The 131,615-nt window shown below is 40.3% G+C and overlaps 3 protein-coding genes across 5 annotated transcripts; 2 read left to right on the forward strand and 1 right to left on the reverse strand.

Annotated features, from left to right (window-relative positions):
• Positions 1–4,689: 4,689 nt before the first annotated feature.
• Positions 4,690–11,069, forward strand: tent5c (terminal nucleotidyltransferase 5C). The gene is made up of 2 exons (XM_080902718.1): positions 4,690–4,827; positions 5,774–11,069. The coding sequence occupies exon 2, from the start codon at positions 5,796–5,798 to the stop codon at positions 6,945–6,947; it is 1,152 nt and encodes a 383-aa protein (XP_080758844.1). The 5' UTR covers positions 4,690–4,827; positions 5,774–5,795; the 3' UTR covers positions 6,948–11,069.
• A 28,695-nt stretch (positions 11,070–39,764) lies between these two features.
• On the reverse strand, positions 39,765–67,516 carry gdap2 (ganglioside induced differentiation associated protein 2). The gene is made up of 14 exons (XM_080903739.1): positions 67,292–67,516; positions 65,347–65,571; positions 62,360–62,499; positions 61,471–61,624; positions 59,770–59,858; positions 59,107–59,183; positions 58,804–58,963; positions 57,183–57,333; positions 56,638–56,714; positions 55,706–55,782; positions 55,219–55,358; positions 49,756–49,810; positions 48,670–48,813; positions 39,765–42,157 (listed from the first exon to the last, which is right to left on the reverse strand). Exons 2-14 carry the CDS (start codon positions 65,529–65,531, stop codon positions 42,116–42,118), a joined length of 1,491 nt encoding a protein of 496 aa, XP_080759865.1. The 5' UTR covers positions 65,532–65,571; positions 67,292–67,516; the 3' UTR covers positions 39,765–42,115.
• Positions 67,517–68,575: 1,059 nt separating this feature from the next.
• On the forward strand, positions 68,576–85,088 carry wdr3 (WD repeat domain 3). 3 transcript variants are annotated; one of them, XM_080904122.1, is made up of 27 exons: positions 68,576–68,728; positions 70,034–70,234; positions 70,342–70,551; positions 70,782–70,900; positions 70,999–71,077; positions 72,261–72,356; positions 72,713–72,814; positions 73,090–73,191; positions 73,734–73,834; positions 74,185–74,289; positions 77,656–77,886; positions 78,013–78,106; positions 78,337–78,438; positions 78,580–78,662; positions 79,805–79,943; positions 80,048–80,104; positions 80,197–80,297; positions 80,696–80,807; positions 82,069–82,203; positions 82,288–82,338; positions 82,419–82,484; positions 82,859–82,951; positions 83,508–83,558; positions 83,667–83,710; positions 83,820–83,948; positions 84,552–84,645; positions 84,744–85,088. In XM_080904122.1, the coding sequence occupies exons 2-27, from the start codon at positions 70,061–70,063 to the stop codon at positions 84,897–84,899; spliced, it is 2,826 nt and encodes a 941-aa protein (XP_080760248.1). In that variant the 5' UTR covers positions 68,576–68,728; positions 70,034–70,060; the 3' UTR covers positions 84,900–85,088. The 3 variants fall into 3 exon arrangements, with proteins under 3 accessions (XP_080760248.1, XP_080760249.1, XP_080760250.1); XM_080904123.1 differs by having other exon boundaries at positions 68,589–68,728; positions 69,991–70,234; XM_080904124.1 differs by lacking the exon at positions 68,576–68,728 and adding an exon at positions 69,041–69,063.
• The last annotated feature ends 46,527 nt before the right edge of the window (positions 85,089–131,615 follow it).

Here is a 131,615-nt window from a genome sequence, read left to right on the forward strand (position 1 = left end):
AATTTCAGTGAATTTTATTTGAAATTATAACTTAATTATATTTATTTAAACATCCTTCGAGGTAGGTACACTAGAGTAAGGGTAATACATCAGGTTTTACAGGAAAAAATAAATAGTTATACTGGAAGTAAGTTTAAATGCTTAGTAATAAATCGTGATTTGTTAGGCAAGAAAATAATCCACTCCAAAATTGGACCTGTGCCCCAAAAAGTACAAGGTATGGAAATATTGTTTGTTTTTCTGGAAAATTATCAGGAAATTAGCCATTAATTAAAATTACCTATGTAGTATTTAACATTGCATAGAGTCTAATTTTTGTCTCCTTTCCAGCACTATACACAGAAATCAGGCACTATTTGCGATTACTTTTCCACTACTACTTACAATCTAATTATTTCTTCTTTCCTGTGACATACAACTTCTTGTGACCTACTTAATATGACTTTTACAGTACTTGAAATTGCTTATGTAATAAATTGTATCTTCCAGTTAAATACCCAAAGTTGTTAAATATTTAGAATTACTCACTTTCACACTACTTAAAATTACACACAGGTTTTTTTTTCATGTAAAAACCCAAATTGTTACCTCCCTATTCTACTACAACTACCTGTAAGTATGTGTAGGTAAATACATTGTAACTTTAAATAAAATAGAGAGAAATTCCATTTAATTACAGAGAAATACATCCTTAGTTGCAAGTGGTATTATAAAGTGTTACCAACAAAATATTTAGTTATTTATTCTTTCATTTATTATTGTATTGAACATATTCTTATTACACTTTTATTCAAGTAGTGTGACTGTTTGTTTGTCTCTATACACCAGGTTCAGCAGTGCTTCCAATTTTTTTGTATGCTTGTGCTTACATAACAATAAGGGTTGTCTTATCTTATCCTATCTTATCTTATATAGTTAAATTCAAAGCCAAGTGATTCTGAGACATCATCTTGTGTTCTGGAAAATTCATAGGGTTGTTTTTCAAACATTTTCATTTTTACAAACGCTGATAACCAACATTATAGCTGCAGCCTGTCAGTTTTACTGCCCAATTGCCCCAAAACAAGTTCCTCTTTCATCTGATCTTTGTGATTACTTCATCACATAAAAGGGGAAAGTAAACCTCCTCATCCTTATCAGCTTACAATCTTCCCTTTGTTCGCTTAAATGAAATATCATTTAAAACTGTATTAAAGTGAAATCTGAAAATGACATCAAAGTTTCTGTCATCACAAGTTAGAATTTTTAAAAAAAAATCTTAAATGAGAAGCTAAGGCAGACAGGAGGAGGGAATCCCCCTGCTGATCGGCTAGTTTCCTATCAGTGTTCCTGATGCTGACTCACTGACGCTGGTGTGCAGCCTGGCTCCCTTAGGGGCTCCACGCTACCCACAATCCACAACCACGCAGCTGACACAGCTTAAACGTCACACTGCTGATCGGTGGTTTCATCTCACCTCCCGGTCTTATCGTCGTGGACAACACAGAGGAAAGGAAATGGTTCTTACTCGTGAAACCGAATCTTAAGTCACCTATTCCCTGACTCATTCACTGATGTGTTTATGTGTAAGGGTGAGCAATGTGGAAGGGGATTCGTTTTTGACATGAGGAAAATAAATCTCACATCAGTTTTTTATATATAATGATGTTGAATGGGGATGTAATTAGTTTTGTATACTGTACTTTTCACTTTGTTCAGTTTGCAATTTTCTCCCTTTTTTGTTATGGATTTTGCTGCAATTCCTTAATAAATTGCTTTATTTTTTGTCTTTAAGTCTGTTCATTTTTATATGTTCTCATTCAGTCCTCTCACAGTGTCAGGGGATTCTGCAGTTTATTTCTAAAGAATCATTAACAATAATTCATGTTTGAGAGTGAGCGAAAAGCTTTCTTGTGGATACTTAGCATGAAATTCTTGTGAGGATTCTTCCACAGAAATCCATGAGGTAGGTTCAGCAGCTGGGGAAAATATCTACCAGACACTACATAGTCCGAGGAAATGTGTCGTGCCACGGCGGTGTATGTGTTTCAGTGGATAGTACTTTGTCTATATAAAACAGGCTTGTCTTAACCCTTGTGTGGTGTTCGTATTTTTGTTACTCAGCCAGTGTTCATGGGTCTGGTGGACCCGCTAGAGTTTTGGCTTTCCAAATTAACACTATCAAACAATTTTATGTTAAATTACTCAACAGATGTTTACTTCATCCCAATTACAAGACATATGAACAGCAAACATGGTTAATTTCTTCCCTTTACCTTTGTTAGATCACATTTATGAATTAATGTGCTTCTCGTTTTTCTTTTATATAAAATGTTATAAATAAATCAGTTATAATCAAGTGGAGTGAGTGGAAAGACACAACACATTTACACGTGAAAAAATAATTAATTGTTTAATTTTTCTTTTGACAAAAACTGAACACGGGTCTCACAGACCCGAACACCATACAAGGGTTAAGGGGGGTTAGTGGTTCGAATGCTGTCTTTTAAATGGTGGCTGTGTGTGTCTCCCAAGCAGTGGGTTATGTGGAGGCGTGTGCGTGACAGCCAACTTCATATCTCATATTTTGGACTTTGAATGCTTACAGAACAGCTCTTTGGAAGTGTGTGTAACTGTGTGGGAGGGTATTCATTTTTGAAATCCCACATCAGTTTAGAACAGTTTTATGATGTTGAATGGGGATGTCTGTACTGTACTTTTGTATACTGTACTTTTCACTTTGTTCGGTTTGCAATAATTTCACTTTTTTTTGTTATTGATTTTGCTGCAAATCCTTAATAAATTCAGACTCAATCAAAATCAGAGTACTTTAATAGTCCCTAAGGAAATTATGTAATTGTTTCATTTTGTTCTTTAAGTCTGTTCATTTTTATGTGTTCTCATTCAGGATACAGTTGTCTTTTCAGTCCTCTCACAGTGTCAGGGGATTCTGCAGTTTATTTCTAAAGAATCATTAACAATAATTCATTGTTAAGGGAAAACCTTTCTTGGGGATACTTAGCATGCAGATGTGGTGATTATCAATGTGGGTGTGATCTAAAGAGGATTTTTAAGTTTGTGTTCTAGTGAAATTCTAGTGAGGTTTCTTACATTGAAATCTATGAGGTAGGTTCAGCAGCTGGGGAAAGTATCGGCCATCATTGCTTCCTGTATAACTTCCTGTATTGCTGTTAACAGTTAGTAGAAGGCCAAGTATTTTGCCCACTTATCTATTAAACAACACACTTTTCTTCAAGACATACAGAAGATTAACTGTACTCACTGCAAATGACCACTGGTTACTGTTTGACAGATTTAGACAGACATTTGTCCTGGTGTAAGATGATCACACTAAGCCCATGGAATTTGTGAATTGATTGGTCACTAGTAATTGCAAAAAAATAAAAAAAGAAGAAAAAAATCAAATACCCTCTAATTCAGAACAAGATTAAGAGTTTTCATTTAAGCATTTTTAAAGAGATTTAAGAGACTGCTTTTGTTTGACCTCTGATTTGCATTCTATTACTCAGATACAGGGGTATTTCCAGGATTATTAATTTATGAATTTATTGATTTAAGTGCAGAAGAAGAATAAGGCCGTGGGGTGTCCACAGGAACTCGGAATATCTAATGAGGAATAAATGGATTGTGAAAAACACAGGGCACAATTTTCTGGTTTCAGTGGAGCCCTATGTCATCATAGAGGTGGTGTTACATGACTGTTTAGTGAAATTGATGAAATGAGTATTTAGGTCTTTTATTTAAGTAATAGAACAAGTGTTTTAAGCTCAAACAATACTTACAGCTGAAAGACATTTTAATTAGTTACACACTGATAGGTAGTTTTATAATATTAACAATAAAAAAATAATAAGTCACTGGAGGCTTAAAGAGTATTGACTACAAAGTGCAATGATTGCACATAAAATACAGTGGAGTGGAAGTAGAAAGTTGTAAAAGTAAAGTATAAGTACATTTACTCTGTACTTCAGCGACTACTTATCCATATTCTAGCTCATTCAATGGCTTTGAGAATAGCTGCATTCTTAGTACTTTAATCAAATGTCAGTGGTAATAATTACTATTTTTTTAAACAAACAGTTACGTACTAGCAATGCAATATTATGCACAGGATAAATATTTTGGGTCAGAATTACTGTGAACACACACACAAACACATAAATGCTAATAATTAACAGTAGCTATCGCTGAAACATAGATGGTACTTTTAGCTTCCCTGTTTTAAATAAATATGTATCCGGAGTATATATGAATCTTTTTTGTTTTGAAGTAACACGAATTAGTAGATTTTATTATAACAGTCAAAATATCAGCAAATATCAGCAAAGTTAAATTAAATTATGAAATCTTTGCTTACCAACAGTTAAATTCTACTCTTAAACTAGACGCTCCTGGTTACTTGGCAACGCATAAACCTCATTGGCCAATCAGATACTTAGCAAAGGGCATTGATACAGTCTGACGCGACCATTATTATGTGATCTGCAGATGATGAAAACTGAGGTTTGGAGTTAATATTTAAAGTTAGCATTTTATTTTAACTATCCTCGCTGTATTTCTCACATTGTACTTTCTAAGTGTAAACGGCACATTACATAGTCCGAGGAACTGTGTCGTGCCACGGCGGTGCATGTGTTTCGGAAAGGTCGTACTTCGGCTATATAAAACAGGCGTGTCTTCAGTGGGTTTGTGGTTCTAACGCTGTCTTTTAAACGGTGGCTGTGTCTCTCTGTCGGGCAGTGGATTATGTGGAGGCGTGTGCGTGACAGCAAACTTCACATCTCACGTTTCGGGCTTTGAATGCTTACAGAACAGCCTTTTGGAAATGTATGTATCTTTTAAAACCCTCCTCAGTTTCTTACGCAAATCTGTGTTTTATTTTCGTAGTTGGGGAAAGTGGTGCGTTCGCTAAGTTTGAATTGCTAAATTTAAAGTTTGCCGTGCTGTAGCCACGATTCAAAAACGTGTCGCCGGTTGCGCTATTTTAACGTGAGACGTAGATACCTAAAGTGTGTTGCTTGAGGATATTCTAACTTTGCATAACCGCTGAATTCACAAAGGGTTTTATGGCCATATGGCTAAGCTAACCATAATACTATCTTGCTAGTGTAGTGATAAAGCATTCTTATCGTCAGTTTCAGAGCAGAGTTTGGTACGCGTTTTAAATGCTGTTAGCACTGAGCCTTATTTGCTGTACATAGAGTAAAACTTGATTTTGACCTCCGCACGGCTAAATTGACAAGTCAGCTGGAACAAATAACTGCTGTTTAAAATTTTGCCCAACGTGTGTCGCGGCGACTTTTGTCGCTCCATGTAGTGGGGAATAACTATTAGTAGTACCGGTTGTTTATTCGGGAGACCCCCGGCTTTACTGGACTTGAAGCTAGCTCGGTGTTTGTCTCTCAGCGGTTCTGGAATAAAAGGCAGGCTTGCGCAGTGAGCTGTTCTAGAAACCTCACGGGCTCTGTCCTTTTACTGTGTGTAGCGTGCAGGTTGTCTCGTGCTCGCGTTCTCCTGTGCTCGTGCTGAACGCTCCTGTTGCTGCTCCTGTTTCACGGCAAGAAAATGGTTCTTGATTACATTTAACTGCGCCCCCCACCTCCTTTAGACACTCATTACTACAGCTAGACCAAATTTGGTAAAATTAAGAGAAAATGATTTTGTTTCCTTTAAAGAATATTGGCTAATATTTTCACATGGTAGACTTTATTTGGTATGTGTCACACTTGAGGGCTGTCACTAACATTTTGTTTTTTCTGTCCTGCCTCCTTAGTCAATCTAAACTTTTTGAGAAGATGGATAACAAGGAGGAATCAAACAGTTGTCCCTTCAGCGTCTTGACTTGGGAGCAGGTGAGCCGGCTCAATGAAGTTCTGACTGAGGTCGTGCCCGTTCATGGACGGGGGAACTTTCCTACTTTGGAGGTGCAGCTGAATGATATTGTGGCTCGGGTGCGCTCCCGCCTTGAGCTCAGCGGCATTAAGGTGAAGGACGTACGGCTTAATGGCTCCACAGCCAGCCACGTGCTGGTGCAAGATATTGGCTGGAGCTACAAGGACCTGGACGTCATCTTCAGGGTGGACTTGCCACGTGAGGCTGAGTTCAAGCTCATCAAGGATGTTGTGCTCAGTACCCTGCTGGACTTTCTGCCTGAGGGTGTGAACAAAGAGAAAATTACACCGATGACCCTCAAAGAGGCCTACGTGCAGAAGCTAGTCAAAGTGAACACAGAGCAGGACCGCTGGAGCCTCATCTCCCTCTCCAACAATAATGGCCGTAACGTGGAGCTGAAGTTTGTGGACTCAATACGTCGGCAGTTTGAGTTCAGTGTGGACTCTTTTCAGATTGTGCTGGACTCCATGCTCTCCTTCTATGAGGTGGAGCAGGCACCCATGTCAGAGGCCTTTCACCCCACTGTTGGCGGGGAAAGCATGTATGGAGACTTCAACACTGCGCTGAGCCACCTGCGAAACAAGCTCATTGCCACCAAGCGGCCTGAGGAGATCCGAGGCGGTGGCCTGCTGAAGTACTGCAACCTGCTGGTGAGGGACTTCCAGCCTGCCAGCGAGGAGGAATTCAAGGGCCTGGAGCGATATATGTGCTCACGCTTCTTCATTGACTTTCCTGACATAGGAGAGCAGCAGCGTAAGGTGGAATCCTACCTCCAGAGCCACTTTGTTGGCGAGGAGAAGAGCAAATACGACTACCTCATGATTCTCCGGCGAGTGGTTAACGAGAGCACGGTGTGCCTCATGGGTCACGAGCGGCGGCAGACCCTTCACCTCATCTCGCTGATGGCCTTCCGAGTCCTGGCGGAGCAGAACGCGATCCCCGACGCGTCCTGCGTCACCTGCTATTACCAGCCAGCGCCTTATGTCCGGGACCACAACTTCAGCAACTACTATGTGGCCAACCAGAACATTCCAACATGGCTGCCGTGTAACTGACGAGACAAACGACTTGGGATGAGCAAGATGGCGTCGCTGCTGCTTTTGAGAAGAGAAGGAATGAAATTAAGAAAAAAAAAAAAAAAAACCATAAAAAAATGTTTGGCAATAAATAATTTGTTCCTCTCAAGGCACAATTATATTTAATTGGACGAGCGTTTTGCTTTTGTTTTCTCATTCCTTTACCGACAGAAGTGTCTAGGTCATTGAATAGAAAGTGATATTTTTAAGTGTTTTGATTTTGTTTTTTCTTTTTCTCTCATGTTTGGTTGTTTCACTGTTTATCAATCCCATTCTTAATGGAGTTGCATTTTGTGCCTTAAACCTCCAGGTTTACCCCATCAGTAATTTAAGTATGGGCTGTGATTTGGAGAAAGGAAAGAGGAGCTAATGCCGTAGCCTTACATTTGGTTTTCATCTTGATTTAAAAAGAAAAAGGTTGGAAAAAAAGTTGATAAAAAATGCATAAAATATTGAAAAATTGTATTATTGGGGAAAAGTAACAATGGGTGACTGCCAAAAAAAAAAAAAGGGGGGGAGAGAGAAAGCTCATCACCGGTGTTAAAGTTTACTGTGGAGGGAGAAAAGGTGGTACACTAATATCCTGTCAGAAATCAGCGGGAAGCGAGGAGTCGATTTGTTTTAATTCATTTTGACATGTAAATATTTCTGAGACATCTGTGCCAGCGGTGCCTGTGATTTGTAAATGATGCAAAAGAGAAAAAAAAATAGAAGTATTTTTTTATTTTTCCACTGTGAATTTCAACATAAGATTGGCTCCCCTCCCTCCCCCTTGTTTCCTCAGCCTTGTACCTTTCAGTCGAGACTGGCTTCGAGTGGAACTCTCAGACAGCGTAGGCCTCAAATACATGACCTCACTACTTTCCCTGTCTTTTAAGTCCGAAAGCCTTGCCATTGACCTCAGCATGCCACGGCCCCTGGGTTATTGTGGGAGGCAAATGGACAGGACTGAGCCTGGTGGGGGGGGGGTTTAGAGAATGTGCTTGGCTGGGAGTCCCGGATTGACAGGCTAGTTGTCTCTTCCCTTAAAAGGAGCAGCACATGGAGGGGCCCGAAGGGTTGTCCCTCACAGCTACTGCATGCTCGACAGCAGCCCTGAAATGGGAGCCACCTCTGACGCAGCTCGGTGCCTCTCCAATTACTCTTAGTCTATAATTATCATCCTTCTCTTTTTTTTGTCCTGGGGTTAGCTACCTTTGAAGCAGGGAGCTGGAGCCTGGTTGTGTGATCTGCAGCAGCCCTACCACCTTACATATGTGGCAGCTGAATCACTTCCTGTCCTCATCTGTTGCCTGATGGGACACGGAGCGTTTTGAACCCCTTTTGTGGTCATGGGGAGGGCAGACAACATGCCTGCTAGTGGGATACCATTCCCCCTTTCAGACCTGGAATTTCATCAGTGTGGAAGCTACGACCAAAACGGCAGCAGAGATGAAGTCGCCGCTCCAAACCTATGAATTTCTATTTGTAGCCAAGCCTAATATTAGCTGTTAATTTCTGAACACCTGAACACACTGATGACCTAAGCTGGAAGTATTTCTGGCCACCACTGCTCCTGTTGGTTTTCCTGACATCACAGCAGCCAAGTTTGAGAGGATTTCCTCATGAATTTGTTCCCCCAAATGCACTGAGTTTCTCAGAAGTTCGGCTCCCTGTATTGCTGCTGCTGATCTCACTGTGGCTTGTGTTGGTACGAGATAACCACAGACTTATCTGGTTGGCTCATAATGTCGGGGTTGATAGAACAATTGAGGGAGATCAGTTTGGTCTGGCTGCAGGTCACATTTGAGGGGCAGGTTGTGCCGTGTCAGCTTAGCTGCAGCGTGTTTTTGTTTTTTGTTTTTTTTAAACTTCTTTTAAGAACATGCTCTTGGACCAAAAGTCTGCTTTACAACCAGCAACTGAAGCACTCAAGTGCCTGTCACTTTGTGGAGAGTTGATCTTTTTAAAAGGTTTTTTAATGGTGGTCATAAAGGGGGAAAGGTTAGCAAAAGTTTTCTTTCAGCCTGTGAAGCTTTGATATAAAACTGTCTGTATTAGATAAAAGTTTATAAGGTGAATGCGCATATTTTTGGTTGAGGAGCAAAGTAATTTTGTTTTGACTTTAAAATTTGAGGGATTTTTTTTTTTCCTATTAAGATTATTTTTCTTTAACATTAGTTTGTCCCAAACCTTATTTTGTCTTTAAAATCTGCAGTCATTCCCATGACAGCCATCTGAGCCTCTTCATCTTAGTTTTTTTTTTTTTTTTTTTTTTTTTTTTTTTTTTTTTTTTTTTTTTTTTTTTTTTGGTTATAAGTTTGGGCCGTCATGTCGCTGTAGTCATGTTGACCTCTGTCTTGCCCAAATGCATTCTGTAATCTGACATTTTGAGTTTTTTTTATTTTATTTTTTTTCTAACAGGTGCTGTATATTTACACCTTTCAACTGAATAATCTTTCCAGCATTTGCCTAGGACTGTATTCTCTAAAACAGCTGGGCTAATTCAGTTTGTCTGACTGTTCTGTTCCCCATTCGAAGCACGAAATACTTAAAGTGCACTGACGATCTGTACGGTGGCACAGTAGCTGGAGGTCACAGAGTAAAGACCCCCTCCCACACTGGTGGAACACTTTAAAGAGGCCTTGGTCAGTTGCTGTGTGAGCCGTGCTGGTCCTCAGGGACTGCATGTTTTTGAAGACAGTTTTGTCCCCTTCATATTTTGTTTTTCTTTTAAATTTATGAGAGCAAATTGGTTTAATCTGCCCTTGATCCTGAGATGCCCCCTCCCACCTCTCTTCATTTTTCGTCTTTCCTTTGTTGTAATCCTGACTCTCCCTCTGCTCACCCTTACTACAGGCTCTTCCTAGATAAGGTGGAGGTAGGCTGCAGACTTCAGCTCGTTACACCCCGACAGCAGCCCTGCTTTTTATCTTTACACCCATTCGCTCCAAAATGTTATCGTTACTCAGAGGCTCTCCTAGGTTTGTGCCAAAAGCTGTATTTTTAGTGGTGTTCTCCTAACCCTGAGACGTCGTCTCTGAAAGCTCGGGGACAGAACATTGACTCTCAGGCTAAAATCCTTTTTTTCCTAGTGGATTATGGTCTTTGAAGTAATGATGAGGCTTGGAGCAACATGCAGAGCCAGCTGCTGCTCACAGTTGGAGTTTGAAGCCTGCTGTGGTGAAAACCAGCCTCTTAGGCTTTTTGTTGATGTCGCTCACCAACAGCTGTTAAGAGCGAGGTCAAAGAGACTGCGAGCAAATTTGCATTTTCCTAGAAAGTTGATAGCAGTCTGGAATACTAGTCCAGTGCCTTTTTTTTTTTTTTTTTTTTTTTTTTTTTTTTTTTCCCCCCCAATCCTCCTTTGCCCCACCCTGCTTTCACATGTTTACGGTTATTGTGGCTTTCTCTGATGACTATGCCCGAGCTTTTGCGGGGCTTGTGTCTAACCCTTTCCTTTACTGGGCTGACGTATGTCTGAACTCTGTGAATGGAAAGGGAATATTGTAGTTTGCATTTATTTTCTGGCCACTTTTTTCTGCTGTAAACTTGCCAGTGTTTCTCTCACACCACCTTGAGTTGGCTCACATGTTTGGGCTGCTGTTAATTGGTACAGCGTTTTTCTTTCCCCCCCCCTTATGACACCTGTAGCTGTATCCTTTGCTAGAGGGGAGATGCAGATGAGATATTTAGTGGTTATGCTTGTATAAAGTGCAAGTCTTATGCCATAGGAATGTGATAGAAGCTGTCCTACAGTTTCTGTATGACGATGATTTATTTTGTTTGCAGCAGAAACAGATGTGTTTACGTTAACATGTGGTGGAGCGTGTTTGTTTGCGCCTGTGTGAAGGGATGCCTGTGGTAACACAAGTTGAATGGGGGGGGGAAAAAAAGTGGGGAAAATATGAACTTTGTCGCACTATATATATATTTTTGGAAATAGTTAATGCAGAAGAGCTTTTGTCAGCTTCGTGATTGTGACTTTGATGGTTACAACCATTAAACTATTTCATTTTTCAGCACTTTTACCTCACTAGAGTTTTTTTTTTCTCCTTTGAATGGAAATGTACATGTACATCAGGAAAATGTGTTTGAAGAAGAAATAATGAATAAAGAGTATTCAATGCAATATGTGCCTCATTTGTTTGTTGCTTGAAAGCTTGCATGTAAAACTGACAATGTTTTAGCATGACAGTCAAGTGATTTAGACTTAAGAAAATGGGAGTTTAGCAGAATTTTACTTAATGTGACTAAAAAAATTTGGAAGCAAGACTAGAAGTGTGGAGAAATACGAGCTTTGACTAAAGAACCGAGGCGGTCCTTTATTGTGAACCTGCTGTTGTGCTCTGCAAACTTTAAATTTCCTTTCTTTATACGATAGCAATAAAGCATCACATCATGGGAGGATTATGGTCGAGTAAAATGACTCGGCAATACACACAGCTAGAACAAATGCAGGCGTGAAGCAAAGTTCATGATGTTACGTTAAGAGTTCACAGCAGGAATACACTAGAAAATATGACGGGGTTTCAAAAGTTGGCCTGAAACTGACATTTAAACTGAAGTTTTAAGTACAAGCACAGTAAATGATCCTGAGTTTTTGTGTCATGTTACAGTAGAGATCATTACATAACCTAAATTTAAAAAAAAAAAAAAAAAAAAAATGCAGAAAGTTGTTAAAAATTACAATTTCAAGCGATTCTGACATGGATAAAAGGATAAGCAGTACATAGGCTGTTCTCTTCAAATGACTTAAGCTCATGTATACCTGTGGTGTGTTGCCAGCTTGTTCTGGTTGATTTTGTTCCTCTTAAGCCACCTGCTTTGTGGAGCCATAACTTTATCCTTCTATCAATTATTTATTTTGATTAAATCAGAGATGGGTTATTTCAGTATTCCAGTGTTAGCAACTTGAAGCCTTTTTTCCCTTACTCTTTTTTTTTCCCTTTTCACCACCATTTAGCAGAGACTGGTGGTGAAAGCACTTCTGATCATTTTGAGGCTCAACACCTGCTGCAGATCCACACTTTAGGTCTTCGTGATATTTGGGCCAGTTCTCCTCAGCAGATTATTAGATTAGACTTTGGGCTTGTGGTGACGGCAATGCCAGCTCAGTCCAGATTCTCTCAGAAGACGACATCCTGTAAAACAAGAAGGAACCATGTGCTGCGCAGTGGTGAACGGGCCACTGTCGAACATCTGATGACATTGTGTTTAACCAATCCTCTGGTAACATCCATCTTCTCTTAAAATTCCTAGAAGGTTCTTCCCTTGAACCTTTACCTGAACCGCTGCCATCAATAACTACCATCTAGTGAAATGATTGCTGCCAACTTTACTTCGCTTTGTCAGGTAATTACAGAGATTAGAACCAGGTGCTAGATTAGCACCATCAACTGTTAAAGTATCTAAAGTATTCTTAATTTGGATGAGTGTTATTTATTTATATATATTTATATATATTTATATATAAATATATATATATATATATATATATATATATATATATATATATATATATATATATAATGTGGGTTTTTTTTTAAATAAAAGTATGTCCTCACATGGGGACGTTGGATTTATTTTACAGGATGACACAAAGTTACAATTGTTTAACAAAGTTTAAAACATGTTATTGAGCAGAATGAAGCATAATCAGCAGAAATGTCTTAGTGTAGTGTCCCACCGTGAGGACGCAGGGTCTCAGGAGGATGTAAAGGAGATTTAGGAAAACATAAGGTAGATCCTTTGTGAGTATTTGTTTGGGCACGGCAGTCCAACGTGCATTTGCAAAGTGGGATCTGCTGTACTTTCAAACAGCGAGTGCTCGGGTCTGATTGCGTGCTGCTGGTAGGTGTTATTTATCATTAACTTTATTTAAAGTAAACATGAATCAGCATTTAACATATAATAATACTTGGTGTGGGGTTTTCTGATGTGTGCGTGGGGGGTACTTGGCAAACTGGTTATTCCAGTCAACTTTCCAGAGTTCCTCTGTGGGTTTAGGCTGTCTCAGCTGTTCTCTGATATTGAGATCAGGGCTCTGTGGGGACCGTGCCATCTGTCACAAGACTTTTTGTTCCCCTGCACAGTGAAGGTGCCTCTCTGACATTATGTTTAGTCATGCTGCACAGATAATTATGAGAGACATCTGACACCTCCTTGATGAAAAAAATAATTAAAAAACAAAATACTCAAGCAGCGAAACAGTGTCCTAATTGCTGCCTCTTACTTAAAAAGGGATGAATGCACTTAAAGAAAGTGGTACTGATGTATTTCTGATCTTGTACCGTTTGGATTTTTATAGACTCCTTCATTTCAGCCCTGCGGGCGTCCTACTCACTTTAACCAGAGATGTTTTTCCGTCTCCATCACTGAGGGAAGCGGTTTAGTGGGAAGATCCGTCAGCTCAGCATTCAGACCTTTAAATCCCTCCGTCGCTGATCTGAGTGCAGTGGAAAGCACTCCTCCCCCTGCCAGGGGTTTTATTGGGTAATAACAGCCTGGACATTGCTTTTGTGACAGTGTGCTTTAGTGGAGGACTGAGCAGAATCGGTGCTTGAAGGGAACATGAAAAGGAAGCAGGTTTGCCATGTGTGTTTTGTCTGTTTCTCCTCTTTAGTCCTCTCCGCTATGCTCACACATCCTCTGGTGTAGCTTCACTATCTGCTGTTATTTTCCGCTCAGGCCAGACGCCCCCATCTGCCTGCCACCCCCAGCCCACACTCACCAACTGCCATTCATAAAAGCAGTGACTTATCTGCAGGCAGTGACTCACTGTGTGGACTTAGGTGACGCAGTTATCTGCCCTAACTAACCTCTTTTTCCATTCCCCCTCTGTCCTTTCGCTGATGCTGCTTTATAGGCCCTGTTAACCTTTAATTTTGATAATTCAGCTCGGACTTCTTTTCCTCCTCCACTGTGGTTTGTGGTTTCACGTGAATGAAGATCACGCTGGTAAACCCACACAGTCTTTCAGAGCGTCCTGTTGTAAAGTCCAGTGTACTCATTTGAATTTAATCCTAAAGTACAGTTCACTAAGCCTGCATCAAGGCCTTGTTAACAGCTTGCAGCTGTGGCAGACAGCTGAAATCACACTTTTTTTTCCCAACTACAAGTTATTAATATCGCTTTGCAAAGCAGCACCTGCCCTGCACTCTGGCATGGATGAGATTTTTTATGTGCCGCACAAACCAAAGTTTGTTTTTTATGAAACTGGTTTTCAGAGTCGGTGCGGCGATGTTTTCTCTTGTATGGTCAGACCCCTGACAGCAACAGTCCTTTTCCTGGCTGCTCTGGTGAACTCTGGCATAATCTATATGTTTGCTCCTGAAATGGAAAGCAGCTAATACTGAACTCATGCAAACTCATGCTGGTTCTGTTTGTTCTAGCCATGTCTTCACTTGACTTTTGCTCTGTTGCATGGATTTCCCCTCGCAGGAGCATCTCTCCATCAGATTCCATTCATTCGAGAGAGTTTGGTCTGTGTGAAGTTGCTGCCTCTGCCAAGGAAGTTATGCGTTTGGAAGGGTTTGCGTGCATGCGTGTCATTCTGTCTGTAAACACGACAGCACGAAAAGTTTCGAATGAATTCTGATAAAACTTTGTAGGGGTTTGTAGGTCAGGTTAACAATCCATTCAAATCTGGCTTATATCCACCAAGGTCTTCAAGATCAACTTAATGATTTGTTGATCAATAATTGGCAAAACACATTATAACTTAGACACTGTGACTCCTACAAGTGTGGTGTGCAATGTCAGCAACTAGAAAGTACCATATGAGTTTAAAAAACATGTCACATGTCACATTTGACCTCTGACCTCTTCTTTAAGGTCAGTAAATTAATCTAAAGGTCAAAGTCATGATAATGCCACATAGAGCTCTGTTTCTTACATTGTTTGTATTGACATCATATAGGTATATGAGGAATGATATATGGGGATTTTAAATATCTCATTACTTTGACCTCTTCTTCAAGGTCAGATGTGACTTTTTTCTTTAAAACTTTGATTAAAATTCTGCTGCTATTGTCTGTATTTCATTTAGGAAATGATTCTGGTATATGGGCATTTAAAATATCACATTATTGTCTGCATTCACTTTTACATTTCACATCTGCTTTTCTTTTAAGTTGACCCAATTATGTTTTATATCTTTAAAGTAAGAGAAAGAGAATTAGCTGCCAAGTTAGTTCAAATACATTCTGCAGTATAATATTATATAATCAAATAAAATTATTCATGTCCAGGTATTTACTGATCAGCATCTATTATCCATTACCTAGTCCTACATAACGTTTCTGTAATCAAAGCAGAACTGTATGCTGCCCTTATCTGATTTTTACTGCACTACAAACTTCTTAAAGTACCTTTAAAAAAGCAAAGAAGATGAATATTCAAAACACAGTACTGTTCCTTTAAAAGTAAATACTGCTCAGAGAGTGAGCTGCCTCTGTAGAGGTGTGTGCTCTCTGAGCGCTTCTTGTTTTTCAATGTAAAGGGTGCTGTTGATGGTACTGACTTACTCACTGCTATTCTCTCTACTGCCCTTTCAGAAGAGAAATGCACTGTTCTGGTTACTCTGGATCTTATGGAAATAAAGAAACACAAGTACTCTATCTTAAGAGTAAAGTAATTCAGTGACTTGACTATTTGTTTGACTATTTGAGGGTTTGACTGTTGTACTCTTATATATCGAAGTCATGATCCACCACAAACATGCTGAATGTTTCAGCCATGACTTGTTGAACGCCCTGCCTGCTGAAAATGCCCGGTATGTGGCAATAACCTGCCGCTTTCCCACATGTTTGAATATTATCATAATGTACTTGTTTTTATATAGCATCTTTCAAATCGTACTTACCACTTAAGGTGCTTTAGACTACATTAAAGGTCCCTTCTAAAAACACTGCCGTAATTGAAGTGGAGTTGTTTATTTATGAGCTAGTTTTAGTTTGTGTGCCAAACACATGCACTCCAACGTGGTCGACGTGCACGCCATGTGCACATGGTTGACATAATAAGCAGTCCAGCTGGCAGGGCTGCGTGGTGCAGAGTGCAAGCTAATGAATTTAGATCCAAACAATACAAACATTGTTTTGTGTTTTTATTCCTGTTTTATTATTTCTTTAGAAAGTCACCAATTAGTTTGGTGGTTATCTACAATAAAACTACAGAGCCATGGCTGTTTCCATGACGTTTAAAGAATACTTGACTAATACACTGTGGAAGATACAGATGGTATCACGTGAATAGTGGCACTATGAGTTAAAGCATTGAATAACTTTGTTTCTTCGGTCATATTTTTGGGGTGCCTGGTGCCACCTGATGCCCCCCTTGTGAACACACCTCTGCATAAAACGAATGTTTAGGGTTTCTGAGATATATTAATAGTAATGATTCTATATTCATTCTGATTATCATTGTTGTTATTATTATAATACAATCGATACAAAACTATTGCTCTAATTCGCATAAACAAACAGTAATGCAGATCAACTCTGGAAAAACACGACCCTTTTCTTTTTAACTTTTTAATTTTCTTTCTTCTTTTTGCGGAGCTGTCACCTTTTTCCTACTCGCAGCAGAGTGTCTGTTGCAGAAGCGGAAATGCACGGTGAGTTACAACTTCTCTCCACGAGGGAGTTCCAGGCCTACAAAAAAACCCCACACAACCTCAGCCTTTGCCTCCACCCCTCCCCCGTACGTGCAGCTACATCTCCACGTGCCCCCGCTACACACACTGACACAAAAAACCCCTCTGACTGTGTTTGGCCGGGCCAAACAATGCACAATTTCTGGAAAAATACTGATACAAGTAAGCAGGGAGAGGGAGAAAGAGACACAATGGAGAGTTACCACAGAGCAGGGCAGAGAGGATGAGATCATGGTGGGTCACCCAGCTGCTACTGTTCTTCTTTCCAGTTTTTATTGTTTTACTACAGTCTGTTTTAGTCCAAGTTCTTACCACACCTATTGCATGCTTCATGTCAGCTTACCAAAGCATTAAAAAACCAGACTGGAGTATCCTTGTTATTTTAAGTAGCTAAACTCAAAGGCTGAAAAATGAATTGCCAACAATTGAAGTTTCTTGAATGTCCACTTGAGGCTAGCTCCAAAAGTAAGCCAGTCTCCACAGACTCCATAGATGTTAAATTTCCAAATCCTAACAATAATCGCCCCAAGGCAATATCAGGGAGGAAACCACAACAATCAGACAACACGACTCTCTTTGAGCAAACACTTGGCCAACAGTGGGAGGGAAAAATTCCCTTTTAACAGGAAGAGACCTCCAGCAGAACCAGGCTTAGGGAGGGACAGCCATCTGCTGTGACTGGTTGGGGGTGACAAGAAGAGAGCAAAGGAAGACAGGACACAACAAGACCCACAATAGATATGAACATGGTTACAGGCTGGTAGAAAAACATTCGGTATCTGTAGTTTATCTCCGTCTTCATAGCAAGTGAACAGGAGGATGAATCGTCCTTCATTAAAAAAACGTAACTCAACATAGTGTTTACGTTATATTAAGGCTTAAAGTTTGCATATTTATGGGTGGGGCCAAGTGTGCTAGGCTTCAGTATTTTTTGCACAGTTGAAAATCATTAATAAACATTTGGTTGAATGCACAACTTTTCTCAGATTTTTATGAAGCATCTTCTTAGGGAGCAAGGTGCAGACTGCTAGGAGGGGCCATGAATTTCACCAGCATAGCATGGGGATACAATAACTATATGCAGTTTGTAATATAGACATTTAGCAATCTTTAATTTATGGATAAAGTTCATCCTATACAGAACCCATATTGATAAGGCAGGAAGTAGTTTTAGTATTCCTATCTGCAAGTTTTCTTCTTTCCAAAACCAAATAGTTCATCCAAGTAAATAAATTCTGTAGGGTATTGTGTGTCCTGCTGTACCACCTTTCTAATTCAGTTTTCCCAAGTTTGCATCCAGGCATTATGGTGCACATGTGTTTCTCTCTTCTCTTATTTTCTGTCTTCTATTATGACAGCATTGGAGAAGCCTGCAGGGCAAGATAATAAACTTACATTTCCTAAAATGTGCTTTGTTTCTCTTTCTGTCAACTGACATTTTTTATTTCCTCGGCCTTTAGGAATGCAAGAATCCAGGGACGGGAGGGAATAGGTGCGAAGCCTGCTGCAGATACTTGGCCTTAGTTTGCCCTTATTGATTTGGTGTTAGGACAGAGGCCTGCAACTAGGCCTGTTTCTTTTAATTACCTCCATCCCTGAGGACACTTCAGGGCCAAGTGCAGCAGTGGGTGATCAAGAGGAGGAGAACAAGGAAGAGAAAAGGTAAAAGAGGGACAGAGAGAATAAACTTTTGGAGCTAATCAGAGAAGACATGAGGCTACAGAGAAAGGCAGAGAGAGCACAAGAGAGCAGGAAGAGAATGGAGACAATATGTCATAGTCTTGCTTCATGCTAATAAGCTAACTAGCGTTAGCTGGTCACTTAGCACTGCAGCTACTTGTGTAATGGTCACTAAATTCAATGTAGTTTTATTTATATGGCATCAAATAAAAATCTCAAGACACTTTATATTGTAAGATACAGACACTACAATATTACAGAGAAAACCACAACAACCAGACGATCCCTATGAGCAAACACTTGGAGACTGTGGGAAGGAAAAACTCCCTTTTGATTGGATGAAACCTCTGGCAGAACCAGGCTCAGGGAGGGGCAGCCATCTGTTATGACCAGCTGTGGGTGAGGAAAGGGAGACAGGGCAAAAACCCCCACCACACTATATTGAGCTAATTTGACAACTTCTGTTTCAAGAAACCAAAGTGCTGAAACCGAGAACAGGACCTTACAAAATTATGGTTAGCTTCTCGGCGTGTTCTCTTTTTTTGGAAGCGTTCTACTAATTAATGTTTTTTTTCTGTCTTTTAACCCTCAGCCTTGAAAAATAGAAACATGTTTCTTGCTCAGTGCTGCTTTGCATGTTATTCATCCCTGTTTGAGATCTTTGCCTTCAGTTCACTCCCGATCTTTCCATGAGTGTGCCTCCGTACTGTGTAGCCACATAAACTTCCTGAATTTGTAACTTAAACGCTGTCCGAACTTTCATTCATGATTCACAAAGCAGTCCTCCAGAACAGAAAGAGGTAAGAAAGTGACTGACATCACAGAGATGTGATAGAAGAAGAGAGTCTCACATGGTTAATATTATCACAGAAACTCTGTGTTTGGCAGAGTGCGGTAGGTGATGTACTGTGGCATCTTATTCCAAATTCCAGACGTGGTAGATTTGGATGATTATGATGGCAGATGACCTTCATGATTGTTACAAATTACTAGAGGTTCTCAGGTTAATACAAGTCCTGAGCAAATAGGGCTTTTAACTCTGCTTAACTGCTTAAGTAAAGTACATTTTATTAGGTGGCTTTTCAATTTGTGTTTAGTAATCTTGCAATTATTGTTATTTTAGTTTTCTTGGTTTCGTTTATTTATTGTGGAACAAAGCGGCATTCTTACTGTTTCTGTGAAGTCTTTAACTAAAACTGTTTTGTGTTAACTGGTTACTAGAGAAACTTAGCTCTTCGATGGATCAAGTGCATGTACAGACGAAGCTTATCTATTATATTTTTTTAACGGAGATTTATTAAAAGAATAAGATCAACTTTTTTTTATCTCCCAAAGGTCAAAAGTGACATTTAGCTACTCTATGGCAAACAGCATTATTTACAGAAGAGGGTTTTTTTTGTTCTTTCACAACGCCCACCACTGTTTGACTGTGGGCAGAATAAAGTTAGCATGATTAGTCATTACCAGAATCAACAATGTTGCAGGAATCATCAGACTGTGAGACAATTGTAAGATGACAGAAAGGGCGGGGAGTAGTTCAGCAGGGTGCTTTGTTTAGAGTCACTTGAACCGTCTAAATGTTTTACAGCTGCTTCCCGCACATGTGGCACGTTTGTGGCACATCAGAGCTCGTTTGGTGGTAATTAATCCTAAAAATGTTTTCGCATCCCCTCTGTGCCTTCCTGTTTTCAGTGCTTGGTCCTTGGGGTCAGCGTGGATTAATTAATGCCTGGCTGACACGCTGTAGATCTCTCATCAGAAACCTCATCAGCATCCATGCAAAAGAGGTGCAAGTAATGAGCTGTGGAAGTGATAGCATCTGTTTTCTGGGATGATGGTTTTGCTGATTACTGTGTGTGTTTTGCTTGTTCGTGATGGATTTGAGTGCAGGAGAGACTTAATGTTGTCAAACCTGACTCCTCATGTCTGCTTCTGCTGGCGTAGGATGAGCTGCTGTAATGTCAGGCGTGCTTTTGGCTTAGCAGGAACGGGCTCGTGCACTCAGATCGGTAAGCACAGCTGTTTCTGCCCACAACATCCATGGTATCCATTTGTGCTTTTGGCAGCTTTGATCTATTCAACGACTAATGACTTCATGATATTTAAATATACATGAAACAACACAAAGCGTCTGGAAGGCTTAGCTTTTCTGGGGGTATGAACAGCTTTTTAACAAAATATATCCCTTTACTGGATGTTTTTCACTTCATATTTTTAATTGGATTGGGTCATAGGATCATATTTCTTCTCAATGAACCATTCAAAAAATCCAATGTTCAGGGTAACTGCATTTGTTCTGCATATTCGCTTGTGTATTTATATATTTGTTGTGTTGTAAGCAATCAAGTCCTTACAGAATCTTTCAAACCCTATAAAGTTTTTTATTGAGTGGATTTATCGAGAGTGTGGTGTTGACCTTGTACAACCACATTTATTTCTACCATTTTCTAGAGGCGACTCTTTTAATCACTTTTTATCAAGATCTTTTTCTTTCAGGTAGACACAGGCCTGGTTATGCAGTCCTATAGAATGTGTGAAGCAAATGAGTAGTAGTAGTGGCAGCTGTGTGTGATATTGTGACTACTTATGACCACATTTATAGTGGTGTTTACATATTGCTCAATATGGGGAGGTGGAGCAGCTTCTCTGCTGATCAGAAAGTTAGTGGTTCAAACCACTTTGGCGTTTGGACTGGCCGCTCTAGTCCAAGATATGTAGGAAAAGGAACCATATGCACCAGAGATCACACCATCTGTTGGTTTGGGAAGTACCACATTAAGGTCTAAATGACCTCACTAACACTGATCTAGAGACCAGACAGTGACCATTTGGCAGCCGCTGGTTGAAAGGGAAAAATGTAAATTCCATAACTGGTTGCAAGTGGTTGCTGACAGTTACTGTGAAATTCACTGATGCAGGTCTAAAGACAAATCACTGACCCCCTGGCAACCAGTGGTTGCTAGGTAAATGTATATATTCCAACAGTTGGCAACTGGTTGTTGGGGATCGCTTGTTGTTGGAAGCAACAAAGAGGTTTAAAGTGCTGCAACGAAAACAACTTTGCAATTGTTTTGGTAGCTACTAGGTTGCCATGGTCACCAGCTGTTTGTGTGGAATATGCTGATTTCTCCCCAAACACTCGTCAGCTGCTCACCAACCAGTAGGGAAACTCGGATAAGTGGGATGCAAACCAGAAATGAAGACCATGTGCTTCCAAAGTAAAAGCTTTGCCTTCGGCATGTGTTGGCTGAACTGGTGAGACTGAACTTTTAGTTTGAAGGAGAGCCGTTTCCTGTGTGTCTCACTTTTTTAGGTTGTACTGCAGCTCAGAGAGGCTGGTGTGCTCAGGTGTCCAATGGGGGAAATGCAGTTTTTGGCACTTTGTTTTTGTTTTTTGCAGTTTTTAGTTCATTCTTGAGCCCCTGAGGCTGCAGCTCAGTGCGCTCTATGATGATGATGATGATGATCAGATGGTTGTAGATGAAATGTAGATGTTTATTCTTGTTTTAGTTTATTTTATTATCAGGTGGAAGTATTTATGGTGTGAACCTGAACTCTTGACATCCTGTTTTAGCACAGAAAATATCATCATGCTTCAGTTTACCCAGCTGTTGCTGAAAAAGTGACGTTATTGCTAAGGTGCCAGACCATTTTAATCCTTTTTTTAATCTGAAAAACAAAAACTATCTTTGGCTCCACTCCAGTTTTTGGTTTCCCCAGATCACAAACCCCTACAAGATGCGGAAATTGCCCAAGCTCACCTTATAACAATTATCTCATGGTTTGTTGTTTCACTCCCAGTAGAGCAGACACATTAAGTACAGAGTGCACTTGCTCACGCTGATTCTCTCTCAGCCAGATACTCACTGTAATTTTTTTTTTATTTAACCTCAACATTTATGGCAATTTAATGATGATCCAGGGTATAATCTGCTAAGATGAATGCAATGACTCTTAATGGAGCAAAGCCTGCAGGCTAGCTCAAGCAGTTAACTCAAATTGCACATTTGCATTCATACATGACATGCCCTCCAGCTCTGGCTCTCCTCTGTCGGTGCTGTCATCACTCTGATCAACCTTAAACTCTTACTCTTACTGCAGGCTGTAAGAAGAAGTTATTCACCATCGGTGCTGCTCGTTTGGCTGGAATGGTGCTGAAAAGAAGCCCATCATGAACATTTAAATCTAATAATACTAGTAATATTATTAGATTTAATTTATGGCAGAATTTTTCACATTTTGTTTGGAACAAACATGCTGATTTAACCTTGTTGCAATTAAATGAAATGATATATGATAAATCTATGATAAATCTGGTGTTACAAGGTTAAGGAAGAAAAGTTTCTGTGGCACATCAAAATACAGCATCACAGAGTTGCATAAACACTGTAACAAAACAGCCCCTCTAAGCACTGCACATCCCAGTGTAACCAAGCATCCATGGCTGTCGTGTTTAATGTTGAAAAGGCTCTATAACATCCTACAGTTTCCTATAGTCTTTGAACAGTGGTGTCCTGCACTCAAAGCTGCAAACCTTGCTCTCTCTCTCTCTCTCTCTCTCTCTCTCTCTCTCTCTATCTATCTATATATGTATGTATGTATGTATATAAATATATATACATACATACATACATACATACATACATACATACATACATACATACATATATATATTGCAAGGTTTGCAGTTTTTGATCTGTGTTGTAAGATCCAGTTCACCTGTGTAATCTCTTGCAGTGGTGTCCAACTAGAAATATTCTTCTTTGATTTCTTCTTTGCAAACTTCAAGGATTTAAAATCCTCCCCCGGCTAATAATTATTTGTCAGCCTGCAGGTCTATTAACGCTGTTAAACTTCCTCTCCATGTATGGTGGCTGTCTGGACTCTGGACCTGTGAAATAAACACATAAACATAAAAAAAACAAGTGTGTGAAGTTTGGCAGCTTGTGTAAACTGTCCATGATTCTTCAGGAATCATGCAAGCTGCACAAACACCATGAACCACTGCCCCATCACGCAGAGCCCCTGAGGAGCGCCATATATAGGAGGACGTCAAGGTCCTGAGAAACAGGTGATAGAGGGGGGGAGCAACCTGTGGCTGAAACAGAAAAAGAGACAGAGGCTACAGAGCGTTCTCATGTACCTTTCCACGCATTGATGGTTTCTTTCCCAGAAATACAATCAACCCCTTCAGCACACACACCCCACCAGCATGCTATGTAAAATATAGCCCCGCAGATCTCGCATCATGAGGCAGCTCACATATCATATGTGAGCACTGCTTAACCCCCAACTTCCTCCACACCGCCCCCAAATGAATTCAAAAAGATGAGTTTGCAGTGCCAGTTAATCTGTGTTGGAAGATAAATCCAACTAATAAAATCACCAGATGCGCACTTGAATTCTACATATTTTCAGCGTAGCGAGGAGAGTGCAGCATGAGGCCGGCTGTAAATCCTGAAGAACCTCAGGCTGAATGTGCGTCCACGTGTGTGAGGTGATTTGGATCCTTCCTAGGAACCCTAATGCACGCTGACACACTGTTCTTATTAAAGCTTTGTGTTTTCAAGGCGTCTGTTCTTCTTCCAGCTTCAGTCTGTTTAACAGTATATTTCTAACTTTGAGCACAGACTTAAGACAGAAGAGCAGATGTGAACCAAGCCGATGACTGCCTTTAATGAGTGGTCAGAGCTTGTGTTTGAAACAAACGTCTAAAATTTCGTGTCAGTCAACTCCGAGAAGTGGATTTGAAAACCTACTAAATAAGCAGGGGTTAGTAGTGAAGTAGACCGCTGTACCTTCATGGGATGATAACTATTTACTTACCATACAATGTCAACTTTATTTATAAAACACCTAAAAAAAAACAGCCACAGCAGATATAAAGTGCGGTACATTTTTTTTTTTTTATTAATCCTTTATTTATCCAGGTAAAAAAAATCTCATTGAGATTAAAAATCTCATTTCCAAGAGAGACCTGGCATCATGGCAACAATATGATTGTTCAATCAGTGCCTGATGTTGAAGCAAAGGCCAAGGAGTATAAATGTAATTATACTTTTCATTGTAATTATTCTAAGTAAAATAATATCTGAGTTCTGATTTATGCTAATGAGTATTAAATTGTTCAAAAAGAGAGAAAGAAAGATTCAAAAGTAAAGCGGCGCCTTGTAACAGTAAAATCTTGACATTATTAGATGGTTAATGCACTGATGCACCAACTGAGTGTAACTGTTGTAGCTGGTCATGATTCGTTTTAACTACTGAGTAAACTTTCAAACAGCTGCTGATAACAGAGAAGTTCAGAAGAGACTTTGTAACAGCTAATGTCAAACACAGTGAGGAGAGAACTTTTATAAAAATGTGAAATGTAAAACTATGAAGTAACTGTTTGCAATTGTTGTCTGCTGTAAAAGAAAAAAAAATCTTTTTGTAATATAAGTATATATCATAAAAAATAAAAGCTAATACCTTTGTGCAAGTAACTCCAAGCTGCACTTAAGCACAGTACTTGAGTGACTGTATCCTTTCTACACTGGTGATGATAAGCGTCTGGGCAACTGAGCAAAACATTTTCCCAAACTCTTATTTGGTTAAAGATCCAGATGCTTTGTGTCCTCTTGATTTCACAGCTGCATCTGCCGAGCGCAGGTTCAGTACCAGGCACACAGGAAACCTCGCGCGCCAGCTGCTGTTCACAGTTTCTGTCCGTCACTGATTAGTTGTTTGTTGCTAAACTTAAAACTGAACTGCAATGACAGGCATGTTTCTCTGTTTGGGAGTTTCTTTTCATCTTTCCTCTGCTCGTTTGTGGTTGTCGACAGTTACATGTGAAAAACCACTGAAGTAAAACGACTGTCTTAACAAAGCTCAGATGTTTGTTTTTTCTTTCTTTCTTTCTTCTTCTGTTTTTTTAAAAAGAAAAGCTAGGGTTGAAATAGAGCCACTGTGTTTTTTGTGGACTGTAAACACACTTTATTCCACCCTCCACAGCACAACATGGTTTATAATTCCTGTCATATGTTAGCAGGAGGAAGCTGAAACCGTTTTTCTCCCTGTGACCTATGTCTCAGTTAAGTCACAGTGACCATTCATGCAAGCATAGGGATGATGCAATGATCGGGGACCATTCTTAATTTCGTTGTTCTCATGACAATGACAATAAAGTTTCTGATTCTGATTCATAGGATATGAAGCAATGAAACTTAAGCCAGGGGTGTCAAACATAAGGCCCGGGGACCAGAATCGGCCCGACAAAGACTCCAATCTGGCTCATTGGACAACTTGGAGGGCAAAAACTTTGGACTTAAAAGTAAGAGTTTAAAGCAGCCTGGGATATCATGACTTAAGTGAGCAAAAACCACATGGACCAAAACTTAAGTACAGTTAAAGCATTTGGGAGGAGGGCTGTGAGAAATGTGTGACCAAAGTAGAAGCAAAAACAGAGCAGTCAAGCTCCCGAAACACAAAGTTTCCCACATTCCCCAGGTTAGCCGCTGTTTTCCATCAAACTGCCTGACAAAAACACACCATTACCTTAAACTCCCCACCTCTGGAGACTGTAAATAATAGATTTCGCAATAACTTTTCAACCTAAATTACCCAAAATAAGTACAGCTTTTTGTTTTCAAGGGCTGAAATGAGCAAACTGAGCTCAGTATGTGCAAATATATGGATTATTAGAATGCAATTTTTCTCAGTTTCAAGCCTGAAAGTGAGATGCACAAAGAGCACAGTCTGTAACTGTGTGACATGCCATTTGGCACTTTTTCTGTATTGTAAGAACAGGCTGCATTCATTTAGCAGAGAAATTATCACACCATAAACTGCGATCTTTTTGAACTGCTCGGTCGTTCAGCACGCAGCAGGACTCACTGTCCAACAGCTGGTGCTGTTAATATCTGCTAGATCAGTCACTTATGGGAAGAAGCAGCGCATCACCATTGTCCCTGCTACCAGTCTCAACTGTTTAAGCCCTATAAAACAACAGTTGGGAACAGAGCTTGCTCCAATCAATGTTTTTGCAAACATAAAAATGTAATGTTTTCCATTTCAAACACGAGATACTCTTTCCTGATGTTACTGCAATAAAGACATATGACACAAATAATGAAATGTGGCACCAATGGCAAATTTTCATCATGCTTTAAGTTGTTTTGTGATGGCACTGGAGTTCTGAAAACCTTCTCTTGCTAAAGCCACACTGTTTTAATCCTAGATTTGAGTTCCTGCTTTTTGGTCTTCTGAGGAAGGACGGATTGAAATGAAAACAGGACTTTAGAAGGGCACTTCTATGGCGCTGTCGTCTGCCAAGGTCAATGCTCAAACAACTTGAGCAAGTGATGAGGATCGGCACCAAAATGTCTTTCCCCAGCCGCCCCTGTTTCTCCTGCTCAGCGTCCGCTCGTCAGGGGAACAGCGTCTGTGCGCCTGTGCTCCTATAATTGCAGTTGTCATCTTTCAGATATGCAGATTATAATTTTAGAGGAATGTGTCCTTTAAATCATGTTTATGTTTTGTTTTGTTGGCCATGACTTAAACAACTATTGAGGCTATTTAGAGCATGTCTGTCTGTGACCTTTTTTAAGATTCTCATGTTACAATCAACAAATGCTGGGTGTCCTGATCTGACATCCACACACAAATGTAGCGATTCATTGCCTTTTATATGAGAACATCTGTAACCCGAGAAACTTTAAAGTCGCTGCTGGAGGCTCACCTCTTTTTATTGGCATTCATTTCGAGTGGTGTTTTAAATGTGTCTTTAAATTTTGAGAGTGCGTTAAAGCTAAAGAACCATCTGTTTCAGGAATGGAACAAGGAACGGACCCACCAAAGACTAGACCCGATCATAGCGTTGAATATAGACACATTTTTAGCCCAAGCTGTTTAATTCTATGCGACAGATTTTATAAATCACACAAATAACTGCAAACATGTAACACGCAAACCGAAGGTCTATAGACTGTATTGAAGTTAACATAACTTTATTTGATCTCACATTAGGTCCCAGAAATTTACCTGTTACATGAGCACAGGGGTCAAAATGAAAACGTGAATCTGTGTATAATTGTACTATATACACTCAAATACATATAAGACACATTACTTTATGTTTTAAAGTTCACTGGGAATGGTAATATCCAGCACAAAAAAGCAGGATGCAAGATGCTAGCAGGCAGGGCATACATGGAGTGTCATAACCAAATGGCTGGCTTGGTATGGCCCCGAAGTCCCAAGGTCAAAGTGGGCTACAACGCCAAGAGTGGTTGAGAACAACCAAGCTGAGATCCTGTTGGATCTTCCAGATACAGACGGATAAACTGGTGATGGCTAACAGTGTTGGGGAGTAATGGAATACATGTACCGCCGTTACGTATTTAAAATACAAAAAAAGAGTAACTGTATTCCATTACAGTTACTGTTTAAAAGGGTGGTATTTAGAATACAGTTACTTTGTTGAAATAAACGGATTACACGGCGGTCTTTTCCTGTTTCACATGTTAGGCTATGCCCTCTCTATTTTTGGTAATTCCACGCCGGTGGAAACCAAAACAAAACACGCACTAAGAGGCTCTAATGTCTGTCTCAATCTCGCGTCTCATAATGACGTGAAGAAATATTTTTAAAAATGATTTAATATGAAGTGTGGAGATACAGAAATTCTTTTATTGCTGCCATATAATCTGCATCATTATAACTGCATTAATAACATTCTTTACAGCATTATTCCATCTAACAATATTTCTCACAGTATTGATATTGCATTAAAGTTGTCTATTGAAGATGTTCATTTGAGGATCCTTCCATTATGTTAACTTTTATTACAGGTACAGCCAGAAGTATTTCATACACATTGCATATTTGTGCTTATTTCAAGTTGATGTTCGGTTCATTAAGGGTCTTAAGCTTCACTGGCGTGACTGTCCAGGTGATACATGCTGAGGGAAACTAGAACATAGAAGGATAACCGCAATGCATGCTTACAATACATATAACACATATAATCTAGGAATGTGTCAGGCCTGAGGCCTTACCTCATTTGGTGTCTTACTATGTTTTACTCTACTTGGCAACAGATGACCAGAGTCACTAATTAGCCCCAGAGACTCTGAGGGCTTGAAGTTTATTACCTTGTATGGAAGGTGTTATAGAAAAGAGAAGTTCTATGTCTGCTTATAGCCATTAAAAATGTACAAGATGTACCATTAACTGTGACTAATGTCTGGAACGTATTTTAATCTGTAATTGACGCCATGGGGGGGCGTGTACCCCACTGCTTTATAAGTGTCCACAACATGTATTTTGGTCAGAGGACATATGCTGATGTTTTCTCCTGTGTGTTAATAAACTCATCGTTTGATTGCACTTTTCTGGGGCCTCCGTGGTTTGTCTCACTGCTCTACATTGATCGATTTCGCAACAGAAGGCAATAGCATATTGTTAGAGGCATAGCCCTAAAGAATGTAGCCTCATGGGCAGTGTAGTCCGTGCTGCAGGGAGAATGGACTGCCATACCCGTTATGTGTCTGTGAGCGCGAGGAGGGAGAAAAAGGCGAGTGGAAAAGTACGAGCTGTCATCGAGCAGAAACGGGAGCTGGGAGCATGTAAATATAATAATAACCACTGCAGCCAAGAAGAGTGCCTGACGAGCCCAGTTGTAAGTAAGCTATTAAGACTCGACTGTACGCTGTGTTCGTGTTTTCCTCCGAAACAATAAGTTCCGTTGGAGCAGCCTTTCAACGCCTCTCTCTGTCTCTCGCAAGAAAAGTTGACCCAGACAACAAAGTAAAGCTATTTTTCAGCTACGAGCCCGACACGAATCCGACGTATTAGCCAGAGGTCCCTTTACTACGGTTCGGAGCCGCGGACATGTTTTATATACGCGCAGAATAGTTTTCTATACGAGATCACTGCAAAAAGTGCAGCCTTGCCTAATGTCCACCTACTGTTACTCATTTTATATTAAGATTTAAAAATGTAGTTGCTATTGATATGGTGAGTAACCTTCAGTAATAGTAATGAATCACACAGCAATAGTACATTCACGTAGTTGTAAACAGCTTGATAATATATTAAGTAATCCAAAGTATTCAGAATACGTTACTGTCATTGAGTAACGTAACGGAATATGTTACAGAATACATTTTGGGGCATGTAATCTGTAATCTGTAGTGGAATACATTTCAAAAATAACCTTCCCAACACTGATAGCTAACCAACCGGACGTAGTTGTGTTGGACAAGCAGAGCAAGATGGCCGTAGTGATCAGTGTGGCGATACCAAGTGACGGCAACATCAGGAAGAAGCGACACAAGTAGCTTGAGAAATACCAAATGACTGAGAGAGGCGTTCGAAAACACGTGGAAGCTGAAAGTAGCATGAAGCACTAAAAGTGGGCGAGTGGCTCCAGCAGATACAAGGACAACAGACAAGAGCTCTGTTCAGAAGAGCGCAGTCCTAGGAACAGCAAAGGACCCCAAAAAGACTGGACCTAAGCTTGGTGCGCCTGGGCACACATGGACATTTAAATTTTTTAAGCAGGTATTTAACCTGTGCACAGTCAAGAGTTTGACTGCTCTTGGGATGAAGGACCTGCCATTGCACTTCTCCTGCTGAAGGAGCTCAGGGTCTCCACAGTCTAATGCACGTCGCCAGGCTAACACAGAGAGGCAGACAGCAATTCACACTCACATTCTCACCTATGGGCAAATAAGAATTACCAATTAACCTAACCCTGCAACTGTGTATTTCTGGGAGGAAGCTGGAGTACCCAGGGATAACCCACGTAAACACGGGAAGAACATGCAAACTCCACACAGACTGTACTTCTGGTGAAAAGTACAGAGTATTTCACACAAACATACTAAATCGTAAAGTGAAAAAAAGTATGATTGTTATGTAGTAAAACGTACTATACTTCCCATTTAAATGTTGTAAAGCTGAGGTATGAAGAAGCATCAAATGGAAATGACCAAAATCAGTTTGGATAAAAATGCAAAGGAGAGACAGAATAAAATAAAAAATAAAAAATAAATAAATAAATGTAAAAAAGAAAATACATTCAGAAATTAAAAAAAATGTGCATCTTGTTGTATTTGTAATTCTTGTATTTGAAATTGGTTTTAAATGTGTTTTATTTTTTAAATTTTGACATTCTTTGTCTTCCATAATGCATGGGCTGCAATACGACAACATTAAGAAGACCCGTGACTTTGGGCCACAGACAGACTGTTTACAGTCTGAACCTCTGTTTGTGAAGGTTGTGCCTGTTAGATGGAACAAGCTGTGTTTCCTCCCTGAGAAACATGCAAGCGCTAAACAAATGCATCATTTAAATGTTCCAAATATAACTGCGAGGAGTTACTTTCTTAACACCAGGGTGCATTAACTGGGATAATGTGTTTACATAACTCAGTGTCCCAGCTAGTATCAATACACCCCAGATGTTGGACCGAGTTTCATATAACCAACACAAGAGCTTATCTGCACCACTGATACTGTTACTGTATGTGTGCTGCATCCTGATAGAGCATGCCTGGGTATCCTGACACAACAAATGCTACATAAAAGCAAAGCAAACACAATAAATAGGCTAATAATGACACTTTAAAGTGGTAGGCATAATGCTTAGAAATGACACTAACTTAGTGGAATATACAAAGTTAGACAAGGCAAAATGAAGCAGGGGTTAGTAAACATCCTTTTCCCTGATCTGAAGCTCAAACCAGCCCTTCTCACAGTACCTCAGCCTGACTTGTCCCCCCTAGTGGCCTAATCCCTTCACTGCACTCTGTCCTCCTCTTGCCCCCTCGTCCCAGAGAATTGAGAAAGGCAGACCCAAGTTTTAATCAAGTGAGCACATGCTCATTTTGAAACATCGCCACAAGTCTGGGTCGTGATATAAGACAGACCGGACAACTCTATGGACTGAAGCGCGCTGACACAAAGGGATGCCTAAATGAAGTTATTTTCTTTGATAAATGCAGCTGAAAAACAGCCATCTGGTTTACTTTATTTTGCCATGATTGATATATGAGATGATATGAGTTGTGCAGTATATTGTGCCTTTGGAGGCTGAACTGAGATGTAAAGGCACGTTGGACGTGCTGTTTCTGCTATGTCACTGTTTTCCTGCCATGGAAGTGCAGCCAGCTTATCAGCTCCTCTGTTTTAGTCTAGACTGAAACGTCTCAACGAGTTGTGGATGAATTATCGCAAAAGCTGGCAAACACATTTATGGTCTGTCTGTGGTTTTGTGGTTTAGGATGAAGTACTGTATCTCACCAGCTTTTTGATGCATCCACATTAAAAATTCTATGCAGATATTCATGTGCTCGAAAGAATCCTTCTGTTTCTGGTTATCCCCGGACTTTTCTACTCCTCGATGTGCACGATGGGGACGTGTTTGTTTCTGTTGAAAACTCTTCAAAGGTCAATTATCTTTCGCAGCATCAATAACAGGTCTTTCATCCAGTTCTTATTTTGGGGATCAAACATATAAAAATCAAACAAGATCCTTATCTGCCACGTTGTGTTTAGCACTAATTAACAAAGGCTTGCGTGAAAAAAAAGTGTTATCATGTTGTTATTGAAACAACATGATGCTAATTTTCTGGACTTTAATACTCATTAGAATCAAAAAAGGGATGATATACAGGTTCAGTGCATGCTCTATCAGCTCAGTGGATCACAAAGAAACTCATTAGCCAGCCGGTGATAACACGGTGGCTACATCCATCTTTATATACAGTCTGTGAGACCTTAAGGACATTAAGGAAAAAGCAAAATTAGATGTGCAGCTATCATCCTCGTTTACTGTCCAATGAAAAAGATGGATCCACGTACCACAACTGAGTTTGATCTCCTGTCCTGATTAGACATACACGCATCATCCCCCAATCGGTCGGGGCAGATGGCCGCCCCTCCCTAGGCTGGACAAAATTTTACTTTACTGGGTTTTTTTATTTTACTTTTTTTTTACCATGCTATGAATGTTTTCAAAGATTTTCGAAGCCCTTGAATGGGATGAGTGAAAATTTTGAAATGTGTAATTTCAGCTGAACGACATGTGTGGTAACTAATCCAGGAACCCTTTTTCACATTTGACTCATTCAGCATCTGTTCTGTTTAGCGCTGCCTCACAGAGCCACTAACATGGCTGCAGACCCGACGGCTTGTTGTTTTGTTTTCGTGCACTCCGGTATCATGTCAGCGTTCCGTGCATCAGATTTTCCTTTGGTTTTCATGCCTCTGTGAACATGTTGTGCTTTTTCTGTTTTTTCTTCTAACTTTGCATTCTTCTTCCCTTTTATTATACTGAGGACCAGACATGTTCCAGCAAGCAGACTCAACTTGGGGTCAGAAATGTTTGCAGTGTGGTTGTAAGTAGTTAAAAGGGACAAACCACACTGGCCTGGGGATAGAAAATAAAATCCACAATCTAAGAAAATGCTCCTTGATCAAATCTTATCATAAAGCAGGGAAATCTATCAGCATGACCGGAGGTAATAACACTGGAAACGAGTTAAAATATTCAGTTTTCTCTATTTAGCATTCCACTGCCTTCACACTCTCTGGTAGTCTGGCTGTGATTCTGATCAAACACATATTTGATAAACACGTTGCACAGCTTCCACATGCACTTAAAGCCTCCATTTGTTCTGTGAAATGTTAACAATTACTAGTATGGACAAGACGGGAAATCGGTCCTGTGTTTTATTGATTGAGGATTCACACAGCACTGCTTCAAAGGAAATGCTGAGGCTTACAGTCTAAACCTCATTTAATTCTGCAGGTTTAGCTCGTCTGTCAATAGTTTGTCTTTTTTGGGTACCTGCATGTATCTTCCAAACCTGAAGACAAGTCCTTCTGATTCACAGCTTTTTATTTTCTGTCATATTCCCCTGGTGTGAGAAGTAACAGTGGATTTTAATAATGGGTTTCACTTGTTGTCATGTAAAACAGATTCACACCAATCTGTGCTACAGTTGGCCTCAAAGCTGAGATGAGTCATCAGGTTGTGTGGTGGCATCTGCATTAAGCGTGCTTGGTGAGATTTTAATAAAATGGGTAGAAAAGTTCAGCATAGCCCCAATCAGAAATAATGGCTGTCACAACTTAACTTGTCATCTTGCTTTGTTAACACAGGCGTTCTGCTTTAAGTGCACTCATACAATGGACTGAGTGCAGAGACATTATCATAAAAACATAAGATCCATCCTCTTCTGCTTGTCAGGGTCGCAGGGTGCTGGAACCTATTTCAGCTACCATGGGGCGAGAGGTAGGGCACACCCTGGACAGGTCGCCAGCCTAACACAGGGCTGACAAAGGAAGACAGACAACCACTCGCACCTATGGGCAATTACATTCTCCAATTAACCCAACCCCACTAACTGCATGTCTTTGGACTGTGGGAGGAAGCCACCGTGCAGTGAAAAACAAATTCCATCACAAATTTTTGTTACAGTTTTTTTGAAATTGTGATTTCATCTATTAAATCTAAAAACTTATCCAAACTACCTGGACCTGTGTGAAAAAGTAATTGTCCCCTAAACTTAGCAAGAACTGCAAATGTGAGTGAAGGTTCTCAGCCATTCAGGTCATCGTAGTCTATGGAGCTTGGAAAGAAAAGCATCTGGACTTCTTTGAGTTACCTCGAGGACGTTTCACCTCCTAACCCTAAGAGAAATTGGTGGAGTCCCAGATTTTAAGCCCTATAGGAGTGCCCCCAAGAGGGTCATGGACCCCTTGTTGATCCTCTACCTAATCACATGAGCCAAGGTGTGAAAACGGGTGTGGGTCACAATCAGCCAGGGTTTTGGGTGAGCTCATTGTGAAGCCTAGCCCCACCCTATCACGAGGTCGAGAGGTGAAACATCAGGTCCAGCTAGGCTTGTATAACTTTTCCCCCTAATAAACGAAATCATTTAAAACATTTTGTATGTACGCTGCTTATACTTGTGCAATATTAAAATTTGTTTGATGACTTGAAATGTGACAAATATGCAAAAGCGATGTTTTTTCATTCTTTGCAATTTCAAACAGACTTGGCAGCAAAATCATGACCAAGCATAAAAATGTGTTCAATTATATATTTTCTGAATTGCCTACTGAATGCAAAAGTCCCCCCACACACACAGCTTGGCTGTGACTTTATAAAAGAGCTTAATTTGTGGGGTTAGCAAGGCTCAACAGGTTGTGAGAATAAAATATTTTCTGTAGAGCAAGTTGTTGTTATTCTATTGTTAGAATTAATAAAAATATGGCAGTTAAAGTCACCTTTAAACCCAAACTGTGTATATACGTTGGAGCAGAAATTACACATAGTTATCTAGCCTGTGAGCAAGAGAACCACCTTCATGACAATCAACACTCTGACTTTAGGCTAAACATATATCACATATTGGACACCCCTCAGGAAGTCTCTTTGTCTTCCCTGGAATGAAACTCAAGTTAAAACCACAGAGGTGCTGGTACACATATGATTACTTGCTGCTGTTAAAGTCTATGTGACAAACTGCTTTCTCATCTCAGTAAAAACTTAGATGAGAAAGCAGTAAGCAAATATTTTCAAATGAAAACGACTATTTTTTTATAATGAGTAATAACAGCGCTCAAACCTGTTGAGCTTCACTTTTTTCACACACTTTATAAACACTAGACTTTGACAGTGACAGGATGACATGAAACTCAACTAGTGAAATCAAAAGCAGCCTAATGTCTCACAGCAGTTGAGGTGAAATAGCACCTTTAAATAGTGCTTTATTCACTCTGTGTGTCAATGACAGGCTAAATTGCCAGGTAAACTGTGATATCTCTTTGAATTGCAGTTAAAGTAACACGTTTTAGTCGTTGGTGTGCTGTGAGAAGCAACTGATGCTTTCCTGTGTTTTCCTGCTCTTCTCTTTGTCTGTGTTTTGGCCGGCTAATGCCCAGCCTGTCACAGAGAGAGGCCTACAAAAGATAGATTTGGTCCTGTGCTCTCCGCAGCTCTTCATTTACAGAATAGACAGCAACATCCTTCCACCCCCCCCCCCCCCTCCCCCAGCACTTTAATCCAGAACGAATAGAGAGACTTTAAAAAAAACTGAAAAAGAGATGAAAGAGGGTCAACGTGGTCAGCAGGATGTTGGCAGGTGAGGGGATGGGAGGTGCTGAGGGCAACGTGCAGGTTGGATGTGCGGTGGGGGTTGTGTATGTGTGTGTGTGTGTGTGTGTGTGTGTGGGGGGGGGGGGTAATCAGGAAAGGGGCCACTTCTTCTTCACTTCCTGGAAAATGATGCTGTTTTCTGCAAAGGGAAGATGAGACGGTGGAAAAAGCCACACTGACTGCAACACCTGCTGTTTATCCATCTTATTCAGCCACTTATGCGTCTCCATCTTTCCTGTTTTCTTAAAGAGAAACACACCAGAGAGCTTTGACATCTCCTGCGGGTCAGTCACTCGCAGCAGTATGTACACATGAGCTACGAAATAATAATAAAATATATTTGACTATACAAACACATGGCTGACATGTTGGTCCAGTTTCCTTCTCCATTCCTCAAAAAAACAGAACTGTGTGCAAGACAGTATCCTGGTTATTACACGACACGGAAAAAAGGAAGGGGGAAAATATCCTCATGATAAGCATCGCCTCGTCCCGTCTGCCTTATGCTGACAGCTCTCTATAAAACGACTTTTGTTTGATGTAATGTTTATTTGTTTATTTGTTTATTTATAAGGAACCCCATTAGCTTCCACAACAGTGCTTGCTCCTCCTGGGGCCCAAACCATCAAATACAATCAAATAGAATATTACACAATAAAGTGGATGCAAAATATCCGCATAATTTGGCTCTTCCATCCACAGTAAGGTTTTACAATATTTTGTGAAAATATAAGCATATAAATATCAATAACACTAAGACAAAATACACAAATTTCCATTACAAATGAAATGACATTGCCCTCTTACAATATTTACAATAAATTAAAAGCTGCCTAAATAGGCTTTTAAGTGATTTTTAAAATTATGAATAGAAGCCAGTTCTGTAATTGCACAAGGCAACTTATTCCGCTGAAAAGATGCTCTAAATATAACAGAGTTTTTCAAAAAGTTACTTTTAACTCGAGGAGTTACTAAATTACGGTTTGCTGAAAACAGTGTAGCATGATTATGTTTTTCATCTGGATGCTGCGACTGAGCAGAAAAAAATATGGTGTGTTTAACAGTATTGCTTTCTTTAAAAATACAAGTAAGCCATAGTATAATCCAGCTTGTACAGAAAGCCAAGAAAGTTTATTGTGCATTTTATCGATATTTGTATAATATGAACACCTTAACACTAATCTGGCCGCTTTGTTCTGGACTAACTGAAGTCTGTCCAGATCTGTCTTATTAGCTGCTGACCAAATGATTGAGCAGTACTCTAGACGAGATAATACTAGTGCATTAATGACACCTTTCATAATTGAAGAAGTAATATAATAGGAGCCTTTCCTAGCCATAGCTATGTCCTGTCCCATTTCCTTAATAACATAGTCGATATGCTGAGACCATGAAAGGTGGTGGTTTATGCTAACACCAAGTAATTTAATCTGGCAGACCTGTTCTAATCCAGCTATCAAATCAAATGCAGCACTAAAGTCCAAGAATACCACCCCGACCAAATTCCCATCATCTAGATGTTTATACCAGTTATCGGTCATATGAATGGCTCTCATTCATATGACCGATAACTGGTAGCTGGTGGAGTGACCCGGTTTGTAAGCATGTTGAAACTGAGTGAGTAGATGATTTTCTGTTAAGCAATGTTGAATTTGTTCATAGACAATCCTCTCCATAATTTTACTCAGAACAGGGAGTAGACTAATAGGTCTGCTATTGACACCATTAAAAATGTCATTCTTGTTTTTAGGAATAGGAATTATTTTCGATTCTTTCCACTGCAATGGAAATAAGCTGGATGCCAGAGATCTATTAAATATGTGACATATAGGAAGGGACACAAACTTGGCTGCAACTTTGAGCAGTTTACTGTCTATGTTATCAGAGCCGGAGCATGTATCATCAGGAAGTGATATTAATAAACGCTCCACCATCTCAACATTTACTGTCTCAAACTTAAACTGGCATTGCTTATTATTCATGATAACATCCTGTATAAGGTGGCGTGACAGGGTGGTGATAGGGTATATCCTTAGCTTAATATCCTTTCTTCTTGCATCTATTCAATTTAGTTACTTGATTTCTTAACTCACGATATGTTGCCCACTCTTGTGGACTGACAGACTTATGTGCTTTTACTTTTGCTATATCCTTTTCTGAGATTGCAGCCTTAAGTTCATTATCTAGCCAAGGTGCGTAGTTCTTTTTAACAGTACATCTTCTTTGATGATGTGACTTCTCTAACTACAAATGCCAGTTAGGCTCCACAGCACTGTGCAGTGAGTACAGGACCCACAAGCCCATGTGGGGCCCTCAGGCCACCATCATGAAATCTGTTTCTGATTGTTTGGTCAGAGACATTCACACCAGTGGCCTGCTGGAGGTCAATTTGTAACTCTGGCAGTGCTTACACTGTTCTTCCTCAGACATAGGAGTAGATACCGGTTCTGCTGATTGCTTAAGGACCTTCTGTGGTCCTCGTCAGCTCTCCTAGAGCAACTGCTGTCTCCTGGAATCTCCTCAATGCTTTTGAGACCGAGCTGAGAGACACAGCAAACCTTTTAATGTGTCGCCCTGGAGGATCTAAGCCATGGACTGGGATTTAATCATGAATCCCTTTATTTTAAGATAATTATTTTACACTATACGATCTTTACACTGTGTTAAAATATAAATGAGCCAAATTACAGTGCCATCTGTGTGGCTGTTACTCCCTTTGTGTCCTGACATTTCTTATGCAGATAGACTCACAAGCCTCTAAAACGCCCCGTTGAACACAGCAGTCTTTTGTTCTTCTGCTACACCAGAACTTAAGCACAGTATTCCTCTCTGTCATCAAGGCTGTAGTGCTGTCCCAAAAACACAGTCACAGAGTGGGCCTTGTGGACATGTTCCTCCATTATCACAAACATGCCCACAAGAGTTTATTTTCCGGCTGCCACTAGAGTACTAAATCTGTATTAGCGCACATATCTGGAAACAGCCTCTGAAAATGAGACTTCTTTCTTGTTTGTGCAAACAGCCGTTTCAGCTGATTACCTAAAACTCAAAATTCAAGAGTTGTTTACTGGACAATTTGAAATAAATAAACACAAGACAGACATCTCATTTATCTCTTTATTACAAAGAGTACAAGAATATAAGAGCCAAAATCAAATCAAATCTCTGCAACCAGGAAAAGTTGTTGGTTTACTGGTGATAGTTTTTTTTTTTCTGCTGCTGGAGACTGATTGTAAGCGTTTACAGCAACTAGCTTGCCAGCAAGAGGTTGAAGGTGTTGCACATCCATGCAAACGCCCACAGATTGGCTAAGGTTAGCAAACAATTGCCATCTAATTTATACACAGAGACAGACGCCTAACAGTCTGTGCTGATGAGTACAAATCACCTGCGGTGCGTCTCTCTGTAATAGGGGACACGACTCAACTGGTTCTATTCCTATATGAAAGCAGGGTTGCTGAGCGCTTACGTCATTTTGTGAAAGAATTTCTATTTTTAAGCAACGCAGCTCTGGCTGGACTCTGAATGTAAGTATAATGGATGGGAATTTCCATTTGTGGAGATGTCAACAGACTTGCAATTTTCTCCGATTTCTCACAGTTCAATTCAACTTAATTTAAATAGCGTCAAATTAAAACAGCTGCATCAAAGTGCTTTATATTGTAAGGTTAAGACCCGACAATAATACAGAGAAACCTGAGAAAACCCCAACAATCACACGACCCCGTTTAAACAACAGTGGAAGGAAAAACTGTGGCAGAGCCACAAAAAGAATGAATTATCTTACTTTTATTTAGTGTCACGTTCTGCTTTATGTTAAACACAAGCACGAAGAATTTTCAATTTTGTAAAATGTATAAAAATAAATGTATCACAGTGTTGTAACATTAATACTTACTGTATGGACTTTTTCAGTCTGAAAGGTAAGAAGTTAAAAAGCCGTCCTTCGTTCAGCCGTACCTCACTGTTTAGTCAAGCCAAACCATATGTGTTGGAATGTGGGTTTAAACTGCTTTAACTCAAAGCAACATGGAGTTCTCCGAAATGCTAAGAGTTGCATAAATACCCTTCATGTAAACCGTGTGAGGAATTTTCATTTCACAGAACTAAGTTGCTGCAGAGCACACATCACAAGCTTAGCACCAAATCTCTCCTCATCCATTAGCTGCGAGGTAAATGGAATATTATGATGCACCTGAATAATAATAATGATGATTGTAAGAATTCAGAGTTGCGTTAGAAATTAAACTTTACACTTTTTTCCAAATTGGAGCAAAACCTTGAGGCGCTATTAAGAAAACTGAGACTAAGCAGAAAAGTCACTTTGAAAACATAACAAACGTTTCTACAGCACCAAAATCAATCTTTATTCTTCATCAGGTATTAAATACTTTCCACAATACAACCAGCTCTTTTCTAAAAGGATAGTCTAAGCCCGTTATTATCAAGAAAAAAAACTTCTTGTGATCAAAGTGTTTAAAAAAAAAAAAAGAACAGGAAATTTAAACATGAATGACATCATTTCCTGTAAAGCTCAGAGGATGTCAAACAGCAGGCCCTCCACATATCACTTTAAAATGATAAAAAACTCCCCCAAACAGGACACATCTACACACAGATATTTTGGCTCATTGATGCACATTCTGATATAATCACAGTTCTAACAGCAAGTCTGTGCTGACCGATTCAGCTGAAGGTAAAACAGTGACAGCACATTTCATTTTGTCAAAGGAGGGAACACTAACCTCATTTCACTGGATGGAACTCAAAGCACTGAGGAAAACAACAAAAGACATTAAATAGCTCAATCTGACTGCGCATGCTTTCCTCACGAGGGCATTTATTATTGATTTTAGAAGGAACCCTACAAACACAGTAAACAGAAGCTCCTGGAGTAAGTGACACGAGATATATACCCCCCACCAGTGTGCACATCACATTATCTGAAACCTCAAAAGTTAGAAGCTGAACTCTGTGTGCTAGTGTTAAATAACATCCCCGCTTTCATTTCAAGGTTAAAGAGTTTCCATGCAGCCAACACAGTTCAAATGCAATCATGCAGAGTTCCTGATGTTTGGCCTGGATGAACGTAGAACTACACACAGGTGAACCCCCCCCCCCCCGATTTATGGTGATAGTGTCAGTGTTGGGCTACCACACATGCGGGGGTCCTGCTACATCATGACTGATCGAAGGTTCAGACAATCAGAAATGCTTTCAGAGTTTACTTCACTCCATTTGACCTGGACACCCACACATGTGGCAGTCCAAGATAAATCAAACTACAGACGACAACGTAAAGTGAAGCGAGCTGTGCAAACAAAGGAGTTAGTGACTGAGTAACAGAGCGATTTGACACAAAAGCACAAAAAATAGTTAATCACTTTCCTTCACGGCGCTTGTGAGAGTGAGGACTCCTCATGACTTGACTTGTGTAATTTAGGTTCACTTGTACATCATGTTTCCACTGTTGTGGGTTACAGAGGCACTGCCTTATTAGAACTGTATCACTGTTTAGTGGCCAATTTCTTTTAATGATTCCAGTTACTGCTTCAAGAAACAGTTACAAATGTTCCATCTCCAGAAACAGGAAAATTAACGTGTTTTATAGTATTTAAGTTAGAACTGTCAAAGATCGGAAGCAGTTAATGTTAGGCATATGTTGTTAAATGTGTGAGGTTAAATATGCGTTTCAGTGACACGGTGCTAACAAGTTTGGTAGAGGCACACATGCCCTGCTTCCTTTCAGGCCCACCATAAAGCTACTGGAAAACAAACAGGGCTTTTTACATTGTTAATGCTAAGCAGAAGTACTTCAGCACTGCCTCTAGTAACAGATCTACATATCTGGGAAATGGTGACGATAAGAGGCATCTCCCTCTAATATTTGTGAATTTAACTTAATGTATGATGCTACAGCTGAAGTGACTCTGACACCTTAAGCTGAGCCTTTCTGCTTCCTCTTTCAGTCTCTGTGCCAAGCTAAGCTAACTTCACATGTTCACACAATATGAAGATGACCTTGTGATGTAAATTGAATGTTAGCCAGCTGACGTGTGCTTTTAATCAAAGAAAATCTCCCCGGCATTAATGTTTGTCTGGAATTTTCCGGTTTGGACTGCTGGCGCTCACGGTCTCATATTACGCTGAAACAGGTGGAGAAAAACTTCCGGCTGAGCAAAACCCAATGTTTGTCTTTACTGCAGACTTTCCGCTGCTCCGTGTGGTGTAGAAATCCAAACAGGCACTCCCCGTATCACTCCAGCATTTGAAAAGCCATCTTCTGAGACATGGGCGAGGATGTCTGATACGACCACATCACAGGGAAGCCTTTGAGTTAAGTGCCAGCTATGATGTGATACTTCATATTTTGGGCAGTATGACAAAACTGCTGAGTAAGTCTCTCAGTATAAGGCATAATCCAGGAGCCATGCCAGATCCAAAAATAGTCTGTGGTGAGTAACAATGATTGCTCACCAGACCGCGCCGTGCTATATGTGCACTGCGACTCTTAATTTGGTCTTTTTTGGCAGGAACAGAACAAAAGAAGAGTTTCCTCAACTGAGGTTCAAAGCCTTAAAGAGGAGGTTGGAGGTCAGACCACACAGAAAACTTCATGTCCAGAAAAGACATCCACCACTTCGCCACTTGGGACAGAAAGATTCGATTGGACTTGTGTCACAGACCGGAAGCCTCTGAATGATGGTAGGGTCCGTTCACCTGTTATAGATGAGAATAAAACAAACACCTGGGTTAGCACAGATCGCTTGAGCCAAAGCTGGTAACACTAAAGTGATTATTGCCAACACAAAGAGAATTTGACTTATACTACGGTGGCCCTGAGACGTCAAATGCACTGCAACAAAGAAATAAACAAAGCCTTACAAAACACAACAGAAGTGTTTTGGGGAGACAATAATGTGATGGAGCAGCTGCAGAAAGGACATGCTAACAGGAAGTAAATTATTCATGAATCACAACCCACCCTCGCTTTCATTCAGGTCTATTGTGCTGTTTTCTTGATATAGCAAAGTGTCAGGAAGCTGTATTCCTCGTACCAGGAGGGGCAGGCTGTCCTGTTAGCTGCTGTACGTGTTTTAATAATGCAGAAAAAAATTTGTGGGCAGTAATCTGACTACACCTGTCAGAGCCTTTCACAACTTCAAAGTGTTCTACTGTCAGAAGAGACGGCAGCAGTGTTGGGTGTGGCATGACTGCTTTGTTCTGCTGGTAGAATAATTACACTGATAAGCTAAAGATTATGTCAACACGCTAACATTAAGAAAGATTCAAGTTTTAGTTAAGCAAAAGATCTTCTTACTGAATATACAAGCACAAAAACATGAGTGTGAATCAAGGTGTGAGTGTGCAGCCGAGTTAAGTAAAGGATGCTGGTTTTTCAGAATGTGTCTGCTTTGAAATTTTATATTCGGGCTCCATGTATGACAGTGAAATAGCTGATTGGCTACTGTTTTTAAGTTTTCTATTTTTTTACATTTATGTGTTATTATTAAATGCTGAGCTTGTAAACTTTTCACAAAAACTTTAATTAGAAACATCCCATAAAAAGGACAGCACGGTTATTGAACGTTAATGATGATTTAAAAAAATAATACATTTATTCAGAGTCTAGAATGTCAGACCAAGATGTTGTGTCTACGTGGGGTGTTGTAACAGGGAGAAACATCTGTTTCATCAATTGACCAGAATATTACGCCATGTAGACGTGTTGGTTCATCCCTCGGCTACATGTCGACAGCATATTGAGAAAGAAAATTAAAAGTGGTTTTGAGGCACATTTTGATCCACTTAAAAAAAAAAAACAAACAAAAAAACAAAAAAAAAAACAAAAAAACATGCAGCTTTAGATTTAGGTAGCTCAAGTCCAAGCTCAGAGTAGAGGTCAGCAGATATTCATGTGCAAAAGAAGGTTTTCACAGGACCATGTAGTTCTGTGAAAAACCTTTACTGCTTCCATATGAATTTAGAGGGTAAGCAGCAGCCAGATGGTGCTAATCAGACGCTTGTGATGAGTTGATTTGCAGTAACTGTGAGCACTTTATAAATGAAGACATTCTGGCAGTTTGCTGTTCCGGTGCGTTCAGTTGTGCATCTCAGGAATGAACATCGCAGCATTCGGTCTAAAGTCAAACTGTGCAATGCTCAGAGAAATAACAAAGAGAGCTGCATCTCAGACTCTATAATGTAAAAGTTGGTGATGACGGTACAGTTAGAAAAAGACTAAAAACTACTATAGCTTGTTTGGGGAGATGCTGGGCGACAGCCTCTTCTCTGTAAAAAGACCACGGCAGCACAGCTTAGATTTGCAAAGCTGCATGTAAACAGAGCAAAACACCTGTAGAACAGATGAGACTCAAGTGGAGATGTTTGGCCATAATGGACAGCGAAACATTTGACGAAAACCAAAACCTCTCATACCAACTGTCAAGGATGGTTGTAGACAGGTATCGATTTGGATGATGATTCGGCCCTCAGGACCTGAGCACCTTACAGTCACTGAGTGGATGATGGACTCCTCTGTATATAGAAATATGATAGAGGCCATCTGTCTGACAGCTACAGCGTGGCTGAAAATGGATCATACAACAGGACAATGATCCCAAGCATATAAAACGAGCACATATCCACATTTGAGCCATTTTTACCAAAGTAGCTGTCTAAGAACTAACAGCACCTCATGACAACAAGAGCCAGAAAACAAATAAAGGCATAAAAAGGCCAAAAATTAATGAAGTTAGATTATGTTTACTCAGAAGGATTTTAGCTGTAGACCAGTGGGGGAAAGACCCCCACCCCACAAATTTCCACACAGATTGTCAAAAAAAGTAATAAAAAATTTTTGAGAGAAAAAAAAACAACTCCTTTTGGATGTGAAAATACGCCATTTAAACTTGTAATCAAACAAGTTCTGTGCAAGAAGAATATTTACATAATTACATTTACACAACAGCTCATCTATTGTAGGCAGTGTGCCTTGAAAAGGCTTATTAGAGCATTAAAAAGAAATAATAGATTCCACTTTAGTCAAACTCTGACAAGCAAAGCTAAAATAAATGTGGCCAAATGTGAGAAATGTGAAAACAGCCAACAGTACTAAAGACAAGTCGATCCGAGGCCATTTTGAGAGCCAATGGTGAAATGCCAGCAGGTGTTGTGAAATGAAATAAGTCTACCAACAAAGAATGAGGCAAGTTTCACTTTTTTGTTTTCTAATAAAGGAAAATGGACGGCTGGTGAGTGGTTACATGAGCGATACCATCTCAATTTCCCTTTTGAGAAAATCTACAATTATCTAAGCTCAGTGGTAACTGTAGCCAACTTTCTTTCACACGTCATATCATCCTTACCATTCTGGTGTAGGCTCTGGAACACGGCGCACTTTAACCCCCATTAGAAGCTTCAAACCTGCAATACGGGGTTTATTTGACTGCTACGAAAAAAAACTGTGGCATCATCTTATGAGTTTAAGGACACAACCTCTGTAGTTAGTAACAGCGCAAATAGAGTTTTAGTGAAAGCCCTGGTTCCTACTTTTAGGTATAAACGAATGCCAATTCTGTTCTGAGTCTGCTGTGAGAGTTAACGACTGATCAAACTGGCCGAGGATTCCAAAGAGATTCCGTTTAAGAATTTACCTCCTGGTTAGGTTCAATTTCAGCAAACAAACAGAGCAATTACTTCCTGGACTCCATCAGCACTGTAATTAAGCTCAGCAGGACAAGTGTTTCTGGGTAGGTGTCAATATAAACAATGTTGCCCAGGTTGTTGGCTGTGCTGAAAGTGGAAAATACATTGTTGTTCCAAAAAATTGATTCTGTGTCTTGATGCATCAGGACACTGTTGGAGTTACATTCCCTGCAAAATGCTGAATCTGAAACGATGATACTTTATTGTACAGGTAACCTCATGTACAAGTGCATTTTCTCATCTACCAGTAATTATTACAGCTCCGTGACCTCGTGTCTTTATTCATAACTACCCCGAGTAACAAAATATGAAAACAAGCTTGTTACTGCTGCAATCCAACATCAATAAGTGGATATCCACAGTGGTTTACAAACATATCAGCTATTCAAAAAAAACAAAGAAAAAGTGAATTATTCCAAAGAAACGGAGGATGCAAGAACGTTTTTTTAAGTTCGAACTGCATCAAACTAACAAACTAGACGTTGTTTTTGATTCTAACTATGCTTCCTCAGGGTTTGACATTTCCTCAGTACTCAAAATAGGGGCAACGCTGACGTTCTACTCTGACAGTCTGTTTTAGCTGATGCCACTAAAGAACATCCAAATGTTTACGTCGTTTCATGGCAACTCAGTGAATGCCAAAAGGAAACACGCTTAAACATGTGCCATCAATCTGTCATGTTTCCCCATATTTTAGCTCCGAGTATAAACAGACACCCACAGTTAATAATAAAAATATTATTAATAACACTTTTTATTTATTACAAGGTAAACAAATAAAAAAACAACTATAAAAGCTAATCAAGGTAAACATCGACAAGACCAAGTCAAAATGAAGGGTATGCAGTTCTGAATAGATGGGTTTTAAAACGCGATTTGAAAGTAGAGAGAGAGATTGTAGTCCCGAAGCAGGATCTGAAATTGACACGTAGGTGAACTGGAAGCCAGTGGAGTTAATAACAGGTGATATACGTTCATTAGATCCAATTCTGAATACAATACAAGCAGCTGGATTTTGAGCTAACTGCAGTTTATGAAGAGATTTATGAGGTAGACCACAGAGAACTGCAGTAATCTAAACGAGATGTGACAAGAGCACTGTATGGCAGTGCTGTTTGGAGTAAGTGAAGGACGAAGGCGGGTAACGTTACCAAGATGAAAACAAGAAGAGCGACTGATATTATTTACTGATATTACACTCTTAACCTGAGGGGAAGGTGTGATAGCAGAGTTATCAGTGGATAATCAAAAACTCCTCACCTGCTTTTCTTCAAACATGCCAGTAAAAAAAAAAATACATCAGCTAACTTTTCTTAAAACGATAAAAATCTTGATTAATCAAAGTTATTGATAATTATTTTGTCCATTTAGTAATCACAAAGCATCCTGGGCATTTTAATTGAGGTTATAGTCAACGGTTTAACAGGTGAAATTAAACCTGGAGATGAAAATAAAAGACAAAGTGTTAGATTTGTATTGTTGATTGTCATTTATGCTTAGAAATATTTACTTATATATGCTTAGAGTTTTGTAATTAGTTGTAGATTGGTAGAGGTTTTGATCCTTGATAGTCTGCAAACTTTGTGTGTATTAGACAGCACTTTGGGAGCATGAGAGGTCATACCATGTCTTATTGTTTTATGGTAGGATTAACGTAGTTGCGTCTGTTCTAGTCTAAGTGCTCTTTGTTTAGATGAACTGCAGGACTTCCTCACCGTGTTATCTAGGATGAACCATCTAGGGTGAGGGGGAGGCTACCCTCTTCCTGACCAAGGATGTTTGACCCTTTGATCAGCAGTCCACACACACACACACACACACACACACACACACACACACACAGGCAAGGTACTCTTTGTGTGTATGTAGACGTCATATGTTAATGAACTTATGCATATTCATGTAACCTCAATAAAAGGACAGTGGTACGGGAGAACGGACGAGAGCAACTGGGGTCAAGCGAAGGAACGGTGCCTGTCCGGTTCTCTCCCGTGCACGAGTAACATGAAGAAGCTTGCCTACTTGTGTCTTGCTTTGCAGTGTAATTATATTGCCTTTAACGTTCCAGCGGATGGGTTCAAGCTACAAACCTATCACAAAGAACAACAGAAATCATTTCCACCATCTCTGGTTTACATCAGGAAGAGGAGAATAGAAAAGGGAAAGTCTAGAGATTTGTCTCGTCTGTTGATCCCTCAAATACAACTGATGAAAAAAGAACGTGAATAGAAACACACAAAGGTTTGTGTGATTTCAGGTTTATTCGAGACATCAACAGGAACATAGCCTACCTAAATATTTCTACTAAAACACCATCAGCCAGAGAGCTGACGTGAGGCTAAACAGGGTTACGGTCCGTCCTTCAGCATCTGAAAATGCAAAACCGATGCTTACAGGGAGGTGGAGACACACAAACTCTAATTTATCAAAAGAAGTCAGTTACTGGCTCCAAACATCAGCGCTCCAAATGTAGTGACATATTTTCCAAGTTAAGATATATTAACTGGGATAATCTGCTGCAACTTCCAGATGTTTCTGACACATCAAATTATTTTGGCAGGTCGCTTGTAACTTTAAACCACATGCTTCAGCACCTGACCTATATTTTAGTCATCTAGAGAAAGTGGGACCAACTTTCTGGTGTCTACATTAGAATTTCTAGCCACTACTTCAAATGAACCCTAACTCTTACAGAGGAAGGCAGAGGGGTTACCACAGCTGCACCCAACTGACATACTTTGCCTGTCACAGTAAAGTCAGAAAGCTAAAAAAAAAGAAAAACTGGCCCAAATTAGATGTTTTACAAAGTACTTTAGTAATGGTCAGACTATAACCACATATGGCTAAACTATAAAATGTTAAAAAGTTTTTAAAGTGGCAAAAGCTGAACCACTTTCCAGTATTAAAACACTCTGTTCTAATATCACATTAGGTAGGCAGGTAGTAAAAATAAGAATAATTAGGGAAAATAATAACTGAATGTCACTTCTGAACCTCTGCAAATCGTTGAGCTCCTACCGCTGAGTGAATCAGCCTACAACATTATCTGATGTGCTTTCATTTCCTGTCTATTTAATGGTTGACCTTCCGTGCAGTTAGCCACAACAAGGTAGCAGGATGAAAAAACAAAACAAAAAACCTTCAGCATTACTCAGTGGCTGATTTACACCATTCATTTCTACTAGGTTAATGTAGCTCTATCCATCTGCAATAACATACTGTGTGGCAAAGGCAGAACACCTGCTGCTTTATACTTCAGATGCATTGCTGCTGGTGAAGGAGAGCTAATTAGATGAGCAATAATTGGATGGACGTCAGCTTGATTATGTTAAAATAAATAGTTCCAACCTGTGTGGGGTTTTTGGAACAAACGTTTGGGCTAGTTTTGAGAGCTTTATCAAATCCTTTATGTATTTTAGCAGTTACCTTTCCAAAATGATTCAAATCACTTTGAAAGATATCTGTGGATCATGTGCAAACAACATAGGACTGAGTTATGGATCTCTCTGTTATTGTGTTCTTACTCGTGCATCGTACTCCAAGACAAATGGAGGGATATCGAGCTGCTCAGGCTTGATGCAGGTGAAGAGCTGTTGCAGATTGTCGAGGTAGCGGACCTTTTCCTTCATGCCAGATACACTGAAAGTGGTGAAGAACCATGTTGAAACCTTGATTGAGACAAGTGAAGAAAGAGAATGGATGTGTGTAAAGAACTGTTCATCAGTTTTTAAAAACATTCAAGCTTGATTTTACATTGCCAGGACACCAGTCATGCAATAATCAAAGAATAACTGAACACAACAAAAACAGAAAACTGAGCAAGACTGAACTTTAATGAATAAAGAAAAAGTTATCAAGAAACCAGATAAACCAGAAGTTACCTAAAGAGGAAAATATTTTCTGGATCAGTGTGGTAGGAATGTAAGGACTTAGATTAATAAGAAAAGCAAAACGCTCCTGGTTGTCTGCCTTTTACAGATGTGTGGTTCTGAGGCAGTGACCTCGAGCTTGCACTTTAGTGGTTTGCAGCTGGGATGAAAACTAGCACAAATCTCCAAATCTGAGGCCATGTTTTTTTTGACGGCAAAACGGTGGAGTCCCAACTTTGTGTCAGGATGAGTTGCTGATCCAAGTGGAGGAGTTTAAGCATCTCATGGTGTTGTTTGTGAATGAGGGGTGAGGGGAGCAGGAGACTGACAGGCAGACTGGTGCGTATGTGTCGGTGTGCTGTAGTGAAGAAAGAGCTGAGCATGAAAGCAACGCTATCAATCTACAGGTCAGTCTAGATTCTTACTATCACCTGTGGTCACGAGCTCCGGCTAGTGAACAAAAGAATGAGGCAAGCAGTGGAAATAAGTTTCCACTGAAGGGTGTAAGGCACAGCATTTTAATCTTAAATGTATAAATATGGCTTTTTAATGTCTTGTGCTCACTCTTTTTCTTACAAAAAAAGGATAAAAACTTGATCAAAATCATCTGAAATACAATAAACAACACAGACAAGGTTTGTTTTCATACATTTATACATTATCAACTGAAATATAAATGTTTTACACAGGCCTGTATATTAAATAAGCTTTGCAGAAACTGTAAATAAAACCATCCCTTACCTTCGAGCGGAATGTTGGATGTACAAAGTAGAAAGCCATCAAATTTTTTTTATACCTGCAAGAAATAAAGCAGAACATTAGTGGAATAATACTTCTCAGCAACCCTATGACTCATTATTCTGGAAATCAAACATAAAATTAAAAAAACCTGTATTATGAAATGAAAATGATTGATGTTCTGAAAGAGGAGACACAATGTTTCTGTGGCCGTTTCCAAAGCCACACATTTACTGTCCCACAAAAACACCACTTTACAATCAGCTCCATCCTGCACATTAGCATGGACACATTTACCACATGGAAGTGCCAAATGTTTTTCCAATGCTTGGTTATTTATTTGATTGAACAGACAGGTAATTAGACAATTAATCGACAGTGTCAGCTACAGCAGCTGTCATACTACAATGCTGCTTTACGCTGCTTTGATCAGACAACTTTAGCCATAAAACTGTGCCAAACTGTCTACAGAAGGAAGCTAATTTTATACACTTGTCTCCATCTACTCGTATCTGAAGCTCAGTCAAAGCAGCCAAAACCACAGATGGCTCACCAGTCTGTCAGTCTCACGCAACCAACTCTCCCTGATGGAAGAGGGGCCCGAGAGGCATCTACATTTGGGAGGAACTCAATTTCAATCACCATTATTTAACTACAGACCATGCTCCAATGAAGCAACAGAGCCACATCACTGGCAAAAACATGACATGTAAACTTGAGGTTACCAAACCGGTATAAGCCTGTTATGTCTGCCATTCCTAAGTTGCTGGAGTCAACTCCCGCATCTCTGTTTTCAAGACAGAAGCAAACAAACAGACTGTGAGACTAACAAACAAATCAGGGGTATATCCCAGAGTAAGAGAGCGCCAACTAAAACTGTGGGTCAGTTACTAGTTACATGTGTTTAGAGCCAAATTCCTCGTATTTCTGATATTCACTAATTCAGATGATATTTTTAATTAATGTGCTGCATCTGGAAGTTCTTCTTGATATTGTAGGAATCAACCATCACACACAGATGTTGAGTCTTCAGGGTGAGGTTCAGATTCAGGTTCAGATTTATCCAGAGAGAACACGTTTGTCCACACAGTCCATGCACTTTAACTTTACACTCAACATTTCCACTTTACTCTTAAAATAAAACACATAAATTAAATAATAATAGTAAGCTCTTTCCCTTTAACCCCGGCCCCTTTGGATGCTGCCAAAAAGTTCTTGCATTCTGGAAAACTCTGGAAATAGTGCCGACCTGAACTTCCATCCATACTAAATTTGCTTGTGTTAAGAAAAACCAAAACATTTGTCCATCAGAGGAACACACAGGAACTTTTAGTTATCCAAATAATTCAAACGTACAAAACCGTGACTTGTGGCCTTCTGCACTGGTCCAGAGCCGGACCCGAGGATATTTAAAAATAATCACTCTCGAGTCCATCGGTCTCCTGCTAAATGCAGACAACATATACGCTTCCAAAACTGTGGATATGTTCAATCTGGCGAGAGTCTGTTGGTTAGGTAATTTGAAGCTAACATGCATCTGCAGTCAATCAATAGCCAAATAGCCAGACCAGGGTTCAATATCACGATGCCAAACCAAAAAACCCCAAAACAAAGCAACTGCTTGAGAAATGTTGCAGAGAAAGAAAAATACTCCTAAATGAAAACAGCTAGAACAGAAACTGTAACTGTTTAGAAGTAAAGTGATCCCTGAACGTGATGTGCGTGTGTTCCTCGCCCTGCAGAAGAATGAGGACACAAAGTTCCCTGAAAAAAGGCTTTGATTGTCTCTGTGACTGACAGGCAGCACAGTTCTTGTGCTTTAAACTAGAGATGGCACGATACCACTTTTTTATGTCCGATACCGATACCGATATCATAAATTTGGATATCTGCCGATACCGATATGAATCCGATATAGTGTTTTTTAATCAACAAAACTGTTTTTTTTTTTAAATATCTTGCTGAATTTTGTATAAGTTCATACTCAAGTTTAAAACAACAACTACACTAAAGCTATTCTGTTATACCTGTATGCAAAAAAAAATGTTTCATAGTTCAGCAATACTGATCAATCTAATAAACTTAAACCTACACCATCCTCCCTATTCTGGTATTTTAAAGAGTACTTAGCGTAAATATTAAGCAACCTAACTAATAGGGTTCCAACTCCCAGCAACAACAAAAATAAATAAATAAAAAATAGGGAACCACCCCTCACGCTCCACCTCATGATGCTTAATCAACGTAATCAACCTTAATTTGATGCAGTGTGAAAAAAAATGCACAGAAATCAATTATTTTTCAAGAAATATTAAATAGATTCAACATCTTTCTTCAGCAAAATTGCAGACTGCACAGATGGTACCTTCCCAAAGTAAAAAGTACTATAGCTTACTAGGGTATATATATTACCGTAGACTTAATAGTTACTATATACAGTAATGGACTTCTATTCCTTTTACATCAAATTAAAACTTTGGGTGTAAGATTCGGATAATTATTTATTAAAAGCTAGACATTTTAAATGAGAATAAAGAAAAGTATGTCTTTGTGCCCCTTTTCCCTGTTCATGCCCTATCGGCCCCCCTGGCTAAACTTTGCTAGATCCGCCCCTGCACAGTTACAGCCATCAGCTACGTAGAAAAAGATCCTTGAGTAGAAAGTAATATTAAATAAATTCTAACAACAGCTGATCAAGCTTAAACGTGCTGCTGTTGTTCAGCCGCTGGTTTCCTCTTTCTGGTGCAAAGTGGGCCAAAAGCAAACAAGAGAGACGGACTCGCGACAGAAAAGCCGATCAGCTGATCGTTAAGCAGTTTCATGATTGAAGTAGCAGCAGGAGAGCGAGAGGCAGTCGCTCCATATATTGCTTGTTAAGCTTAACGCAGGAATGCTTTACAAACATTCAGAGATGGACTTACACACTTGCTTTACTTCTCTCGGGGATAACTTTGTCGGAGATGAAATGCCGGGTTGCTAGCAAAGCTCCACATGCTATCCAGACCACCGACAGGTCCCGCATGCCACAGCCGCTCTATCACGTGATGCATACTGCTCCGAGTGCTAACGTTCTGAGGTGAGTTATGGCGTGTTGCAAGTTTTGTGAGGTGCTTTCGTGATATTTAATGGATCGGATTACATTTTTTATTTTTCTCCGATATCCGATCCAGTAATTTAGGTCAGTATCGGACCGATACCGATACGTAATATCGGATCGGTCCATCTCTACTTTAAACACAGAGCTCTGCCAGACCCATGCCCCTGCTAAATGACAAACTTGTTAGCAGTCATCATTTTCTACTGCAGCCAAAGTACAATATCCAAGTCAGAAAGTGTACAAGCAAACAGATAACCTCAGCGTTTTTTGTTTCACATTAAATGAGCCTTTAGTAGAGGGCAGACTGTTGTCTGGGTTTCGTTAGGTCCAGCTAAAAGTTTGCAGAGGTGGTGGAGCCTAAACATCCCTAACATTTTAAGGCTGCACTGATGAATCAGCAGAACACAAACGTTCGCCCTCGTCACTTATGACTGAATGGGGGTTTCCTGTTCCGATGAAAGGGGAAGCTGAATGAAGGCGTCTTCATTCGCATTTAAAGACTCTGTGAAAGCAAGGTTTGCTTTTTTTTAAATTCCCTTTTCCTGCCTCACTGAAATATATCGCGTAACCTGCATCTGACACCCTTAGGGTAAATTTATCACACAACATAAAGGATAAACATCAGGAATGTGCTACAGTTTCAGTTTTCTTTATGAAGGTTAAGAAAGGTGTTGTGAAACCGACAGAATAGACAGTAAGAAAGCAATGAAACCTGAGAAAGACAAGCGTGGAAAGGTACGTCTTGACTGCATGGAGTTTCCCACTGACACAGGAAGCAAGTTTGGTTTCTAGTAACCAAAACTAAAAAGAGATGACAACTATAAACGCTTCTCCTACCCACCGAGTACCTGAGTTTCTCTAGGTTTTTCCTTTGGTGGCTTCCAGTTAACAAAATTTCAACCCCTTCTTTTTTTCCAGTTACGTTTAGATATTGTGTGGGTTTCATGTGTGTGTTGATGTTTATGGACACTAGAAATTTGTTTAATCTAGTTTCAAGTGCTAGTTTTAAATCAGTAGTAGTAGGATGATTAAGACGTACACTTAAACCTAACTCTAATAATATCTACTGTATGACCACTCATGTCTGTCTTTATTAATTTTGGACACATAACATTCACAAACAGGGGAGTCTGCGTGGATAGAGGAGTCACTTCAGAACAGTGAAGCTGTAGGTCTACTCTGATCTCTGAATAGAAGTCTAGATCTTTCTGGTTTCCATTTGGAAGATGTGGCTACGATTAAGCACGACGAAAATATTCATAAATGGTGAACTTTTCAGGAGATCTCAAAGAGATCAAACAGCATCTGCCTCCATGTGTATCGAGTTCCAATGTGATGGTACACAATGGACACGTCATTGCTCAACAGAATGACCGATTCAGGTCCAAATCCATTCTGCAACCTCAGTTATCACAAAGTCATGTCTGACAACAACTTTTCAGAGCGCTGTCTTTGAAAGGTTTATCCGGTCTCAGTTTAGAACTCGTTTGAACTCTTTGAGGCCAAGTCAGAGCCAAGTTGCTTGGCCTCAAGTCACCGCGAGACTTCGCGCCAACGCCAACAATGAAACAAATGTGTTTCACAGCTTGTTTGGCTTTTCCAATCATCTAAACACTGTAACCTTGGTGGTATCGTACTGTGGCACGACCAATGTTTCTCAACTTTAATGCAGCTGCAGAGGCTAAGAGCAAGAGCCAACGAACACCAAATAGGTCAAATGAAAGTCAACTCTAAATGTTTGTATGACCTAATATACAAAATGTTAAACACCTTGATTTAGTTCGAAAAGTGGACCCTTTGTCATGTTGATACAAAATGACCGTTAGATTGATTTAAAATCCAGTAAGCACTATGCTGCATGGAAGAAAATATGAAAGCGGCTACTATAATGACTCAATCATAGTATCGTCATGGCCTTTGAGAGAGAAAAGGAGTGAATGAGAGGGGAATTCCCAAAGACCGTCTTTTTTACACAACCTCTCTCTGTCTGATTCTTTTTTAAGTTTTGGTTAGTTAAGACTGGAGAAGTAGTTGGCCAACAATGTCAGCCAAATCTAATTCTACTTTAAACATATATTGTAAACCCAGATGACAACAGTTCTGGATGGAAAGCTGAAGCAGACTGTTCTTACTCAGTGACTCAATGCCAGAGGAATAAGACAAAAACTGGAACTAAGTTAATGCCTTATCTATTCAATGTTCTCTTCCACTTCATATCTGATTTAATGTTGGTTTTCCAATATACTTGACATGTTTTAATTTAAAAGATGGAAGGCAAATACTTAAAAAAATTGCAGTCATGCCTTCAGCTCAAGGTTTAGATTAGCCACAGGCTCAGTGTAATCAGGTGAGTAAAATGTCAGACTGACTTGACGTCAACGATGTCGTAGAGTTTCTTCAGGAAGTCGGTGTCCAGATGGTTATGCTCTCCGGTCAGCGTGTGAAAGTAAACCATAACATACTCCTTCACTGTGATGTGGTCCATTACATGGATGAAGTACAACAGTGCCTACAGCACACGGGCAGAGGAAACAAAGACACAGGATTACTGTGAGTATTTATTTACTTACAGTTCTGTTAAAAACCAGATCACCCACATCTGATACATTTTCTTTTATAGTTGCAGCTTTTCCTATTTAAAAACAGATATATTGCATTTTGCAACAGGTACTGAGGAGTAAAATCAAACGTGCAGTGAACAAGGTTAAAAGCAGATCAATGTGACCTGTGCTTGCTCACACGTATTGCATTATTACGAGTACACAAAAAAATAAATCTGCACCATCTGTTACGGTGAGGTCCGACATGACTAAGATCACTAAAAGTGCTTCACTTTGACATACTGGCACACGTTACCTTTTCAAGGTCAATGAGGGTCACGGGGATGTTTCGTCCAACCACGACCATCACCGTCCTGCCACATATATCCACGCCTGGACAAATACACAGTAAAGTGTAAAGACACTCAGACCCTGCAATTTTGTATTAATTTAAATATAGTATCACAGTATTGAAACAGAGCTGCAGATGTAGTAAGTGAGAAGTGTGGAGTCTGTGTTTGGCCCTCTGCCTACAGAGGTCATCTGGCCAACACTGAGTAATAGTTTTCCAGCAGTTCAGCCTCTGTGTCTGTGACTATGATCTGGACTTTTCGCTTGTAATCTGCAGTGATTTGGAAAGCTGACTTTTGGATAAAACACTCCAACTGTAATGTGCATTAGTGGCTGTATGACAGCCTTTGTTTCTTACTTGAATGCATACAGACCTTCTACTTGTGTAGCATCACTACAAAATGTAAAATGTTTCTTTTGCATATTTCCCTAAGACAGTCAACAACATAAAGAACATTTTTTTTGGAAAGACTTTTCTTGTGATACAAGTAAAATACATTAAATATATAGTTTTAAATTAAATATTCTTTAATTTAAAACTATATATTTAATGTTAAAGCTTAAATGTACCCACCTCAAAACACGGCCTGAAAGTTCAAATAGGTTCAACCTTTGCCTCACTTGACATCGGCTGAGCTAATTGGTGCTCAACCTCGTCCTGGACTGTGTGCAACAACACTGCCTCCTACTGGTGATGACAGTCAATTGTGCCTTAGAGAGGATGAATTGCCTTCGCTCTTCATGCAGAGGCGAAACAGAAACTCTCAGGCGAGCACCCTTACAATACACATGTCTGAAAACTGTCTTTTGGTTCCTGGTTTTGTTTCAGATCTACATTCAGACGTTGAAAGACTCCTTCAAAGATCTAATATGCACGTCCCATGCTCAAACACCTACCAGTCTGGTACAACGCTTTCAGCGCGGCGATGTCTGACAGGTCCTCTGCTCTCGCTCGACACAGCCAGCGACCGTAGCTGCAGGATTAAAACAGAAAGAGTATCTTAAATATATGGAACAATTAGCGGTTACACACATGCTATAACTACTGCCTCTGTAAATTACTGCCAAAACATCTACTAAAAACCTATAAAAAAAACCCCAAAAAAAACTAAAAAGAACTTTAAGTGTGATCATGAAAGCAGCCAAAACGTAGCCGTTCAGAAATGTTTCAGTAAAATTTTAAGTGACAAACACTTACAGTGCAAACTGAAACAGCATTAGATAGAAATACTTCATAAATAGAGTAATTCAAATTGTACTTATTTACAGTTTAGTAACTGAAGAAAATACTGCACTTGATTTTGCACGTGAAAACTTTAATACAGGCAACGTCAATGTTAATACAAGTGGAAAACACTTGAAGTATTATGTTATTACATTTATTTAAAGAAAAACATTTGAAAGCATCATCGAGTTATCTCACAGTTTGCTTGGACTCTTACTTTCTCTGGTGTTGCTTCTGCATGGCTGCCTCAGACATCTGTCCCTGTAAAATCAGTTTCCGCTGTTTGTCTACGTCGCCCTCCATCCGGGCGAAGGCGTGAGTCCCAACCTGACCCAGATCCAACTCCAGGCTGTCCTCTTCACATTCATCTAGACAAGCCAACAGATAAGACATCGTAATGAAATGCTGAACTTGTATCCGATACTACTTACAAAAAATAATTAATCCAGTTAACTCTGGCTTTTTTAAACGATCGTTTTCCCTCAAAACACTATCTGTGTACAAGTTTTAGCAAATTATAAATGCAGCAACATTCTCATGGGTTTGCTTGGTTGTCCGTATTTATTTTATTACACAGATTCCAATTCATCTGCAAGGATGCTGTTACACGTGTGTGAAAGCGCTGCTATGAAGTCATAAACTCAGCTGACAGATTCCAGGCTCGGGTTCAAGTCTGTTTCATTCCTTGTTTCTCCAAGACCACATGCACTGCTGCATGCATGTCTGTGCATTTTATCAACATCCAAACGGACATGTGCATCTGTCAGTGTGTATACATCAGCCTGTTGTTATTGGGTTTCACTCGCAGGCAGCCTGCTTGCTTTGGATCAACACCCCAAAGCCACATGTCGATGCTTTGAAGCATCAGGCCAGCAGGCACCACACTTGAGGTCAATGGAGGCAAGAGGCTCAAAATGGAAACCACAAACACTCACTAACACATGGGCTGGTGTTACTTTCACAGGCCTCTTCACCAAAACCTAACATTTAGGGTGCAAGCAAAGGCTTAGCTGAGGTAAACTAAAGAGGTCATACAAAATCCAGTTTATGTGGAGGGTTTAAAAACTCAAAATTTCTGTTTGTCCTTTGTGTTTTTATTATTTTGCTATTTCTACAGAACTGTTGGGCCTCGATTACTTTCAATAAAGACTACTTGGTCTGCATTTAGCTAGAGGACAAATACAAATGTTGGGAGACTAGAAAAGCTTTGATGTGCTTCAAAACAGTTTCCCTATTTAGAATTCTGAAAGTTTCTCGAATCTTCCTTTGTTTGATAGTCGTGTGCTGATCACATCAAACTCTTTCTTTTAGGAGAACACTTTTGTTCAAGGGCTTTGAGACAATCATTGTGACGAGGCATTATGTTGGTTAAAATCTGTCTGCGATACTTCTCATGTCCTGTCAGTGCTTTACTACAAATAAAACAATCATGTCCTGACACTTCAGGAGCCTGAAGGCAGATGCAGTCTGACTGACTCACAAAAACAACCTGAGCTCTAAGTTAATCATTATCCAGTGTCATCTTCACACTGTATTTAATGATTGAGCTCAGATGTTTTATGGTTCCGTTGGTGAGTGAGTGACAAACAACATGAATGGCTGACAGCCTAAAAAGCCAAACGGCTGACTGCTCGGTCAGACTATTTCAACTTGACAATTAAGTCCTTCAAGTGAAAAGAAAAGCTTTTATTCTACAAATTCAAACTACAGGGAAGAAATGTTTTGTTTCTTTTCGACTGAAATGAAAGTGAAGCATGTTGTGTGTCCCTTTCCGATTTCAGGAAATTGTTCATCACATTATTGAGAAAAAAAAAAGAAAAAAAAGAAGAAGGCTGCACCTTCAATGCTTCCTGGTTTCTCTGTGATGCGGATCCGTCTTTCTGGAACCACTGGTTCACCCTCAGAATTGCCAATGTCAGCTGGGATGAGAGGTAGGCAAGCCTTTTCTTCTCCCTCAGAGCGTGGGTAGTACAGAGGGAGTAACTTCTTGAACACAGACTGAAAGAGCACAAATATGAATATATATCTATTAGTGATTAATATGCACATGGCTAACTTAATACAGCTGGTTTTAAATAAGAGGAACATGCAGGTTCAGTGTTTCCTGTTGGTCTAAACTAAAGACAAGAAGTCACACAAACCTCCTCTGTGTCTGAAACCGCAAACACCACCGTTTCTATGCTGTTTCCATGATTCTCCAAGAACCGCCGCACTGTCCCTACAAACACATTTGTTTTGGTTTATTACAAGATAACACAGACAAATAACAGCAAATCTGTAGTTTACAGAGAACTGCAATTTTTCTAAGACTAAGAAGAGGATGAAACCAACTGAGATGCGTCCTTTTCTGTGGTGTGGACCTGTAGTCGTGTATTTAAGTGAACAAACCTGAGCAAACATTTTGCAAACAAGCAGAATATTTGCCACATATGGTTCTCTTTGGGTGTTCACTGAACTAATACACTCAACTATGCCCCGTGTATATCCAGTCTTACATTCAGTTTAGGTTTTGTGGTTATTTTACAGCCAGTAGTAGCTTTAACTCCAGAGGTGAGTAAGACTTCTGTTTGAGTGGATCTGAGTGATTTCAGGGTGGCAATCTAACCTCTTAGATTAAATTCCACTGTTTTGAATTTGGGCCGATTACAAGCTTGGGGAGTTCAATTTTCCAAAGGGGTCACATGAGAAATCGGGATTTTGGTGGAGGGCTGCACCAATAAACTTACAAAGAGAGATAAAAAAAATAAGAAAATATGACTAAAGTGTCACTCCAATAAAAACCTGTGTGTGTCTGTGTGTCTTACTCAAAGCAATGTGTGTTGCATCCTCCGGAGGATAACCTCTTTTGATTGTGGTCACCACACAGAAGCCAACTGATGCCATTGACTGCTCTCTGTGGTGAAAAATGAAGAAATACAGTCTCACATACTGCACATCACATCTACAGTACACACTGACTATACAATGTCAAATGTGACATACATCATTCCCAATATGTCTACATGTTGTCAATACAAACAATGGTTCAATATAGCACCTTCAGATCCCTCTATTGACCTTGAAGAAAGGTCAGAGGTCAAATGTGACATGATATTTTAAACCTTCATATGGCACTTTCTATATGCTGACAATACACACCAACTTGTAACAATCGTAGTTTTGAAGTTCTCAGGCTTTTCATCAGTTTTTGACTAATAAGTCATTGAGTTGACCTTGAAGATCTTGGTGGAGACAAATTTAAGACAAATTTGAAGGGATTATTATGGACCACACTCTACACACCTACAAAGTTTTCAGAGTTCATCCAGAACTTACTGAGCTGTTGTGTTTATAAACAGAATGACACTACCAAAAACATAACATCCTTGATGGAGGTAAAAATGTAATTCCATGTAAAGAAAATGCTGGCAGCCGTCAGTGCTTCCCCTCAGTTTTCTAGTAGACAAACCTATTATATCAATTCGAAAGTCCTAGGTGACCTACGCGAGTTATCGCATTTGCAAGATTTTCAGAAAACTTGTCCTCTGACCTTGAGTTTGAGATTCAAATTTCCCCAAGATTCTTAGTACATACATGTATGGTATTCATTTAAAACTCCTGCCATGTTCTGGATTTATCGCATTCACAAACTCAGGTGTCCATGCTGCCTGCCCACCTGAGGGAGGCGTGACAACAATCTCTGACCAGCCTTTTTACAGCTGAGGGGTAAAAACAAAACACTAAATACCTCCAGTACTACGTCTGTGAAGGTTCTCAGTCATCCAGGTCATTGTAGTCAAAGGAGCTTGCAAAGAAAAGCGTCTGGACTTCTTTAAGTTGCTTGAAGACGTTTCACCTCTCATCCGAGAAGCTTCTTCAGTTCTAAGGTCAAATGGTGGAGAGTCCCAGATATAAACCCAGTGGGAGTTTCCCCCCACAGAGGGACAAAAGGACCCCCTGATGATCCTCTAATCGCCTGAGCCAAGGTGTGAAACTGGGTGTGGGTCCCAATCAGCCAGTTTCACACTTTGCAAGCTCCTTTGACCTCGAGTACTACTATTTAAATTTTGCCAGTCTGACTTTTTCCTTTCTTTTTTATGTCTTAGTGGGTTCAGCCTTCTCCCTTAAATCATCATCACTGCTCTCTCCACTTCATCATATACTGCAAACATCTATATCACCAAGTAGATCAGGACAGAAACGGCACAATCTGGTCTGTGAAATATTGATTAGGAAATTGTGGATTTTAATCTGAAACACTGTTTTTTGGGGGGGTTGATTTTAATTTATCCAATGAGTTCATATTTTACAGATGGATTTAATGTTTTTCCATCAACTTTTAAAACAGATCCAACTTTTCTAAAATCAGTGTTTCTGTAATCTGAAAAGCTGGAAAGCTCAGTCACTTTCATTCAGTGACTGTTTGCTGGTGCTTTCTGACAGAGAATGAAACAGATGAAATTTGTGAAAGTCCGATTACTGCCAAGTTTAGCACGTGGGCTGAATTATAAGTTGCTGATTCTTACGCAGCCAGCTGCATGATGTTTCTGTAGCAGCTGTATAGTGAACTCTCTGCTGCCGTCCTGTATTTGGCTTTGTACTTTGGCCCCACGGTGTGGATGATGAACCGCGCTGCTAGGTTGAAGCCCTTGGTCAGCTTTGCCTCCCCGGTGCGACATCCTGGACACAAACACACAAAAAGATTATTATATTTATTATTACATGTTAAAAATAAACTCTCATGACTGTTGATCCAGCAAATACACATGTGAATCAGAGTTCATGAAAGGGAAAACTGTTTTCTTTTGACAATTAAATTTGCGGATTAAATTTTCTGGTATGCTAACCACACAGAGGTTTTTATTTTGAGCACCAGCTTCTTCAAATACTGCATCTTAAAGCATCAATATATATATAATAATGTAGATATTTTTAGGTGACGTTTTTTGATGAAAAGACACTTCCAGTGTGTCGGGGTAAAAACCAGTAACTAGACCTTTTTTTGTACTTGGGACGTCTGAAAAGCCAATCTCAAAAACACTGTCACACATCCACAGTGATGCAGATGATTGAATAACAAACCCAGACATCTTTGCAGGGTTCAAGAACATCTGTATTTGTTCCTTGAAATTGGAGCTCAAAGTTCAAAGCATATTACTGGAAGCAATTCTGCAGAAAGTAGTTCCAGTGAAAACTGGGCTCCTGCCAGAACAGAAGCCAGAACATACTTATTTGTGTGTTATCAGTACTTTCAGCAGCTGTAGAGACTTGATAAAAGTTACTCTGTATTAAAGTGCCAGCGGTAGTGCCAGCGTGATATCAGGTGACTGGTTATATTTAACACTCCCAGTGATATCTCTGAGAAGACCAAAGTGAAATCAAGCTCATTTCAGCAGTTTAACCTTCCATGTCTACCTTTGAGTTTAAGCAGCTCGTCTCGGAGCTCGGGTCCTGCCAGCTGATGGATGCTGTCAGACGTGGGGTTCTTGTCGTTTAGCGACTCGTTGCTGGTGTTCACGACGGCGGTGCAATTCAGCAGAGCAATGTCACCAACACTGTGGGGAAAGAAAAACAATCTATTAAAACTATACAGAGTAAATACGAATGATATGGCGTATAAAAAAACCGTTGTGATGTCATTTTGCCAAAGATGTTGTAAAGGTTTTTTTTGCCATAAAACAATGTTTTGTATGAGTTTGTTATTCTGTATTTTCTAGGTGTGGAAATGTTTTGGACAAGGACGCAATTTTTGAATAGTTTGATGCTGTATGCAGCTACAGCAGATTTACAATGAAACAATAAAGATGCAATCTAAATGCAAACTTTGAGCTTCAATTCATGCGGCTGAAGAAAACTTTTATAACGTAACGCATTTTCAGTCAAAGTGTTTAATGTGCCCACATTCACTGAAGGGTTTCTTTTATGAATATCGGATAAAAGCACCGTACAGTATGTATGTCCTACACATACACATTAACTGGAGCAGGTATACTGGACTATAGCATGCATTATATTTTTAATCTCATCTCTCTCTAACAATATTTTGTATGGACAATCATGTTTGAGTCATCATACGTTTCCAACATCACCCCTTTTGGGAACACCGTTGTAGCTACATGGTTAAACAGAAGGCTAGTCTATCGTTGTTTTTGGTCTGAATTAGTATAAGTGAAACAAAGATATCCTGGGTATGTTGAAAGTGTTTCACGCTACAGGCTCCAGAGGTGCCAACATCAAAGGATCAGAAAGAGGAAATCTGCTATTTGGTAATGTCTGTGGGTTTGAAACTTTTTACAAAGAACAAAAAGAAAAAACTAATTCACTGGGTTTTTTTAAAAAGTATTATTTGGGTAACTCATCCATTTGAGTACTGTGAGAATGATGTTTTTGCACAGTCACTTGGAAATAGAAGCTAAAAATCTGCACTTTATTGTTGCATTTTAAAAACTATTGTGTTGACACAGAGAGTTAAAATTATGAAAACTGTGCCACTGTCCGAACATTTCAACACCCAATTGAACTTCTACTGATGTTCATTATCCAAGTTGCTTTTTGTGACTTTTATTGACAGTCATCACCAGGCCCCAGTCACAGCACAGTGGTAACCAAAGACTTTTTCTTTACCTCTAACAGTAACAGTGACCGACGGATCAAACATACTGCAAACATTTAGACCTTGAAGACATTTGGCGAAACTTTAATGCTTATTTTAATACCTGAAGTCAACTCTTTGTTCAGAAGCCCTTCAGGTTGTGTTAGGAAAAAACAATGAGGAAATGCATGTGTTGACAGTGTTTGATCACAAGACATATTCAGCAACCAGGACCACAGAGGAAGAGTTGTGTATTTTTTTTTGTTCAGCTCATTCCTCCTAGCTCAATTACAGATGAGTCACCAAATCAAGTCAAGCAGGATGCCTGCAAACAACAGTGAAACAGATCTCGTGCAAATCCCCTGTTCCGTTTTGTCAAATGCTAGCTTCTGTATTAAGTCGTAGAGCAGATATATCCCAAACTAATGAAACGTCCTCTCCCCATTTATGAACAAAGTCATTTAACAACATATAGTACCAGGTGTGCGCTATCAGAGTATCCACGAAAAGCACAAGTTCATTTTAAAACAATAAAAATAGCAACACATTGACAGAGTTATATCATGACTATCACATAAATCAACAAACATTACTTACAGGAAGAGTAACATTGCTACAAGATTCTGTGAAGAACTTCAGTGTGATGATGCTTTGAGGTCCAATGACATTGACTCTGACATTTAAAACAACCATAAAGTAAATAAAATAGAATAATTTTTTCTTAATTACTCTATAAATGACTTTCTGTCAAAAGAAATGAGCCAACAGCTCTTTATCTATTTAATGAGACACTATTAAGACTTTCAATACCTTCAGATACCTTGCTTGGACTTTACTTTTTAACCACCATGGGTTTAAAAGTAAGTTTGAAAAAGTAGTGAAAGAATGAAAATCTAAGCTGTAGTCATATGGAACCTCTGATATTAGCTCAAAAATAGACCCCTTTGTAATTCTAGCTGCTGGAAGGTTTAAAAGCACCACTGCTCGAGGGTCAATTGCGCTCAAATCCTGGTCATGCTATTGTGGCAGGAATGTGCGTGCTCTTGATGACTGCTCAGGGGAAGGCTGGCACCACAACAAGGCTCCTAAAGAAAAACTGCTGCCAAGTCGGGCTCCACATAGTCATGCGTTTCTCTACAAAGAAGATTTACGAGGTTATGGACTCTGAACAGGTTTGTATGAGCACATGGACACACAAGCAGCATTTACTACTACTACTATATGATACTGCTAATATCAATACATTAATATTACTGCCCTTTTTTAGGATGTATCTAGGATCACACACTTTGCTTAAATGACAGATGATTGATAGCGATTACCAGAATACACAGATATGCATCCAAAAGTGTGTTTAGATTAAGCAGCCAAGTGCTCAAAGTCAACCACTGTGAGTTGGGTTCTCTTTGGTTAAGGTGGGCGGGAATACACACTCTGACAGGTAAAAAGTGAAACTTTTGTGGGCATTGATCTGATTTACTGATAGTTTCGGTATGATTGGTCACTTTCACAAAAGCAATGACACACACAGCAGCTGTATCTTACTGCAAAGAGCAGATGTTAAAAAAAGAAGAAATTTAGTATGACATAGTTACAAAAAATACATCATATAGACCACCAAAACCAGTTAAAGCTACAAGTTAAATATACTTTCAAACTTTAGTTATTTCATTGTGACATTTTTGCTTGAATGACTATATGATTCTGTGTCTAAATGTGTAGGAAGAAACCGTGGCTGACGTTGTGACCTCTTATGAAAAAGACAGATTTCTACAGAGCAGCAACAATGTGAAGAAACAGCGTGACTCACAAGAGGATGATCTTGCGGTTGATATCTGGTCTGTAGGGGAAGGGTGAGGGGAAACTCTGGCTGAGCATGCTGTGGCTCCGGACCAGCCGTTTCTCCTCGCCATCATTGTCCAGCTGCTGCTGCCATGTGGGAAGAGTCTGGATATCCACAAACTGGGAGCGAGCACCCAGAGGATCCATCCCCATCTGGCACTACAAGCCTCGAGAGGATCACCAACTAGCTGGGCTGCAAGTACAAGATAAAGTCATTTGCCTATTTCCAGTGTCTCCCTGTGGCTTTGACAGACAAAAAAATAAAATAAAAATCTAGATGATTGTGGAAATGAACAGTGCTCGTTTGCTGTGCTTTTGAGAAGATCTGCATTTTGGTTTATTTTCACAGGTAATCAGTCTATCCTAGCTGTGATCGGGCCACAGGTCACCAGTATGTTGCAAGGCTAACACAGAAAACCTGACAACCCATTTATGTTCACATTTATGGCCACGTTAGGATCACTGATTGGCCTTAACCCCATAAATGACTCGGGGAGTAAGCTGGAGCACCCACACAAACACAAGGAGAACACAGAAAGGTGCAGGCAGGGAGAACTGGCAAAAATGACATTATCTTTGAAAGCTTGAAGGGTAAAAACAAAACCTATGATTTTGTTAAACATTTTTCAAGTATTGGATCTTTGTGCAAAACCCAGTTCAAGGGTGTTCCAGTCTCCTGGAGGTGGCTCTGGCCTCCAGAGACCTGTTTGGTGGCTATGAGGAGGACATTAGATCATCAAGAAGACCTAATAAGATCACTTAACAGAGCAGTTACCTAGCACATGAAAAATACATTCAGGTCTGAAATAAACTGTTTAGAATAAAGAAGTGTTTAAAAATTCAAACCTATAAGACTGAGATGTTATTTTTTTCTATGCAAATACATATGTAACATGCATCCTGTTAATCTATCTAATAAACTGATCTGTAGGAGTCTGTAATGGAGCCACATTTTTACTATGTCAGTGACCTACATAGGTTTTACTTATCTCCGGGTCTTCAGACAGTACAAAATATGCACGTGACTCTGAGTTCAACCTCACCGTTTGCAATACACAACTGTCAGACAGACAGCACTGCTGAGCTCGGCCAGCTGTTTTAACAGCACACATTTCAACCTGGCTTACTGAAACACTTACTGAACTCAGGAATCATTATTACAAATAAGCTTTCCCTGCAATGAAAAGTCAAGATGTTTGTCATGAAGCAGGTCTACGGATTAGAGAGTAGAAAACCAGCTGTCGATTCCCATTCCTAATAACGACCTGGAGTAAAGACGGACCTTACAAACTACCTGCACGGCTGCCACCAGTCTGATTCCAGACACACATATCAGACTGTCTCTGATTTACGGCGGCAAACTCAACAAGAAACCCTCATGTAATAACATTATCACCAGATAAAAGCTGGGCGCTTCATTGAATACACGTATGACAGTAGTCCCTTTGTTCACACATGTAACACCATATAAACCCCAGCTCGAGATAAAACCATGTCATGAGCACGACAAAACTCGTAAGCCTTAAATAAGTTCGGTGTAACGCAGAAAGTTATTTTTAGTAAGCTGGTCGAGCTGTTTTTGTTTGTAATTGGCTGCTTTTCTTGCTGTTAATTTGTGGCAAATTGGATACTTTTACTTACTTTTTGTAAATTAAATAAGCAGTTTGAAGACATGGCATTTGGCATGTTACTACTCCATTAGCTCTGTAACAGCTGCATTTCATTAAAATAATCAAACACATGTGTGATAAGCATCCGTCACAAGAAATTAATCGTCTGTCTCTTACTAGGTAAACTTCTTTCTCTTCCGAAGCATTTCTATGTCAGGCCAGAAAAGCAATAGTCTCTTTATAAATCGATAAATAGTGCACTTTGGTCAGAGTGTTTCAGAAACCAAACAGACAGTTACCCACCTAGCAATGTATTTCCTTTACAGGGGTGATGTCACGCCAAAATTATAAAAGGAACAATTAATAAATCTTGACACGACACCATATAAAATCAAGACGTGATGTTCATCCTCAGGGTCCTCATACTAACAAGCACAAATACTGCAAATGCAGTCAAAAAGTAAGTTTCAAAGTGCCAATTACAAGGATTTGCACATTTAGCAACCATGCTAAGAGCTGATTGTTGCGGCGTAAAGTCTGGAGTATTAAAAGAAATCAACATCCCGTTAGGCATTTCAAAATAAACTTCTAGAAATGTTTTCATTTAACTACATTTCAAAAACTACATTTCATATAAGCATGACAACTACATTTTCCCATTTTCTTTGACCTAATTCGTTAATTTCTGAACATAAACGTGTCTGCTTGCATGTTTTTGATCTCACTTATTACATTTATTTCTCAAGTTTCATTAATAAAGTGCTGTGGATTATTAAAAAACGTTTCTGCTAGGTGCTTGGATTAAACAAATCGAGTGACCTCCTGCATTTAAAAAAAACCACCCAAAACATATACATATACCTTTCCTTTAATAGTGTACAAATGCACCTTGTTAAAGAATTTCTTCTGTTTTAGTCCCTCCTTTAGAAAAAGCCAGTTAGGACTCCATTAATTATGTGTTTCATTAATTTTATCATTATCAAGTAGTTAGTGAAAGTCTGTTCTCCCTCTCTCTATAGTGGCGGTCCCATGTATGTGTTACATGTTGGAATTACAAACGAAATACAATGCCATGTGACTATGATTATTCTGACCTTTCAACTATTTTTTAGAGTATGTTTAATGTACTTTTACTCTGTTCTTTATAGTTTTCTGTCATGTCTATACTCTCCTATTAAAATAGCACACGCTTTTGTTTTGTATAGGTTAGACAAACACTTTTCCGGTGCTATTCACGAGATCATTTTATTTTTCCGGTGCTAGTCAGCTGACTTAAAAAAACACTTCCGGTATGGTTGCTTAGGGATCACTGTGGAGTCACTTTATTGATGTAAACCGCAAAAATCATTGGCTCTAAGCCAGACGTCTCTGTCCAAAAATTAAACAAACAAAAACGAGTATCTGTAAAGACCTAATATATTATTTTATTTTGGACTGTACATTCAAAAATGTATAAAATGTCTTTTTTTGGTATTGCAGTCAAAAGCAATAGAAAGAGCGCAATCGAGAAAACAGAGAAACAGAAAGGTTTCTTTGACTCGCAGTTCACTGCTAAAATCCTATCTAAATATTTTTAAAAAATATATATTTCCAATAGACTGTATCTGTGTGCATAGTTTTATAGGCAAACTAGCACTGCATGGTATTGTTTTAATAACGATTTGTGATAGATTGGTTGGGTCTGAAACAGCAGCCGAAGTCAGGCACTTCAAGGTAGTTGCTAGTTGTCACACTTCAAAGGTAAGAGGACCAACATAGACGCTTTACATTGACGAAACAAACGCAAATGTTGTATATAACGTTTAGAGATATACATTTATGTCATGGTTACTTTTATTAAGTACAATTATCCAAGAATTGTTTTACCACGTGGGTCTAGTAACTGAGTATCATGCTTAGGCACACTCGATTTGGGTCAAATTTGTCTCCGGGCGGGCGGAGGTTGACGTTGTCGTGTTGAGTCAAATGCCAGAAGCGTAAACCGGCAACTCTGCCTGCAGTTTTGTGTACTAAAACGAACGTACCCGTATCTGCGAGGACTGATGTGCTATACCTTGCTACACGTTTACTAAGTAGTACGTATTTTTGGTGTATTATTTTAAAGCAGGATTTGCAAATTATGAGGAAAGGACATAAAACGAAGGAATAGACCAACAACACTGAATCGACACTGCAGAAATAAAGGCCGTAGTTCGACACATTATAAACAATACGAAAATACTTTACACCTCATTAATACGGAATAGCATACTAAGATCAGACATGTATTAAGTATGTAGTGTCTTATGCTGGTATAAAACAGAAAACCTTATTTTTGAAAACTGTGATATATTTAATACGCATACGTGGTAGAGTATATATTCTAGATAGCAGGGACAAATTACAGCACAAATTAAACTATGCTATATAGATAAAGATTCGTCATTTTATTGCTGTAAATATCTATTAATATGTGGACTCTTGGGTACATTTGATATACAATGTATTTCGTCTTTGTTGTCATGATGGAAAGCATGCATTGTCAACGATGTTTCCATTTTTGTGGCAACATTTGCCAACAGTTGCACAAACAGAAAGCCAGGTCCTTAAAAAAGAGAGGGGTGCCCTGATTGTGCAAATGTGGTTTAGTACCAAAGTTTAAAATGGTTCATGTTTACAGCAGTGTTTATGTGTTTATGCCTCCTGTTGTATCTGGAAACTGGTTTTTCATATAAAAACTATTCACGATCTTCCCCACACTATATTGGAACATTTAGCACAGGAGGCGTCAAAGCCACTTTAGGATGACATGATAACTAATAACATGTGGGTGTAATGTTCAACTTTTCAAACAGTGTTATAAAGATAATAAAACAGTTTTCTGTATTATCTTCATGAAAATGTAGACTTCAATATCTAGCAGAACATGCTGAACTCTGAACTTGTCTTAAATTTATTCAGACATTATGTAGAATCAGGTGGAGCCAATCAAGCACTGAGTCTCTGTTTTTCTTCCATAAAAGGTGTGCACAGTAAATTTTTCTCCTGTGCTCTGGTGTGAAACAGGATTCAGCATCACCTTAGCTGCTGGTCATGGGTTTGACCAAGCAGTACCTGCGCTATGTTGCCAGCGCCGTTTTTGGGGTCATTGGCAGCCAAAAAGCCAACATCACGTATGTGACCCTTCGAGGAGGGGAGAAGGGGCGCTATGTGGCTGTGGCTGCATGTGAACATGTTTTCATCTGGGATGTTCGAAAAGGAGAGAAGGTGAGGTTCAAGTGTGATTATAGCAATGCGACAACTCATATCCAGGTACACTTCCCTTCAGATTTTATCTGTTCTTATCTTTATTCTTGTCATCTCTGTGTGTGTAGGTCCTGATCCTGCAGGGTCAGAAACATGAGGTGACCTTTCTCTGCCCTTCACCTGATGGAGTTCATATTGCCGTGGGTTACGAAGATGGTGCAGTAAGAATCTTCAGCCTGCTGAACGGTGAGAGCAACGTCTCCTTCAACGGCCACAAGTCTGCAGTCAGCGTCATACACTATGATGCACTCGGGGCGAGACTTGTTACTGGCTCAAAGGTGAGTGTGGCAGGTTGTTCCTTGGTTTTGTTAAGTGTTGACGTGTTTCTAAACTCAACATCAAAGTGACAACAGTTACACGAAAATAAAGGTGTTAATATAAATGGAAGATAAATTGGAGGTTTGTTTGTTGAGTGGTTTACTTTGCCTTTAAAAATGCTTTTTTATTTTACAAGACGGACTGTGAGTTGCAAGGAATCACCTCAGTTAACTGTTTACTCCTCTCTTAGGACACAGATGTGATCGTGTGGGACATCATCAATGAGTGTGGGCTGTACAGGCTGAGAGGCCATAAAGATGTCATCACGCAGGCCCTGTTCCTGAGAGACAAGAACCTCCTCGTCACATGGTAGGACACCGTGATGTTTACATTGTGTCTCGTCTACTGGATTGTATATTTGAAATGGAGGTTTGAAAAGCTAATTGTGTGCTCTGCCCACCGTATAGCTCCAAAGACAGTTTTGTCAAGTGGTGGGACTTGGACACACAGCACTGCTTTAAGACTATGGTGGGCCATCGCAGTGAGGTGAGATGCTTCTTTCTCTGCATTTAGTCCAAGTCCGTTTGTGGAATTTCTTCCCTTCTACATATTCCACACATGTATGACTAGGGCTGGGCCAGATATTGTTCACAATAAAACCCCAACAATCAGACAACCTCCTCTGAACTTGCCAAGAATGGAAAGAAAAAAACTCCCTTTTAATAGGAAGAAGGTTGCAGCAGAATCATATTCTAGCCTTCTGCCACGATTAAGATTTTGTAAAAGGGAGCTACTTCAGCAACCTCTAACAAAGTGTGATGCTTTACAAAATGTGCAAGAAAACGCTTCCTGGTGACGATGGAAACAACAAACTTGAGGCAAAAACACACCATCAAGTACAACCAGGCTATGAAGGAGGAGATGCTAACAGCTGATGATGTGCAACCCAACATTAAACAAATGACTCACCTGAGCAACACTGGAGCACTTGCTACTTACACTCCATATAACAAGAAGCACAAACAGTGGATGGAAATTACTGATGCAATCTCCTGGTGCTAAAGGAGGAATTTAAGTAACTGGTTAAAAAGGTCGACCACATAGTACCAGAGAAAACACTAGCTGGCCTGCTTTTGTGCTTACATTGGACTTATGCTGCGTCACTGCATGTAATGCTGTGTCACTGCTATTGGGCTATAATGTGGCTGCTGCTGGCAGTAGATTCACATTTTGAATTGGGTAGTCTATCTCTAATGACAGTAACTCATCACAAGAACAGCATGTTTAATACCTTTTCTTTTGTTTGCACTAATAAACACTGCTGGCTGTAAGCTGCACTCATTGATACAGCATTTATTGAGTATTTTTTGTTCTTTAGTGTCAGAAATATCATTATTGCACATTTCCTTGACATCTTGTGATAGCATTTTGAGGTAATATCACCCACACTGAAGCTGCAGCGCACAGTGTGGTTCCAAACCTGCTCTGGCATTAACCTCAGGACAAAAACTGTGAACTGGGAGCTTCATGGCAGGATTTTCCATGGCCAAGCAGTTCCTGTAGGTGTACTGTGCAGTACTTTGGTCCATATAGTGGAGCTCTTGTGACTAGCTGCTTTCACTGGAAGGAAATGGGGATTATAAGAGACTTTCCACTGGAATTTTAATGTTTTTCCTAGATTATTAAGATGACTCGATGTTTTTGTTTTAAATGTGTGTGTGTATGTTAGGTTTGGGGTATGGTGTTGCTGAGCCAGGAGAGTAGGCTGTTGACGGGCTCTGCAGACAGTGAGCTTCGAGCCTGGGACATCAACTACCTGGAGGAGGTGAGAAAGGACTCAGCTGAGCACTTTTTTCTCTTCCTCCCCCAACTGCCCTTTACTGAAAAAAGACAATCAGAGAGAAAGCAAACAGTTTTTCTTGAGATCCTGGAGTCTCTCCCCTAATGTGCGATGCTTTACTTTCTATGAAGATGTCATGTTTTGCTTTTAGTAGTCTTTCATTTCCCTTTTGTATTATTTTGCCTGTAATTTTACACAACACGGGCACTTTTTTTTCAATTACATTAAATTTGTTATTGAAGTTAATCAGATCCTTATTAACTGTAGGTTTTGGCTCTAAAAACGATATTAATGGAGTTGTTGTAAGGTCGTAAAACTCTGTCTGGTCGCGTCCTGCGCAGGCAAAAGCTGAGGGTGAGCCTACGGTGAAGAAGGGAAAAACTCTGTTGGTTGATGATGATGAAGAAGACAATAAAGAAGACGTGGATGAAAGCCTTGAAGAGGTAAAGTAGCATTCATTACAGTGAGGGTAAAATGATTCAAATGCTCTGCATGCATCAACTTTGTAGTGGAACGTCATTCTTTATTAAGCAGTGTAGGTCTCAGAAGGATAAAGTCAGTGCACTGCCACATTTTTGTGCTGTTGATTCTTTTTTTTCTAACGTTTCACAGTTGTTAATAGTTCCAATTATTCAACACCATCTTCAACTAGAGTATTTTTGTAAATTAAACCAAATTCTCTCTTTAACATTTATTCTTTCTTTTTCTTTTTGGGCAGCGCATCCTATCTTGTGAAAAGGCCGGCTCCATCCTGAGAGAAGCTAGAGATCGCGTCGTCTCACTGACAGCAGACCGCCACGCCAGAGTCATCGCCTGCCACGTTAGTACTGAAGCATCTTACAGCTCCTTGTGACTCTGCATGATGTCTGGAATACACAGTATTTATATGTGGGTTGAATGTAATGCTTGCTCGGTGCAGTTTGAGCCCACTGAGACCTGCTGTAGTCATGCTGTAGTATGTGTTTCTTCTTTCACTGGTAGCTTTTAGGCACTCATCAGTAGTAAGGTCGTCTTGTGGCTTTTAGTCAGTGTCGCTAATGTAATGTGAAAGAGATCATTCTGACATCACTAATGTATGTCAGTTCACAACCTGCTGTAATTGTCTGTATATTCATTTGTTTTCTGATCACATGACCTGATGGTTAAATGCGATTAAGAATAGTTTCAATGGTTTTGTTTTGTTGGTCAGACTGATTGCTGAGTTATTTCCTCCTATACAGTCACACTGCCCGTCAGCATTTGCCTGACAATCAGCTGTAATTTAAACATTGCACATACTAGTTTAAATGCCTTTGTGTTTGTAAACTAATTTTCTAGCTAAAAGCGATTGATGACACACATTATGCCGTCTATGTCTTTCAGGGCAACGACTCAGTCCTGGAGCTCTTCACTGTGCTGTCAGAGGAAGAAGTGCAGAAAAAAATGACAAAGAAGCTGAAGAAAGCCAAAAAGAAGGCCACCAAGTAAGCGCACATGTATTCTGTTCTTTGGAATATTTGCACATTGACTGTTACTGTTACCACCGCACAACCAGCGCTAGTTTTATTAGCCAGACATTCAGATACTGAGGTGGACAAATTTACCAAAGACAATTAAACGCGTGTATTTCTGCTCTCTTCTGAGAAAGCTTCATATGAATGTCGCTAATATAACTCCAGTACTGACACCACCTATCTTGACTACTTCTAACACACTGATGTCAGTGGAGGTGGAAGGACAAGTGCTAGTGCTGCTGCCTAAATGATTAGTTTCAGCTTTTTTGTTATTGTTGATCTCCCTTTGAACTGATGATTATTATCCCTGCTCTCTGCAGAGCTCAGGAAGCTTCAGGTGAGGAGACAGAGGAGCCCGTGGTGAAGAGGATGCTGAAGGACGAGATCATCAGACTAACAAACATCAAGGCATCTTCCAAGATCAGGTCAGTGCAGCGAATTATGCTCTCTCTAAGATTTTGAAACTTAGGTCCAGATAGTAGGGCTGAACGATATATCGCATTTGCGATAATATCGCGACATGATCAAGTGCAATTTTCTAACCGCAAAGGCTGCGACATGTCCAAATTCATGGGCTGCATCCTCCTGAGGCCGCATTTGTAGACCGATTACGTCACAGCGACGCGCCGAAGGCTGTCCAAATTACTACCATATCCCAGAATTCATAGCGCGGCCCAGCCAAACTCCAGTTTCCAGCAATGGTGGCCGCTACTAAGTTTTAAAATTACTCATACTAATCTTTCTGGGTCACAAAATAAACTTTTAACATATTTTCAGGCGAGAAAGTAGTTGTGTAAACATCAAATATCTGCTCGGTTTATCAAGATATCCCATATTTGCAAAAGTGCTTCGACGTTTTCAGAGGCGTCTGCTACCCACCAGCTCGACAGCTAGCCGGGAGCTCGAGGGTTACTGATGCGGCCGAGAACGGCACAACTCCCGGCACATCATTTTCAGATCACCGCGGAGTTTCGCTGCTCGGGTTAAACATAATATATAAGTCACTTAGACAACCTAAAAATGTTATTGTTGGGCTTTTTTCAGTGTTTTGTTTGTTCGTGAGTAAATCGGTTTGGCTGAGATTAAAGTTATTAGATTAGATAAAATAAAACTTTATTAATCCCCCGGGTGGGTTCCTCCTTGGTTTTCACACAGCTGACTAAACGTCAAACAGAAAACTTATTAAACAGAAGTATGAGACAGTCGAGAATTTACACCAGTGTCTGGTTATATTTTAGATAGCAAGAAGCAGACGGCCGAGTTTATTAAACTCCACCGAGACAGCGGTGACGCTAATCAGAACTAGACCGTCCAATTTCACGCCTTTAAACTTTAAAGGCGTGTTTGTGTGTGTGTTTATACAATTGCTATTATGTTTGCACTTTATGTGTAATGTTACTGACTGCAGAGATCAGTAAGATGTGTGTATTTTTTATTTATTAGTTTTATTTATTTAATATTATTTTTTAATTGAATGACTGTCTAGTAGTTCACAGATGTCGAAAAACTGAGTGTGGTAAAGCCACTGATTTTTTTTATGTATATTTCTGCAATCTGCACATTGCACTGACTTTCATTTTAATGTTTACACCAGGGTTCCTTGTCAGCACTTTATGCTCAGATGTTTGTAAGCTAAAAATAAACTATTGTGTATGTTCAAATATACTGTTGTGATTGAAGAAGTTAAATAAAAATGTCAGTCATCAATTCATGCATCACCTCATGTCATCATAACAGAGGTCTGTCTTCCAGGAAAGAACAGTTTAAAATTAATGTAATATAGTATTGGCCATACTATATGATGTATTGCTTGTCTTTGTTTAATAATACAGAAGACAAAGACCTTAAAAAATAATCGCATATCGCATCGCAATCGCAATATTGGGGCAAAAAATCGCAATTAGATTATTTTCCATAATCGTTCAGCCCTACCAGATAGCATCCGAATAAATGTTAAAATGAATTTTCTTGTTTCAAATCTAACTTTTCAAACATTTTGAATTCACTTTGCTGCCGCTGTTTGTCTCTTTATCTGTGTTGATCCAGTGACCCTATTTCTAAACATTAAGCCACAGTTACCTGTAGGAGATCATGAATTTCCTCTGATCATGGTTGTTGTGTGCATTGCCACCACCTGCTGGACATTGAAGTAAAAGCGGAGCATGCAGGAATGAAGTATTATAAACTGCTCTAATCGGCCTTACATTGCAGTACAATTCCAGACAACTAACAGTCTTTAGTTCCTTGAATAATTTCATATTCCAGCGAAGGTGGATGAAGGCTGGAGCGGTCCCACGGACCCTCCAGCAGACGACGAAGGCTGAGGCGGCCCCTCGGACCCCCCAGCGAAGGCAAATGAAAACTGAAGCGGTCCCACGGACCCTCCAGCGGAGGCAGATGAAACTGATGGAGGCTGGAGCGGTCCCACTGACCCTCCAGCAGACGACGAAGGCTGGAGCGGTCCCTCGGACCCTCCAGCGGAGACGGACGGCTAAAACGAAGGCAGATGAAACTGATGAAGGCTGGAGCGGTCCCACTGACCCTCCAGCAGACGACGAAGGCTGGAGCGGTCCCTCGGACCCTCCAGCGAAGGCGGATGAAGGCTGGAGTGGTCCCACGGACCCTCCAGCGAAGACAGACGGCTGAAGCGGTCCCTCCCTCGGACCCTCCAGCGAAGACAGACGGCTGAAGCGGTCCCTCCCCGGACCCTCCAGCGACGGCGGACGGCTGAAGCGGTCCTCGGACCCCACAGTGATTGGACGAGCCCCCATATGTTACACCCCGGCCTAGGCAACCGGGGTGCAACGTAGAAAAACAAAGATAAGGAAAACAAAACTACGAAGAAAAACACTAAGGCTCTCCACCAAAATCCCAAAAAGTGTCTCAAAACGAATTTATTTACATCAAAACACAAAACGTCAAACTATTTACAACGGGGGGGAAGATCGCGACCATGATCAACTGACACACAGGGCTTAAATACATGGAGGGAAACAATCAGGGAATGGACAACAGGAGGGAAACACAGCTGGGGCAAATCAGAACTGACGAGACAGGGAAACGTAAACTGAACACATTAAGATACACAGACTTTCAAAGTAAAGTAGGAAACACATAACAGTCACGCAAAAACAACACATTACCAACGCCAAATCGTCAATCCCGGAGGAGCACCTAGACACTCAAATCCACACACAATTACGGTCACAGTCGTAACAGGATGAAATAAGGCTAATTCATGTAGAAAAATAACAAAATGAAGATTCATGTCATTTAAAAGCACAAGTTCTTACCACCTGACAATAGTGGTGCTGCACAAGATTTACAAATAGAAATAAATATAAAATATAAATTTTGCAAAGTGGAAAAAAAAAACATTTAGACTTCTTATTCAAGTAAGTACAGATCAGGACACAATTATTAACCCCCCTATGAAAACAGCAAGTTTTTAAGTTAAACAGGGCAAAGAGTATTTAACATAGCTTTTTCAAACATCAACATAATTTTGTCCTTATATGTAAATAGCTCAAATTGTGTACAAGTTGTTGATCTAAATATATCTGAAGTACCTGAATTATGTAGGATGGCACTTTCCAGAATTAGAAAGGTTGTGTCTGGCTCCTCTCTTATTTACACAAGGGGGCGCCACAATAAATGGAACCCCATATTTGACCTGATGCATCCCTCCCAGGTACTTGTGTCACAAGTCAGGGATCTTCGCTAGCCACGCTCTTCGGAATCAGGGGTCTGTTCACATGTACACACCATCCATGTCCTCTGTCCCCTCTCAGGTGGGTGGACTGCCTGTCATGTGCAGGTGGTGAGCTGAAGGTGGCTCTGCTGCTCCAGAATAACACAGTTGAGACCTACAGCCTGAAGACCTCACACAAGACCCCCGTAGCCGATAAAACGGCTCGCCTCACACTCGGGGGACACCGCACAGATGTGCGCACACTGGCCTTCAGCTCAGACAACCTGGCTGTCCTCTCCGCCTCCGGAGACACCGTCAAAGTTTGGAACAGGTAACACCAGTTTAGATGCAGCACGTCCTGAAAGGGTCTTATAATTAGATTCATTTTGCTGCATTCAGTGAAAAAGCTCTTGCTTCATTGGTCATTGTCTTCTAACTGTCCTGCCCACTGTGACAGATCCACTCTGCAGGTGATTCGCACCATGGCCTGCGAATACGCCCTCTGCTCCCTCTTTGTGCCTGGAGACCGACAGATAATCCTGGGAACGAAGGTATGTGGACACACTGAGTCATTCAGACACTCTGTCCAAGGCTTACAGTCAGTTTCAACCACTGTTCTCTATAAGTTATTGATGTGTCGGTGATTTAGTGGATTTGAGCGTGTAGAGTGTATTTCTTTCTGAATCCTGTAATCTAATGGCAACCATTTGGAAGAGAGAATATTGCTCCTTACAAAGTTGTAGACTTTCTTGTAGTCAAGATTGTGTTTTGTTCTTATTAGAGTGGGAAGCTGCAGATCTTTGAGCTGGGTTCAGGAAGCCTTCTGGAAACTGTAGATGCCCATGATGGAGCTGTGTGGTCAATTTGCCTGGCCCCAGATCAGGTAAACCTCACTGTACTCAGCTTGTGTGTCTCAGTGTTTTTCACACCCAACTTATCCTTTCCATAAACTGATTTTTTTTTTTAAAAATCGAAGTCCGAAGACTGATTTGATTTGTTTTTTATTTGTGTGTGTTTCCTTTAGAGGGGGATTATCTCAGGAAGTGCAGATAAGACTGTGAAGTTCTGGGAGTTTGAGCTGGTAAAGGACAAGGAGACGAGCCAGAAGTGAGTTTATTTTGTTCAATGTTCAGGATCGATGTGGTAGATTTTCAATGATCTCATAGGACCCTTAACACCTGGAATAAAGTGGTCAGGTTCAGCATAAGCTTGAAACTACTGAGGAGCTACATGTGTATATATAGGATCAATTAACATAATAAATAAAATGCTTATTTTTAATATTTTTTAAGCGTTTGCAGACAGTGACTGCCTGATGGCCAAAACTCACCAAACAAATCCTCTCTAAATACTTTGTCAGCGCTATTAACACAACTGCCTGTGGTTGTGGTTCCAGTCATCTTTGTAGAAATAGACCAAGTCTGAGCAGACCTGATCGGGACATTCCCATACATTACATGGCCTCTGTTTCAATCAACTCTCCATATTGTCAATCTGGTTGATCTTAATATTTAAATAGACTTTGCAGTGAATCTGCTGTGTGTGCGTTTTTTTTTTGTTGTTGGTTTTTTCCATGAAGTCTTCTCTTTAACATAATCTCACAGCAGTTTGTAGCCACAGCCTTCATGCTACTGCTTAATGTTACTGGACACAAGTTTTACATTTTTTTCTTGTCTCTGAACACGACTTCTCGTCATGTCCACTCTTATCAGTTCTGATTTGTGTTCATGTACATTAAATTAATATTTTCAGCCTTTAAAAGGGGGGGAAAGGTCCACATTTGGATGCTGAAGAGGAGATGGATGAGTGAATGTGTAGTTTTGCAGACTCAGGAGGTCCCTGAGACTGTGTCAGAAAAGGCGTCCTGTCTAAATCAGTCCCAATTAGAGTACGCAGATCCATCTGCTGCGTTGAGCCCTTGGAAAGTAAGGGAAGAGCCCAAAGTATTGTGTGTCATTATTGTGTGTCAACATAGCTGACACACAGTTAATGCAATAGTTTTCTTTAACTCAAGACTCCTGCTATAACCTGGAGATGCTGGAGATGCTCTTTTGGACGGTGTGCATGTAAAACAATAAGAATGTGTCCAGTAATATCTGGCCCTAACTGCCTAATTTACTATTCCTGTTATTTGCAGTAGGTGCAATATGAAACATTGCTATATATGGTGAAAGCAGTGATGTTGAAAACTGTGTTATTGCATCACGACTTACCTGCAGAGTTGTTGTGTGTGTGTGTTTGTGACTCAGACGGCTGACAGTGAAGCACAAACGCACTCTGCAGTTGGAGGAAGACGTTCTCTGTGTGAAGTTTTCTCCTGACCACAGACTGCTGGCTGTCTCTTTGTTAGACTGCACAGTCAAGATCTTCTACACAGACACACTTAAGGTAGGCTCAACATACAAGATTCGACTTAAATTTATATTTACCGCACACTGGCTTCATGTCACTGTTTACATCATATCTACACATTCTTCCTTTTGCTGCTCCAGTTCTTCTTGTCTCTGTATGGACATAAGCTGCCTGTACTTTGTCTGGACATCTCACACGTGAGTACTGTTGAGATATTAAAATTATTAGCTGCAAGACTCACTTCAGCCCAGAGTCTTCCTGACTCTGACCTTGTGTGTCTCTTAACCAGGATAGCACAATTATTGCCACTGGCTCCGCCGACAGAAACGTGAAGATCTGGGGTTTGGATTTTGGCGACTGTCACCGCTCCATGTTTGCTCATGACGACAGGTACTGGCCAGCACAGACCCAAACCAAACAGTCAGAGGTTCAACTGGAAATAAAAGAGATTTTTACTCAGTGATGAAGTCATCTACGGGGCAGTTTAGCTTCCAACCGTGACTTCATCTCTGTGGTTAGAGACTCTGATCTGTGTCCTGTTAACTTCACACCAGCTGCTCTTTCATCTGCACGCTCCTCTGGTTTCTCATGGACCATCTCAGTTTCTGTGCTTGATGATTTCTTTTCGTTTGTTAATTAATTTTTGACTAAATGTGATTTTTCTTTCACTTTTTTTCTAATTTCCTTTGAAATGTGTTGTTGTGTAATATTCTTTCCTGTCTCCTTGTTTGAAATTGATCTAAGTCTGCTTTGTCTCATAATTTCTTTCCTCTGTTTTCTCTTTGCAGTGTCATGTTCCTTCAGTTTGTTCCCAAGACTCATTTGTTCTTCACAGCAGGGAAGGACAAGAAGATCAAACAGTGGGACGCAGACAAGTTTGAGAACATCCAGACACTTGAGGTAACAGCTTTCCCCACGCCCACCGCTCGAAAAATGAAAAGAACATTTTTTTATTCAGAGTGAAGTCAGTTAAACTTCTACGATATTAATCTGGTCGGTTAATTTAATTGTTAATTAGTTTCAGCTCCTTTGGTGTTAATGAAATTGACAGAAGATGCACTAGAGGGGTAACAATGAGACAATCCCCAAAACAGGAATGGTTTGGCAGGTGGAGGCCGCTCACATCTTTCCCTTTTCATCTTTTCTGACTGTTTCTTTTCACTAGTTTTGCATTTGGCTGGTTGTCAGTGTCACTGCCGGTAGCATGAGGTGATACCTGGACCCTATCAGATCCTCCAGGATGCCACATCAATACGTTTGTGATGCGCAAATGAAGCAGTGTTTAACCATGTCATCAGCTGTTTTAAAAATAGGTTAATTCATTCAAAGCTTTGTTTCAGTGACATCTGGTGGTGAAATAGGAGACAGCAAAACAATGTCTCAGTCGTGCAGCTGAGTAACGAGGGTTTGTATGAATGATAGAAATACAATTTGGGGAAGATGGATTGATTGGGAAGATGATTCTGTAAACTGATGTAGGAGTTGGAAGTAGGTGTGCCTGTGTAACTAGGGTAACTAATCCAAACTACACCTCATTCATGAGCTACGCAGAGAATGGCATTGGATTTATTCCTCACAGAAACACACAGATCAATTCTGGGTGATCAATTTTCTACTTAGATTAAGTTCACACTTCTTATTTATTTATTTTTTACTTTTCAAATACCAGACTGTCATAGAACACATAGGTACACAGAAATGATAATCTTTTCTTTTTTCTGTTTTATAGCATACAAAAACATAGATGGCATGAATACATGAATACCCCCCACTCCCTCCCAATAATGTTACAGAAAAATGAATTAACCCATCCAAAAAATAAATAAATTAATTAAAATAAATAAATAAATTTATATAGACTTCAGCTGGAAATCTAATTTGTAACCTACGATGTAACCGGAAACGGGTTATAACCCTACGCCATAACCAGACAACGAGTGTTATGCCGTAGGGTTCAAAGGGGTTTTATCTTAAATCAGGAATTAATTCATAATCTAATTTTTATAGCACTCCACCCAGTAGCTGTTGATACTTGGTCTTTCCTATTTGATTTTGTTTTTGTAGCTGCCCCACATTTCTTACTGCTCAGCTTCATCATTTTACATTTTGAACGTTGCCACTACGCTACGTTGTAACACTGAACGTCCTCTTTGAATCACAGGGCCACCATCGGGAGGTTTGGTGTCTGGCCATCAGCCCAAACGGAGACCACCTCGTGTCGTCATCTCACGACAAGTCCCTGCGTCTCTGGGAGAGGACGAGGGAGCCCATCATCCTGGAGGAAGAAAGGGAGATGGTGAGGTGGAGGACAGGGCCCACAAAGATGATGTTACAGTGGTTGACATAAACACCTAAACACGCCTCCTTTTTGTGTCGATAGGAGCGAGAGGCAGAGTTTGAGGAGAGCTTGGCTAAAGGAGATGCACCTGTGGTGAGTGCTTAGTTTTCAGCTTCTACACTTAGTTGCTGTTATGTTGGATGAGTGATGCATTTATACGTTCTGCTTCTCAGGTACCGGGAGAAACGCAAGGAGAGGCAGCACCTGCTGGCAAGAAGACTGTGGAGACAGTCAAAGCTGTGAGTTCTCTTCAGTAATTAGCTGAGTTATTATCTGCACTCAAAAAGTATTTATGGCCAAAATGAAAACTTTAAGTAATCTGATTACATGTAAATTTTCTGTGTAATTGTATTCCATAAGTAGGATTGTAAAGTGTTCAATTTAACGGACTTTGGTCAAATGAAATTTACTTGATTGGTACACATTCAGTTTTTATCAAGCATATTTTCTTTAATAATTAATTAATTGAATAAATCCTTGATGATTTTCTATATTTCAGTTGCCTTTTACTAAGAATTATTCTTCATATTTATGAGGGTCAAAAATCAGAAGCCTTCTTTGTTGATCTTTTCCCTGTTTGTGCGATTTTTTTTTTTTTTGATTTTTTTTGCAGGCTGAGCGAATCATGGAGGCTCTGGAGCTTTATAAAGGGGAAACAAGGAAGATGGAAGAGCACAGATATGCCTGTGAGAGCGCAGGCAAAGAGGTTGAGTCATGATTTCAGTTATTCTACTTTTGCTGTGGGGTAGTGCAGTAAAAAGGCATTTTTTTGTTTTATCAATGCTCAGCTGATTCTGAGCAGAAATCATTTTTCCAGCAGCTGCAAATGCAGTGATGTGAGGAAGAGGTCAAACACCATTACCTTAGTTTTTAAGTTCCTCCCTTCAAGGTCATCTTCCTGTGCACTTCTGGACCACCCTGAGTGGTGATGCTGTTTTTGGAAGGCTCCACTGGAAGTCCTGCTCTGTCCACTTACAATAGGGCATTTGAAAAATCACCATGGAAACTACCCTACTTGCTAAATTTAGCTCTGTGCGCTTACCAGAGTGTAGTTTAAATTGATGAGTCACATAGTTGTGACCGGGCACCTGTGGCAGATCCACAATGACTTTCAGGGAGTCATGTAAATACTGGCAGAAGCACAGACTTGGGTCCAGATGTGCAGGAGAAGATCAAAGGGCACATCAGAGAAGTTTAAATCAGGTTTTTTGTTTTTTAAAAAGCATCACAGGTCACATTAAACAGTTCATCCTCTTTTGCAGCTTCCTCCACCGCAACCCAACCCTATCCTCGTGGCCTTTGGAAATGTTTCGGTAAGAGAAACAGAGTTATGAACAATAAATGTCTTCATACTGAGATCACAAATAAACCTTGTTTTCAGCTCAAGCTATAAACTCAATCTGTCTCTGCCCCTCTTTAAGCCCTCCCGCTACGTTTTAGATGTGATAAAGAAGGTCAGATCGAGGTAAGATTCAAGCGAATGATGTGAAGCTGATTACCATCTGCCTACACTGTCCTGTGCATTTAAATACACTCAGATTTTTTTCTTTTTTACGTTTTTTTGTGATCATCAGTGAGCTGGAGGTTTCTCTGCTGGTGCTGCCTTTTCCTTATGTCCCCGAGCTCCTGAAACTCTTCAACAGTTACATCCAGCAGGGCCTGGAGGTGGAGCTGGTCTGCCGCTGCCTGTTTTTCCTTCTCAAGTGAGACGTGCTTTATTATGGTTGTCTGTTTTATAGTCAGATTTAATCTTTGGGCAGTTGAGTGGTGACTCAGGAGTCTGGGATCTGCATGAAAATTTTAAACAACAAAAGATTTAAAACATAAATTTAAAAAACGAATTAACATAAGAATGGTGGGTTTTTTAGGTGTTATGAAGCTCTTTTCAATGATCAAACGTTTTAACGAAACTAAAATGTTGAGAAAATGCAGATTATTCAAAGGCGCTATAAGAACAGGAAGCCGAGGCTACAAATTTGAATGGGCTCAACAAAAATGAATAATTAAAGATTGGAAAACATCGCCCGATGAGATGAGGATCAGGTTCTTCTGTGACACATGGATGAAACGGACATGAAAACGTGGATCCATATGTCCTTCTTTCAACAGTTCAGGTTGCAGGTAGTGGATGGAGGATATTTTCATGGCACACTGAAAAGCACAGCCTACCTGAGTATTGTTGCTCACCGTTAACATCACTTTATAACTGCAAGTGATGATCTTCTGATGGCTGCTTCCAGCAGGATAGCACACCATGAATAACACTCGCAAGGTGCACCTAATAAAAGTGTTTTGTTTATTTCTAGGATCCATTTTGGTCAGATCTCCAGTAACCAGATGCTGCTGTCTGTCATCGATGAACTACGGACCAATACACTCTCAAAAGTGCGGGAAATCAGAGTAAGTGACATCTGAGTGGAAGGGAGCGGGACCGAGCAAAGCTTTTTGGCGTTTAACCGATTGTTGCGTCTATTCTCTCTCCACTTTCCTTCTTTCAGGATGTGATGGGTTTTAACAGTGCAGCCCTGCAGTTCCTCCAGCGGGAGATCGAGAGCAAAGAGGACGTCATGTTCTTTGCCGACGCTACAGGTCGCCTGGAGGAGAAGAAGAAAAAGAGGAGGAAGAGGGAGAGGGCCGTCTTGACCATTGCTTGAATTATAATGAACATTTTGGATTGTTTTCGTATAAACGTCCACTCTCCACCCCATTCTGCTTTATTCCAGGAGTGGACTAGATGCCTCACACTGTTGCTTTTTATATGTTATTAAATCCTGAACTAATGTAACAAAGTGTTATTCAGTGGCAAGCTTCTTTTCCCAAATAAACTACGAGGTTTTCTCACAGTACTTGGAAGTTTTATGGGCGGGGGGGCTTTCAAAACAAATAAATCCTTGGTGGCAAAGAGAAACGTAGCGTGGATTCTCAGCATTTCCTTGTGTTTCCTCAGGTTTCTATAAAATTCATTCAAATATAGTTAAACTTTAAATAGATTCAGGTTTAAAGTAGCACTAGTACTCCATTCATGCTCGCCACAAACACAAAAGGACATGTATGATTTAAGCTGGTTTCTGATCTACAAGCCCAAGGGGAGCAATTCAGGCCCGGAGCCAAAACAAGGCCAAAGATTGTCTGGACGTGGCAGTCGTTTTGAAAGATGTCAGAGACTACCTGAGCTCCAGACCACCTGGGTGTTACCACCCTGCCCCACAGAGCAAGTCCCCTGATTCCAGTTGGCCTCAGTGCAGCCAGCCACTACTGAAATTAGGGAGATGTGGCTTGACTTTATAGCCCCAGTAACCTATCCTTGATTTATTACCCCAAGGCCTGGTAGATGGGGTAAGTATAATTCATAGCATGGGAGAAAAATCTTGGTTTCCAGTTCTGTGAGCTGCACAAATGTGAACAGCGTAGGTTTGTTGAATGCTTTCTAATCTTCTGGCCTTTAGAAAAGTTTCACACCCACATCAGACACTTCATTTTCCACAAGTGTGTTTATTTCCTGACGGTAGGGTGCTTTTTGGAATAATGAAATGAACCCTTTAAAACACCTCACACTCACTGTTCATGTACTAATGTCACAGAGGACAAAAAAAGCAAATTAACTCTGTATTTAGAGGCATGTAAAAAAAAAAGTGTGTGTGTTTTTATGGGTCTGGATTTGGTCTCAAAGCTGTAAATATCTCACCTACCAAAATTAAAAATTCTTCAGGAAAATCCCAGGCTGCACTCTCACACACACTCAAACGACACCGGCAGCGCATTAGCACCCAACTGTGGTTTAGATTAATCATCGCAGACTGATTAAAATGGGAAAAATTCAAAGGCCTTAAATCTACAAGCATCTTTCGCCTCAAACTGAGCCAAAGTGTGTGACATTTCACTGAACCTACAGTGAGGTAACAGCATAAAATAGAGTTTTAATGGTCTGTGCAGAATATGAAACCCCAAAGCACCATTTTTCAGGGTATTTTCCTTTTTTTCTTCCTCAGTAACAGAATGTTCTGCTGACTTTCTCCCTCTTTCTTCACTCATCCTCACTGTTCCTGCAAGCAAGCCTGGCTTTATTGTTTATTAGAGCCTTTATTACAGCACCTTGCATCCCCGTGTACCTGCAAGCCGATTATTCCAAAGCTCATGTTCAGTGTTTGCAGGAGGATCCAAAAAATTAATCCAAAGATTTATTTGGGTCCTGCCCTCACGATAATCTGTAAGTTTATTGTCATTAGCGTGGAACAAGAAGGTACATCAATCTTTTTTGCCACTATGATGTCACTTTTGTATTCTTTTTGCCTTACGACCTTGAATATTCCTTAAAAAGGCAGCAGTGACTCCTTTTTTAATGGATGAAAGCCCAGGGAACAGAATGACATGTTTCATTCACTAGATGGCAGTCTTGGCTTTGCTTAAACCGGCTTTAGCGCGCCCGTTTTGGTGTCTGATCTAATGCATTAGTCCATGTTAGGATATCTCACAACTCCTGTTGCAGCTCAGGCCATAATAGTAGATAGCGGAATAAAACTAAAGCAGTGGCCCCAGATCTGAGATATTCAGGCTAAGCAGCTTCATTGGTGCTCGTACACATTTGCGACACCCATCTGTTAGTGAAAGAAGCACAAAAAACTCTGGATTAGTGTTGGATGATGCTGAGCTTTAGTTGTCGCAGGTGATCCACTTCTCTACTTAGTTCTTCTGTAATCTAAAGTGATGTCTAAACAACGTTTCTTCTCTGTAACTTATTATTTTTCCTTTCTTCCAGGCAGTGAGTATTAGCTCTCTAACACTATGTGTTCTTTAACAGTCTGTATTTACATTAGAAATTGATGGACAGGAGATTGTGTTACTTTATGCGGTCTACATTGCTATAGTCTGTTATTGTATACTCTGCATGAAATTATGTACAGCAGGATACGATCTACTCACAAATGCTGACTTGATCTGCTGCTGTCTATAGCCAGTGAATGTGATATGAGCTATAAATGTGTATGACCCATAGTTGAGATAGGTGCTGTCGGCAGTGACAGGCCTCCTGTTACAGCAGCGCTGCTCCTCTGTTGAACAGTTCACACAGCAACTCTTGAGCAGTGTGACTGAAGAAGAGCATAACAAGCTTGAGATGTTGGCACTTGAATATCTTTGTGTCCATTCTTTGTTAATGTATTTAATTTGATCAGTTAATGCTTTTAAAGTGAAACATATCCAGCAAAGGAAATGACATTTTTGTCTGGTGTAATTACATGCTGTGCTACAGTAAAGTGTAAATGAGTGTGACTCTGTAAAATTTAAATGAACAAAAAAGCAGAACAAATAATTTACAAAGGATTTTCTCCCTGAATTTAATTAAAATAAATTGTTAAAATATAGATAAAAATAAAGTGTGCCTACATTTTAAAAAAAATGTATGATTTTTGCAAATCTTAAGCCACAAATGCACTGAAAACAAAACCCTGGTGCAACGTCACTGACAGCTAAACAGGTAAATTAGTAACACAACATCCAGAACACACAGTCACAAGCTAACATTCTTATTAGAAAACCTGACAATGATACACTGGTGAATGTGGTGTGGATGGCATGACGTATGAAGGACACTCAGATGACATCTTTTTCAGGAAAGACCTTTTTCAGCAAGATGTTGCTAAAATATATTTTGCATGTATTACAAAGTCTTCTATAGATATTAAAGGAGAAGTGTATTTTTCATTCTAAGTACTCACAAGGTACCAAGTACATAATGATCCACTGCTGAAAGTAATCCAAACTACAAGCTAGAATTCAAAGACTGCAGTAGGAAATTCCTGAGATTTCAATTTATTTATTTTTTTACATTTGTAATCTGTTTGCAAATATTTTTTAGAGTAATTTTTGTTATTTTTTGGCATAAACGATTTCCACAGATATAGCAGATATCCACCTCCAGGTTCTGCTCGAGGTTTCTTCCTGTTAAAAGGAAGTTTTTCCTCCCCACTGTCTCCAAGTCCTTGCTCATAGAGGATTGTCTAATTGTAGGATTTTGAGCACTTTGAGGGGACTGTTGTTGTGATATGGCGCTATATAAATAAAACTGAATAGTTGTTTCACTGGCCTTTTTATCCTTTAGATGATTATTATTGAGCATGTTTATAGCAGATTTTTGAGTCTCTAACTAATGTACTTCTGGAGATATGAGACCTGACAAGAGTAGATAACATTAAAAAAAATAACATAGGTTGGAAAAAGTTTATTGTTTTATTAAAAATATTTACAGTCTGAAGCCTCTTTAAAGGTTAATCACATTGCATTGCCCTCTGCTGTGTTAGGTGTGTGTGTGAAGCACTCCAGGCATTTTGTGGAACCACTGAGGTATAGAGCAGTTACTGACCTGCAGACCATGTAACGTTTACACAAACTTTGCAACTCCAAATGTGATTTCATTTTGTTTTGTTTCTAATTAAACAAGCCAGCCAGCTCATTATTATAATATCTGATGTCTAAAACGATTCACCCGCAGCCTGTTTTGGTTCATCCGTCTGCAATGACCTCAGCACAGTCATCGTGGCGTCCAGTCAGACAGCAGCACAACTTCAACCATACAGACAGGCCATCCATCAGCCTGCCAGGCCACCAGTCATCCCAGCGACTGGCCTCGTGTTAAATCTGTGTCCAGCACTCATGAATGAGCCCATACCTGCACTGAGATATGAGGTGACGGCTCATTCTGCTGGGACGCAGTTGTAATGTGGCTGCTTCAGCAGCAGCAGCAGGAGGGGAGGACTGGGCGGCGGCCGCTGAGCGTCCAGGCAGGTTGCTGAGTGATGAGGTGATGGTGCACGCAGAGGCGGCCAACGGGGCCGACTGGCCACTAACTGCATAGCTGTGCACATACAGCCATGAATGTTTCCTTTCTTTGCATCCTCTCGGCTCTCCCCCTCATCCCTCAGCTGTCCTCAGACTCTCTACACTTCTTTCCTTGATGCTTGCATGTCTGGGTGTCTCTTCTCTTGCAGCAGATCTTTTAATATGTGCAGCACAACTGTAATATGTAGCAAAAAATGCATTAAGTAATTGATATATTGTTAATAATTATTATTAATAACAAGAAAGTTAAAAATAGAAAAAATGCAACTGTAGGATTTAAAAAACTACTTCTAATCAAACCCACGAAGTGGGATCAATAATAAATCCATCAAGTTATCAAAAAAATGGCTTTATCCATTCCTGTTTCAGCGTGCTCTCGTTACTGCCTCCAGGTTTTAATGGTGCTGCACATGTTGATGGGGTCGGCAGCTCACCTTCCTTCATTTCAGCGGAAGGGGGAAACATGTTTTAATAACCAGAGTCTGCAGAGATCAGGGGAAAGGAAACCGTTTTTTCCCTCCCGCCCTGCATCGAGGTCAGCCCCCCGAATGCCCTTACCAAACCACACACAAACGCACAACCTTCTGTAGAACACACGTAACAAGCTCGTAATACTGGAGCGCACACACAGGCACAGAGCCGAAACTCAACAAACGGATCTATGTCTTTTAGAAAAGGCCAGAGTTTTCACTAAAGGCACGAGGCCGCCATCGGCCCACAAAACTCATTGGACTTAATTTTAAAAGCCTCCTCCACACACACACACACACACACACACACACACACACACACACACACACACACACACACACACACACACACACACACACACACACACACACATGTGCATAACCGCTCTTTAAGAACTCTCCCCAGAAATCCACATAGCTGATGTAATTAGTGATTTTAGAGCTCTGCACTTCATATTACAAGTCATAAACAGACATTCAATACTGGGCTTTGAGAGTGCTGTTTATTCTGGAGTTTTATAGTCCACACAGGACCCCTCTGTGTTTATTCTCAGAGGACAATAATGCTACTATGCTCTTAGGCTGGAATGCTATTCATTTGTCCAATTAAACACAGAAAATAAATAATAAGAAAAATAAAAGGTCCAGCCAACTCGTTCTACCCCGATTCCGCTCCAAAAGTAGTTTAACAATACTTTCACTCTGCTGGGGGATTTACGGGGTGGTGCTGGCTGATCGATGGAATGACACGGAGCAGAGTGTTTGCAGAAGGCTTAATCTGCGTTATTATCTTAGTATACGGTGGCATGAATGTGGATAAAGCAAAGCACAACACAGATTGTCTGCTGAATCGGAAAGGCCTAGAGGAATTTTGTTGTTCAATTTCACACGAAAAGCCTAAATCCAGTGAAAATCTAACATGTCCTATTCCTATAAACAGCAGGTAAGCTAAGCTAAGCAGCTCGGGCTAACCGTGAATGTTGCTGGAAATAAGTTCAGAGAGTTTTTAAATCAAATATGGCACCATTTACCGAAAATGAGAGTTTAGGTACAAATTGAGGGCAGCAGAGTGATTTTGTGTAACATGAAGTTAGTATGTGGTCACTGTTAGAGAGATGATTTATGAAGAGGACGCTGACCCACAATCCTCCCGACAGACATGCAATTTCCTGTGTGAGAAAACACTAACTTAATCCATAAGGTAAAAAGAAAAAAAAAGCCACGGACAGAAACTATTTGTACATGAAAAACAGTCAAACCGCTAGCAGGGAATGCTAGACGAGACAGTGTGGGACTGTCGCTGGGCACTTAAGAGCTTCAGCTCATATTTTCCTATGAAAACTCTGACTATATTCTTTTACTGTATTTCCTGAGAAAAATCCATAAACACCAACAGCACAATTAGCCCGCAAACTTCACTCAATTTATGTAATTCCACAAATCTGGTGGCACACATCATAAATACTCTTCCAGAGCTCTTCCAGAAAGTCATTTTACAAAATACTTTATGAGTTTTGAAGCAGTACGGTTTAAATCGCATGAGCCAAGATGCGAGCGGCTGCTCTGAGCCATTAGCATCTCAGAAAACCACAATGGTGTTTTGAGTGCAAACAAACACGGGCAACATTTTCTTTCTTATTCCTCCCGAGGGAAAACTGGCAATAAATCTTTTTTTAGCTTCCTGTATAACACAAGCAAGAGTCATCTGCCGTTTGAACAACTCACTGAAGTGCATCCATTTCAAACAACCAGTTTGAGCGTGTGCATACACACAACCGGAGGCTAAAAATACAAAATGAAAAACGATTTAATGGCGGGGAGGATAAACGGCCTGTCGGCGCTGTTGCCGTTGTGTGCAAGCATTCTTTCAGCGCTTGGTACACCTGTTTTAAAAATCCCACCTGTCCACAAAAATCACTCTTTGTTTCACTGAGCGGACCACATGTTGTATTCCTTGGTAATTCAGCAGAAACCCAAACACACAGCCAATTATAAAGTCCGTTCACATGACTGACCCAAACATCCACTGAGGTATTAAGACAGACGCGATCAGTGGTCCATACTTGCTGCCGTGTCTTAAGCTCTGTTTGGTCTAGCATTGGATCAAGGTGTCAAAACTTTGGCAGACTCGGGGGAAACGAGGAATAATCGGCCAAAATGAGAAGAAATCTGAAGAATGCCTGTGAAGTGTGGTCGGTGGTAAAGCCCTTACATCTGGATAAGGTATGACACTCAAAGGGCAAAGGGCTGCTTGGAGCCTGTAGTGAGGATATGATAATTAGCCCAGAGCAGGAAGCAAGCTTGTTAAAAATCAACAATGGAGTCATAAAATATGAAGAGAAAGCATCATATCCTCCTCTTTGAACAGCTGCAGATGAGGTGAATGTGCACAAGTGTAAAGTTTCAGTGACAATGAAAAAAGTGAAGATGCTCCTTACATGGCTGATGATCTGCAGGTACTTCCTGTGAATATAAACACTGTATTTTAGTGTAAATGAGAAAAGTTAAAAAAAAAGCTTTTTTAATGAGGATTTCATTTCGATATGACAATGTCAAGCACCTTGAGGCAGCTGTTGTTGTGATTTGGCGCAATATAAATAAAACTGAATTGAAAACATTGAAATCAAGTGGAAAAAGTTATTCAAACCTACCTGTTTTTGTGTAAATTCATTTTCTAAGACTTTCTAAGACTGCGTTCACGCTTTAAAAATCATCCAAAGTGTTTGAATTTAAAACATTCTGCAAAGAAAGTGGAGCAAATCTCCTCCACAGTGATGTGAAAGATACATTTCCATTTACCGCAGACACTCGACTGCACAACCACATATTAGGTTTAGGGGCATTTACCTTCTTTACACAGAGTCAGGGAGGTTTGGATAACTTTTACCCCTTAGTAATGTTATCTTTGTCTAATATTAAAATTAGTTTGATGATCTGAAACATGCAAGTATGACAAATATGCAGAAAACTAAGAAGTCAGAAAGGGTTCCAATACTTTTTCACAGCACTGTAGGTATGCAAAAAAAAAGTCCAGTAGTTCAGCGGTCCCCAACCTTTTTTGTGCCTTTTATGCCCGACAATATTTTCACGGACCGGCCTTTAAGGTGTCGCGGATAAATACAACAAAATAAAACTAGTACCAGTACCGAAAACAAGAAAATTTATTCATAACACACCTGAAAAGACCCAGGGACACCGAGTAAACGATAAAAACGATAACAAAATAACGCTGAAAACCAATAAAAACCCTGAAAACTACACATTTCACACCTGAGCCTCAACTCTCGTGTCCCGGTACCAAACGACTCACGGACCGGTACCAGTCCGAGGCCCGGGGGTTGGGGACCGCTGCAGTAGTTGATCAGTTCAAATGGGTGTGGTAGCTCAGTAAAGAGAACAAAAGACAAATGAAGACAAATGCCCATAAACATGAGGCAGAAACAGCTCTGGAGGATGTGGTAGATCAAATATGTGGGGCTGGCTGGGAGGTGGAAAAGCTGAGGAATTAGAAAAACCAGAGAAAAAGGTTGGAAGAGGTGAAAGGGTCTAAACAGGAGGCTCTGTTTAGAGGGTAATGGAATGGACAAAGAACAAAATGAAGTTATTTGAAAATTATGTGGCAACAATGTGTGTGCTATTAAATGAATCTATAGCTAATTTGAGCTAATCATTCATTAGGAACATGGGTTTGGCAGTCGCTGGACTGTATCAGATATCTGCAGCTGAGTCCACTGGCACTTGGAATTTGTGGGTTTAAGCTTTGTGTGTTTTATTCTATTCTGCATGCCTGTTTCGGTTTTGGAGTCACAAACACATATTTAAAAAGTAATTGATTGTTGGGGGACTGTTTTTTTTCTGTTGGATGACAGAATCAAACTTTTTTAAAGCCACATTCTTATACTATCCCGCATAACCTGCAAAAGCGGCTTCCAAGCCAGATGAAAATAATGTTAAACTACATTAGAGCCCTGAGTGATTTTAGCGACCCAAGCAGTCTCTGTTTGTTTGAAATGATTCTGGCCTCTCATCTCATTTGAGAAGTGACATAAGGTTTTCTGTGACTCCAGAGTGAACTGTTTTAAAAGCTGTGTTAATATCCCAAGCGGGGGAAAGAGTCTTGAAATCCTTAAAGAGGACAGAGTGTCTCTTAAAGGGAGGTGCTATGGATCTGTGAATAAGATGTCAGAATTGCCTTTGGGACTAAGAAACAGACACGTGACGAGGGTTATGTGGTTACTTCCATTAAAGATTTATGTGGGGAAAAAGTAGGAATGAAAAATAGCTGAGAGGGTCAAAAACCCCTCCGCTACCATCACTGCGAGCGACCTCCAAAGACCACCCAGAAAGAATAGTGAGCTGTCAGTCATTTCATTTAGGGGGTAAACCCTGCAGTATAAGGTTTCTTAGAGAGATATCGCTCCATATTTCTCTTTAATTGATTTAATGGTTGCTGATGTATTCTGCTGCCATGTCTGTGACTGCACACTTCTGGTTGTTCCTGATTTTGTTTCATCTGATTCCATTTCCTTGCCCACACAGCGGCCTTTGGACTGTGCTGCAGGCAAATGTCAATATTAAACTCAAAGACGTGCGAATCATCCATAAATGTCGTTTCATCAAAGCAGACAGGTTTCCTTAAAATAAAGGAAAACTTATGTCGATAGAGACCGTAGTGAAACACTCACTAATCCTTCCCCCGATGAACCCACACACATGCACACACACATCGGGGTCAGGCGCGGGTGCAGGTGGAGTGTGTCTCCAGAGTGTGTGTTGACTCTCGGGGGCAAGATGTCTGTCAGCGCAGAGGCTTGAACTCCGAGCTTGCCGTAATCCCTCTGTCAGTGAATGGACCTCCTGCCAGCAACATACACACCAACCACTGACCAACCAATAAACCAACCGAGTCTTCTAACATCAGTCCAAACATAACCTGCAGCCTCAGTCCAGACCACCATACAGCCTCCTGGCATCTGGCTAATCTAGGGAGATTTAAGAGAAGTCGATGGAAACACTGCTCCTTTCATGTAATGACTGACAGAATGATATGAGATTACATATCATTCTGTCACAACAAAACACCCAGGACCACTCGAGATTGAGCTGTTAGACAGGCACTGTGTAAACCTGACATGAGACATTGTCTGTCTAATAGCGGCTGGGTGATCCATCTGCATTAAAGGGCTCGGTTGAGCAAAGATAAAGCAACCTCCAGTCCAGTTTAAAGGACCCATCTGTTGAATAAAGACTTCACACATTCTGCTTTTTACTGCTGTTTGTCGAATGTGATATGCACAAAAGCTGGAAGATAAGAAAAGCACATACCGCTCCGCAAATGTTCAGTTATTAGATTTGCAAGACTGAAAACATCCAATAAGTATGACTGAGACTTACAAGCATATACTGCTCACAGTTATATGTCACCTTATTACTCAGCTTCTAATGGGTCAGTTGTTTATAACTTTAAATTCCTGCTGAAGTTCTGCAATTTAACTCTACTAAAAGCAAGAAATGAAAAATGGGGTTAAAACATGCTAAAAGTGTAAAAAAAAACACTAGACTGCATGACAAGCAAGCAGTATGTGCATGAACGTGAAAAAAACATACTCCAAATTGATTAAATGTGTGTATAATAATTCTATATGATCGTCTGTTCTCTTGGTTTTATACTTTCCAACAGATTTTTTTTAAGTTGCTGCAGGCATTTGCTCTCATTCAGCCACAAGAGGATTAGTGAATTTTATACTGATTTTGGCTGCAAAGCCTGGCCCGTTGCTGGCATTCCTGTTCATCCCAAAGGTGTTGGAACTGGAGTTAGAATCGGGGTTCTGTGCATGCCAGTTAAGTTCTTCCCTAATAAACCAGAGAAGCTGTTCTTTTCACGGATCTGACTTTGTGCATGAGGTTGTGTTTATATTGAAACAGAGAATACTGCTACAGAACTGGAGGCACGCTTTTGTCTAAAAGTGTTTTGTGTAGTATTAATGTGAAAAAGCATTTATAAAATCTGCTGAATGCGGCAATAGACAGAGCTGACCTAGGGGAGCCATATTGGTCAATCCCATATGTACAGAAATGGTCTATAATTCAGGTGGGGGTCGAACACAGAACATGCACAAAATAGTCCTCGGTTAATTCATTTGTATTCAAGTGCAGTCTTTTGAGAGGGGCTCATAGTAGAGCTGATACCCTTCCACACTGAAAAGAGCCAGTTGAGGTGGTTCTACCATCTGATGAGGATGCCTCCTGAGTGAGATGTCCTAGGCCTTGGGGGAGGCCCAGGACACCGTGGAGAGATTACATCTTTCAGCCCGACGACTGGGATAAGCTGGAGGAGATAGTTGGGGAATGAGAGGTCTGGGTTTCCTGGTTCAGGGGGCCCCCTGCAACCAAGGCCCGGATAAGTGGAACAAAATTGACTGATGAATGAAAATGTTAAAAATCCCATTTTACTTTAGTTTTTGGAAATACTGCAAATACAATATGTACAAAAATGCCAACATTTCATGGGAAAAATTGTCCTCCGTGGATGCCAGTTGTGCCTATGAAATACTGCTAATGCAGGCTGGTTTTAGAAGCACACACTTGCAAGATGGTACCTGTTTCAAGGTGGTTAAACCACAACAGAAACATATCTGGTTGTGGTAGCTGAAGGTGGCTGCTGTCAGATGGCCACTATAGAAATTCTCTTTTGTTGTCTTCATATAGGGGTATAATTCAAGCTTGGACTGTGAGCGGTCCTGGGTTTCAATCCTGGAAGAGCCCCCAAATAAAGCTCAAAGGAACCTGACATAAAAGATGCCACAATGCTGCTGCTATTAAACAAACTTTTATAATCAAAATATTTACGTACAATTGAAAAACTGAAACAAAAAGGGAAGCGCCCCGGCTAAAACAATCAAAAGAGGAAGACGACCTCGAACCAGTCACATAATGGCCTGTCGGATTCATGCTTCTCCACTGAAATTGTTCTTGTAAACTCAGCTAACGGATAATAAACTGAAGCCAGAATTGCTGGTGACTCCTAACTCAGCCTGTACCTAATAAATAAAGTTGTAAAAGCAACAGAAACTTATGGGTGCTGATGAAGGTGAAGGAGGAGGAGGAGAGAGAGACTGAGAAGCTAGCTCTGTGGGTTCATATTCATGTGGCAAGCCCTCAGCAACTAATCAGCACTAATCAGTTGGTCCAACTGATTGGACCACCGCTCTGAGGTCATGTGTAACAATACATAAAATCAAAATGGCAGAATAAATTGGCTCGTTTAGCTTTCTGTAATGAACGTTAGTTTGTTTGATTTTTACCAAAATCAAAACCACTGAACAAACTGAACTATAAGCTAAACTGGAACTTTATTTAATGAAATGCATCCACTTTATTTTGATTCATCTTCTGTCCTTCCATTTGTCTCACAGTATTCAATACTGAATTATTAGCATTAAGAGTCTGCTTCTGAGGTCAGGTTTTTTTTTAAATCACCAGCGGATGGTTTGTTATCTTGCTTCAGTTGTTGTTTGCATTTTCCAAAGGGCTGAGGATTGTTTTTCCTTTTAGAGAGTGAAAAGGTTGTTTGGACTAGGTCTGATACCTACAGTCAATTTAATTTTTAAAAACCCCTGTAACCCCCACAAAACAAGCAAACCACTCAGCTACACACACACACACACACACACATACACACACACACACACGTGCTTGTCCAACATTACCTCTATGGCCTCTGACTAATCCTATAATACTAATGCTGTCAAAACATACAATCTCACACACTGCCACATGCATTCACACACAAAAATGCACATGCTAATCTGCCTAACCTAACCTAATAACACCACTGGCTTGTGCAGTATAGGGGACTGCGGGGGGGAGGGGGTCCAAGCTCACAAACTTCTGTCAAAGCCTTCATTTCAAGCCAGACGCACACACACATGAAAGCTTGCTTTAAAAAGGAGGACAGGCACCGACTGCTTCATATTAGTGTTTAATGAAGTTAAAAGACCTCTCCCCACCTCTCTCACTCCGCAATCCAATAACTCAATTGTAGTCGTCTTTCCTTTCATGGCTCAGAGATGGTGTTCCTGCGGCCTGGGACCACAGGCCATAAAAACAGATTGTGCCATCACCGTCACAGCCCTGATAGCTGCCTCTGGCCATCACTGATGCCTCACTCACATGAGATTGACTCAATGAAATTATTAAGCAGACCTCCATCTATAAGCACACATTTCTCTAGCTTTGTTTTCTATGCCCCAACTTATTGTTTTCTTTTCATACTACCTGCCCTCTCTCATCTCAGCCCTCTCCTCTCGGGCAGTCCAGGCTTCGCTTTCTGTGGTTCGGATTTTACCCTCCGGCCAAGGGTTCAGCCGCACCGATGCCAAGACAAGCACGTCGGGTGCTTTTATCTTCACGGCGTACCAAAATGTTGGTGGGAGCAGGGAGCTGATTCCAAATCTGATCTTAAAGGCTGACTGTCAAAATAGTACCACACAGACTAATGTGCAGGGGAACGTTTGGAGATTATTTTATTTTCTGTAACCCTCTTCGGCTTTTTAGACGCTAGAAAAAAATCGAGAGGTCGTTTTTCTTTGAAGATTTTCAAGATAAAATGCAATGCAAGTAATTCAAACAATTACCAGTGTAGGACTGTTTTAATGGACCTGCATTGACTCACATAAGCATTATGCTGAGTTTGTCCAACCCAGACTGCACTCTTTATGACAGCAAGGCTCTGCGACTATGTCCCTGTAAGCTGGATCTGGATAAGTGGCAGAAAATGGATGGAGAAATAAATAAGAGAAGGTGGACATGCATCTTTACCTCAGCTGCTTTGTTTAAGGTATTTCATCCAAAGTGAAATATTCATCAGCCACAGAGACCAGATTTGAGGTTGTAAAGTTGCTTTTTCCTACCTTCAAATGGGTGAAATGTCTAAATAACAGAAAAAGTCTTCTGTAAAGTCAAAGGTTTGCTCTGTATTTTCTGTTAATGTTAAACAGAAGTTAAATTCTTCATGACTTCAGAAACTCTCTGATGGTTTAATAACCCCACAGTGTATACGACCAAAAACCTTTATATAGTTTATTATAGTATTGGCTGCCTACATCACATGCAGGACCCTTATTTTACATGTTGGAGATTCAATCACAATCTCAGTCACACTACCTTTTTGAGTGAAACATTTTAGCTTGACTTCTTTCCTTACTCCCGTGTTTTTCCACCTTGTCTTCCTGCCTTGTTCAACACTTCTCCATTTTCTGCACCATTACTCCCTCCCACTCTCTAACACATCATCTCTTTCCTCCTCCACAGTGACAGATCTCTGCTTAGCACCTTCACAAGTTGCTGATAACTTTTTTAGCACCAAATAAACCCTCCTACATCTGGTCTCCAGAGCCTGCCGCCGTGCTTCCGATCAGATGACAGGGAGGGATAGAAAAACAGATGAAATCTCCTCTTCTTTCAACACTTGTTTTTGTGCAGCGCTGAATAGAGGGAAAGCCATATGAGATACGCTGCAGGGAATTTTAGTATTAATAATTCATAATAATTATTACTAAACAGGCTAGTACCTATTTGGACCCCTGTTTGGAAACTGGCTTAATTCTTTATGGCATAGATTCAACAAGGAGCTGGAAACATTCCTCAGAGATTTTAAACCATGTTGACATATCTCAGCTGTCATAGGGCAAGAGGTGGGGTACACGCTGGCCGCGAAAGGTTTAGCGTCTGTAGCTGGGCTAAAAGAGAGACAGACAATCATTCTCATCAAAAACCAATTCAGAATCACCAGTTAGCTTAACATGCCTCTCTTTGGTCTGTAGAGAAGCCAGTCAGCCAAGGAGAGGACATGCAAACTCCCCACACAAAGGCCCCAGCCAGCCAATGGATTCAAACTCATAGCCATCTTATTGTACGGTGACAGTGCTGCAACTACAACTATTGCACAATGCTACCCAAGTATGACACTACATCTGATGTATAAATATTTCTATAATGTCTAAATAAACACATGCACAGATCTCTCAATGACACTGTTTATTCCCCAACTTTATGAATAATTTAATATATAGTCCAGTTCAACCTGGTGTTATCCCAGTGTCAAATACTGCTGCTCTGGCAGATGCTACTTGTTTCTGAGAGATGTGTCCTCTGAAACAAGTAGCATGGTGATTTGACTTAAAACAGAAGTATTAACAACACTTCAGGCTGGAAATAATCCTTACTCAGTGAATTAAAATGAGATGCTACCAAGTGTCTGCATGTGAATCTCACTATTGTCCTGACCTACAGCGTGCAAAACCACAAACGCCAATCGACGCCTCATTCATATCTGTGAAACAGCTGTGACAAAGCATTTGAAACACTAATCTATAATGATGAGCTGTCTAACTGGATTCAACAAAGAAAGCTGGTATTTTAGTTTGGTTCCTTTAGGTTTATTCACTATGGTCGATGTTTAATTTTCCAAGACATTAATGTGATGGGTCCACAGGACTACTGTCATGGTCCTGGGTTTTGGACCCTGGGTTTTGGGTTTGTGGACTGAATTCTTATTCATTATTTATTGTTCCAATTGGTTCTTCATTTGATTGTGTCTGTTATAACAGTATGTTATTTATTTGTTTCCGTTCTATAGGTTTTTTGGGAAGGTATAAAGTTGTGGAGCCACTTCCTGCTTTATTTTGATAGTATTTTGTCTATTGTGCTTTGTATTTAATTTTACTTCCCTTGTTTTGTGATTAGTTTCAGCTGTGTTCTCCACCTGTTTCCACTTCTCTCATTACCTTTTGTATTTCTCAGTTTCCCCTTATCCATTGGGGAGTTGTCTCTCTAACTGTGGATCATCTAGTGCCAGGTTCTCTTGTAGTTGTAAGTTTATGCATTTATAATTTTTAGCATTTGCTGATCTATGGACTCCTTGTTTTCTGTAAACTACATCGCGGATTCTGCACTTTATAACCTGGGAAATCAACATTAAAGATCGCTTTAGCTTCACTTCCTACCTCCGGCATCCTGTGTTTGGGTCCGTAAATATCTCGCCAATCCACAGCAAATTATGGCAAACCTTACAGACCTCACTTGATCAGACTTTCAAAAGAATGAAAAGAATCAATCTGTGGAGGAAGGTGATAGAAGACTTAAGTACGGCTCTGGGTTTCTTATGATGGTGCTTTTCTGTCTTTATTCCCTTCCTTGCTTTATCTGTCTACATTTGATATTTTAACTATCGCACACCAGCCACTCAGAGTCAGTGTCTTTTATTATTAAACACCTGCAGCAGGGGTTTTAAATTCTCTCAAGTAACATTTTATCTGGCTAACATGCTGCTTTGAGGGTGATAAATCTTCCTTTATGCTCACAGCGACTCCCACGGTTCGATTACACCACCTTGGCAGTACATTTTATTTCATATCCCCAAATTACTGTCTTAAAAAATATCTACGAGGCTGCATAAATCCTTCAATCATCACGCCGTTGTTAAAGTCCAGTGAAAGTCCATGTTGATTCAAGCCCCCTGCATTTCATCCTTCACCTTAGCTAAAAAAGCAGCAGCAGCCAATGATGTAACTCCTGTGTTGAGACTTGCTTTACGCTCAGATAAATCAAAGCGATTTCAGATCAGACTGCTGCTGAATTCCGGTTCTATGGGGTGTTGAGAAGGATAAGGAGCTCTATCCACTGATGATAGAGGTGGTAGAGGTCTCCCAGGCAGAATGCCACTGACTGGTAGGGGGCCTCATATTAAAGCGGTCTCATTCTCTGCTTGAATTGAATATAAATTTACACTGGAGGAGATTAAGCGCCCGTATCACATGAGAGCATTGTGTGTCCAAACTGTAAAAATAAAGTGCGTGTGACGCCACCGCTGCTTTCACTTCCTCTTACTGCACACTTGTGGCACATTTTTGCTAGGTTGGGTAAGAGTATCTTGTTCAGCGCCTGCGGAGATACCGGCAATGGATAAATCTACCGACTGCACAAATAGAACAGACGGGAGGAGAGAGACAGAAGGTGGGAGACAGGGATGTCCAGTCCTAACGAGAGGCCGTAACTCATGTCAGAGGGGAGAGCTGTGAGTTATGACCTTTTAAGCCACAGTGGGGTTAAATGTTTTCATTTCCAAACCAGCTGACACTCGACCTAAAGAGTGCGTGGACAGCTTGATGTGTCGGCGGCATAATTTACGACCGTGATCACTGTCTTTGTTATTTTTGCCCTCTGAACTCCTCCCTGCTGCGTGCCTGCCTCCCACCTCATCTCCAAACTGTGCATTTCTCGCTCGCTAGCCTGTAGCTCGATAGTCTCTGACTTTCTTCGACCAAATCTGGTCTCAGGCTAGAAGTGTAGGTGCAAATGAGAGGAGAAGGATGCTTGAACTGGAGTCACTCGGACTCTTGGCTGACATTTGGGATTTTATTTAACTTGAGAGAAACTGTTTGAAACATGAACCCTCATCTGCAGGAGTGGGTTTCACTTTGACGTAAGGAACCGAGGAACTTGTTTTTGATCAGACTGACAAGATGCTCATGTAATCCTTGTGAATGTCTTGCCTCTAAGTAAGAAGATTCTTACTTAGAAGCAGGACCTTTCTGTACACATACATGTTTTCCCAACGGTTGCGGGAGTTTCCAAAAAACTTCCAAATTTGCCTTTGGCTGAGGCACTGATTTACAAATAGATGTGGTAGCTGGGAAGCCCTGGCTGCCCTCTTTTCTTAGTCCCTAGGATGGTTTAAAAGGAGAGTGCAAATTTCCTTATGGGAATCATGAGCTTTTCTTTTTTTCATTCCCCCTCATCCATCTCCAGCACAACAGTGGGTCATACACCCTGGCTGAGCTTAATTTGCTTGGGTGACTCTTTTTCCATAAGCGTTCACTGTGGCTTCACACCGAGTCAGGACATCCAAATTTCCACCAGCCTCTCCTATAAAATATTGATCTCATCACCGTGTAAATAAACACGATGATGGATGGCAGAGGTCATTTTTTCTGTTGCCCAGAGTCCCTGCTTTGTGTGAATCCATCTCCCTTTGAAGGCAGCATGTGGTAGCTGTCTGACAGAATTGGGCAAAACACAACTTTGAGTCTTTGAAATATGTGAGGAAAAACATGAGGTTCAAATGAGTCGCAGCTCTGTGGCAAGTGGTGTTTCCATTAAATGGTGTGTGGGTGGTTCAGGGATGTACTAGAGGGTAACTCGCTTTATTGACCATTTGTGGAATTGAAATAGTTATAAATCTTACTCTGAACAGGGCATAAACGTTTATAAAGTATATGAAAATGAGTGAAAAAATTAGAGCAAATACAAAAGTAATTTCTTCATATTATGTCTTTGAAAGATATTTGCTGAGCAGTATGCAGTATTTTCCACTGAAGCGCATCCTGATGCTGGCTCGTGCTCTGGAATGTATACTTTATATACACCCTCCCTCATCTTGGTGAATAATATCGTGTTTCCAACATGCAAATGTTGAATCTCTTTGAACCAGGTCCTGCTGGACTGTCCTGCTCTGATACCCAACTTCACTCATTTTTTTTTCAAAGCAAGTTTAAAGTAAGTAAATCCTTTAAAGTATTTTTTAAAATAATCATTTAATATGATACTTTTTCACTGCATGTTTCTTCTAATGTGGGGATCTTAAGTTTAAGAAGTATTCCCGAAGAGCTTCTTAACCTTTGCATTGAAATCATAAGGTAACACAAGAGTAGTGTTGGGTATACTGTATTGTACTGTAATTGCATTCCATTTTTCAGTAACACAGTGATGTAATGCATTACTCTACTTTACATTGCAGCTATGATTATGCCATTACTTGCCTTACAAAGGTTCAGGATAGAGAGACAACAAAAGCATCAAATTAACAGCTTTTTTTCTCCCTGCGTGCTTGTTGTACAAGATAAGATAAGATAAGATAAGATAACTCTTTATTGTCATTGCACAGTCATACATAGTACAGTAGTACAATGAAATTGGAAAAACTGTCCTACGTCGGCACTACATATAACACAACACGACACGATATGACACATCACAACGTAACAAACAACACAGTATATTAACTTAGTATAAAAAAGAAGAATAAGTGTATGTGTATTGCACACTGTTATTATTGCACATTAATTATTATTGCACCTTGTTATAAATATAAATATTATTGTTATCGTTTTAAACATTGTTACCTCCCCCTAAAAAGTCCAGGGAGGTAGCCAGTCAGGTCAGCTATTTACATTGATCAGGGCTATTGCCCTGTTGTAAAAGCTGTCCTTGAGTCTATTTGTTCGGGACCTCAGCAGCCTGAACCTCCTGCCAGACGGCAGCAGCTTAAACACCCGGTGTCCTGGGTGTGTGCAGTCCCGTAGGATGCTGCGTGCCCTCTTGAGACAGCGAGTGCTGTACAGGTCCTTCAGGGAGGGAAGAGGATGTCCAATGATTTTTTGGGCCATGTTGATGACCCTCTGGAGTGCCTTTCTGTGTGCTGTGGTGCAGCTGGAGAACCACACACCGATGCAATATGTCAGCACACTTTCAATGGAGCAGCGGTAGAAGACGGTCAGCAGCTCCTTCTTCAGGTCCATTTTTCTGAGGATTCTCAGAAAGTGGAGACGCTGTTGGGCCTTCTTTAAGACCGCAGAGGTGTTAGAGCTCCATTGGAGGTCTGTGTCTATGTGCACACCCAGAAACTTGAAACTGGAGACCCTTTCCACGCACTCCCCGTTGATGCTGACAGGCTGCAGCTCGGACTTCCTCCTTCTGAAGTCAACTACCAGTTCTTTTGTCTTGGTGGTATTGAGGTCCAGGTTGTTGTCTGCACACCAATCTGACAGCCTCTGAACTTCAGCTCTGTATGCAGTCTCATCTCCCCCTGAGATGAGCCCCACCACAGTGGTATCATCTGCAAACTTGATGACTGTGTTGTCTGGGTGGGAACTAACACAGTCATGTGTGTACAGAGTGTACAGTAGGGGACTCAGTACACAGCCTTGTGGAGAGCCGGTGTTGAGGCTGAGGGCTGAGGAAAGATGAGGCCCCACTCTAACTCTCTGTACACGGTCTGAGAGGAAGTCTCTGATCCAGCGGCAGGTGGTGGAAGGAAGTCCAATTTCCAGCAGTTTATCTATTAGTCTGTCCGGGAGTATCGTATTGAAAGCAGAGCTAAAGTCGACAAAGAGCAGCCTGGCGTAACGGCCCTGCACTTCCAGGTGAGAGATGGTGGTGTGGAGCGTTGTAGCAATGGCATCTTCAGTTGATCTGTTAGCTCTGTATGCAAACTGGAGCGGGTCGAGTGTGGGTGGCAGGCAGGACATGATGTGACGTCGGACCAGTTTCTCAAAGCACTTCATTATAACAGGTGTTAGAGCAACTGGTCGGTAGTCGTTGAGGCTGCTAATGTTAGTACGCTTTGGCAGTGGGACAATTGTGGCTGACTTTAGGCACGGCGGGATGCAGGACTGGGACAGTGAAGTGTTGAAGATCTTAGTGAAGACCCCAGCCAGCTGGTCTGCACACTCTTTTAGGACCTTTGCGGTTACCCCATCTGGTCCGGTGGCCTTCCTGGGGTTCACTGCCCTCAGTGTGCGCCTCACCTCATATTCCTGCACTATGAGGCTTGGGCTGCTGCTGCTGTCCGATGTTTTTGCTGCTGCTGCCTCTGGTCCCTTCACCTCAAAGCGTGCGAAGAAGTGGTTCAGCTCCTCTGCAAGCTCCGCGTTACCCTCAGTCAACGTGGTATTGCCAGGTTTGTAGTTGGTTAAGTGCTGAACTCCCTGCCATACCTGTCGTGAGTTGTTGGTGGTGAAGTGGTCTTCGATCCTTCTCTTGTACGCTGCCTTGGCCTCTCTGATGCCTCTTTTCAACTGAGATCTGGCTGCACTGTACTGCATACCATCACCGGATCTAAAAGCGGTTTCAGTTGTCTGGAAAGGAGGAAAATGGTGGGGCAATCTGCAGCTTTGGCAGTCGAGATATGAAATGACTTTTTACTGTTACTGTTTGAAAGGACAAGACCGCTATGGTACACAGGAAACAGAAATAGTGCATCCAAGACAGAAATATCTGCTTTATGTATGAGATCTTTGCGAGCATCTGCACAGACAGCAACACAATGTTAGAAAAGAGCCCTGGTTCTCTTCCATAGTGTGTTTTGTGTCCCGCCTCACTGCCCTCACCCCCAACCAGTCACAGCAGATGGTTGCCCCTCCCTGAGCCTGAGTCTTCTGTAGGTTTCTTCCTGTTAAAGGGAGTTTTTCCTTCCCACAGTTGCCAAAGTTCTTGCTGATAGGGAGTCATTTCATTGTTGGGGTTTTCTCTCTATTATTGGAGGGTTTCCCTTTACAATATAAAACACCTTGAGGCGACTGTGTTTTGATTTGAAAGCTGAATGTATGCCAACCCCAGACAGCAGGGTGGCTGTAGCTCAGGAGGTTGAGCAGGTCACCTACTAATCGGGAGGTTGGTGGTTCGAACTCCTCCAGTCTGCTTGCCAAGTATCCTTGGGCAAGGTACTAACCTCAAGTATCGGAGTATGAATGTGTGTGAATTTAGACACCACTAAGTTTAGAGAAAGCGCTTTGAGTACTCTAGAAGAGTAGAAAATCACTATAATTGAATCAGTCCGTTTACCAACCGGAGCCTGATCTTCAGCAGGTAACAAAGGCTGTGATGAGCAGCATTATAGCTCTATTTTGACCTGTTCATGTTTCTACAGTGAAATCATTGAGATGATCATCACAGTGAAGCCTTTGGACTGGTTGTCATCTTTGCTTTGTGTTGTCAGTCTGTTTGTACATGTTGTTGTCATATTGTTGATAATGCATTTCAAGTCATTTTATTGAGTAACATGATAATAATGTCACAAGCAGAGGTGTGGACTCGAGTCACATGACTTGGACTCGAGTCAGACTCGAGTCATTAATTTTATGACTTTAGACTTGACTTGAAAAAATGTTCTAAGACTTGTGACTTGACTTGGACTTTTACACCAATGACTTGGGACTTGAATTGGACTTGAACCGGTTTACTTGAAAAGACTTGATATTTCACCCCAAATATAAAATTTAACATGCATATTATATAGAGATTGAAAATGTGACGTCATTCAGGGGTAAACCGCAAAGGATTCTGGGAACTCGTGGCAAGAGGTACTAGCGCACGCAGGCTTTCAATTGAAATCAGTCACACAGCGATAAAAAGAAACACAAAAATGTCAAGAAGCCGTTGTATTATTAACTGCAATAGCCGGTCGCATGACAGCCACGGGAAGCCGACGGGTAAAGAGATCGGTTGTTATCGGATTACGACGTTTAAGAGAAATTGTTCGAGCCATGTTTCCAAAGTAACAAAGACGCGACGGATGGTCTGGATTGCAGCCATTCAAAGACCAAATATAACGTCCCAGAACACTCCAGCTCACAGGTTAGTCTGCTGTTGTAGTTAATGCGTCATTTTTCTTAACATAATTAGTGATATAGGTTACAAGCAAGTCTGGCGCTGAACAGAAATTGTTGCGCTATGCTCCTTTGTTTATTGTGCATAAATAGTAAATTGTCCTGACACAATATTGCGTTTCGCTTCTGTTATTATGGTACACTGACAAAAACATATACTTTTATTCACAGGATAAAACAGGTTTTTTGTATCACTAATTGCCTAGTGCGATTACAGCATACAATATTATTGTCACTGCTACATTTCTGTGATGCTACCAGAAATTATTTCCACTACTAATTGATTACCGTTGAGCTCAAAGGTCCTATTAATAAACGGTTAAGGAATGTGTATTTATGACGACGATTTGTGAGACTGGTAAACTTATGATACGTACGATGGTCTTTCGTTCTACACGGTGCATTTCAAGGTCCTGCACCCATCCGTCGGTAAACTGTACCTGGGCTTGTTGCAGTGACCTGAAGTTACTAAACTTCATGAGTGTATGCACTCACTCCAAGAACCGTATAATTATAAATCTGCATATAAATATGCTACGATGAGATAGCTGACTTCATCTAACTAGCAAATGTTGTCCAGGCTACGTTGGTGATACAGTTTTTTTTAATGTGTATGATATTTTTGTCATGCGATTTTAAAGCTGGTCCTACAACCGCATCCAAGAATAACATGCAGCTTATCTCAGAACTGTTGGTGAAAATTATTCTTGGAGCTAGGTTTAATTGAGCTGCATTTTAAAGAGGTGCAATTTCACAATTTGTGTATATTTTCTAAGTTCACTATTTTGTCATGTGTTGAGAAAAACACAGATTTTAAAATTACATGGTCTAATATTTACATTTAGCATATAACTGCAACATTATTTTTTCGTTTTTTTTTTTTTAAAGACTCGAAAGGACTTGAAATTCAAAGTTTCAGACTTGTGACTTGACTCGGACTTTTACACCAGTGACTTGAGACTCGACTCTGACTTGCCTGACATTACTTGAGACTTGACTTGAGACTTGAGGATAAAGACTTGAGACTTGCAAAACAATGACTTGGTCCCACCTCTGGTCACAAGTAATATAACAAATGTTTACCACATTACTTTTTTTTGAGTAACAGCCGCAACACGGCTGCAGAGTGCTTATGTTATATTTCCCTACATATTATAGTGTCTCGTCTGGTGTGGAGGTTTTTTGTAATTAACAGCTGTCTGACGATTAGTAATGGAAGATTTTAATTTAAGCTTTTCATGGACCAAGTCACATTTATGATTGGTCCAGACCAGTTAAGTGTTTGACCTTTAATCTTCAAACATAAAAAAGGTTGAATTACCCCTGTGACTCACCGATGAGTGCAAATTCATATGTGACATATTTAAGTAGCCTTGTCTTGATTTCCATACTAAAAGCTTGTCATTTTTAGTTTTGTGTCACATCTCGCAGCAGCGTTAGTTATTTCTTTCCCCTTGTCATCACTTTTTTCCATCTCGCTAACAACAATTCCTGCTTCTTCTACGTCTACATTTCAGTTCTCCTTCCTCTCCTACATGGCGTTCTCTGAATCTCGCTGCGTCTCAACATGAGAGCAGAGATGCTGAGTGGCAAGCTCATAAATTTTGCCTGGTGTGAAACAGAAGATGACCTCCCTGGAAGGCTGAGAGGTTTTTCATCACTGGAACCTTTTTAGTGCCCTCCACCGCCACTACCACATGTCACCAAATCCATGCTCCACTACGTGTTTATGTGTTTGCATTTGGGATGTCAGAGTGCAGAAGAGGAGTGCTTGAGTTAAAAGTGCCAGAAGAAAAGGGGTGGGTGAAGAAGAAAACAATAAAGAGGACTAATTCGTATTTGGATCCAAAGTAAAGAATAAAAAGACTTTACTTGACAAGATTAACATGCAGTTGAAGCTGAGGTTTTTTACGACAGGGTGCCAACGAATAAACGCAATTCAGAGATGACACCGCCTCTGCGGGCATTTGCATGGCAAGGGGACAGCGCCGTTCTCTAAATTCCACCAGGCTGATCTGGTGTCAGATAGTTCAAGCATTTTAGCCTTGCCCCCCCTCCCCCCTCCCTCAAGGGGAGGAAAGAATATCCTATTCTGCAAGAAACACGAACATGGCAGGACGATAAGGTTCTCCGGGACAGCTGTGGCCTAATCTCAAATCCATAGCAGCCGTTACCCAACGCTAGCCGTCAGAGTCAGTTATCTGATAGCTCTGTGGAAATGACAGAATATGTTTTAACATACATAAAAATCAATTTTCTTGTGCTAGTGGTATCTAATTACTTCTATGAAGCTTGACAGTTTGGTTGAACATAACAAATACATTTTGTATCAAACATCCATTATTTGTTTTTACTGATGTCTTTAATTCACTTTTATGAATTCAAATGATTCATGATTATGTTGAGAACTTCAATAATCCATTATGCTTGTGCTCTCTTAAAACGTTATCCAGGAGTCAATGGAAAATCTTAGGTCCTGTATTTCCTCATATTACAAGCTCATTTTATAAATGGTGGATGACAGCATCAAACAAGCAAACAGGGTGTTGTGCACGCTGAAGTTGGCTGAGTGTAAAAGTAAAGCTGTTGATCTACCAGCCACTATATATTCTTAGCCTCACCTATGATCGCGAGTTCTAGGTAGGGACCAAAAGAATGAGATCACAGATACAACTGGGCTTCCTCTGAAGGGTGAGGAGGAGGAGGTTGGTCATCCAGAAGTATAGCCACTGCTTTTCCACAAAGAAAGGACCCAGTAAGGGTGTATTGGGAATGCCTTAATCGACTTAGATTCCTGCCTCTGCAACCTGGACTGGCAAAAGAGGTAGAAAATGCCATTGCAATGTGCCCATCCATGGATGGATAGATGGCTGGATGGATGGCCACTCTTCAATCAAGCACCTAGAGGTATTTTTTAAAGTTAAAAGTACTGGCACTGTACAGAATGACTGTGCAAAAGCGCTGTAACAGATCACTAATGAAATAAAAAGAAAAACAAAACAAACAAACACCAAAACAGGCAGCCAGCAGCAGGAAATAAAAGTGAGGATTTAGGGTGGAGTTAAAGATACAGTTTCTAAAATCTCACCACTAGATGTCAGTAGAATGCAGATTGCAGTTAACTGATTTCTGTTTTCTTACCACTCCCAATTCTACCAATCTTAGCTACGGTTGTCTGTCCTACAGACAACCCCAGCTGACGTTTTTCTGTAGTGAATATAGGGTGTGAATCTGCTGCTTACCTTAGCTGGTTTCCACATCCGTTTTCCACTGTACAATTTGAGAAAGAAGTCCAGTACAAGTGGTTGAGTCAGTGAAGCTGACTTCTGCCCAGTAACAGCAATAGTTAGGTTAGTTAGTACTTTTCTTTTGGTAAGTTCTGCTATTGTTATTGCTGCTGTTAGCCTCCGTTAGCTGCTGTTAACTGTTTTTAGTTAACTTTCTTTGAAGTGGATGTAACATTATTGGATTCGGCAGTTAATAAACTCTCATATGATGTAAGGATTTAATCAAACTGAATATCAGAGGGAAAGTGTGATATTCAACACACTCAAGCCTAACTTGAGCTGCCATTATGCTAGCTTATAACCAGCTGCTGTTGTTTAGATGGCTTGCTGTCCAGAGACAGGAGCTTTGCATATCTAATCTGCTATCAGTATCAGAAATAAATAAACATGTTTATGCACGTTTAAACCAGTACTCATGATTATGTGTTTTTAATGGCTTCATGAGAACGCATCATTTGGTTGGATAATGTAATTACACACTGATCAATATATTTTTGAGTACACTGAGTAGGCTGACGTTACCTTTAAGATAACAACCTGGGTGGACACGCAGACTTCATTTAGGGATGGATAATTGGGCACAGGTTAATCAAGAGAATAACAAGGGTGGGAAAGGAGGAAAGATGGATTGTAAATACACAAAAAGCAGTGATCATAACATGAGACTGTGACAAACATTCATTCAGGCATGTAGTACTGAGACGGACTGCAACAAACCAGCTAAATATCGAACTTAATCCATCTGTGAAATTTAAAAGCTCTGTAAATGTCTTGTCTGAAAGCTCTTTCTGAAGTCAGAAACAAACATGCACTATAGAAATGAGACCTTTTATGGCTATCATCACAATAACATTTACCAAATGTAAAAACCATTTCAGAATGCTTATTTCAAAAATACTTTGTACTGCTTTTTCACATATGGTGCGACAGATATTTAAAGCACAACCTCCAAGAGCAACTGGAGGCACTAATTTGAGAAACAAGAGGAAACAGAACACGATGCAAGCGAAGCTATGATCCCTCCCCAGAGGTATGAAGTGTCTCACTTCATCAGCTTGTCCCGTCCTGTGCCAAGTTAAACCTTTACCCCCTCATCTCTGTCTGTTACCGTCTCAGCACACTGTGGGCTCACAAAAAGACTGCGATCGAAATAACGCGAAAGAACAGATGGTGTTAGCACTGCGCGCATGCTAAAAATATAAGAAATACTTAAGATCCAACAAAGCAAATGTTATATTTTGCTCTTTTTTTCTCATCTTGAATGAACTTTAGGAGTGGCAGGCAGGTGTGCAATTCAGTCATTAGTCTCACAAGTCCTCAAGAGAGGCTCAGCACTCATCCAAATTCATAGAGTCACTCAAACACCCACTTAGGATTTGTGTACATGTGAGGAGAATGCTGGCAAGACACAGATGGAGGAATGCAAACAGACAAGCATGGAGAACAGACAGAAGGGTTGATAGATAGAAAGCGATGCCAGCCAGCTACCCCAGGGTGTCGGTGCGTCTGAATACACTGTATGATTTATGTGCTGCTTGAGATGTGGACAGTAGAGGGGGACAGAAAGTCAAGATCATTACCGATCCAGTGTGGGATCTCTGGAATACTCAAGACCTTCCCCCCTATTCCTGCCTTAGCTGTGTTTTCTCATCAAACTGGTTGCACGATTACTTTTATCTTGGAGGCAACAGCTGGAAAATGGAATAAAGCATCATTTGCATAACAGGCTTGCAAAAACAACAATTTGAAGCACTCGATACATTTAGTGAAATTCAATGAGTTGTTATGATGACAGGTAAAATGACCTTTGGCAGCTTGATGTGCACAAGTCTGGAGTTATCTCAGGTTTGAGGTGAGCCAGTGAAGTGTCTACCCGTGGGTTGTTCAAGGCTAACAATAGGGAGGACAGCTTCTTTCCTTATTAGGTGACCTGATGAAACATAACCTACAATTCATGGTCAGGTGCATCATGTTCATATACTGTGGTCACAGTGTTTTAGACACGGGTTTAAAAAAAAAAAGGTTTCACAGTGTTCTTGTTAATGTTCATGTTCGTAAACCCACAGGCCCTAATAGAGAAAGGATGAACATGCGGACAGATGCACAAGAATGCGAGTTATCTCAGTGACAGGTCTGGAAGGCACATCCAATCCTCAGCTTTAAATTTATCCCAGCATTTGAAAGACTGGACGTAGTGTCAGAGCTGTCACCGTCCTCCTGCCCTTGTCTCTGTCTCTTCTTCTTTCGCCTCCTCATCCCTTTCACTTGTCCAGTCCTTCATCACCATCTGAGCACCTTCTCCATCTCCACTTCATCTTCTCACATAGCAGTTTCTTCTCACATGTCCTGTTTGGTGGATACATTTAACCCAAGATCCTTGCGCACACCATGGCTGTGTACGCTTTTAGCATGTTTTTTTTTTTTTACATTTCCAAAGAAACAGATGAGTGGGAAAATGAGGGCAATACACACGTCCTCCTCTGAATGGTTACTTTACCTTGCCGAAATCTGAAGTAGCAGAGAAATTATATCTTGCCTGGTTCTGTCAGAGCTTTCTTCCTGTCAAAAGCGAGTTTTTTCTTCCCACTGTTGCCAAAGTACTTGCTGATAGGGGGTCTGATTGTTGAGGCTTTCTCTACTTTACAATATAGCATACTTTAAGGTGACTGTTGCTATGGTTTGGTACTATATAAATAAAATTTACAGTATTGATTCCTCATTGAGGATGGGGCTTCGTTAAATAATTATTAAATAACTGAGAGGTTATTTGTCAGCTGCCTCAAAAATAAATATTTTTCCTTTCATGGTAAATGCAGTAATTAGCTTTTCCGGATTATAAACATCTGGATTATTTGATTTTGTTCACGTCTTTTGTCTTGGGATTTTTTTCTGCTAACCAGTCCATTGCAGTTGTGGGTGTTCTGCATGGGATTGGCAGATGTGGACTGTTCATCTTCCTCAGGGATTTTTCCTGTGAGTGTTGGCAACAGTGGCACATCCTGTGACAGTAACTCACTGTGCATGCTGAGAGATGCAAAAGATATGCCGCTCAACCTGTCCACTCTGTGACCTGCGCCAAATAACCCTCAGAAGGCCACCTCTGACCCTTAACCTCAACAATTGCTCATATGCATGCGAAAAGGAACCCTTTCTATGCAGTGCAAAACACGAGCTAACTCAGACTCACACAGTTGAACACAATGGCAGGAGAATCGGTATATTCTAGCATGCCTGTGAGACTACAGCAGATACAAAATATCTCTCTCACCCTCTCTCTCTGTCACACACACACACACACATACCTGCTAGTGCGGCTAACCCCTAGAAGCCAAGGATCACAGAGTCCCTTTGTCAAACAGGGAAATTAGCGCTGGCTCTCACTCGTTAGAGACCCATTGTAGCATTAGCACATTGTCATGGTCACTGAGCCTTTTCACTTTAGCGCTGTGGCACTTCAGCTCAAACGTTTCCCTTAAGGGAAAGCACTTTTAAATATTTTTAGCAAAAGTAAGGAAGCAGTTTTACTTGACTTCAGTGTAAAGGCTACAATATAGCCTTGCAGAAATTCCAGTCTAATTTTTCTCAACAAAAACCTTTGCTCTTAGGCAGTGACTAAAGACTTGGGAAAGAAGTGTCACCAATACAAAAGAGGACATCCAAACGCCACATGACACTGTAGGCATACTTGTTTGGCTTCTTTGAGAAATGCCGTGCATGTGAGAGCTGAAGTCTCTTTCTTATCTGGTCCATGCTGTAAGCAACTGGTGTGTTGTGTTCATTAGCAACATGTAAAGCTACAGTTTCTAAAGCTGTTGGTAAAAGAATCACAGTTTATCTCTAAAGAAAAGTCAATAAATACAATCACAATTAAAAGACTCACATCCGACCATTCTGCACTATTCTACTGTAGCACAGGTTGTGAGGTCAGAAGAGCAGTTTTATGAATACAGAACAAATATAAACATATAAAGAGCGCAGTCTTACTTATAGTTTGGTCATTAGCCAAACCCTTCTCCTCAATCTGATCACCATGTACACTTAATAACCAATCTGAACAAGCTGTAAGTGAGAAAAAGATCATTTTAACAACCTTAAAGGGGAAATACTGGGGTCTTAAGTGTTCATTTATGTACACTGCTATGCAAAGATTTGAACATGTGTTTGTAATGTAAAACCTGCAAAAAGGTCAATAGCCTTTGGCTGAGAATATGACTTAGCTAACATGTGCATGCATATATGTGCATGTGGGAAGGTGTTGAGTATAATGTTCAGTGTTAGTTTCAAGGTCACAGGCCTGGGTAGCTTTCACCCACCCGGTAACACACACATACACGCAGAAACACACAGAGGATGGTAATAGCAGTGTTGACAGACATGCGCGACCAGCTGAGCTGGAAGCCTCGGTTGCAGTTGAAAGCTTCGAAAAGGCCGTGCGGACACTTTTAAACATCAGTAAACTTAAAGCAGTAAAGAGAAAGACATCTGTAAACAAGAGCCGGAATAGACAGGAGATTACTAGAAATGTTGAGGACTTGCAGTCTATCTGTCTGTCTGCGTGACAAATGACCTGTTTATTAACGTCAGTACAATTATTAAATAGTAATTCCTTCTTCATTTTTCACTTGGTAAAACTCAAAACATGAATAAAACTTTGCAGCATTGCTAAGTATATTTAAAAAGCAACATATATTTAACCTGTGAAACAGACATGAATATTGAATATAATGTTAAACAGCTCAATTCATAATAGTGATAAATTAAGTTGAGGCACTTGCACTGATAATGCACTACACACTTTAAAGATGAGGTAAAAATCAGTCTTTACCTTTAAATATGTCATTTTTAAATAATGCAGAGTATCACTGTTGAATAAATAGAACAGTAAATACAAATCTATAGCAACTAAATTTGAACATTCAAACATAAACAGTTTTGCACCTTTTATAATTGTGACGGAAAGTTTCTAACCTCTTCATTTGCATATATGTCATTTAAAAACAGTTACATTTTTGCATTTAGTGCTAATATAAAGGTGTTTAATGTGGCAACAATGAATATCAATACTCAATGCTGCTTCATATCATTTAGTTGACTCATATCAACAGTAAATAATAATGCATTTATTTGATCTTTTATTTTATATCAACATTTTTGAAACATAGCTAACATTCATACACAAACTCATGGCTTCACATTTGTCTCTCTGACCCTCAGGAGACATCGCGACTTTTTCTCAGTACAAACTGATGTGCTCGTGGAATCTTACAGCTCGCCGTCTTCTACCTTGTAAGACCAGCGTCTGGGTTTGTCACGCTCATGCGCCAAATTCTACCAAACATGCAGCACCAGTGTCTGTGAGTGTTTGTGTTAAGTGTGTCTATGTGTGAAGGTGTTTCTCAGTCTGCGAGTGCTAAGTTGTGCTTGTGTTTGTGTGACAGTGTGAGTGTGAAGCCGACAGGTTTCACCGCCTCGCTCATCCGCGGTCTCGGCTTGAGTCTCTCCTCTAGAGAATCCAGCTTGTGGTCTTCAGTTCCTGAGACTCTGTCACCTCGTGGACGATGGTAAACGCATTTAGGCCGTTCATCCCACTCGAGCGTTATTTGCCTATACAAAATTACACTGGAGCTTTTAAGACTTAACACAACCGTTGCCCATTAAATTTGTGAAATATATCAATTTGGACAGAAGTGGTTAAACTTATTTGGCTCGGTGTATTTTATCATATAAATAAGGAAATGTTGTCTAAAACTCAAATTCTGATAAAGTTTGATTTACACAGTTTGAATGTTTGTAAAAAATAAATCAGTGACTGGTCTCTTGTCTAAAAGTTTAATTGTAGCCTTGTCAATAACCAACATTTACAGACAACTATACTTCGAATCTTGTCTCATTTTAGTAATAATGGATTGCGTTTATATAGCGCTTTTTGAGACCCTCAAAGCGCTTTACAGTTCCACTATTCATTCACTCTCACATTCACACACTGGTGGAGGCAGCTACAGTTGTAGCCACAGCTGCCCTGGGGCAGACTGACAGGCTGTCGTATCGCGCCATCCGCAAGTGTTTTGCCCAAGGACACAACGACCGAGACTGTCCGAGCCGGGGCTCAAACCAGCAACCTTCTGATTACAAGACAAACTGCCAACTCTTGAGCCACGATCGCCCCAAGTAGAATCACTGGATCATATCAGTCACACTGTGGATTGAAAAAGATGCAAAGCTTAAATTCTTCTATATTGGAAATGGGACTATGGACAAAAATCGTTAAATCTTTAAACTATATTTAAAGGGAAGTCTTTAATACTCTTCTGTAGTTACAGAAACAAGCAATAGCTGTATTGGCAATACTGCATAGTAAAGTTTTTTTTTTTTAATTTATCATGTAATTGCGTACTATATTTTTTTACAAAAATAATCCAGTAATTTGGCTTTACCTTCAGTGCATAATGGTGAAAAACATCATCGTTGATCCCAGTAATAACGCTTCAGTAGGATACATTTCTATGCAACTTTAATCAGATTGTATTTTTTTCTATATGACTATTTTAGCGCTGTAGGCAGTGTTGGGGAGTAACGGAATACATGTACCGCCGTTACGTATTCAAAATACAAAATATGAGTAACTGTATTCCGTTACAGTTACCGTTTAAAAAGGTGGTATTCAGAATACAGTTACTTTGTTGAAATAAATGGATTACACTGCGGTACTTCCCTGTTTCATTTTGTCGCGGGTCAGGACTGTTTGGGTTTTGTTTGACAGCTACGTTCTGTCGTTCCAGGCGGCAGCGTTATGGTTGCCATGGTTACAGGGCGACGCTCTCTCTCTCTGCGACTGTGTGTTTCCTGGGTGAGAGAGCGCCTTACCGTTGTTGTTGTTGTTGTGCTAAGCTAACAGGCAGAATGCTACAAGCATAGCCCTAAAGAATGTAGCATCATGGGCAGTGTAGTCCGTGCTGCAGGGAGAATGGACTGCCATACACGTTATGGGTCTGTGAGCGCGAGGAGGGAGAAAAAGGAGAGTGGAAAGGTACGAGCTGTCATCGAGGAAAAACGGGAGCTGGAAGCATGTAAATATAATAATAACCACTGCAGCCAAGAAGAGTGCCTGATGAGCCCAGTTGTAAGTAAGCTATTAAGACTCGACTGTACGCTGTGTTGGTGTTTTCCTCCGAAACAATAAGTTCCGTTGGAGCAGCCTTTCAACGCCTCTCTCTGTCTCTCGCAAGAAAAGTTGACCCACACAACAAAGTAAAGCTATTTTTCGGCTACCAGCCGACAGGGACCCCGCCGTATTAGTCAGAGGTCCCTTTACTACAGTTCGGAGTCGCGGACCTTCAGTAATAATAATAAATCACACAGCAATAGTACATTCACGTTGTTGTAAAAAACATGGTAATATATTAAGTAATCCAAAGTATTCAGAATACGTTACTGTCATTGAGTAACGTAACGGAATACGTTACAGAATACATTTTGGGGCATGCATTCTGTATTCTGTAATGGAATACATTTTAAAAGTAACCTTCCCAACACTGGCTGTAGGGCAGCAATTATCTAATACAAAGATAAATTTTATCCCTCTTACCACAGATTTTATTATTTTCTAGAAAGAATTAACGTTTTCTATGGATTCCCCTACTACTGTTACCAACAATAATAATCCTGAAAAAGAAAACCAGAAAAAGCAGGGTAAAAAGGGTTTGGGCCCATCCTGTGTGTCTCCTGGCAGAGAGGGCTGGTTGTGCTGATCCAAGAGCAGCTGGAGAAACACAAGGTCACATGGGATCAGGCTTTCCCTCCAAACAGCTGGTCAAACAAACCCAGCTTGGCCAGACACATACACACACATGGGGACTCAAGCATACGCAATATACATAAACACCCATGCTTAAAGTGTGCAAAATGTAAAATGTGTGAATGTAATATATATGCATATGCTCACCGGTCACCGCACAGAAACTATGTTAGTATAACACACAATGTGTGAAAGGTTTCCGGGAGGCTGTAGAAAGTGATAAATGGGCATTCGTCACTCTTGCATCTCACAAATGTTAATGCTTCAGGTGCAGAAAGAAAAGCAACCACCATGCATTAGTTCAGGATTAGGTTCAAACATTTCAAAATGACAGTATGGACGTTCCATATGAAACATGGAAATTACAAGAATCAGAGCTAGGTGGGTGAGTCACACGTCAGCAGTGACTTTTTTAGGATTTAGACATTTCGGGGTTTTCTAGTGCATTGGCACAAAAAAGCAAACTGCTGTGCTCATGGCACATTTATTATCTGTTTATAGTGGATGAACAGCTGTTGTTCTTTGAAAATGAGAGTGAAAATGAGCTTCAGAAAAGGCCAGTGCACAAACAAGAAAGAAAACACAATTCTATAGAAGCACAACATGAACAGAGAATTTAAATTAAAATCGAAAAAAATCAAAAATAGAAATACAGTAAAAAAGTTATTAAATACTTCAGAGAAAAATAAGCACCCTCTTGCTAATGGCAGGTTAGTCTTCTTCTAAATATGTAAAGAAAAAAATAAAACAAGCACTTGGTGGTAAAAGCCACATCATCAAACTAAGAATATGTCTGTGGAATATCTTCAATATTTCGTGAGTATTTCATTATTTCAGCATTAGTTCCACAACAGAAACGAGTGCACACATGTATCCTCATTTTGGTTTGTCTGTTTGACGTCGTGTTTCCAGGCGGGATCATTAACGTGCAACAACATTGTTCACAGCTTATCGGAACATTTACGTCTCACCATGAGATGTCTGCGCCCAGAGAGATCACCGGGCCCTCCCTGACAAAGACAAATTGAGCCAAAATGCCAGTGGAGAGGCAGTCAGGCCTGTTTGAATGGGTACGAGCGGCTGCCCCAAATACTCCATCTAAATATAGGGTGGGGGCACAGCACCCACCTGACAAAGGGAGGGGGTGAAGAGGTCAGTGGATGATTTTTCATGTTTTTAAGCTACTAGAACCTATAGGCCTTATTCCTCTCAACAATTCTCTCCACCCAATCTCTTTCTGGCAGCAACAACAAAGAAAACAGCTTTTGCAGATGAATGCCGTCTATGTGTGATGTGAAACTCGTCTGCTTTCACAGATTACAACAGATAAACTGATGTTTATTTATACAAATATCTTCCAGAGGCAAAATAAACAATTGACAGACCTGAAGCTGGAAATTTAGTTTCATTTATATGAAGCAAGCAGCAACAGAATGTCCCTTTTAAACTTACTACTAAGGTCAAACTCAAAGTATTCCTTCTTTACAGCAGCTTGACGGCTGGATCTGAGGAAAACTTTAGTGAGATTTACATTAAGGCAAAACGATGTGCACTCAGCTAATTGGACAACAACTTCCCCAGTTTCTCCATCCACAGAACTGGATGTAACTAGCACTGTGCCTGGGGAGAGATTAAACCGCGATTCGCTCCATCAGCAGTGAACAGTCTGTGCTGACTGATAGAGCGTTTATGCTGTAAAAAGGAGACCTCAAAGTGAGCAGCGTGTCAGCATGGAGAGTCAATTTATAGCAGTCCCCCCACCAACCCTGCAGACACACTGTGTAAGCTTATCTGTTCACTCTAGACCCCTAACACACACACACTAATGCACAAAATTGACACAACAGTCACATTATAAGGGAATCACTTGACATGAATAAAAAGGTAAAGTCATATATGGTATAATGGAAGTATTTTGTATGTAATTATCTAATAAATAAGTGCAAAAATATATTTTAAATACATATAAATTGTTTTGCAGTTATTAAAGGATCCTTACATACAGCATACTTAACCAAAACATTTAAGAATATATGGTCTACATTTATTTCACAGTATAGTCACTGTAGTGGACAGCAGGACAATTTTAGTGTGGAAATAAAAGTATATTTAGAAAATAAGGAATGAGGAGATTATGGCTATAAGTGCATTTAATTTGATTAAAAAATCTTTATCATTCTTGACATTCCTTTCTTTTTTTTCATTTTCTTTTTTGCTTCTTGCTTGCAAGCAGAATAATAGCCCAAACTATAATTGTATACAACATGCTTCCATATTTAGGTTAGATTAAAAACAATAATAGGACAATATTAAAGAGAAGTTTAGTCTTCGCCTAAAGCTCATTAATAACACAGTGAGAGGAAATCAGGAAGTGACAGTTTATGGGGTTTTGTTGAAAATGGTCATGAATGGCAGCTTTCTCCACGCTGTTATTGCAGCGTATCCCCATATTTCCCAGGGGCACCGACAGCTTTCACCAAGTTTAAATGATTTACATTTTCATTGGCACTGACGTTTGTTTTCTGTCAGTCTATCAGTTTAAATGTCCAGCGACACCCCAACATGCTTCCTGGGGCAAAGGTCAAGAATTGGAGGCCCATTACAAGGCGAAGCTGTGGGCCTCATTTTCCCATAGAGCCAGGATAAAGAGCATGATGATGGGAAACTACATCAGCCAGTTCCAAACACTGAGCGAAAGTAATGGAAGTGGAAGGCAAATGTTACAGATTTGACTATGTGCTTAATACGGACAATACAGCAGACAAAAAATAAATAAAAAATGATTTCCATTTCGCTTGTTTGAACCTCAAACACTATAACTGTGGAAGTCCTAAAAGGCACTTTGATTCAAGTCAGTTCAAAACAAACTCAGAACAGATACATGAAAAGGGGTTACTAAAGATTTTTTTAAAAACAAGATGTTTATATGGTAATATAAACATTGGAGACAATTCTGACGTACAATTCTGCGAGTGAGACTCACCAATACACCTGCAACTTCAACACCCAGTGCTTGACTACACTGATGTGAAGGTTAGATTATGTGAGATGAGAAGAAGCAGAGCGTGAGCGGTACAAAAGAGATGGACTGCTGGCGTCCAGATGTGCTGCCCAGGGAGAGTTTCAACTCTGGAGCGTCCATCTGAGGAATGACGCAGACGCTGACAGGAACCTGACTCGCCCTGCAAACGCATATATGTAAGCGATTGAAAAAGTAACATGTAGTCACACAGTCACAGCTTCTTTGCACATGGCACAAATATTGTCAATTCTTCACACTTAGCTGGCTTCATTTACTATGCAAAAGACTTTTTTTATTGGCACTGTCACCGCACAGTGACGACATTACTTCAGTCATCAGTGGAAACTGGTATTTTTCAAAAAGGAACGTGTCATTATCTGTCTGCAAGTCCATCAATCTCCAAAATGTCATCGCTGTGGGAAAATCGGCCTTTTTTAAGGGTCGGTGAAAATGCATTTGGGATTTTAAATCAGTCTAGCAATCATGTGAGGCAAGTTCGGTAAATTACAACAAGATGTGACAGGAGCGGGAAAAGCAGTGTGTTGATGCAAAAGAGAAAAAGACCACAAAAGCTATTTAATAAAAACAACAGAACAGTATGGGTTTACTGTTTGAATTTTCAATTTGAGAATTGTTTTTAAGAATAATGTAGCATGTTTACGCAAGTGTTAGAAAGATCATTACTGCTTCTTCTAAATGTTAACGTTTCTACAATTTGAATGCATGACTGAATGAACACTCAGTAGAAGGTTGTTAAAAACTGCTCACACTGAAGTTAAAGAAGAAATCCTTGTATTCAAATTTAAATCGATTTATGATGTGAACACCAGAAATAAACTTCCATTTACCTTCACTGTAGTCGGCTGGAGGTGTGGAGCAGGGAAATTATTTTACTGCTATTGTTAAATAATCTGCGTACAGAGTGGTCTTCCCACGCGTGTATTCATTAAAATCAATTGTTTGACCAAGATCTTCTGGACCTGGTTGTTTGTACTCTCCTTCCTCAATTTTTGAACCTTAACAGAGGCAAAAATGCCAAAGCTTGGGCTAACGTTAGCCTAAAACTAAGAAAATCCAGCTTCATTTTATCATTGTGTGACTTTTCACTAGTTGCATTTGCCAAAGTGAAGCGCAACAAGCTGTCAGCAATACGTTTTCTGTAAGCACCGACGTGACGATAGCCATTGCCAGAACTTAATTCTGGAAAATATTGTGAATTTCACTAAATATGGAAGGGACACTGCAACCCTGCTGTGTGATCCATGCTAGACTTTCCATCCCTGTCTCTCACGCTCTCCTCTCCCTGTTTCTCCCTCTGGAAGTCAGCACTCACGTCTCATCCAGAAAAACCAGGGGGTTATATTTACTGCATGTAGACACGTGAAGGTCAGATGCGTAAAGTCCTCCTGATGGTTTTCCCAAATGTCAGCTCTCGCCTCTCGCCGTCCCTGCCGGACTTCTGCGAGGAACAAATGTTCTTTCCACCATTCGGGGCTCGTATGCACCTCTGCAGAAACAGCCACGCTGAGAGTACAGAGAAACTTTGGGAGGTGACAAAGAGCAGTCTGTGCTGACATCTCAGGAGTGATAATAAAACAAGCGAGACGACAGGCTCGGACAGGCTTGCACCAGCAAACTGTTCCTGTGTCACAGGAAAGAAAAAAGCAGGGAGGGAGACTCACTCTGAAGCTAGGAGCCAGGCTGTAAAGGGACAGCTGAGGCCCTCGAGACGTGTACAGTGTATAATTCACGTTGAAAAGTTTTTTCCTCCTTAATTTTCAGTCTGGCAGCCTTTTCCTCCATCAGATAATTTAGAGCTTGTTCCTTGGGAGCAATGGGCATTGGGTATTAATCACCCGCCATCCACTGAAGACTTGCTGCAGAGCATAAATGTCTAACTATCAGCGACTTCTTGCTGCGTGTGTAAATAGCACCTTCATAACCACTATTTTCTCATGGAAACACAGTAAACTTGATTGCTCTTTAGAATTCATTTCCACATGGCCTTGAAATGCACTGAAAGTTCCAGAGAAACTAAAAACTTTCTGTTGTGGGACAGTTTTCACTTTAGAGCCTGATATATATATGTATATATATTTTTAAGTATTAATAGTAATATTGTAATATATTAAATATTAGATTGTGAATGGCAAGTGGTGCACATAGTGACAGACATAGCAGGGTGTTGGTGGTTGGTCTCTTTAGTGCCCCCTGCTTCCAGACTTGGAAAAGTCTTGAGATTCCAAAGTTTATACTCATTTGCTGCTAGAGGAGTGTGGGCTATGTGATCTCAAAGAGTGAGGGGTCAAAGGTGAATGATGTAAAACATGGATATGAGAGAGGCCATACCTGACTTTAACCTTGGGACTAATAGACAAACTCACCTGACCTGTAGCATTTAGAGAGATCGAGGAAGTTTTGTTCCTTATTGTGGCAAAAACATAAAGATCTCGTCTTGTGATGTATTATTTTTCCTCTTCGTGGTGCAGTCTGTTGTTTCCTTACCTCTATAAGACAAACTTTACACCAACCCTATTCTATGTAGGCACTGACGGCTTTTTGGAAGATGCAAACGGGCACCAGTGCAGGACCCATAAATCCAGCATGACATACTGAGACTACGGCATGTTGTAGTCAAGTTTTGGATTCTTTTTTTTTTCTCATAATGAAACAGTGGCATCTTTTCTTCATGGGTCTGGGAAATATCCACAACTGTTAGAGTCTAATCTGACTATAATGTAGATTTGCAGCTTTAGGCTTTTTCCAGACCAATGACCGCTTATAAGAGCTACGAAAGGGATTTATTTCATAGGCAGTATGAGTATTACTTGTATTGAGATGTTTCCAATAATAATTCATAGTTGTATTAATTTTCTGTGTTTCTACATTAAAAAGGCTTTCTACAGAACAGGTTACAGAAGGTAACCTAAGAAAACATCAGCAAAAAGCAAAATGCTCCAAAAGCACACAAAACACAACAGAAGTCAAATAAAACACACTGGAAACAGAAAAAAATTGCTTTTTGTTTATTCAACTGTTTGTTTTTCTTTTTTCAATTTTTGCTTTTGCAATGTTTTTGTATCTGCTGGTGTTTTAGTGCATTTGACCTCTCAGAGCCACCACATAAACTCCAGGTAAAGCATTCCAATAGTTCGAGCTACATCTTAGTATTTAGTTGGTGAAATTCATTTACAGCATTGTGTAGGTCAGTGCTACATTACATCAGCTATTTCCTTCAGAGCCTTTGTTTCAGGAGACACAAATTGTTCTGCTATGCTCAGCAGATCATCTCCTCCTGCTTCTGAAAATCAGTGTACAGTTGTAATGCTGTACACAAAAATGGGGGTGGTGACATAAATCCCAGTTACAAACATATAAAAATCTCCATAGTATCACACAAAGGAGTATTAGGGCCACATTAAGAAAAAATATTAACAGTTGAATTGAGAATTGAATTTGAAATTTAAGATTAAAGCTGTAATTTTGTTTCAAGAAAAAAGTTAAAAAGCTACTTTTTGAGAAAAAAGTGGAAATGTGGCGATTACAGTTGCTGTTTTAAGACAAACTGCCACTGTTGCTATACCCTCTGAGTTAGTGAAAGTGTACATCAGAGTCAGTTTTAGTAACATGGAAGAAAATTATTTTACTTTTAGCCCATAAACAGTGTGGTGGTCAGTGCAAGAATGTTGAAAAGATGGTTATTGATTTGTACAAAATGAAATGTCTTGTGATGGACTGATCCAAGGTTTTCAATGGTTAAAGTCTCGTGCAATAAATCTATATGGTGTATCTCAAGGCGACTGATCAGTTTGTTTCACTAACAACAACTGGGTACAACAACTGTGGCAGTTGATCTTGAAAGAGCACCTGTAATCTCCATATTTCAGCTTTTTTCTTATAAACATTTTTTCGACTTTAATCTTGAAGTTTTGACTTTATTCTCAAGATGATCAACAATATTTTTTCTTCTTAATATGGTCCTAATACTCCATCGTAGTATCATGATACTAAAAACAAACAAACAAAGAAGCGCGTGGACACTGAAGGTTGGGATGTCTTGCTTCATATAAGGAAAGACAACCTTGAGATCGCTGCAGTTCCTGCTGGTCTTGCATAGATCCCAGGTGCCCCAGTACGTCTGTAAGGATAGAAGAATGTGTGTATGTTTTATTGGAAGAGAGCACATCCTTGTGAAGGTCGGACCACAACGAGCAGAGAGGTTCATCACATCTTTTTCCATCTCCCACACTGTCTCTGACGTCAGCCAGGGATTTTATCACACATGAATGAAGATGATGGAAAGGTGACTCTCTATGGTTTAGCTATGGACTGAAAGTACCTCAGGCATCTGTTACAAACAGGCATAGAAGATCATTCATTGTATGTACACAAGCACACACACACAGAGCTTATAGCTTTAACATCTGAAGTCCAGCTTTGGGTTTTATAGTCTTGGCTTGGCTTTCAGGATTCCTGAAATAGATATCGCAGAGCACAGAAGTGGGTGAGACTACAATGTCAAAGGCAATCTTTCTACTTTTCTGTTTTGCTTCCATTATTGAATCCGATTTCATTACTGGCTGCTACAAAAGTCACTTAGGCCATAAGCTGCTGAGAAATAACTGTAAATATTTCCTTTGTAACCCACAGAGCCTTGATGTAACTGACCACGGTCCTGCTGGGTTGTGATTCTCCGGTTATCTTTCCTCTGATTTGTGAGTGCTGTGACCTGTAAATCTATTATTGGGGTGTATTTACTGGAGAATGTAAAACCTGCACATCAACAACAAGCTGACAGGCTCAGCTTGTTGCACAATACAGGCGTTTTGCTTTCATCTGTTTCACAGCGTGATACTAAGTGGTGTCACTCAACAACACTCCGTCCATTTAACAATGTCATAGTTTTGGCCATGGCATCACACTTTAGATATTTAATATAGCTGTTGTGGTGACTCAGTGTCAATTCTCACACTGTGGCAGTGATAACCACACAGCACCCTGCTTGCTCAGTCAACTCTCCTCCCGGCTCTTCTGATAGTGTCACCACACAGACTGAAGCAGCTGCCACATGTCTGATGTTTCTTTTAAAACATGACTAAAGTGAGGGAGCTTGCCTGTAACTGTTGAAATATTGCATAGTTATTTCTCATGGACCTGGCTAAAATATGCTGCATGGCTTGTAGCTTGTACTTTATCATAGATATCTTATGAGACATGGTTGAAGCCAGGGGCACAACCCACTGATAAGTGACAATATTTGGACCAGAGGGTGGAGTGCAACAGGAGTGTAGACCTTGGATGCCAAATGAACTTTAATAGCACACCACGATACTTGTCAGAGAACTGAAACAGAAGAAGTCCAAAATGCACACATACTCTAAACACTGCTGAAATATCTAGTTCAGAGACTGAATTTAGCTGAAGTGATGCCTAGCTTACAGCTGGTGGACTATTTGAACGCTCACTTGCCCCTCAAAGCCTTAATAAAACAACACGTTAACCAAGTGAATTTAGTGATAGAGACCCCAAAAACCTATTTTTGTAGGAGATTTATAAACATGTTTGTGTCATATGGTCATATGCCTCCGCTTTATTATATATACTAGATATTGTGCCTACAGAAATATGCCCAAGGGATCCTTATCAGCTATGAAACATGCTGCCCCTGTTGGGACACTAGTCATACTTGTAAGACTTTTTCATTTACATTTTGTGTTTAATCTATGTGGAGCCTACAACTAGCCTATACAAGTGGCTAGGTCAGTGCAGCAGGCATACTTAGTTCTATTTCCAGAAACGTGCACATCAGAATATGTTTTATACTGTAGGTTTGCGCTTCCGTTATGATGCGCAGACAGCATATATATTTAATAGAGGTGGGAATCACCATATATCCCACGATACGATATTATCACAATACTTAATGCACGATACGATATTATTGCAATTTTTAAAAATATTTTGCGATATTCAGATTCTGTACATAAAGGTAAACTTTATCAATATTCATTTTATCTAATGTCAAAGTCTCGCACTCAGTCTTTTTCTCATTTCAGTCAGTTTTATTGTTGACAAACTGAACAGTTTGTATTACAGTCTAGTCCAACTTAACTGAATGCAACCATCTGGTACGATTATAGCTATTCTGAACTATGCAATTTATGAAAACTATGCAGCCCCTTCAGCAACTGAAGAATTTGACAGTAAATGAAAACAAAATATAATTTTACATTAAATAAAAAAAGTTTTAAACTTAATTAACATAAAACATGTCTTAAATTAAAATAAGTAAACTGTCATGTTTATTGCTGCCAAAAAAAAGCTAAACACATTTGGACAGTGAAGGAATGTCAGGATTCTTGCTCAGAAAAAGGATCAACAGGCTCTGAAGTCAGAGCACAAAAACATTTTTGTAACAAAATATCGATTTCTGCTGTCCCTGTATCGATACATTATTAGAAAACAAAATATCACAATACTACACAGAATCGATTTTTTCCCCACCCCTAATATTTAACACAGACGTATAAATCCCCTGTCACAGTGTGTAAAATACCACTACATGTCACAAGATAGCAGATTGCAGTCAACAAAATACATTGGCCACAGAAATAAAACACAGTTACATGGAACAGTGACATCCATTTCAGCCACTGTATTCAAAACTCCCACCCTTACTATAAGGTAAATAATATTAACTCCTAATCAAATCTAATTTTTTGACAGCTACTAAGATCTAATTACTATTTGTCAATAACAGCATTAGGTCCCACAAACCAACACAAATCTCTGTCTGAATGAGGACTTAGATAAGATCTTTCTTTTAGTCTGGCTATCATCACTCTGTGTTCTTGGTTAACTTTACGTTAGCAGGCAAAGCTAAAGTTGTATTAGCACTATAATCTGGATGTTTTTGTACTGGATGCAGTTTCTACTTTTTATTTATATGTTATGTTCTTATCCTTTTGTGTCATAAAAATAAAGGTAATTGTCCATATTGCCACCCATTAAAAACTGTACCGCTCCACCATTTTCCTCTTCGTACACATTAACTGAAATTAAGCTACCTGTAGGCTAGTTGCACTAGAAGAAAAACATTTTTTCTGTCTTTCTGTCCACTTGGAATGCAGATAACTGAAGACACTTTTTAATGCAAGTAACAACATAATTGTAACTGTAATGTAATTACTGAATTTAGTACATTACGTTACTGAAAAAATGTAATGTGTTTAAAATAACTCATTACAGTGTGTTGCTATTATAATATATATATTATATTATTAACACTGGTTAACAACATTGGTTAATAATAGGTATTATAAAGTGTTAACCAGTGCAGTCAACTTGAATTTTTGGAGACAAGTTGCCTCAAGTGGCCAGTTTTGCTGGCATTTGCTTTTTCATCACTGTAGTTTTCTCCTTATCTTTTACATACAGTATGTAGTTTATATGTATTTTCCATTTGAACTCCATTCTCCAGCACTTAGATTGACCTAGCAGCTGACTTGAGGCTCAAGGCCATAATACGTGTGTTTGGAATTTGTGAAGTTTCTACATCGGCTTCTTTTAGCCTGTACAACTAACTTCCTTCTCTGCATAGAAATATGCAGAGAACCCTAATTCCAGATGACACTTCAGGGTCGGTGCATCTGCTACATCCATAAAAAAAAAAAAGAAATCATATCTGGTTGTGGTATGTGTCTTAAACAAAGTGCAAAGGCTTAGCAAATCTGTTCCTCTGTATCCACTGGCTCAGCAGGCATGATAAAAGCGTTACAAAAGACTGACAATAGTGTTAGTCTATCATCTGCAAGCACAGAGACTCACAGCACAGCTGCAGCCACTGCATTATATGGAACAGTCTTAACAGGGGCTGACTCATACAAAATACTCCAACCAACCCCCTACTCCCAAATTTTCTCTTGCAAACACTCTCTCTCTGTCACACACACACACACACACACACACACACACACACACACACACACACACACACACACACACACACACACACACACACACACACACACACTGTCTCTCTCTCTCATGTCCAAACCTCATTCGGCCAGCTGCAGCGTTTAGCACTGAGCAAACACTTATTTCACCTGGACAGAGATGTGAAAAGTATTGATCGCATTAACGTCTAGGTGTAAAGACAAACATGCCTGAAACGAATGCACACATACACACAAGTCTGAGCAAACATCAAACAGCTCACACAGAAAAACGCAGAGAACTATATTTTCACCCCACACAAGCACTGTTTTCATTTATGCAAGTGAACGCACATGCAAACTCACATACACCATGCAACATTGATTACTCTCGCTGCATTAAAGCCAGACATTAAGCCTTAAGCTCCACAGCATCCAGAAGCGACACCTTAGCCCGGGATTTAATTTTGTGTGGCGGCGGGCGTTAGAAAAACACATGATGTAGCCAGTTGTTTTGGAGGGCAAATGGAGCCGCCATCATAAAGAGCGGTTTTATTAGCTGTTGCTTGATTTGTTCCTGCAGCCTGGAGAGTGAACTTCTAAATCAATGCGTCCAGCTGTTCTCCAAGCTAGCTGGGGCTCTCTGAGCCGCGCAGCAGGTGTATGGCCCACTCAGCCCAGTCACACACACCCGCTCACATAACAAATAATAACAGCCTCCACACACGGCCCATCCGTCACTGTTATGGCCCAGCCCTGGAGACTGACGCTCACGCACACATGCACGCACTCAGGGACTGCGAGTGTGTGTGTGTGTGCAAGTCTGGAACACAAAGCACACACACTTCCTCGTCCACAGTTGTGGAAACACACAGTGACATGAATTCCTGCACATATTATTTGCACGCACGTGTTGGTGTTTCAATACTTGTGAGAACCCTTGTTAAATCTTCTTGTTCCTAACTCATACCTTAACCACCAGAATTACATGCTCGACACTCAACACTCAATGCTTTACACTTACCCCGGCCTTAAACTGATGTAACCTTAACCTGTAATCTCTATAAATAGATATCTGCATATAAATGTGCCAAATCTGTAGGTAAGGGCTGAGAATTTTTGGTACAGAGAGATTTCTGGTTTCCATTCGTAGTGGGATTAGACCTATTGCCCAGTCGAGTTTGAGTAGGCTTTGGGTGCGTTCCAATAAATAGTTCACATGGGGAGCAAAAAAGGGAAGGATATGATATAAAACGTAATATTGAAACTAATGACAACAATTTTAAAGCTTTTAAGAGTTTTTTAATCATTAAACCACAGCTAGTGAATCAAACAGGAAGTCTTGAATCAGATGCCCCTTATTTGCAAGGATAAGCACACCAGTAACACACATATACTGTATGCATACATATCAACACAAGTGCATTGGAGTGGGTATAGAATGGGCACCCTGCACACACATATTCACCCCCATTATAGTTACATACAAAACCCATTTTATAACCAATCAAGGAGCTGAAGTTGATTCATAAATCTGTTTATCCCTTGCTGCTGTTGCTGCTGCCCATGCATGTTACCCAGTATGTTTCAAGGAATCACCCAGTATCAACACCACTATATATCTCATTAGTGGTGTGTATAGAGATTAGCCCTTCATTCATTTTCACTGTGTTAGTTGGTGGTAAAAATCTCAGAGACCTGATCTGCACGGTTAAATACAACAGAGCTAAGTAAGAAAACCTAAATTGCCAGCAGCTCACAAATGCAACAGCTGGACAGCGGTGAGGCTGAAAATCAATCAGCCGTCCAAACAGCGAGGTTCCACATCTGGTGTAACTCAAAACTAGAGGGGGAGGTGAGGTGATTCAGCAGGTGATGGCAGCAAACTTCACCAAAGAATGAAAGTGAGATGAGAAGACAGGCTGCAAGGAAGGAGCAAAGGAAAGCAAAGGAAAATAAAATAAAAATGAAGATGACTGAAAGGAAAGAAAAAGGGCATGGCTGAAAAGGAAGGGATATGAGCGGAGGAAGGACAGAAGAGAAGAGGAAAGAAAAGATGAGAAATAAAAGCAGGGATAAAGTGACAGTGAGGAGGATGAGGAGCAGAAAAAAATGGGAGAGGGAAGAGGAAATATAACTGAAGCCCATAAACAGCTTGGTCTTCATGAAACCTGTGAACATGCTCAACCTGCTTCCCACCAAGCCAGAAGCTCCCCAGTGTAACTGGCAGTCAACACTATGTCAAATTCAATGACACTTTATAACTGTACGGGAATGCATGCATGCATGCATGCATGTATGTATGGGTATGCATATTTTTATGCGTCTGTGTGTGAGACCAAGTATCAGAAAAGCAACTGCTCAGGCTAAAAGGACATATCTGCTTTAGTTCTTAACAGCTGCCCCCTGCAGTTGCCCTTTTCCACACATGAAAGAGCAACAGTCACACTGTGTGTACACGCGTTTGTGTGTGTACAGTGTGTAAGACATGAAAGAGTGAGGCAGCAGCAGGCATCAAGGAAATATTCAGTGTCTTGTAAATCATCTATACGATGTGTGCCTTGAACAAAACACTTTGCGT

This window comes from Rhamphochromis sp. 'chilingali' (genome assembly GCF_963969265.1).
Source record: "Rhamphochromis sp. 'chilingali' genome assembly, chromosome: 14".
In the NCBI taxonomy this organism is placed as follows: domain Eukaryota; kingdom Metazoa; phylum Chordata; class Actinopteri; order Cichliformes; family Cichlidae; genus Rhamphochromis; species Rhamphochromis sp. 'chilingali'.

Coding starts and splice junctions, on each gene's coding strand:
- tent5c (XM_080902718.1), top strand. CDS start 5,796: ATGGATAACAAGGAGGAATCAAACAGTTGTCCCTTCAGCGTCTTGACT.
- wdr3 (XM_080904122.1), top strand. CDS start 70,061: ATGGGTTTGACCAAGCAGTACCTGCGCTATGTTGCCAGCGCCGTTTTT. Junction 70,901..70,998: donor AAGAACCTCCTCGTCACATG/GTAGGACACCGT, acceptor CCCACCGTATAG/CTCCAAAGACAGTTTTGTCA. Junction 72,815..73,089: donor TGGATGAAAGCCTTGAAGAG/GTAAAGTAGCAT, acceptor CTTTTTGGGCAG/CGCATCCTATCTTGTGAAAA.
- gdap2 (XM_080903739.1), bottom strand. CDS start 65,531: ATGGGGATGGATCCTCTGGGTGCTCGCTCCCAGTTTGTGGATATCCAG. Junction 57,334..58,803: donor GAAACCAGGAAGCATTGAAG/GTGCAGCCTTCT, acceptor TGGCTTGTCTAG/ATGAATGTGAAGAGGACAGC. Junction 55,783..56,637: donor GAAAGCGTTGTACCAGACTG/GTAGGTGTTTGA, acceptor GTATTTGTCCAG/GCGTGGATATATGTGGCAGG.